Source organism: Anopheles marshallii, chromosome X (genome assembly GCF_943734725.1).
Source record: "Anopheles marshallii chromosome X, idAnoMarsDA_429_01, whole genome shotgun sequence".
Classification (NCBI taxonomy): Eukaryota; Metazoa; Arthropoda; class Insecta; order Diptera; family Culicidae; genus Anopheles; species Anopheles marshallii.
The window spans coordinates 1739454-1875394 of record NC_071325.1 but is presented as its reverse complement, the minus strand read 5'-3'; the positions used below and the strand labels follow the sequence as shown (position 1 = coordinate 1875394).

The following is a 135941-nucleotide window of genomic DNA, read 5'->3' as shown; positions in this document are numbered from 1 at the left end:
TATGCGGGTCCTGTTGAACTATTTTGGACATCATCTTCTTGCGGACGGTGCTTTTGACCCGCGACTCAACCGCTCGCCGTCAACAAACTTCAACCTCATCGCTGGCCAAGAATAAAGCCAACATCAACCAATCGAACGATAATTGGATAACTCGATTTAGCACACACACACTCTTCACTGTTTTGGGACGGCGTCCCAAGCGTCCTACGTCAAAGTCATCCTCGCCGACGCTGGGCTCAGCGTTCGATGGCCCTGTCGCCTTCGGGGGGGGCAAAAGTTCCAAACCCACCCACCATTGCTCATCACGCCAAGCGCGATCTACGTCATCCGGCGTCTGCCTGTTGCATCTCTCTCGAAGGCCCCCGGCAAGTGCAACGTTCAACTCGAATTGAGAAATAATCGATCAGTGCGCCTTATGGCTTATCGTTCCACTGCCCGATTGAATGGTCCGCAACCTGTCCCGGGGATGGGAGCGAACGCAGGGAAGAACGCGTTTAAAGTGGCAACCATCGGCAGTCAATAATGCATCAGACAAACCTCGCACGTTGCTGCTGTGCATGCATGCCCCCCCTCTGTTTGCAATCCAGGTCAGGCCATCCAAACGGGGGTTTATGGACGGGAAACTGTAGCTCAATTGCGGGCCCGCATTCGACGACAAATGGGCCATCGCTCCGTGCTGTTGCGTTCTGTCCTTGCGGTGCCTATTTCTTTTGCTGCTGTTTAATGTAGGACAACTATCCCGGGAGCACAACCCCGGGGCCGTGTCCGAGGGGAGGGGGGGGGGGAAGCATCGGGGGCAGTCACACCACCAACACCAAAGCTGCACATTAATTGAACTCGATTGCGAGCAAGTACCAATCAGCAAGAGCTCCCAATGCCGGTCCTGGTCCCAGCCACTCCGAGCGCTACGAGGCATACGGGGACGGGTCTCACACTTTCCTGTAAGTGCTCGCCCAGGCTGGATGTTGTTCCCCGCGTGCAGCGTGAAAATTCCTGGAAGGACACCGAGCGTCCATTTAAATCTGGCGTGGTGTGTGAGGCACCACCATACCATGCCATCACCCAGCACTAAGCTTGCCAGGCAATCCGCTGTAAGCTTTCATATTCCAAAACCCGAACCACCACGTTCCTCCGCTCGCCCTCACTTTCCTCCCCTGTGACTGCCGACTGTTCGACGAGCGGAGTGGGGTGGGGGATTGGGGGATGCAGCGTTAACAGTGCTCGTGACAGGGTGAAGAATGCCTTCGTGCCCGAACCCCCAGGGAGCTTCACACCGAACAGGTGTACACGACAATCCCCTCCCCCTCCCCATGTCTACCCCCTTCTCACCCCGTAACACGATGGATTGGAGTCCGTTGTTTACAAGATGTGCTCCAGAGTTCCAGAGCGAGAAAGCGCACGAGTATCTAGCATCTGCAATACAGTGAAAGAATGAGCACGGTACACACCATCCAAACCCTTAGCGCTCAACGCCGAACAATTGGGATTTGTGGCTAGCCAACGTGGGGAGGGGAATAAATCGTTTCTGTGCGGCTATTTTGAAAAATACATCGATTTTGTACGCGGGCAGTAGCTTGTCAAATCGAATGGCAACGGAAGTCAAGCAGTGGCCCCGCGGACATGGAACGCGATTGGAAATGTACCAGTACGAGCTTTGTTTTCAAATTGTTTTTGCCTTTTTTTTTGGCATTAACAATCGATAAAACATTTTAAATTTTGGTCACTTTGGGCTGCAAATGGGGCAGGAGTGGGTATTTTATACACGAATTATTTACATTTTCCTTCATCAAATGATATGATGCTCCGGAGCTTCCAATTCCCTTTGTGAGATGCAAAGATAGAAAGGGCAGCTTGTATGCTGGTTAGCAGCTGCACAATTCCTCAAAGCTGTTTTGGCGCAGTATTATAATACACTTTCGTAAGTACATAAAACTACGGGAATGGAAATTGCATCCACACTCCAGATGGCATGGAAATTGCATTCGCAACTCGGGAGTGGGTACGTTGACACATCTGCGCCATGCCATGCAGTACATACAGTCTCTACCATGACTATAAGACAGCTAGTTTTTCTTTGAACAAAACAACAATAGTTGAAGAGTTAGTTAAAAATGCTGTTACAGTAAATGATACAGAATAACAACTGTTTATAATATGTTGATAGAACATATTATTCTTCACAGCAATGCAACTATTCACACCTTGCGCCACACCAATGGAGGCGCCTGGTACTTGGTCCTTAGTATCGGTAAGTCCTTTTGAAAAAAAATCTCCTTTTCCATACACAAATGAAATTGATGTTTAATATAACAGCTCAGTTTTGTTTGCTTTTGTGTGATGTTTGCTGTAAATTGTTAGGAGCTTATCCTTGTCGAAATAATCGAAGTTAAAATACAATAAATTATGTAGCACCACAGGAAATAAGAAATTTGATAATGCACTATCTAAAGTCATTTTTTAAGCTTCATTAGAATATTGCATACACATTTTTTATGTGAAGAGTAAATCCTCAAAGTCACAAATGAGCTAGTTAGAATGGAGGCGCCTTGTACTTAGTCCTTGAGTTCAAGAAATCCTTTTGAAATATCCACCTCATTTTCCACATTAAAATGAAATCGAAATTTCAAACCCAATTTCAATGTCTCTTTGTAAGGTTGAATCCAAAATAAATATTTACAAAAAAATAATTCTTTTCACACCGCAAGCCACATGTGACCCGGTCAGAGTGGAGGCGCCTAGTACCTGGTCCTGCAACGTGGAAAATCTTTTTTAACAACATTCTTCACCTCATTTACCGTACCAAAATGAAGTAGAAGCTTATTATTATGGCTTCTGTTCGTAGTTGGAGTGCGAAACTTGCTGCGTCGCTTTGTTTTTCTAGACGCATATCCCGGTGGAAATGTCCAACGTGTTTCCAAGCTAGCAGAAAGGCAACGGTACACCCAGCATTGGTTAAGGTGTAGTCGACGAGGTTTTGTTCGTTTAAAACCACCAACCCCACACACGCTCTCCTTGAAGAAGGGAAGGTAATCCCCACGTTTGCCATCTTCCGGTCGGAGTGCGGGCGATGAATGTTTCATCAGCTCAGTTTGTTTTCAAATATTTATTCACCTACTTTTGCGGTGGTTTATTGCAAAGCGTTCCCGGTTTGTTTCCATCGCTGCCCTGGTGCAGTGTGCGTTCCGACTCGGCAAAACCCAATCAGCTGAAGCCAGCTGGGGTTTTGGGTCGGTAAAAATGGGGGGGGGGGGGGGGGGGGTTAACACACACACAACCCCGCACCAAGCAAAGCTTGAATTGGCTCATCGGTTTTGCATGTGTGCAGGTGGTGGTGGGCTTCCCACGGTTTCCGGTGATACCTACCTCACATCTGCAGTGGTTGGAGATTTTATTTTATTTCTATATGTTTCTTTCTGCGTTAGGTTTTGATTTCAACTTCATTTACATATTTTATGGTATTTGGTTTCAGGTTTTGCAACACACGCTTGCAGCATACCTTCCTAGTGGTGCGTGCGTTTGTTTAGAGCTTTCGCTCCGTGTGGCGATGCCCCGGCGGCATCCGTTCGCAGAATCGCCCCACTAAACCGTAGATGAACTTTCGCAAGATAAACTTATCTGCAACACCGCTCTGGAAAGGGTCTGATCGACAGCGGAGTGTTCTGTGTGGGTACCCATAGATACCACGCATTCCGGGGTTATGTTTGGTTTGATTTAGCACCGGGCAGAATAAAACGTGAGAGAGAGAGAGAGCGATCATGCAGGACTCTCGTTGCCGATGGGGCGTGTGGGTAGAAAGGCAGTAGGCCGTTCGGTGTGGATGCCAAGAACCCGTTCATTCATTAGCATAAAACTTGAAGCTCACCCCTCTCACCCCATCCCTTCTTTCTACCTGCTGGAAGGGTGGAAAATTTTCCCATTCATTCCACCCCCTCCGGGACGGGCGAACGCGCTGGTGGAGGACGTACCAACAGCAATAATTTATAATTTATAGCATTCGACCTTTTTGGCGAACAAGCGTACCGGGCGAGCGAACCATTTGTCAATTTCGTAATCGAGCAGGTAAGTGGGATATTTGGTACTCGGTACTTTCAGTGACACGCCCTTTGTTCATCCCTTGTGCTTCCCCTGCCGTTTCCCAGCTCACACCATCTAGGTCATCACACTGAAGGATAATAACGACAGTGTATGTGTGCGAGCAAAGTATGATGCGATTGATTACCCTCTGCCCTCTCCCCCCTCACCACAAAGCCAGAGACTTGCTGACAAGATGGACGTACTGTCGAAGAAGCGCCCATCTGCAAGAAGACACACAACCCGGCCAAGACGATGACGCGATGAGTGGTTCAAGCTTCACTGCACGGCACGCCACCCGGCGCAGGCCGGACAGAATTTTAATGACGTCTATATACCGGCTTCTATTTTTGTGCCCTATCTATCAAACATGTCGTCTGAATTGGTATTCGCTTTACGATGGAGCTTCCCCTAGCGAACGCATGGGAAAGTTGCTGCCAGCGAAGCAAGGAACAAAAAAGCGTGGAAAAGCGAAAAAGGAGTACTAATTAAATGTAGCAACCCTGCAGGGGGAAACCACCCCCGAGCCGTAGGTGGAGGGGTGGGCGACACAAGCAGGGCTAGGAAAATGTAAATTGAATGTTTAATAAGGCTGACCTTTAGGCATAGGCACCCGGGAGTACGAAACTTTGGGCAGTTGAAATGAGTGATTGCTGTTGCCGTTCTTAATTTCTTAAGCACCGCCATCTTGCCTGCTGGGACCTTTGGGGGTTGCAGATAGTGGGGTGGGAGAGAAAAGAAGTGGCCATATTTTTCTTTATCCTTTTGCGCTTTATTTTTTTGTACGCCCCTGCTACGCTGGACCCAATTAAATGAGCCTGAATGGGTGATGGGTAACAATACGAAGAGAGTCCCGCAAAGGGGGAAAGAATCAATGAAATTGAGCGGCTACAAATCACTGCATTTTTTTCCCCCCACTGGCAATGGGCAACTTCAAGCGACCAAAATGGTTCGGGCTGGTTCAATGGTTTCAATATGTTTTATTTCCCCCTTCTGTGCGTCATCGCCACATTTGCCTACATTCAGGCGTTATGGATTTCCAAAACCGCAGGGTGAAGAACCGAAGGGTGGGCGGAGTTAAAGCGGGTAATTTTTGTTTCACCCTTGCTGTTGATCGACTTTTGCCAAGGCAAGGTCACATCGGAAACGCTGGTTTCCTTCTTCCGTGGTGTCTATTAGCTTGTTTGTGCGCACGATATTTGAGGTGTGTCTTTAGCACGGACGTAATTAGCACTCAGCTGCGGTCGGGTTGGAGTTTGAGCGTGCGTGATGTGCACATTCGTCCTGGGTGATGCCAAACCCCCTCCCCCCTTTCCTACCGCTTCGGAACTTCGGGTAGGTCTAATGGATTGTTTGGCACCTCTAATTCTGTTACCAACTAGCACCTCTGTGACGTGACGGGATGATACGACATTGGGCAACATACGCACACAGCCATATCGAATCCGTTCTGGTCACACCGGTTCCAAACGTCAGCGTAACATCAAACCAGCGGCTGAATGTTTCGAGGCCTTTCGGGTGGGGGTTTTGTTTTTTAGTATTTGTTGCAGAAGCTCCCAGATTTTCCGGATTGAAGCTTCACACATTTTATCGCCTTTTTATCGATGTTCACGGAATCCACACCCCACCGCAATGCCGATCGGCGTTCCAGGCGTGGCAACTCGGTCCTAGAAATGTTTTATAGACCGCAGAGAAGACAAAAAACAACACTACAACAATCGCTCTGTACGGGTATTTGCGGTATATCTACTTTTCATATGAAACGATTTTTTTTTATTTCATCGGACAATTCCCCTTTTGTGTTATCTGCCACCAAGCATTCCACCGTAGGCAATGCCCCGCCAATCCCCAGTATGCCAACCGGTGGAATCGTTACGCGCCATATCCTCGCTTTTCCTGATTTTTTTTTTTTCTTGCTGCCGTCGCCATTCCCTGCACGGTTGCCCTGCGCGACACTTGCCCCTGTAAGCGAGGATGAAACGTTGCACACTGAACGTTTATAGTGAACGAGGCGAAATTTATCGCCCCCTTTTAGTGCTCCCGCTCACCCTCACCCCCCGTGCCCTCCCTTCCGCTGCTGGTGCGGGCGAAAAGCTGAAGCGGAATGGCAAACCGTTCGGATACGCTCGATCGAATCGATCAGAGGTAAAGCAGAGGCGACACCACAACAATTCGCCACCCGCCATTGCCTAATGATGCGAAAAGCGATTCCGCCCTGCACAAACGTACATCGGTGCGCGGCTCGCAAGGGATGTGTGATGGCCGGGAAAAATGTGGAAGCTGTGGTGGAACCGGCGAGGAATAAATCCCAAACGCAACGGGCAGCGGGACGGCTGCGGGACCGAAACGATTCAATGGCGTTTCCCAAACGGGAATCGCTATTTTGTGGGTGATTTTCCGTATTTTGTTCTCCTCTATTTTTTTTTTGTTGCTTCTGTTACACCGCAACCATTTCCATCCCGCAACAGCCGCAACCGCTCCGTTGCGCTTTACTGTACGTCATTTTATTTGATTCCAGACATTGTCAACTCGGCGTAGCGTGGGCAAGACTTTATTTCTGTTGCACCGGTGGGGCGACCCATTCGGCTAAAGCACTTCCGGTTAGCAGGCGTTTACTTGGGGATAGTTCGTACGACGAAAGCGTCGAAACACCCGATCGTTGCGAATCTTTATCGCACATTACAATGCCACCATGTTTAGAGGGGGGAGGTCAGATGAGCGTACGAATGCGGAGCATCGGGGTAAAGGTTAATGCTGAGGAAATGGTCGTACTGCTGTGGTGCTGGCAACGGTAGATAAGTTTCTATCATTGCAGATGTTGCAGCTTTTAATGGGTGATACCAATGGCGCAAGTGCTTGCCATAGCGTGTCACTAGATATTGATGTGGGTTCTTCAATGTATTAGAAATTAAGTGCTACTAGCAACAGATATTCTATATTGAAGTTATTGGGATGTCTCTTATATCTCACCATAGTTACTAGAACTCTAATAACAAGCTAGACATAACCTAAATGTCTCGTATTCTGACCCAAGAGTAGTCACTTTTCTGTCCAATAATAATGTCTTTGTAACACCAATAAACTCAACATGATTGGAATTTCCGTTTGAGGTTTGTTCAAAAACCACTCTGTTCCTATAATCTGAGGTGTCATTTCTTCTAGAACGTACTAGAAGTACGTACCAATACCTTCAATCAATGATGGACTACACTGGGGTTAAACCAAAAGATCACATACATCAGAAACGTTCGAACTGAACGAGACTGAAGAACAGGGTCTTTTAGCAATGTTTGCTTGTGAACGGCAAATCAGTATTAATTCTGGAGAGGGATCTGAGCAGGCACTCTGGAGACTGAAATACTATGAAGATTGAGATCATCATAGGTACTATAGCACTAATAACTAGCTAGAAGATTCAACCTAATAGACTGATCTTCGGAACCAACTGTGGACAGATCTACCTGACATGACGCTGAAGATGTCCAAGTATCTGGAGCATCCTTGAGATAGACTACTAAAGCTCATACCTCAATACCAAATAGCGCAACATTGATAAGACACTCTGGAGATCGGTGAGATACTTATGAGATCTAATTGACTTGCCAGGGAAGTCTTGCATAGGTGTCTAGAGCATCCTGAAGGCAAATTACTTGGATTCTTCAATAACTACCAAGGTGTAGCAGAGTACTAATAGAAGTGTTATAATTTCGAACAACCTTGTAGCTCTTGCCAAGATTCTACTAAGCCACTTTGATTTGAAGACACAATGTCCAAATCGTATTTCAGGTGATCAGGTCATCAGTTCTATATGGAGTCTGAACAATCGACCCGTAACATCCTACCCGTTCCACTACTTCTGCAGCTGTAGCGTACAACTTCTGGCGTCATTTAAATGCGAAAGAACAACTGAGCAAACACCAGGCTGTGATTTTCCAGTGCGGAGACGTAATCGTCTCGCAGTAGCGCAGAGAAATTACACAAATCACATGCACAACCTTATCAACTATTCATCATCACCACCACCACCACCGTCCCCGCCAATAGTTTCGTTTGAGAGCTGTCAGACTGGCGGTTCCGATCGATCGCTTTTGCGTGCCGCTCTTGATCGATAAGGAGACGTACGACACTGTCGCAGGCTTCTGGTCGTCTTGCTACAGCTGGCTGTCGCTCACAACGTCACAAAATTCCAGCAATCACACTGAACAATAGAACGAGTAAAGCGTAAAAACCTCCTATCGTATGCAACAGAAACAGTCTGCGGGAGGGGGAGGGGGGGGGGACAGTGCGACGACAACAACAAGCGCAAGTACACACCGAACCCCAGCACACCTACCTTCAATCCATTTGTGAAACAGTTTGCCGAATGTAGCCGTCTGGTAGAATCTAGCCATTTTGCGGTCGTGGCAGCAGCAGCAGCAGTTGGTTCACGCTCGCCGTACTCGCCCCGTAAGCCATTCAAACGACCTCAAACAACGGCAACGGCAGCAGCGGTAGCAGCAGCAGCTCCAGCCCACACTCACGCACGCACACGCACGCACACCCTCGCACACTAGGACGCCGCGATTGCGCGCGGGGGGGGGGAAGGGGATTGGAGGAGGCGGTGCGGGTGAAGGTGTGCGGTTTCGGAGAACGGAGACGGCGTGGACTGCTGGGCCTTTTTTTTTTTGGTTTTCTCTCCTTTTCTGTCCTCTACTGCTTCGCTTTGGTTGCCGCTGTGCACAATTCGAGGCCGACAAAACCGCTGACAAATCGGAAGGAATTCCGACACGGAAGCACTTTTTCGTTCTCACACCGCCGCCACCAGCTCGCCCGGCCAACCCGTCCGCGTCTTTTCGTTTGCACCCGCACTGTTGTTTTACTCAAATCCGCTTTGTTCCTTCACCGGCACGGCAAGATATCTGCCGTGTCGACGCTGCACACACACTCGGGCGGGCCCGCACACACCACGGGTGCTGTGGCCCGCTCGGGTGGCTTTCCTCCGTGGAGGATGGAACGAACCGAACCGCTTCGGGGATGTGTATTCGGCTGACGTTGACAGTTTTCTGCGCCCCCGGTTTGCGAGGTGTTTCGGTGCGGCGTGCTCTTATGAATTGTGAAATATTTCACCGACGGTGGCCGTGTCGCGCCCGGCCAACCAGATTATTCGCTTGGCGCTGCGTGGCGCCTCACTCCGTTTCGTGTCGTTTCACGTTGTGTTTCGCGCTTTTGCGATCGTCTTTCTTTGCTGCTTTTCACCTCTTCACTTGGCTACTTTTTTTCTCTGTTACGTTTTATGCTCTCTTCCAGTTTTGTGCAGCAGTTTCATTCGTTTCGCTCTAATATTCTTAAGAGCATCACAATTATGTTTGTGTTACGTTCACTTTTCGACGACTTTCTTTTGATAAATCTTGACTTGAAGATGGTTTGTCTTTGCTGCTCTTGTTTTTTCTTTTCTTTTTGTTAATTTAACAAGTTCACTATTTTCAACACGAGCGCTGTTACTGACACTGCCCTGCCACACGTAAACTCACACTCTTTTCGCTGTCACTTTGCTGTTTGTACATCGTTTCGGCACCTGTACGTCTTTCCCCTTTTTTTTTTTTATAAAGGAAGTTCATTAAGCACTATTTATTTAACACGAGAAGGTAAGAGAAAAAGGATAAAGATAGGGAGAACAAAAAAAAGGTATATTAAGTACGGCAACTCCTGACCGAAGGAACATCAGTCCGAAGAAGTGCTGCTTTTCTATCGCAAAAGTCCATCCACAAAAATCGCCCATTGAACGAACGTGCCCGGAGATGGCTTTCGATCACCGGTGCCTGACACCGTTCGCTCAGGATGCGTGAAAACTTCACACGCTCGCCTTTCACTGCCTGTCCCTTGTCCGCTCCTCTTCAGATGCCTCAGTTCTGGTGGTGGTCCTGCAACGAAAGAAATATAACATTGAGAAGAGAGAAAAAAAACCACACGATAAGAGATGTCGGCTTGAGTGGCAGTGTGCTTTATGGCACAAGCGGTTGGGAAGTAAGACGCGAAACAGTGCGCGGCACGGCAAACTTGCCAGGGGAAAGTCGATGAAGAGTTCCAAAAAATAAAGGAAACAAAACAGCCCTCCCGTAGAACCGGTGAGATGTCCGGGGAATTTTCCAAAAAACATTCCGGACACGTTTACGCCACGTTCCGGATCATCTATTTCTGGGACCGCGAGCACCAGCACCGGCTGTCACTGGATGGCATCCATCTTGTTTCCCTCCCTGCTCACTATTCTTACTCAGCAGAAATCACTCATCCGTTTGTCCGAGAATGGAGTTATAATATGCATCCTGGGAGACTCCTCCGCATACGTTGCGCCCCGACCGATTGGAAAGCCACCGATTTCAATCATTTTCGGCTCATCGGAGGCTGTGTGTGGAATAAAGTTTGACAAGCAGCGTGGCATCACTGCCATCCTTCGGCAATAAAGACAACTAAGGGAAGTAAATCGGCCATTTTTTTTCCTGGAAAACACTAAGTTTCTAGCGGAGACAAGCAAATCCTCTTAACCAATCAAGTATTCTCAACAACGAGTAAGAACTCGCGTGGTAGTTATAATGCTGCGTACATGCCACATAAACTCACATATACAGTGATGTTCACAAAAACAGTTCACTCACTGGAGTAGCTTTTTTAATCTGAATTACTTTTAGTAAACCAACCGTGGAGTTTATTATTTCTTATTTTATATATTACTCCATGTCGAAATAATTGATAAATAAACATATTCAGGGGTTTAAGCATAGCAAAAAGACATCGATTTCAGCTAAAATACGGTAAATGATATCTTTAAATCATTGACACAATAACCAATTACTTTTAGTCAATACTTAATTCCTCGCTCCAACTTCAGTACCTGTTGTAGGTACTTCAGTATCTTTTCCAGAAGCCTCTTTATCTACAAAAAATCAGGTATGTACTAGCATCTTAACTAGCCTCTTATTAAATCTCCTAACTTTTTTGTGCCCTTCTGAGAATCATTTTATTGATCTTGTCTGTTTTAGTAATCGACGATCGAATTAATCGATCGGGAACTGGTAACTAAGGGTTTCTCGAATCTCACGGCCGGTTATCACTCAATTTTCTATATTAAGTTAACGTAGCTTCATACAAATGTTACAAATCAGCCATAAAACACTGCTACACAACACATTCAACTTCAATTTGATGAGGTATTTGCTTCATTATGTCCCTCACTGTATCGCCTCCCAGAACCCCTGCAGCTACATTTATAACACAGTCGCACAACAGCTGACGTTCCCAAACAGCTCGAATGGTTTCGTACCCTGACTAAGAGCTACAAACATACTCCAGAAAACACAACACCCTCGAAAAAGATTTTTAACCTCGTATCTATGCTGTGCTTCAGTCTGTAGCGCAGTCCCTCGCAAATGTTGCCCCGTTTTTGCGTTGGTATGATTGAAGGATCTTCGCAGTGCTTGGTCCCAAAATCAAAAGTAAAACGATTCGAACTGAGGTGAAACAAATAAAAAAACACAGGAACACAAAATAAAACAGATTACCAATTCCTTCCAAAAGGGTATGAATATTTTGCAGCAAATTTGTGGAATGTGTTTTGCTCGTTGTTAATTTTTACTCATCTTATCGCATCTATTTTGCTGCCGCTCGCGGCCCTCAGTTGGAGAAAAAAACGTCGAAATAATGAAGAAAAAAAAGGTCACAAAACCATGAATATTGTAATTGGTGGAATTTTTCGGGTAGGTGAAAGAACCTAACCGTCAGGTGTTATTTTCTTTTGTATCACCTCCATTACACTTCGGATACGGTAGAGGAAAAAAGCAAGTCACAGACTGAAGGGAAGGGTTTTTTTTTTTTGCTCCCTGGTTGTTGTTATTCCACCCCACCGTATCACAAACGATCGAAAGGATTGTGCACCGGGTGACCTTTGAACCACTTCCAGATGGTCCGTGTCTTCTCATACCCAGCCAGAACAAGCCGAAGTTACAGGCCGACGCAGCAAACGAAGCAAACCAAAGCAAAAACCAGTCCATCCCCGGGCGCTTTGTCCGGTTGGCGGTCTATCGGGACAGTTTTTATTCGCCCGTTTTGTGCTCAATTTGGGGATATGAATCGGAAGACGTTCGTTTCCTTCCCTCGGTTTTCTTTTGCACGTATATTCTCCCGAGGTTTGCTGCCATCCCCACCGTGTCACCGAGTGGAAGTGAAGGGGAGGATATTGAATTATAGTACAAAAAAAGGGACACAAAAAATGATTGAAAAAAGAAGACTGCTAAATAGACCGCCGGTAACGGAATTACTCACAACACAACACGCTGTACTTATTTATTTATTTATTTATTTATTTATTTATTTTAGAAGATTTACTGCGAGTTCGGCAGGGATAAAAATGATGTGCCGCCATCTTTCTTTCCAGTCTTATAAGGGCAGGCAGATGAAACGTGCCGCTGCGCTGTCTGACTTTCGGTGACCGTGAAAAGCCTACGAAGCGTTTCCTTCACCACACACTGGGCGTCTTTCGGGGTTTCCACTAATTTCGCTGTCGTCTACCATCACTGTACGAAGCGATCTTATACATTTTTCCGCTCCAAACGGGGGGTGGGGTTACGGAAATTTGGGAAAAACCGAAGGACACCCGGCTGTGTGTACTGGTCTGATGACAATGATAAGGATAATGGTTGGCGCGCCGGGCCAAAAAATTATTTGTGCCCATGTTTTTCCACCCACTACCCTGCCCCCCCTCCCCTTGCTCCCTTCTCCTCCTCCACCAGGACACTCCCCTTCTTTAGGGGAGATACTGCATTTTCTACCGAATGGAAACTTTTCCTTTCACTCATCTACCACCGATGTGTAACGATGTGTCCTAGGAAAATGGATCGTGTAACACCGTTTCATTCCATCCCTACTCCCATACCACCCTTTCCCCCCCCCCCTCCCCCCTCCCTTACACCCGTAACAAAGGTGTACAAAAAGTTTACCCTTCAACCCTCCCGTTACGCTTCACCGGATCCCATTATCCGATCCCGTAGCCGATTGGAGCTTTCTTCCTATTTTTCCCAGCTCCCTGGCTCGAGATAAGGGTCGGATGATTTATTTTCCATTCACGCTACCACGCTGCGCTTATGCGTCATTCTTATCATGCCTGCCCGCCGCGCCCTGCCGTTCCGCGGGGCCCAACCGTATCAATTATCATTAGCTCCAGCTAGCAGCGTCCAGCAGAAGGGCTGTGACGTCCCTGGAAGGCGCCCAGTGTTGATGTAATGAGTGCAGAGCGAAAGCGGTATCAGCGGTGCGTCTGGTCGAAAGCGAAATTGTTAAAATCGCTCCAATCGCCCATGCCCCGTACCGGGCACAGGACACCTAATGACCTTCGTTAGGATAAGTAAGGGCAACACGAGCAGGAAAAGTAAGCAAAAGAATACAAAAAAAAAGGTGAAAAGTAGCAGATAAGGGTGACCGGTACTCTAGGTGGAACAGCAAGATACTAAGAACTAGAAAAAAAACAACAATAAAACAGCACATAACAAACCGTCGTGACATTCCTGGCCTGTCACGCACGATTGAACGCATGAACGAGTCAGGTTAGTCTGACAAAATAACGCTCCTTTCCACACGCGTCCGCGAAATAAAAACACTACCACGATGGTCAGGTTTTTGTTGACTCAAAAACTGTAATAGTAGAAAGTAGTGATGGGAAGCTTTTCGAAACGGAACTGAACGCATTCAAAAAAGGAGCGGGACGAGCCAAGCAGATTTGTTAAACCTTCTTTTGTGGGAATATTTAAATAATCCGGTATTTTTTTTATACAATATTCACGACCATTATAAGATATAATTAGTATAACTCATAAAATATTTTCCTAGGTTCGAACGTTCCACAAAAGGAGCGGAAAGAACGTAGTAAGTTCGGAACGAAATTATCGTCACTAATAGAAACGATTTTGTCATGCGGATTGCCTACTTCTGGGCGGCTGGATAAAACGCTTGTCCCAAGCGCTTAACAAGGCTCGGTTCGCCTTGGGATCGGGAAAAACTTTCCGCGAACAAAGCACAAGACGGCGGTGACTGGTGGAAAATGGGGAAGAAACAATAATTTTCCATACCATTGCGTTCCACCCTTAGATCACTTATATTTATTGTGCGATTGTTTTTTTCGTTGCTTTTTGCTTATTTTGTACCAATTTAAACAACGCTTTTCTGTTGCTATTGGCAACATTTTCCCAACTTCTGGGGTGTTTTTTTTTTGTTTTGTTTTTGTTCTTTTAATTTCGAGCGCACTGACTTTGGGCTTTACGTTCTGCGAAACGGGAAGCAGGGCCTCCCAGCAGGGCACCCAGAACTACAAAGTCGATTCTTTCGCGGTTTGGAAAGTTCGGGAAAATTCTACGCAGAATTTGGAATAGACGGTACAGCAATGTGGGTAGCGAGAGATATGAAAGCAGTGGGCGAGCTTTCGACACATCCCCCATGCCCGTCAGTTTACAATCACGTTTGGTTTTCTTTATCTATTTTTGAAGCTGATTATCGAAAAACGCCCACCGCGAGTCGCGAGCTTTCCATTGCTTCCCGCAGTGGGAAGCACGAGCTTCGCTTATGCCCGTGTCACTGGCAGCACATCACCAACCACCCCTACCTTTCGCTTTTTCACCTTCGCACGTTGCGGGCGGCAAGCAAAGAGGGAAAAGATTGAATTTCTGCACCCATCGCAAGCTCCGCCCGAAGATCGAATGTTATTTCGCGTCTGCCGAAGACAGCAAACCGCCGCTGCAAACAAAACCCAAGACACAATTAAGCGACGAAAGCCACCACGACCACCATTCGGCACGATATATGAGTTTGTGTGTGAGTTCCATCCAACCACCGCAAATCATCCCCTTTTTCCCAGCAACACAACAATCGCAACCCAGCAGATGGGGCCAAATTCTCGGATTCTCGCGCGAAAATGGCGAAATCAATGAAGAACAAACGGATCTTGCTCACTCCACACACTCTGCCAAGCTTGCCAACAGCAAGCAACTCTTTACAGTGCGCCATCCCCAAAACCATAGATAGCGACCGTGATACATAGCCGGCAGCAGTTAAAGCGTGGCGTTGACTTCCTTTCGCAGCGAAAGGAGCATTGGATGTGTGGTTGTATGTGTATATGTGTGTGTGGGGGGGGGGGGGACTTAAAATTGGAAATTGAGCAAGTGAAAGAAAAGCAAAACGCCCAACCATGCATTCGATGGCGTTTCTGCTATTTGTTTCTACTTTTCGGTGGTATAATCACTGTTAGCTAAAGGATTTTGCTACAGTCTGCTTAATTTGCGATTTTTTTTCAGAATATATTTGTTGATTCGCGCTTTTCTATGATATTTTGTTTCCTTTACATTTTGATTTTATTCTATTATTCATCAATTGATGTCATTTCCTCAATTTTATATCGTTATACACTTTGGTATTATGTTTCAATGTTATTTTCTTTATCGTGTGTTTTGTGGTATGATTCTAAATATTTTATGTTTTTATTTGTTTTGTATTCAAATGAGGTATTAGTTTTATGGTTTTGTATTACTTTGTTTTTACAATCATTATATTTATTTAATAAACAGCTTTCAGAATTACTGCTTTTTGCTATTGTTATTTTTTTATGCGAATTTCTTAAATATTTTACAAATGTAGCATAGAAAGGCGTGAAGAAAGCTTAGTGCCTTATGCATTAGAAAAGCGGTATTTTATTGCCAAAATCATTAAACAACAAATAAGTCACAAATAATATTATCCTGCCCGGGATAATCCGCCAAAAGGTGGGTACTGGAATGCATGGAATCATCGGTGCACCGGGCACAGCGGATTGAGCATGTTTGAGCTAAAATAAACAATGATCGAGCAGCGAAAGCCCCCTTTGGCGGTTTTCATCGTGCGTTCCGTTTACATTTATTTATTTCTTTTATTTTCTCGCTCTTTTGCTCTATATTCGCCACATCATTTTCTCCACCCTCTTTGGCCAGCTAGGGGTTTTTTTGTTGTTGTGTGTGTTAGACGCTAAACAGGCCACAATACAGTCTGTTTGCGAAAGGTTGTCGCTGTCGCAAGCAAATTTTACAAGCGGGCAGAATCCTGCGTAACGTTATCAACGGGGCAGATGATAACGATTGTACGGTTTGATGCGGAGGATGCGAATGGTGGCGTATTGTGAAGATGTTTGCCCAGCAGCAGAATTGGGAGTGAATTTGTCGTATCGTCTGCTTGTTCTCGCTATCCCTACACCTCCTCATCCATGGGATGGGGTGAGCGACGAATGGGACGGGGAAAGGAGCGTGGGAGATGATTGCGATGAGGCGAAGGCGATGAGGATTGTTGGGGAATTAAGTTGATGAATCGCGATATAAACATGACGCGATGGCGACGAGCGAGCGGAACAGGATTTTTCTAAATTGGTTCCCACACCCGAATGCCGGCCTGTTCGAGAGGAGTTTACCAAAACCGTTTGCTGTTACATGATTTTACGTCAGTCTCCAAACATTCTTTCCGATGTTGTCCTTCATTTTTGTATTTTAGCCTTGTACATCTTTGTTCTTCTCTTCCATCTCCCTCTGCTGTCCCCTTTCGGGGCGTTTTTCCGGTGCGATTTTGTTGTTGCTGCTGTTGTTCCTTTTCCAAGCGCCCCCCAAATGTAGGCAAACATATTCTTTGAATGTTTATAGCGCGTGTTTCTTGCTGCCAGCAAACCGGGCGTATGGTGATTGATTTTCACTTGAAATTCATGCCAACTTTCTTCGTTCTATTTTGTCTCTGTCTTTTCTTTCACTTTTTTTTGTTGTTTCGACCAATGCTATGTTTGTCGTTCCGGTTGTGGGCGGAAGCAACATCCGATACTTTCCTACCCGCCTGATATGTTGCTTAGATGGTACGGATTTTCTCAACATCGGCGAGAATGACGCATGCACCGGGAGCGGAAAGAAAATAAAACCCGGCACGCGTGTTGAGCGAAAGGAATTTTCCTACGTGGGAAAACCCTGGCACGAGCTGCGATTTATCCGGGCGATACATAAGCGCTGGGACTTATCTGTATTTATTTGATAGCTTTTCTTCCCCGCCCCCCTTTATTCCCATTCTCATCAATTCGATATAGCTTAAATTTTTTTTTTTGCAAACCGGCCTCACATCCATCGTACAGCTGCTACCATCAACGGCGAAAGAAAAGCATCGCGTAGATAATACGCGCTCAGCTTTGCCGTTTGTGGCGGTGGTTTGAGTGTGGAAGCAGTTTGAGTTCTTGCCGAAGCAAGAAGTGAGCGCTGAGTGGTCGAGTGGTCAAGTGTGCAGGGTTTGTAATCTATCCTATGCTCGGGTTCAAATCCCTCTCCCCCCTCACTGTTGGTTTTACAACTTGGCGGTGATGATGATACGTAATGTGAAGGCTCACACATTGTAATCTTCACGTCTGATTTTCTGTGTAGAATAAGATATTAGCTTACATCACACTCTATTTCGTCTTGCAAAAAAAAAATATATTACGCCTATAACTTTTTTTAATGGCTTCCTCTTGTATTTTATGACAGCGAGAGCATCAAAACCTCCGCTTATACTTACAAAATATCGTATGCCTATAGGTCAAAATCAATCCAAGAAAAAAAACTGTTTTCCTTTCATCCATCACGTAGGTATTAGTTGGGAAAAATGATATTTTTTTCGACCGTTTGTATCTGCTTCCATAGAAAAAACAAACCGAAAGCAAACCTTTTTTCTATCGTTCCACTACATGGCCGTGATGTATTCAATGTAACCTCCTTTAAAGACGCCGTATATCGAAACCATCGCCATCGGCACGGTGCTACCAATGAGCAACTGTATTTGCTCTTATTTTATTCAACACACTTCCAGATTTAACACACTTCCAGAGGTCTGTACAACCACGGCCACCACATTTTATGCGACTCCCCGTACTGGAAGGATTATTTGTGCGGTAGCAAAAAAACAATTATCAAACAAAATAATTGGGTTCGTTTTATCCCATGGAAAGATGGCTCTTTGGTTCGAACAGCGTTTAGCACACAAGAGAGAGAGATAGGGATACAGAAGCGAATCATTAGCTAAATGCGTTTTTGGGGGCCATTTAAGACATTGAATGGTTGATGCAATCGAAAAATCAGGATGAAATTTAAAATAATCCTTTGCAAAGTGATCAAGATGAATTTAAAAAATTGTTTTCCTCACAGTTATTAGATTAGATAATAACAAAATTTGCTAAAATTGATGAAATTAATGAAATTATCATGGGAGAATTTTGATGATTTTTTCTAAAGTAATTAATTTTTGGAGATTCAAAAATTATTAACTTTGCGTGTCAACCGACCACCAAATTGTTTAGAAGCTGAAAATAACTTTATTTCTTAACGCGTAGAACAAAATCCCCCATCCCCAGCCAATTGTTGTAAGCGCACAAATGTTGGCGAAAAAATGACAAATGAGTTCCACGAAAGATGCTGCAGAGTGAGCAAGCAAAACATAAAAGAAAACCACACAAGCACTCCTTATAATAACAGCGTAAGACGAGGTGTTGAGCAGTGCGCATAAGAAGTGCGGACGTTTAAATAAATTACTTCGCACTGAGGCGACGGTAATTTGGAGTAGCTCTACCCAACATAACCAAAAAAAAAACCAAAACAATATACAAGCAAATTTTAATGAGCTCTTTTGCTACTCATTCCAGTGTTTTTGTGAGTACCAGGCAAACCAAAAAAAAAAAATTGTCCGCTTTACTTTACGACGCAATCAGAGTAAATCCACACCATTCCACTATTGCTCTGCAGAAGTTGGAACGAAGTGAACAGTGCAGTGCTCTATACAGCACGGCTTATTACACGACAAAAATATCAACTCCTCCCTAGGAAACTTTACCACAAGCCTCACTAATCATTGGGTTCGATCGAAAAAAAGCCCATCCTGCAAACCATTCGCTACGCTGCGAAAAGCGCCACCGAAGGTATGTGCGCCTATTGCTAATTACAGCCTACCACACTCTCGTTCGCCTCTGCCTCGGCAGGGAACGTTCTTTCCCGATGTTTGTGCGCGCCAAAGGAATGGATAATTGAATACCATTCGAGACGGGACGCTGCCAGCAGTGCCGCTCGTGCCCTAGTTTGCTCTTTCGGAACGTATTTTGGGCAAAGGTAATAAATGAGTAATCAATTACGTTTGCGGGCAATATATTACCGAAGCAGCCACTAGCCGTTGACAGGCCAATGATCTACCGGACGACTAGCAGGCGGGAATTAGAAGATGGTAAAGTAGCATAAATCGTCTCAGTCAACCCCCACTGTGGCAGCAGTTCCCGACTGTCCTGTGGGCAAGCCAAGGCGCACCTTCAGTGATCCTGCCCGAACAACCCACACCACAGCTGGACGGGATGGGCAAATCGCATTCCATCCTATCTGCCGCAACGATACCGAAATGTCAGGAATTCTATTCGTTTATGATAATGTGTTCGGGGTTCGGCATTGCCCGGGACGGTTCAATACAACCCCGGATCGATGCGAATTGCATAAAACATCAGGCGAATAAATGGTTTCTCCGCCCTCGGCGTGTTGCGGTGGCAACCGGGGGTGTAGTTTTTGGAAAATCACACTTTTAGACAACCCGTTCACGAATTCCCCAAATTCTACCACATTAGCACACCACACACGGCCGCAGTGGACAGGACACCCGGATAGTGCGCACCCTTCTGCACCGTCTGATAGTTGTCCTTATCGGGAAGGTACGTGTATGGGTGTGCGGTGTGCTATTTCGATAAGAGGATTGATTTATGTTAATGCGATACGATTCGGCACGCAACACATCACCCGGCACCCCCTCCCGAAGGGGCGATGTCTCAGAACGCAGCGCCCGGGCGGTGGATATGTGTGCCGGGCCATAGAAAACAGGAAGAGAGACTTCCCGCAAAAAGCTATCCACAATGCTTGCCACGAATCGACACATGGCCAAGGTTTTGTCCGGTGGTGCGCATTCCCGCTATGAAATCCTACCTGCCAGCCGCAGCGCAACTTCAGTCGGGGAGAGAGAGATGTGGAAGTCGACCCGACACACTCGTTTGCGCTGTGTCATCGGGTCAAGCACGAAACTAGCAGAAGAACAACAAGTAACCGCACCACGAACGAAGAAAGAGGGGCGGAAAAAAGAAACAAATCAGCCCCAGCACCCAAGTAAAATAATCAATACAAGAAAATTATAAACCACACGACGCAACCGGCAGGTTCGGTGTCTGGCCTTCTCCCCACAGCGAACGGCACACAGTGATGCGGAAGAGCGAAAGAGAGAGAGAGAGAGAGAGAGAGAGAGCGAGAGCGCGCTCCTATATATACCCGTCATCGTCGCAATCATTATCACCGCTCCGATCCGATCTGATGCGATCGATGGCTAGCTGTCACGGGTCACTGCTCTGCCTATCTGTGCTCCCCCAACAAGATTTTCGAGGCGCTGGTCGCGAACACCAGCGGCCTTCTTCATCGCCGCAAACGTGCCGTCTTAATTAACACACGCATCCGCGAAACTTCTAATGTCTGGGTGCGCGGGCGCAAGCACGCGCAAGCTCACGCCATTGCGTCCGCACCCCGTGGTGGTGACTTGTGCATTCTTTTGTTTTGTCCTGTGTGTGTGTGTTGGGGTTGTTTAGTTTTTGTTTCTTGTTTTTTTTTGTTTTTTAGGGTGAATGGTTGCTCCTCACCCGGCCGCCGGCCGGTGTTCGACCGTTGTCAGTTATTACTATTATTATCGAAGGTATTTCTCGCACCGTGTGGAAGCGAGCGGCTGGATGCGAGGGAGTCCTTCTAGGCGGACGGTCGTGGCAGTTTGGCGCGCACTTTGGGAAGTGTTTCAGCAGGGGTTGCTATCTAGTGCCAAGGCTCACTAGACGATGTCTCGTATATACCTCGCATCACATATAGCCTCTAATCAGTGAAGTTGGTCATGTCCCAAGAATATCACCTGCTAATGCACCTGAGGGAGGCAGTCATCTCCACAACATATATTCTTCCTGTAAAATAGCATAGTGCCCTATTCTAGAAGACTCAGTTCGGGAAAACCCTTAAGGGTTACACAAAGAGAGTGATCCTACTTTCAATGTAGTGTTCTGTCAGATCTGTCAAAGTGACAGTAGCGAATAAAAGTCAGTCGGGGATTGAAACTGGTAGCGAACGCACTTGTTCCTAGATCCTACTTGGAACTCTTTCACATCAGTCAGTCTTTCACTATCTTAAGTATTACCCAATATTACTTAAGTCCTTGATTGTCTTGTCCCTCAAGAACTAGGACACCAGAACAAATCAATTTCGACAGAGTTACAGTCTCCATGTTATGAAAATGTCAAGTTCTTTGTTGATTGCTTCGGATTGGAATAGTCTGTGTAAGTCTAGACTGTCCTCATGATCGAGCAAGCCGTCATCAGCTAATCCATTATGCACTCCGTCTCAATTTTAGCCTGCCACGTAGCCTTCCACGTACTCCTCAGGCCATGTGGACGACCTAGAAGGACTTTGTCATGTTGTTGTCGGCGCTATCCTTTGACTCAAGATAGGTGTTTTATCTCAACTTCGAAGCTGCAATAACCTACCTCCATAAGACTACAACGGCGGAAATACAACCAGTAGTTCGTTATAAGTAGTTAGTTCATTTGATTGTTCTTCTAAGTCCTCAATGAAGAGCTAAACAACTCATAAGTTGCGAGGTTCTGAAGTATAGAGGGGAATCTAAACACAGGAGTGAGCTAATCTACTCCACAAACGTTCTGGGGTTCTATGCTATGATGAGGCATTTCGAGGTGTTGTACGGAAATGCACAACACCGACAGCTGGCAAAGGTTGCAGCACCAAAATTTCTTGCGAAGCAAAGAAACAAACACATCTGTGCGGGTAGTCAAACGCTCCACCACCGTCCCTGTTTTTCGTGAGAAACCCTGCAATGCACCCGTTTCATTGGCAGCACAGTTTCAACAGGTCCGCGTCCAAAAACTTGCCGTCACTTCACCTTCAGCGGTACGATTCTCTACTCATCTTCTGCTTGTAAAAAAATGGCGGCGAAGAGCGAAGAGCAGGTGATAGGAGCAAATACCAAAACCGTAACCACTCAATCACACATCCAAGCCAAACGCAAGCAAGGGAAACGAGAATCGAAACACACACACACACACATACAGGCCGTAAATTGAAATGAATCTAAGCGTGAACAGGAAAAAAAACAACGGCACAGTGTTCACGTCTCTGCTACATTACCCTCAATGTTTCTCCCGCCCGTTCCAGCAGGCAGAGTCGTCCACCTGCTCTCCCATTCCGTGGCGATCCAGGGCGTTCGGGCCGGCCGGCTGTAAATCGTGCTGCTACACACCGTAGTTTCTGCTCGGCGCGCCTTCGCACGAGTACGCCAGCAATGCGCGTCGGTGGCGAGGGCGCATTAGATGGAAAATGATTACCGGGCAGTGTATAAGCCGTCCGTGCCTTTAGTCACCCCACACCCCGATGGCCGATTTCGGCCGCTGGCCAGCGACGGCTTAGGCGATCGCGATCACGAAACTGGACCGGTGTTCTTGGTAGCGCTGAGCTCGGTGCTGTGGCCCGCCAACGCACCATCACGATTGAAGGTTGCGGCCGCGAGGTCGTCAGTCCGGCCGCTCCCGCCCCAAAGTGTGTTTGGAGGTGTGTACGGATGATTGACTGGTGCTGCTGGTGATTGGTGGTTGGCGCACGACCAGGAAGCAGGAACAGCGTCCGCAAGTACACTTTATCTCCCAACGACCTTGAGGGGGCTCAGTTCTCTTCCAATGCGAGAGCCTTGGTAAACAACAAAAAAATGGCCACTACTCTCAATACCACTGTCACTGTGTCAAAGTTAACGCTTCTACCCGCACTGTAAACCATTCCAGTTGTGAAACTAACACCACGGCAGTCGTACACGAGAATCGAAGCGTAAGCCGTCCCAAAAACCATTCCAACTATCGAGAATTTATACAACGCTGGTCGCAACGCGGACGGCTCCACTTGCTCGCCATCTGTCAAAAAAACATCCACCGATTAATCTAAACATTTCATCTGCCCGTGGAACTCGTCGCTCATCGATAAGGAACTTCACTTCGGCTTTGCATCGTCCCGCGGCATGTACCGGCGGCTAGTCTAGCAATGCGAAGGAAGCGTCTCAATCATCAACTGCTGCTGCTGTTGCTGTACGTCGATCGCACTGGAATCATCCAGACGACAAGAATTTTGCTTCGATTTCTTCACTCCGTCGCCGACCAGTGCCTTCCCATACGCCAGCTGTCATTCGCCCAAGCACTCACCGCAACAAAACCCGTCTGCTCATGATCAATTCACACGCTCAGCGTAAGCTCCCTGCGCGGGCGCTCAGCCCCGGAAGCTCACCGACGTTTCGGTCGGCCGCCCATACATGCATACCCGCGTGTGTGGCGGGCGAGATTTAGCGCCCGAATGACTTTATTCGGCATCGGTCGCCACTCGTGCCTCCGTTCGGCCACGGTTCGGGCGGCCTCGTCTAGCGTCCCGCAGGGGCAGCTTCATCTCCATTTTGCTTCCCAAAACCGTCCGACGCGCTAATGCACTGCGTGCGGCTCCGTTCGTGCAGTACTCCAAACTTGGAGACACATTTCATCGGCCCACCGTGCCCCATTCCCGCCGAATAAAACAAAAAGATCTCGAAACCCCTTTTACAGGTTGCGAGAGCTTCCGTGTTTGTAGCGGATTAGTTTGTCAGCACGGGCGAGGTTGTTGCTGCTGCCAGCATCTCTAACGTTTGCACGCATGGTTGTCAAAAGCCAGCAAACCGTGTCGCCTGCTGGAAAGGTTGGGCAGGTACGCTCCGCTGCAGGTGGGACGGTTTCCCATTTCGTTACAACCGAAAAAACGGCCACGAGAACAGGTTGAGGTTCCCGGCCACTCCGCGCCGTGCGTCGGGCTCGGATTGAGACATCAACAGCGGCGAGACGAGCGCGCGTGGATAACACGCATCATAACGCTATTAATCGGCTGGATAGCTCTCGCTGTCGTCTAATGTGTGTAATTTGATCACCACTCCACGTTGCGGCAGAACGGTACACGTCAACACACACCCCTTCGCAAGTCGCTTCGGGTGCTATAATATCTGCCGGGTCCGACTGCACCCCCGCCCTGCCTACCGGCACGAGCGGCGTCACTCGTCAGCGAAGGAACGAAAGGGACCGGGAACATAAAGCGATCGTCTGTGCCTTCCGACTACTCCTACACACGCGCTGAGGTGTCGTGTGGCACCGACTGTCACCAACAAAAGTCACCAGAGCAAGACATTTATAGCAAACCACGAGCTGTAGCACCAGCGCCGAAGGAACCGAATAAACAATCGCAACCGCAAAAGTCGGGCACACTTTGTTGCCCGCTCGTCATACCGATTATGCCCTCCCGCGACGACGCTACTCTACTCCTCAGTCCAACACCTGGTGCGGTGTGACACCTTCGTCGATGACTTCAGTGGGACTTTGTGAGATCTTCGTGCGATCGCAGTTAACGATCATGCACCACTCACACCGAACCAAGATTACCCCCGTTGCTGTACATTGTATATAAATTCCACCCTTTCTCAACCTCCCCCTCCCCTCCTCCCTCCATCTCTTCCCTACCTTTCCGCTCTTGAAATCATCCCAGCTTTCGCTTTTTTCTGCCATAATCGTCAACCTCTAATGTGACTGATTGAAAAGCTCGATGCGGAAATTTACTCCCCCTCCCCCGTCGCAATGCACTACATTGTGGAATAGGGGTTGGGAATCCGGGCAGGGGCAACAACCATGAAAGGGACGGCTCTAAGACGGTGAAGCGTTTCGATGGTAGATGATCACAACGGGACAGCTTAATTGATGGTGTCATGTTTCGGATCGTTATGAAAACCTATCCTAGCCACACGCTCTTTTCCCGCCGTGCCACCTACCCAATCCCCCCTCTCCCTCCCCTGCCACACAAACCTAATCACTGTTTGCATTTAAAACGCTCCCAACTTTGGGCACTTTGGGGCCCGCTAATTAAGTTTTCCCAACCTTCCGTCCACCAATAGCGCGCAAGGTTTTCCACGAAACTTCCGGTGAGTCACAAACTCTACATCCCATCCCAACCCCGCCCCACCACAACTATTCGATCTCGGCCACTTATCTAGTGTTCGATCTACCCGGGAGGGGGAAGGTAAAATCAGATTTCATTCAGCCTCGCCGTGTTGGGTTGCGCGAGTAAAATTAGCTACTCCCCGGGAAAACCCGTGACTCCAGCACGTGTCTCCTTCGTGGAAAATCAAATTGTTTGCAACTACACACTAACACAAGCGCGCGCGCACACATACAGCAAAGCGGACACATGTTCGTTGTATTACCCAAGCAGAGGAGTTCCGCCACACCACCCAACCCCCCGAGTGACTAATTTACCATCACTTCCACCCTGACACACCCCACTTACCCTCTTTCTACCCTGGCCGATTCGTGATCCCAAGAACACGTGATCTTTACTTTTTCGTTTTGCTGTTGTTCGTTCCACCTTCCTTTCGAGGTGCCAAATAGCCACCATTCATTGTTGTGCGAGCTTGTACCAGGGAAGATGGAAACAAAATTCGTGTTATCGTCCTTTTTCTGGCCATCACGACAGGGGTGGCGATTGCGGATGAAGGTGTGGTGTGTTTGTGTGTAGCAACAAAGATGGCCAACAATACTGTGGTCCTGAGGGTCATTAGGTGTATGGGTGGTGAGTTGTTTTATTTTTTATATTTCCTGCCACAACAACAAAAAATATACAACTCGAAGTAAAAAGGAAAATTCGGTAGAAAAACTTTACCACACCACCCCACGCTTTCCTTTAACTCGCTTTTTCCATTCCCCATTGTGACGGGGGTTCAGTTTTTAATTCACCAGAAAAGAAAGCCCCGCATCAAGTATTTAAAGTAGTTTTGTTTTGCAAATCGCATAACTTTAGGCGTTTTCCTGTATGTTGCGTTTGCCGCGTTATGTTTTGCGGAGTTTGCTCGCTGGTGAAAGTATGCAAAGCGCATAACGACGCAAATATTAGGCGCCTAAATTAATGCAACTCACATTACACAATTACCTTCTCTAGCGCATATTTGTCACTCGTAACACGAGGAACCACCAAGGGACCAGGCGAAACAATCACACCCGTACGCGATGCAAAAACAAAATGGAAGGACAAAACCCAAAATGGTAAAAAAAAAAAATGAACGGCATTTTCTAGCAGGAATTTCATTCTTTCCGCATTTGCTCCACGCTTTCAGCCGGTCGCGGCCACTTCGTGCTGCCTGGCCCGGAGGTATGGAAGAATAAATAAACAACAATAAAAATGGAACAAACTCGTCCAAAACTTTTCCTTTCCGCTCTAATCGCTTCGTATGAACTGTTTGGGTTGGCCATGCCCGGACTCTGGCGATGTGTTTTTTTTTTTTTTCAAGCCGGCTTTCCGTATGTCACCTTTTTAGATTATTAACCCACCCGCCGTGGACCGTCCACCATTCTACCCAGCTTTATTCTCCCCTAGCGGATTGCACCAGCAAAGACACCCGAACAGAAGCAGCAGGGGCAGCAGCGAAAGAAGAAAAAAAGTACCGAATGGGACGAAAGATAAAAAGGTGTTTAAGCTTTTATTTCCGTTTTATTTCACACGTCACACAGTAGCCAGTGAGCTGTCCCATTGCCTTTTCTCATTACTTTTTGAAAAATAAATTGCTTCGTTAGTCGGCGAACCGTCCCCGTTTTGGCTTTCGCTTCCACCACCGTATCCAATCGCGACTGCTTTCCTTTGCCAATTTTTCAAAAATCTTGACACGATGCGTCAAAAAATCGCGTCGCTGGAGGTGGCAGTGGAGGGGTGGTACTTTTCTTCTTTTCGCTAGAACTATTAGTAGTTTGTTGTGGCAATGCCGAATGATGATGTTTGAAACGGTTAGTGTGTGTTTAGCAGAAGAGAGAGAAAAAAAACATAAATCACACTCCATTTACGCTCATTTCGCCCCCCTACGAGCCACATGTGCCAGCACAATGTGTTTGCGTTTTATTGGCCGTCGCTTCACCTTCTGTCTCTGAGCACCATGTTTGCTGTGGAAATAAACATTTCTTTACAATTAAACCTCACCAGCACCACGTTCGGTACGGGAGGCATTCTGCAAAGGCACGAACCGATCGTAAAAGCTGACCATTCGTCGATTGCATTCGGTGCAGCACGTGCGAGTGCTAACCGGCCGTAGCCGGGCGAAAAGGGGGTAAAGTATAAGCGGGCGGTGCTGGTGCAGCATATGGGTTCGATTCTGCCTTCTGCGCAAGGGTTATGATTGAGTGTTTAATTGTTTTTGACCTTGCCCGGCCAGTGTTGAAGAATCTCTTTTATGGGACGGATTTATTGTTGCGATGTTCCAGCACAATCAATTTTCTCATTTATCCTCCATTATACCAATACGGTCGGATTATGATGTTGCTTTGACAAAAACGGTACCACAGAACGATTGTCATTTGCACCTTTGTCTTATTAAGTGACGTGTTTATGACATCAACTGCCAACCCGATCGAAATCGTCCAATAAAGCTGCAACTTTGTAGTAAAATTTGTTTGATCAGCCAACACTTTTTGTAACCATTTACTTCTTAACCAAATTTCATAATATGGGTGGAAAACTACAGTTTTGTTATTAAATTTGATGATTAGAGTGCAAACCCCTATAAAATATGACTAACAATGGCAGCTTTTTAAAAAACATTATTTCGAAAAAAGAGCGCATGAAAGAAACAACTCCTGCCAATATCACAAAAATCAAATTATTATTATAAAATTAAGTAATGTTAAATACACTGTAAGCTTATTGCAATTAAATACACTTACAGGGTTTTACAACTCAATTTTGACCGGCTGATGATCGAGAGCATTTAGTATCAACAGCAGAGATTCTGGCAGCTTGGAAGCCGTCAGTCAAAACTAAATTGTAAAGCGATGTTTCTTGCAACGAAGCACCATTTAAAGTTTTCTAAATTAAGTGACGCGTTTATTATATTAACTGGCAACTTAGTCCAAACGCCATACAATAAAACTATTTTTGTAATGAGTGTTTTTGTCATGTGTTTGTAAATAAATATCACTGCGCTATATCTTCTCTTTAATAAAAACAATTTTAATAACACAAAATGGCGACATCGAGCACACATTTCACAGCACAAACGCATACCACACCGACCATGAGGGGGTCACGATAAAATTTAAAACATCATTTTAACAGTTAAACACCTAAGCACTCCTGCGTGCGTGGCCCCGTTTTTTTCCGGGATGCTAACATTCGCACCCGGGGAAAACGAAATTCCCGTTTCGCACGCCTTAATGGAGGCGCCTTATCTTTTGCGCTTTTCCGAATACAGCATTTGGTAACCAAGCACAAAAAAAATTGGGAAGCACAGAAAGGAAATAAACTCCCCGTTGCGGAATGAAATGAAAAGAAGGTGTATATATATATATATATTTATTTATCACACCCTGCCACCGAGATGTGAAATAAAAATCCTTAACTCGGACGTGAACGTTTCCGGTGCCGGTGGCATTTTTCGCCTGAAGTTTGGGCCCACTGCTCTGCTACGCGGCGGGTATTAAAAGACCATTCTCTGGTGCGACAGGAGCTTTCCATCACGCGACATGCCTCATCGTGGAATGGGGGACTGGGTGGATAATAAAAAAGCAGCTACACCACTCTCACAGCATTATAATAGTGCCGCGCAGCATGGACTACAGGGCCGTCCGGTGGAATGCGTGCGAAAAAGAAAACCCCACCCAAGCATGCTAACGGCCCAGCGGGAGTATGCGATAGAAAGTGAAGATACGCAACCGATACGCATAGCTTGCGGGCCGGCTTCGTTCCCGCAGGCGATAAATTAGCCCGCGCTGATGGGCTGCTCAGCAAACTCCATCCCGTACCACCGCTAATCGTCCTTGCTGGTGGAGTGAAATTTCACCTGCAGAAAGGATAAAATAAGATTTCTCCGAAAGCGTTTGATAGTTGCTGCCCTGGTGAGCAAAGCGCTGCTCATTGGCATTATTTATTCTACACCAATTAAACTTTCATAAATCAAAACCACCCCGCACCGCCACCGCTCGATCGCAGCGTTTGCAAGGTACACTTTTTAATGATTTACAAAAATGCCAACACATAAAGCAAGCGCTCGTAAAACGCGCGGTGCTTTGCTCGCCCCAGTTCCCCTTGAGGGAGTCTTTTATCAGCGCTTGCACAGCGCACAAATTATTCGATGCGGTCCTCCCTTTATGCGTCGCGGCGGAATAGCTTTTGCCCACCGTAAACAAATCGTGCCCATTTCAATTGGTCAATTAAATCGTAAAACGGCACTGGGTAAAGGTTTGCCGCGCCTTCTCCGAAGTATAAGCTTCTTAAAAGTATTCGCCCTTTTTTTTTTGCTACGGGGCGCCCGCCCGAAAGCCTTTCGGTGGCCGAAAGATGATTGGAATCGACGAGAGAGAGCGAGAGGGAAAACACATCTGAAAAACGATTTCACCATTTTTTTTTACATTTGCAATTAATTGCAGCTTTTCCAGTTGTGGAGTGCGGGCTGGGAGTATTCTATTATTAATTTTACATTTGTAAAAGGATTTTTCTCGAGCTCGCTATAAAATTTTGTGCCAATTAAGATTAATATTGGCAGTAGCGAACCCTGCAATTTTTTGTAAAGTGTGTTCCACATAAGAACTTTCCCTCATTTCATGATGATATCATCGTTTTTGGAATTGTCCTAGGATGAGCTCGCTAATCGTGCGACCGACAGAGTTTTCCCCCAGCAGCGATGCAATGAGATGCACTTGCGGTGCAAGCAAGCATCGTACAACTCACTGTCACTAAGCGACCCCGCGCACGGCCATCAAACTTAATTAAGAAGTTAAACGCACCCGCTGAAACCTTTCACCGGCGGGACCATCCCGAAACCAGTCGCAGCACCACCGGCAGCGGTAATGTGTAAACATTTTCACAGCTCCAAAAATCCCGATCCCTCCCCCCCACTCCCCCCACCCATAACCCCATAACCGCGGTGCGAGCAACAAAAACGGAAAGTAAAGTATGAAGACCGTAAAAAACACACGCAAACAATTTTCTCCTTCTGTTTTTTTGCTTGCCTACTTGCTTTCCTCTCCCACGCAACGCGGACCCGGATTTTCCTCGCGGGGCCGGGGCCCGGAAGCCATCAACGGTGTTTTGACAGAGGGTTGTTCTGGTCTGTGTCGTGTGTACACGTTTTTCTTTTCGGGTCCGAATCCGAGTGAAAAGAATTTAAGCCCTTCCGCTATAATTCCCTTGTTGCCCTCCTCCACCCCACCCTCCTCCCTTCCGGCGGGGAGGTGGGTCTCGAGCGGGACAAGCAATCAGATGAAATGCAAACAAACAAACACTGGCCAGGCTGGGGGTTTGGTACTTACCCCGCATACAGCAGGGGGTTGTGCGATTTCCAAAGTAAATGAAATCGCTTTAAGACGAGTGGTGCGACTGAGTAGGGTTTGTTTTCCCAACTGTGCGGGATTTTTCTTGCTTTCTTTCTTTCTTTTTTTTTGTTTCAAATTACTTTCCAAAAAGCTGAAGTATCCTTTTCACTTGTCCCCGGGTACAAACAGAAAATAAAAGTATATGAACAAAAAAAAACAACGAAAGAAAGAGATAAAAAATAACAAAATCCTCCCACCGAAAGGGCTCGGGGAGGAATCAGCTTTGCGTTTTGAAGAGGTTATTTTTCCGCCGTGTTTTGTTTGCATGCTTTTGACAGTGTCCCGTGACCGAAATGCAGCCTTTTCTGCTTCAAGAACTCATCCGATAATCGCACGAAGCGGCGGAACACGGGGCGCTGGCCCCCAAACCCAAACCACCCAGCTCGGAGGACACATCACAACATGGCCCTGGTAAGCGTTAGCTACCCGTGACCGTGCTTTCACCGAACATGAGTCACGTCACGCCAGCGTCACGTCATCCGCACGTCTCTTTCGAGTACACACGCGCGTCCAGTGAAACAGAATCCCCATCCCACCCCCCTACCACCCGCCATCGGGACGTATTGGTGTGCGTGCGTGTTTGCATTTGCGGAATGTTCGCCCGAACATTTGCGCCGGTGCGGAACGTCAACGCCGGGCTCAACCTGCTGCACACACAGCGGTGCGTTAGGTGTTGAGTTGCTCGCGATTGGGTTACTCGCCCTGCCTGCGTTTGGGGCAGCAGCTTGTCCACACGCCGTAAGCCGACACGCCGGACGGGGCGTCCTGTTACCGGTGTTCGTGCTTAACACGGTGCGCTTTGACCAACGCCCTGGTTCTAGTGTAACATGCTCGGACATACCGCCATGCTGGAGTCGCGTGTTGGGGAATAACATTTGTACCGAGGGTGAGCTCGCTGATGAACAACACGGGATCAATCTATGCTGACCAAAGATCCAGACTGTTTCGTAATGAGACGTATCGCAAAACGCAGCAACTTCGCTAGAACACTGGTCGGATCTCTACTGTGATTCCATTCGAGTTCTCTGCTTCGATTCGTTAATCCTTCCGCGCTCGGATTGCCGAGACTCTCCCGGATTCCATTCGTTCAAAAGCATTTAACGTAAGCTCCATGAATCCCACATCAAATATTCACTCCAGACTACGAAGAGATTATGGAAGATGTTGTCCAACTCATACAGATGAATGTCTTAATGCAGCATCTCTTGGATATCTTGGCCATTATCGAAAGGGGAACCGTTGCGTTTGGCAACGGAAACCGGATGAGATTCCATCCTCCCAGCCAGGGAGCTTATCCTTCAGATGCGTTGGGGAATATTATTATTACTTCCAGCATTGCGGTCATGCTCAGAACTCCTGAAATGTTTAGCTTATCTTCTTGTATGCCTTGGCTTTTAGCTCAGAAACTTCCTTTTAGTAGAATCCAAGAGTCATATGGAGTATCAGAGATCCTTTCGACCTTTTCTAGCCTAGAGAAGCTATGGAACATCAACTCTTCTAGAATTTTTCTGGGACAAATCGATTCTACATTTTGAACCGAATCAGAAAAATCCACAAGAAGAACCACTTCTGGAACCTTTTTTTTATTGCTCGAATCTTAGGTCCATTTTTAAACACCACACACACACTCACACACACGGTACTTTTTTTTGTCCAACAAAAACTTCTTGCGAAACTAAAGCAAGACGTGTAAGGGATTTAGCAAACAGGTGGGTGAGAATAAATTAACCGCAAAAGGGTTATGCAGGGTTTCCGAGTGGAGTAATCCAACAGTTCCCAGCAGCTGTGCGGGAGTTGGTCGCACTGTGTCACGCAAAACCCCGAGGAAAGCTTCTACCAAAAGTCGAGTTTTAATTTAATCTCCCTTCGTTAGTATGCTCGAATGTTTTATCCTCAAATTTCGAGAAGATTATTTCTCTCTCTCTCTCTCTCTCTCTCTCTCTCTCTCTCTTTCTCCCTCTTTTGCTTGAATTGGAAATCTTCCAAAAAGGGTCCGGGAACTTTTCATCCAATCTCAACTTCCTCAGCCCTCGCATCTTCAACTATCTCTCTCTCTCTCTCTCTCTCTCTTTCTCTATCTCTCTCGCTCTGTCTCTCGATTAGGCAGGCCTTGTGACTATATTCGGCGCGTGGGTGCTACCTTCACCTCTATTTCGGACTCACAATTAAATTTCCCCCCGGTCCAGATTTGATTTAACACACCGACGCGTCCCAAAATTAAACGACCGAATCCAACCGGGACGAAAACCTGGCGCGGTAGCTATAGTTTGTACAGGTAATAAGGGTAAATTATTTAAATTGAGATGCCGACCGAGTCCGTTTCGCGAGGGACCAATTTGTCATGGCATGGGCCAACACTCGGCACCCTCCGCCGCAGGTCAGCCAATCGGATTGGCGTGGTTTTGGTTTGATTGTCGGAAGGAAATGATTCGCCGGCAGGAATAAAAACGAACCCTCCCTCCTCCTGTTCGCACACCCCCAACCCCCCGCCACCATCCCTTAAAAATCGGTAAGGCAAAGCTGCTGGCGGTATTGAAGGATTTATATTTTATCGAAGGAATGAAGTGTCACTTTCCCGAGTGACGGCTGCATGCAAACGTCGGTGCCATGGCGCCGCACGTATGTTTCCTTTTGCGACGGCAAACAAAAAAAAAAGGTGGATGCCGGCTTTTGTTGTGCAGAAATTGCGGCGCTGTTCAATGCGAGCGAGTGATTTGTATTGCACTGGCTGGTTGGAGGACGGGGTGGCGCTATACGGCGCACGGCCACGTACAGCACCGGAACACCGTAACGACGCCATTGTGCGTCGCTTCCGGGCGTCAAACGTCGTATCAAACATATCCTTAACTGGCGCTCATCACCTCCAGACATTTCGCCACCACACGATGTCCCACGAGTCCCGTTGCCAACCGGCATGTGTGTTACCGCATCCCAGCAGCATACCGACCCGAAAGGAAGCGTTAAATTTGTAACAGAAAATGACATTAAACTATTCAAGTCCGTTGCGCCATTTTTACCACCATCACGTTGACACGTCCCCCTCCCTTCGTCAGACACATTTCCAACACCTACTGCAGCGAACTCGTACGTTCTGCTTCTGCGGTTGTGGGGGTGTGTGGCACGCCATCAACCGGATGTACGTCCAAGATCGATCCAAGCCTTACCGTATGGCAAAACGCACATTCAATACGCACCCACCAATACTGCTCCACCCAGTCTGCTGTAGGGTGGTAAAATTTTACACCACCCCAACCCCCACCCCCCAAGGAAAAACGGAGTTAAGGACCGAAAGCGGGAAGAATTGGACGTCAAATTTACCGGGAGCTTCATAAAGCCGGTCGCGGAAATTGACATTCAGCATAGCAGCGTTGCCCAAGAAAGGGGGACGCATTAAAAATCCCCCCCCACTCTGGCGCATAACGCTGATGATCCCTCGTAACGCGGGATCCGTCCGTGAAAGCCGCCAGTGTTCTGGGTCCGTTTTCGTTCCACGCTGGTGTGGCGGTGTCGTTCGGGACGAGATACATGTTGTAGTTGTCACAAGTGTTTGCAATGTACCGACGCACTGATTACGTACCGCAAACACTGGGGGCCTGGGCAAACATGCTTCTTTAGTCGAAGAATTTTATAGTAGATGATTAAGTAAAATGTACAACAGTGGAATCTTACTTCTCTAGGTGTATTCTCTCGAAATTGTTGAGAGATCCTGAAATATTAACCAATACACTGGATGTTCTGGTACATCCACTAATTTCTGAAGGTTTCTCCTCAAAGTGTCAAACCGAGTTCCAAGTAGTAGAGCATACAACAGTGGAAACTTACTTCTTTGGATGTTTCCTGTCTAAATTGTTCAGAGATCCTAAAATATTAACGAATACACATGATGTTCTGGTACATCCACTAATTTCGGAAGGTTTTTTCCTGAAAGTGTCGAACCGAGTTCCAAGTACGTGAGGTTGCGGTTGATATTAGCATCAAGTGTGGATGATCTCCCGTTGAGTAGTTATTTGGACACTCTTCGAACCCAAAATACCCTTTCAATATCCGCACGCACACCCAACGTGTTAGACATCGCAGTGGAACTCGCTTATCAAGCTTCGCCCAGAAGCGAGAACACACACTAACGTTCATCCAAATCTGACTCCTCCCAATCCCGACCTCTGCAGTCCAAAAGTCTGTAGACCATACAAAAATAAAAGGCCACACAAAACAACCCTGTGTCTTCTGCTGTTCTTAACCTTTCCTGTCACGGCACACACTCTCACCTACCTCCTCCCCCACCCCCGCACCAAATATGGCAACCATTTAATTGAGTACAGCGAGCCGAAACCTCATCGCCAAACATGGGAAAGCCGAGAACGACGCATTCCACGGCTAATCTGCTGCTAATGACGTTCGAACGTTCGCAGTTGGAGCAACGGCCGTGGCATATGTTACCGCACCCATTTGCTCGCTGGGCGGTAACAGGGATGGATGGTGCGATTTTGCGGAAATCCCGCCGGAGTCCGGCGCGATTCCTGCGTAACTAATCCCGCGCGTGCTTTGCCGAGGCGACGATGGTTAGCAGGATTAGGATGACTTTGCCAGTGGCCCTTCGGAATTTCGGAGGATATTTGCTTGTGCGTTGGCTTACCCGTGCTGGATGTTTCTTCCCCTTTTCCTCACGCAACACACACACAAACCAGGCTTCTGAAAGGACCGAAGAAGAGGTCCGGATTCCAATTTTGTTTTTCCTTCTTGTTGCGTTGCACGCCACCCAACATACAATCCCATCGCAATATTCGTGGGATGAGCCTTACAAAGAAAACGGCTAACCTTTGCATTACGGGGGGGGAGGGAGGCTCTTGACATAGCTTGCAAGACTCCCTTTCCTTCTGTCCCTTAACGGGGAGGGGCAGTTTAACACGCGACGTACGATGTACAGATCTCAAGTGTTTGCCACACTTGGGGCAAGCTGGGTAGTTTTTGCCTTTTTCGCTTTTGTTTGCTTCTTTTCCACCTTAAACGGTTTCTCATGGGTATTGCAAATTTTCACACCCTTCTTTCATTTTTTTTTTTGGGTGGGGGGGGCTGCAGGAGCGAGGTGGGAGGCAGAGCTACAAAAGCGGGAACAAATTTACTCCGAATAAATGATCTTTTTTTTTGTTACGTTCCATTTCTAGAGGAAAAGAAAAGAGGGTGTAAGGTGGAAAGCTTCCTTCTTCCTTTTCAAGTACCCTCGCATCCCTCTTGACTGTCGGCTAAGGAAAAATATGTTAATACTTTCATACTCTTCATTTTTCTCACTTGCTCCAAAATACTATTACACCCACCTCACAAAGAACCGCTCCACCTGGTACACCGGCGAAGGGATGATCGAAAAATCATCCCCCAAACCACACGTTTCAAGGCAACACATTATGATCAAAGTAACAGCAAATAAATTATTAAAACAGCAGCAAAATGTCTTACCATGATTATTCATACCCTCCCGTTTTTGGCGTTCTTCCGTCGCTTTTCCACCTTGTCCCACTAGTTGGGTTTCTCGCTCTAAGCTTTCTTTTGCTGCTTTAAAGTGGTTTTTTTTTTGTCTTCTGCGAGCATTTCTTTCTCGTAGTTACAGAGTCTTTTTCCGAACCATTTTTCAGCAACGGGATTTCACTTGCCTAAAAACTATCCCGCATTTTCCTCCGAGATGTGCACCGTTCAGCTCCCTCTTCGCGTAATGCAAAGGGGGGGGGCTTAGTGTTGCAGGGTGGGGGTGTTGTGAAGCAAATCCTTCCAGGGGATGAAGAAGTTGAAAATTACACATAGAGGAAAACAAAAGGCGAACAGATAGAGAAATGCTGCCAACCGCGAGACAAAGACAGACTGGGTGGCTTAATAGTTGCAACAAAAACTTGGATTGAATTGTTTCATTCTTTGCTAGCTCGGAAAACGCACACACACACACAGAAAGATGAACATAAAACTAAACCTACGGCACAGGAACTAGTTTCCCCGTCCTGCAGGCAGCATTGAGTCGGCTGCCTGTTCCTGTCTGAGGATAACTCCCCGGAGCACTTTACAAGAAGCGCTCACGGACTTTCCTTGCGCTGGCGAAACAGGAACATTTCGTCGGGATTATTTCCACCCCAAAAGTTCTTCCTTACCGTTGCGAGGTTCCACCTGTCAGCATCACGCCTTACCCCTCCCTCCCCTTGTTGCTCGGTGAGGCATGGTTGGGCGCTGATAAGGGCACTGCTAGTGCGAACAACTTTCCGTCACCGTGAGCGACCGGTGGTGGGGTGATGCGGGCACTCGAAAAGTTCGTCATCGAACCACTCCCATCCCCGCCCTAGAACATCCCCTAAAAAAAACTCTCACCCTGGCCAACCACCACCTACCTACCGGCCTACCTTTCCCTGTTGCCCACACCAACAGCATGGCCCGGTCTGTGAATCGGAATACTTACTGCAAATTCAAGCTCGGCAAAACATTAACCGAGAAAAATCCCGTGGGGGTGGAAACAGGGGCTGTCCAGACCAGGACAGGCAGTGATACACCGGGCGGACACCATTTTGCAACGGGTGGTAGGAGCTTGCGATTGAAGTTTCGACGCACGATCGACAACGAACCACACCGGCTGTTTCACTGTCTCTCTTTCTCTCTCTCTTTCTTTCTGTCTCTTTTTTTCTCTCTCACTCGAACACATAAACTTCCTTATTTCATTTCTTACGTTGCCATCTCTTCTCCAGTCGTACCTTTGGAGGAAACTTTGGGTTTTCTTCATAACCCACATCAACTACTCCATTCAACGTTATAATTCAATCGATAAAGACTCACAATTATTTGAAAATAAGCTTCTATTACACAATAACCGCCGTTTAGTAATTTTGAATGTTTTTTTGTTTAAGTTTATAACGCATGTTTATGAGGTCTGTAACTGAAATATTGAAAAATTCATTCATTCAATCAAAATCCTTATGCTGATCAAACTCTCCTTGATAAATAATCGTGAATATCTGAGTCAATATTTAAAGATCCCAGAATCTCTGAGGTTTCATCTATCTTCATAAAATGTAGAGCTTCCAAACATTTGCGATTTAGTAATTTGCACAACTGTTCAAATAATCAGCGCGATAAAAAAATATTTCGTTTAATTTATGTACAACGAATCTGTTTAGAAGAAGCAGCTACAAGGTAAATTTGGGTTCATCTCGTACTCGACTGTCAGCTAGCCAAGACATAGAAAAAGGAGCTTATGAATATCACGAAAAACATATCATAAACACCATTTAAAGATACATGCTATTACGAATTTCGGTCGTTATAGTGTTAAATGTGCTTCTCCAGGGACATCCTCATAACCAGAGCTACTTCCGTCCTTTTTCAAAGAAATACCACATTGTTCTAGCTGCTAGATATCTATCCCTCTCTTTCTAACTGTATTTTGCTATTACTACACCCCTCCCGCCACCTCCCCCTCCCCCCATCCACATCAAAGCAATCAAGTTTGATCGTGATCGTGGGTTGGCGTAAAAAATAGCTATAAAAAAAAATTATGCTCCAACCCATGTTCACCCCCATCCGCTTACCAATTGCACGGGATGGAAACCACCCTCGGCTCGGCTTCGGCTTCCCGCTACCAACCAGTTCAGCTAAATCATCGTATAAAGCATATTTATTGGATGCTCATCGCTACGCAAGTCACCTTTTATCCTGGAGTTTTGTGGAACGAATCGCACGATGGTGGACCAGGGGGAGGGGGGTTGCTCCCTGTTTTTTTTTTGCTTCCACCCTACAAAATGGCGCATCCCATTCGGTTCCGGAGACTGTCGAGACGTGGTGCACGCTTTTGTGTCTGTTTTTAGTACACGGTGGTTTCGGAATGTGCGGGTGACTTGCACAAATTACTTTTGTGAAACAAAAACAAAACAAATCAGGCACCAATGACAACCAAACAAATAACACAAAAAAAAACCTTCAAAACTACAGCAAACAAAAAGATGGCGCCTGCACAATGGTCGGTAAGTTTAGTGTAACACGAAGGGGTGGGAGGGGGTGATGGAGTTGGGTAAGGGAGGGTGAGGCTGTACCACAGAAGAGCTCGAAATCGTACTCGGCGAGTTGGTGAAAAACTTGTGTGTAACAGAGTTTCCCAAACCTAGATTTGGTAGAATGAATTGGAGATTGGAGATGCTAGATAAATCTACTAGCGGGTTTAATAGGGTGCTATTTTGTTAAATAAAAAAAAACAGAATGCGTGAGCATGAACCACCATTCCATTCCATTCGCTTCACTTCTCCTGTTTCGATTTTCTTTTCAAATTTACACTGCTTCCGATAATTCTAAAACAACCTATCAATGCTGTCACACCATGAAATGGATTCTGCTTCGGTGACGCTGCAACTAGGTGCGCCTTATCCGGGTATTCACGCACACACAAACCCAGTAGGTCAATAAATTAGCTGCGCCCACCCTCCTGCCTGTTTCGGCCGACACCAAGAAGAATTTCAGCCAATCTTAACTTCACAAGAAAAGCGAGCGTGCTGCAACATTACTTTACTCCCGGAAAACCGTCCGGGACCGTCGCCGTATTTTTCTCCCCCGCTTCTCGTGGGTGTATTTGTTGCTTCTTTTGGTGCGTACGTGTGAGTTGAACGGTTTGGCTTTCGGTTTTGGTTTTGTTTTGTTTTTTTTTGGTCGTAGATTTTCCTCATCGCTTTAAATTTCCGCCAGCTAATCGCCAAGTTTTGTCACAACCACTGTACCCGTCCCAGGATACACACCACCACCACCCTGTAGGAAACGCGTCCGGGCAGTGCCCACGTGAGGTGGTTGTTAAAAAATATTAATTTAATTCAACTTTCAACAAATTATTTTTTTATTATTTCATCAGTTTTTTGGGCTTATTTATTTAAAAAAAAATATTTTTTTACTTTTTTCTATGTTTTTTTTATTCAAAAGACGAATATCGACACTGGGGTAGATCATACTTTAAACGTAGATAACTAGTGCTTTAAGGTGGCATCTGTCAAATAATCCCGCTACCAGGTTGTAACATTTTGGATCAATTCATTTCAAGGACATATAATTTTAACATGGAGAATAACATAACATAGCGTAACTAAAGCTCAATTAGTTGTAAAGGAAGATAAATATTCAGCTTGAGAATTCATTCCTTCGGCTAACGTCAAACCCACAACCCAATCCAATGCTAAAAACACAATCATACGGGAAAGAAGGCCTTGTTAAGCCTCCAAATGTCAAATACCCCAAGCCCAAACGTCAAAAACTAGTTGAAAGTATGATCTTCCCCACTGCTAGGAGAAAAAAAACAGGATTCAAAAAGGACAGGACCATAAATAAAAAGATGATAAGAAGAAATGGCCTGCAATTTCCAATCGTTAAAGGAGCATGTTATAGCGAATCCCATTTGAAACGTATCCTTTTTTTTGTCCTTTTCCCCTGTACATTATTTCCTAATATGTCCACATTAGGTTTCGATTTGGTTGTCGATACGTTTATCGCACAGAACGTTTGAGTACGAACGAACAAACAGGACATGCACGCAAGACCACGATGTTCATGTAAAAAAGCGATTGCCTACATTTAGGCGCTTCAGCATTAACTTGAACGACACTGTTATTCACACCAAGAAGGTCATTTTGTGCACGGCATTGCAGACATTTAGGCGTGTTGGTTTTTCAAAACAAAATTGTATGCTAATCCGCGTGACAAAAGTAGCGCGTTTGATGTAAAAAAAAAACCTTATTTACAGCTTATTAGTCCACCTTTTAACAGTGCTCCGGCCAGACCGTGCTAGAGCATGTGATGAGCGAAGGGAACGGGAGCGGGCGGGTAGGGAAACGTCGATGGCAGAATGCTGTACGTCACGCGGACACAACGCGACCGCACCGTACACTGGGCGAAGGGTATCTGGTGCAGAAAAAAAAAACCGCCCGCAAGTGCATAAATTTATCTTTATCGCTTTTTCACACGCGGTACAAATATTGGTCATTTCGCGAAACAACTTTACGACGCCTTCGCGCACGCCTCACCGACCCCTTTCCGGTGGCGGAAGTGTGCGGTGGGAGGGCGAGGGTTTGTGAGTGCCAAAACCACCCACCGCATACAAAAAAAAAAGTACGTTTCAAGGCGGTGGAGCAAAAACGGGAACGGGTGCGCTGTGTGCGAATATCTTTAACCACACTTTTAGTCACCGACCGAAACGTTGTCGCTGCCGGCGTTTGATGGTGAGGGTAGCGCATAACAAGGGTTCGGGATGGGTGGGGAAAGAGAGGGTCGGTTTCCAAGTGATGTAAATCACGAGTGGAGCAAGGGCAACAGGGCGTTATGGGGGAAGTTGAAACAGAAAACGGTAGTTACCGAAATGTTCCTCCCATCCCAACGTCGGGCGGGTTTCACTTCCCTTTACTATCTTTAATGCGGCTGGTTTCGTTACGTTCGCGTAATTGAAGTCTTCGAACCAAGCAGGCATGGCACCGCCACCGTTCCAGCAGCAAAGCGCCAGACAATGGGGATGAGCATCCAAGAGCTTTTTCATCTGCTTTGCCAAAAAGATGACACGGTGTACTCGGTGACGTAGTGAATCGGTACTTGCGGACGCCATTTAGGTACAGTTTTATACATTTTAATAAATTGCATGATGCTTTGATGGGAGGCAATTAATTAATTCCACCGGGCAACATTTGTAAGCACTAATTGCGACGAGAAAAAAAGGAGGGTTGTGGTGGGGTTGTTCTGTTAAATAACCGCCGAATGAAGGGAAATATTGGGGAACTTGACGCAATAGCTCTTATGCTACATTGCACAGCTTGCTAGGCATCCAGTGCAAATGAACTACTGTTCAAGGTTATATGGAGGTGAAAACCTTGACAAACACCTCATTCAGGTGTGAACCTACGCACATGATATGGGAGTTATGAGTCTGCTATTGAGCACTTTATTGAGCGGTCAACATGGAAGCAGAGATGAGAAGGAGTGTTGGCGTTGATGCGTCCACCAGCAAGACCGGCATAAAGGTTTAGCAGACGACAACAACACCTAATAGGAACAACCACTTATAGTTTTGTTTGAAGCATTTTTATCCATATCCATTCATTACTGTCTGCCAAAAAGCATTCTTTTATTACTTTCCTTGCCGATCGCTCAATTGCACTTTAAACATTTCTAAGGAAAATACGGTCCGAATCTAAACAGTCCCAACAGCGCCAAAAGGGATATGAATGTACCACGCGTTGCATACCTACAGGCGTTATTCATCGATAAAATATCGTTCAACAACCATTCACCTATGGAAATCATTACCCAGAATGTCCGCAATGTATAAACTTTTTTCTGCAACCTGTGATAGTGAGGAAGGAGGAGAGGGTTCCGGCGGGAAGGTGGCGGGAGTGATGAAAAATACAAGATTTCCCAATGGAAATACAATTCGAACTTTTCCACTCACTTACCACCAACCTGTACCTCGATGTTTACGACTTGTCCTGCGATTTCATAGAATACCCCCTCTCCCCAACCTCCCCTAGCGCCCATTTTTTCCCCTTTTCAACTACTTCCGATTTCATCGAACTGACCACCAACGGTGCGGGCAGGCGTCAATTATATTGCGTTGGCTGTTGGAATATTTTAGCATGCATAAATGCTAGCGCTGTTATGTTTTTATTTTGCTGGTGTTTTTCGTGCTATTGTTTGGAAAATGTGCTCGAACACAACAGCGACAACAACAACGACCAGTCAGAATGTCCTCCTTTATAACCATTCCACCCCACCCCACCCTCCCCGCCTCTCTTCATCCTGCGGGTCCACGTTCGGTTCGGAGTCCACGTTTTATTTGCAGCACCGCTGTTACGTGGGCTGACCAAGTCGACGTATTTTAAGACGGTAGGACGAGTGGGATGAGGAAGAGAGGGGGGGGGGGGGGGGGAATGCAGGGAAAGGTGCGGGAGAAGAACAATAAAATTCGACTAGTGCGGTATTTTCCACCCGGTTCGGTATGCACCTTTTGTAGAATATAGGGCATCGCTCCCGGGGGAGGGTTGTGAAAAATCAAGAGCGAACAAGAAAACAAAAGCGATAAAACTGCCCTCAGTGTACTTCGACAGTACTGCCAAACGTTCTGCCGTTTGTCTATGTGTGAGAAAACAAATAGATGGGAGAGAGAGAATCAATCTAAATAGAATATGAAGAACCAGGTGAACCAGCACCGGATGCACTTTTGCAATTGCATTTCCAAAATGCATGGCGAGCCGGTGGATTCGATTTCGATTTCGAAAGGAGGTTTCTTTACAATCCATTTCCATTCTTCTGCCCGCAAGCGCTACCGCAAGCTTTTCCACCCCACGCCGCAAGATAAAAGCAAACCGAAATCACTATCAAATGGTTATCAGCCGCTCCTTTCCCAGCGTCCGCATAAACTCGCCCCGCCAATAAATACAAACTCCGCCAACCACCGCTAAATGTTCTATTTGTACACCGGCGTTTTCGTGTGGGTTGGAAAAAGGACCACCCACCCATGGCCGGTGTGTTACAAGGACCAAACAACGTTAGGGCGGCAGGAGTATGGGAAAAAGGTAATTTTGTAATGCGAATTGCATTGCTGTAGGCGCATCCATTTATGAAGCTCCATGTGCCGCACCCGGTCTGCCCCTGGCAATGAAGTGGGCAATATCTTCACACACAATTAAATCGCCTTGAACGATTGCAAAACAGACAGAAATGCTCCATACTTTTCAGCATTTTACAGCGTAGAAACAAAATGGTAGAACAACAAAAACAACTGGCACTGTCAATAATAACTGGCGTCGTTTTGACGGAGCAAATAAAAAATAGACGCGAAAATAAATGCGCTCAAAAAAAGGATACCCCAAAAAGGACACTAACACGTCCAAGGGTTGGAATGGTTGAAGCGAAAAAAAATTAAATAAATAAATTGTCCACCCACGACGGTGCAGTGAAGCAAAAGGGAAAAAAAACAAAACAAAATGTCCCACCAAAAGATAACACTCTCCCCCTTCCACCTCCCCCCACATTCTCTCCACCCAGACACCCTTTTGTTTTCTACCAACCCTTATAGTACATCTACTCTTGGTGTTCTGTGACACCCCCTCCCTCCACCCACTCACAATCCCCCCATCATCTAGATGCGAGGCACACAACGGAAAACGAGCTCGGATGGTTTTACATTGCTTTGCGTTTCTATTAGTAAAATTGTGCCCCGGATTATATATTCATTATTACAAGCTATCGTTTTTTGTGCCACCCACTCCCACACCTGTCCCGTGCCGGAATTTGAACGACACCTACGCACAGACACATGCCAAATTGTGCGTGCGGAGGTGAAAGCTTCTAGTCCCTTTCATATATACGTGTGTGTGCTTGTGGCCTGCCAAGAAAATTCAACAAACCATGTCACGCCCGAAGAACTCCCTTGCGCTGGCCGAAATTGAGGGGGGGAGGGTGGGGGGGGGGGGGGGTTGGGGAGATTCGACGGATTTTTTCTACGCGGGATTGTCCGCCTTTTCCGTAGAATTGACGGAAGAAGACTGCCATCCGGAAAATTCCACCTCCTTCATTTTCCATTTGTTTTTTTGTTGTCCCCTCCCCACCGCCACCCCCTTCTCATTCCAGCCTCGGTATTGAGCGGAGGAGCGTAAAGTCTGCAAGTTAAGACGGCATCGCAGCAGTTACTTAAAATTGTACGAAGGCTTCAAGCAGCCACGAGCTGGCAGGTGGAATATGAAAGGTGTTTGTTGGATGTATTGAAGAAACTTGGTGCATTATTTATACCATCACAAACTGGGGCCCTAAAATAGACAACAATAATATCCACCCCGCGACGTGAGGGCAGCAAAGCCGTGCTACATGCCGACGCTACAGATCGGTAAGCGAATAGGGCAAAGGTCAGTTCGGTGGCTTGTATCGATGCTGCTCACCCACGCGCAATAAATACACACGCTCATTGAAACTCTTTAGGCAGCGCTCGGTGCCATTGTTTTTTTTTTTTCTTGTGCCACACCACGAGTCTTTGCTAATCATTTATTTCCCGGAAAATCATTTCCCCATCACAGTCAGTCGGGTTGCGATTTTAGGAATGTGCGAAGCAAATTGTGTCACACCAGCGTCGATTTAATTGATTGAACGATCGAATAATGCTGCGTTTAGGATGAATTTACAATTTTGTGTACCATACATTTTCGGAATTTAAGGAGCATTTTCAAAGGAATATTGCATATTTTCCTTTGTAGATATGATTATCGACCTCGGAAATACTAAGAAATACAGAACTAACAACAAAGCCAACCTACCTGGATATTTCATCACATAATTCAAAGGAAATTTTGAAATACATTGTTTTCATCACGTTTTGGTGGGATCGGCTTTAGGTTATTTATTGTGAGTTACCATAACAACCTCTGTTAAAAAAGGTATAAGGAAAAAATCAAATAAAAAAAGAATGATCCAGCAGGTCGTTGCACTACGAAGAAATAGAAGAAGTATGAAAAATTTCATAAAATATTTTACTGTAAATTTATACAACATAGCAGCTTTTTGCGATTCTCTGAAATGAGCGAACGAACTGCGTTCGTAAAAAAGAGTGGACAGTTCTTTTCAAAAATCTTAACTGTGTCAAAACAAAATTATATGGATTTGCTCTATAAAAACAAGAAAGAATTGAACCAATTAACTCAAAGAACGTAAAAAAACTGAACTAGTTTGTTCAGAGTCGTATGTCCCGCATTTTCCCACATAAAAATAAGAACGAACTGAACTAGTTCACTGATAAAAGGAATACTTACTGTGATCAAAAACGCAAATTGACCGACGGGTTTTGGCATTTTTGCCGCAAAAGCTGAAGCAAATAACAACCGACACACTGCACATATTCTTTGAACAAAAATATTTCTTTCCTAACCCATTTCATCCTTAGTATAAACATCTTATTGCTAACGCCTTAACACTTACCTATTATCGAACGCCTTTTCGGTTGATTGTAGCATTTTCGCATTTCGTCTAACGCCTGGCCCAACGATGCAATGGACTCTCCGTCGGCGTTTCCTGCCGTGCCGTTTAGTGCGTTGATTGGCGAAGGGCTTTGCTTTGTGTCAGTTTCGGGTGTTTCACCTTAAGTTTGATTGGTTTGATCGAAGAGACACGGCACGGAAAAGGGCAGCATCGCACACACACACGCACCAAGCACGATCACATGTGTTTTTTTTTCTTCCCTTCCCTCTATTACTCGCCCGTTTGCCCGTGCATCTATCGAGCGATCGATAAGTCGAATGAGTGAAAGAAAAAAGGATCGTTTGACATTCGCGCAGAAAAAAAAATATCCTTAGCACGCCAACACATAACCACATTTCTGTTAAACCACTGATTATACCACACTAATAAAAGCAGGTGTAAGTAGGAGGAAGGGGGAAAAAACCCCACAACAACCGAATTGGAAATAAGAGGAAAAAAACACCCCCTCGTTGAGCTTTTCCCTGGAGGCGCCTGGTGTTTGACGTCAGCAAAGGAAATTTTTCCCACCGTAGCAAAAAAAAAAAGAAAGCAACAATAGCGTTATCACACACGAAAAAGGAAGGAGAGGAACCAAAAACAGAACATTCTTTTAACCGATAAAGAAGGCAAAACTGATTATAGCTTTTTGCAGCAAAAGAGCAACAAAAAAACACACGCTAAAGATCTAGTGCAAGACCTTCAGCTCGGTAGAGTCCACGGTGAGCAAACGGCTTGGCTTTTGTTAATCATCCCGCACACTTGCACACCAACTGCCACTTCGATTGCCCTTCAAAATTTAACACACTCGCACACACACACACACACACACACTCGCTGAGTTCGAAGCAGTGAAACAGTTTTACAAACAGAGATTTGCCGAATTTTTGTTTGCCATTTCAGAGGCGGAGTGGCTGGGAGTAGGGGCTGACATGGGGAGGAGACACACGCACGATGGGGCAACATTCGATCGCTCGGTCGATGGGGGACCCGCAGACGCAGGCACGCAGGCCGGAGCGAACGAAACAAGGCGGGCTGCACACAGAACACCGAGAGTGGCGAGACAAATTCCGATACGTCGATCGTTCGATCATGCCGACAGCTGCTGGGAGGGAAGGGTGTGTATGGATGTGTGGAGGAGGGAGGGGAGAGGGGGGGGGGGATGTTAAAAAGTAGGCACGATCACGATAACGTGCATTTGTGTGTGTGTGTATATCTGTTAAGACAAGTCAACCACCGCGTGAAGATCGATGTTGCTCGAGATGGTGCAACCCGTAGGGGGTTACGTGTGTCACTGAACTGTAGCACTTTCACCTGCCTGTTCGGGTCACGAGCAAACAGACAAAACCCGAAACGTAACCGATCGATCAACCGGCGCGCCGAATGGCCGATCGTGCTAGCATTCGATCGGGAAGCGAAATGTAAGGTCACCGTCTCCTCGGCACCCGGGTGTCGAGAGTTCGAATCTCTCTCACCTCCCCCGGGATCTCCCGGGTGGGGTTTTGGCTGCCAGTGCAGGAACAGAACAAAAAAAAAACTGGGGCTCGACAAAACGTGAGTCCAAAAGTTGACACAACACTCGCCCGTACACTTATCTCGCTCCATCTATCAATAAATCCGTCACATGTGTGTGGGCGGGAATGGGTTGACTCGAAGAGAAAGAGAGAGAGAAAGAGAGAGACGAGACATTAGACACAGCACTTGGATTTGTGGATTGCAGTGGATTCGCGCGCGCGGATCTAGAAGCATTAGACTGCCATTTTAGGGATTCTCTCGCCACTATCCTCACCCCCTTTTCCGATGCCTCCAAAAACCCCACGTCCTCCACGCGTGGTGGTGGAAAAAAAATTAGACTTTGCGTGTGTTGAAGAAAAGGGGGGAAAGCGCAAAGGAAAGTGGAGGGAGTTTCCTTTTGCGGTGTGTTCTGGTTTTGTGACTGTGACCCGCCGCTTCGTTCCATTTTGCCTCACGCCGTACACTGCTGCAACCCCGCATTTTCACGTCCGGTTCGGAAAGATCTTGCAATGAGCGATTATTCTTGCTACTGCTTTCCTTCAAGCGATAACTGCACTGCTTTGCTATCTAGCGATCGAATCGCTCCCGTGCGTACGTGCCTCAGGATGTCCTATTCTTGCGGTCGTTGCTTCGCCGTTGTTTTTTTTTAAATCGAACCAACTCCATCCAACAACCACGCACGGCACCAACTGGATCGTTCGTACGGCTCAGCTGTTCGCTGTGTGCACCGATCGACTCCCGGACTGCTACTAACACGGGTAGCCCAAACGCCCCAGCGTCTGATAGCGCGCTGGGCTCGCACGCGTAACGATGCCCACCGAAGACACTCGAGCCCCGTACAGCAACACGACACGTCTGGGGCTCCGGGTGTACGCGCACGCTCCGGCTTCACCCGCACGATGGTTCGTACCTGTGCTCGCACGCGGAGCTCTCCAAACGTACTGAAGCGTGGGTCCGCACGGCGGGTGCCACAGTTGCGCGTGAGTGCTTCGGCTTTATCGGGTTCGGCACACTCCGTCCAAGGGCTGACTGGTGAGTGTGCATCGTGCGCACGGTGAGCTGTTCGCCCGCGGATCGAATGGACAAAATTTGTTCCACAAGCCTTCGCAATGTTTCCGTTCTACTTTAAGGCTCGTCGACGGGCTCTAAAAATCCTCTTCTATAAAAATGTTTAATAGGTCATGCTAGAACTAGATTTATTTTACCACGAAATCGGATAGTCTGGGAAATGAGGGAACGGTCCGGATGGGATTTTTCCTAAGTCCTGTCGTTGTGGGATAAGCATCGCTACCTACTACACTACCGAATCATCTTCGTTTTTATTAAATATATATTATTCAACATAGCTAAATCCTTTTAAACACCTGTTAAGTACAAATCATACTGATAAGACCATGCAACTCCACTCAAAAAGGTTATAAAAACACTTGCTTAAATCTGCAGCCTTTGTGATATTTCGGTTCACAGCTGCATCATTTGGAATATAAAATAGGCAGCATTGGAGAAAGGGATGTAAGCCCAACAGAACAGTTTGGGAGCAATTTTGGAAGCGGTGGCTAATTATTTTCTAAACTATTTATGAACATAACACCTGATAAGGATCAGAGATAAACCTCAAGTAGTAAAAAATTAAATGAGCGAGCAGGGAAGAGTAAAGCGGATTTATTTTGCTAAAAAATTTCCAATTCTACAACCGATTTGAAGAGATGGTTCGGAGATGGTAAGTAGCAGTTGCCGTGACATTAAACACTAACGAACACCCGAGACCAACAATTTAACAAACGTTTAGCGGTGTATGTCACCCACAACCATTAGCATGAGCAGATTGCTTTTAAAAGCTTTTCAAGGCACTTAAATGCCATATTCTAGTGCATGCTGCCATGGCATCGTGGCGGTCCTGAACATCAAGAACGTCAAGAAATGAATCGAATTTGGAATCGAAACGAACCGAAATCGAATCACTCACGATTCAAACTCATAATACAAATCTAATATTAGTTTTTATGGCTAAGTTTTGACATCTAACGACAATTTTAGCTCATTGTTGGCAAGGGTAACCGTGAGTGGCCAAACTATCATCGTCTATTTGGATCACCCACTGGTCCAACTGGTGGCACACTGCTAGGCAGCATCCAGCCAACGAAGAGCAACATTTAATAATTAATTCTAGTTTTACGCAAACAAAAAATGTTTATGGTTCAATGTATATTAAAAAAAAACATTTTGTAGAAAATAAAAATAAAATAGCTATTAAGAGCCATCTTCAAACGCAGCATCCCACTACAATGCGCGAGCCCGAATGAACGGCAGCGTATCGTGCTGAGTGCCGCAGTGCTGACCGCGCGCGATGCAAACGGTGAGTGCCCGGCGAGTGGTGTGCGCCCCACAGGCGGTTGGCCGGTTTTTCGTCCGGTGAAGCAAAACAAGAAAAAAAGAACAAAAACAGCACCCCACCGAGCAAAGTGCCACCCGAATTGGGGCGCGTTGGAAATCAAGGGAACTATTGTAACGATCCCCGGCTGGTACCGACTGGGTGCAACAACACATTTGCATTCGCTTCCTATAATTTGCTTCTAATGTTGCGCACACACACTCCCACAACGTCCCACGTCTTAGCGTCTTATGCCGCTTTGGCCGAATGTTTGCGTTTTCGTAACCGGCGGCACAAACCAATACCGCCCCCCCGAACGCATCCGTTCGCACTGGCGTACGCTGGCGGGTTAAACGGTGGTCACCGGCACCTGCCCAAATTCGGGTTGCATATGCATCAGGCGCAACCCAGCAAAAACCCTCAGGCTCCCCCGAGCAAATCGACAGGTTTGGGTTTTTGCAGCAATTGGTTGCCGGCACTGGGAACAGACATCGGGTTGTCCTTATGCGGGCACATAAATTATGCAGCTCGTTTCGGGCCAAACTGGGGTGGGGGGGGAGTTGGGGGGATTGCTAACCGTTTACTGCCCTTCATAGGAAACGAAGGGTTCTAGCTTTTCCCGGCATGAAACCGTGCGCTCATAGAGTACAGTAACGTTTCTTTTCTCTCTCTTTGTTGTTTTTCTGTGCTTTCCTCCTGGTTTGTGTCAGCAAATGTTGGTAGGTACGTAAACATAACCTCGGATTTTTTTTTCCTTTTAGCGACATAAACCGCACCAGAACCGGGAATATGCCTAACGGAGAGAAAGAGCTTTTTTACCCCGTTGCCTCTCCCCGTCGCTTATTTTACGTCCAGTTGGGGTAAAAAAAATGGAGTAGCATTGATGTAATTGAAAGCCCGAGCTGTAATAGATAAGAAATGTTTCCACTAGGAGGAACGGAACGGTTTTATGGTAATGATAGACATTCGGGTTATTAACTTCAATAACGTTCACCCTTATATGTACTCCAAAGACATTACTATGATAGACTATTTTACGCTCCACGCTTCATTTAACCTTACTTTACCTACAGGTTTGCTTAAGCATTGTACTCTTTGAGATACTTCCGCAGTATTTACCTGCCGTTTTTAATATATAATTATGTTATTTATTATAACATTGATATTTTTTAAAGCTAAACTAACCTAACTAACCTAATTAACCTAATTTTTCTACCAGTTTGTATCAAGCGTCCTATCTAGCCGACGAATCAATCGAGAAGAACGAGTGTGTCCTGCCGCTTCCGTTATTAGCCTTAGCTGTCACTATAACGCTCCTATACTGTAAATGTTATACCAGTGGTAACGCTATAGGGCAGCTTCACATAGCTTTTACCACATGATTATATTTAAAAATTATGCGTTACCTAGGTAGAACAACTTCAATATTCTTCTGGTGAAATAATGCCTTAAATATAACAGCAACTCTCCAACACATCCGTCAATAGAAGATTTTCGAGCTCCAAGAATGTTTAATTGCATTCCCAAACCCATCACTATAAACCGCCCTTAAGTACTAAATTTAGACGACGTTTGACGTTTGGTGCCATGACGGTAGCATAACTTCCAGGCGTTACTAACCCGGAGGCGTTACTATATCGTCACTACCCCCTTCAAAATGGCTTACTACAGCAAACTGTCACACGTGGCATGACATTCAAAAGACGCTCCGGCAAAGATTCAACCCATCCACGACGGCTAAGAATAAGCTACGTGATTTTGTGTTCTTTTATCCTTTTTCGCTTCCCGCAAACAAGGCCCCCCCCCCCGATGCACCGCACACAACTGCTCACTGCAGAGTGGCTTTAAATATTTAAGCACCGACAAAGGCGGTTAATCGGGTGCGCTACCCGTAAATAGACTGTCCCTTGTACTGCAAACCACTCTGCCGCAAATGCTGGAGCGCCAATAGCCAATCGCTACACCGAGCGTTTCGCAACGTGCGGTGGGCTGGTGACTGCAGCTAGTGCAGTCCAGCTAGGTAGCTGGTAGTGCGCTGATCCAGCAACGTGTTGCAGGTTTCGTGGCCTGATGTGCGGAAGCATCGGAAATAATTTTCTGTTCTCTTCCCTTATTCCTACTCGATGCCCTAATTCCTCCCCTCCCCCCTCACAACCTTCATTATGTTTCCCTTAAACGCTTTGAGGTTTTCGAAGGGTGAGTAAGCGAAGCTGCTGCCCCAGTATAAACAGGCCCACACCGGTGGAGGTCGATAGGCTCATCCTTGGTACTGCGAGCTACAGCAAAACCCCGGTGTGCTGCACGTGTACGTACGTGCACACGAAAACGATGATCTATCCTGCTGCCTCCCTTTCCCTTCGCTATTTTGCTCGCCCCCCCCCCGCCCCACCCCCTCTCCCTTCCACCCATTCACTGCGTTGTTTATTTGTTGCATCTAAGGTAGCATCCTGCAAAATGGACGCTGATGACGATAAATGAGAGGCTGTGGGTAGTAGTAACAGGTGCGAAGGAAGGCGGTAAGGGTGTGAAGAGGACGGGTTTTTTTGGGGAGGTGGTGGAATAGAGGAGAAGAGGGAGGGGGGGGGAGGTAATCACAGCAAAGGTAAGTGCCAAAGGAAGGGCTTTTGCACTATTTTTACGACAAATGCAGGAGTGGGTGGGCATGGAGGAGGAAATGCGAGGAGGGGGGTTATAAAAGGAAGGGGTTAGGGAAAGGGTGTATTGCATTTCTGGCAGCTATTCATCTGGTTAATGGATTCCCTGGCATGTCCTGTTTGTCGTTTGTCCTGTTGTCTCGTACCGGGCCCCGCGTCCAGCCACGCGAAAGGGACGAAGATTCGCGGCACACTTTTTTTTGTGCATCGCTGTTGCTGTTCCAATTGCGCTGTGTGTGTGTGTGTGTGCTTTGTTTTGTGCAAGGTTTGTTTACTTGTAATGCACCTCGTGCAGCTTTTTTCCAGCACAACATCACGCGCCTTCCTTATCCACCTTCAATAACTCCCTCCAGCCGCGGCCATCTTGCCCCGGGAATGTTAGACGTGAAAGTGGGGTTTTAGTACACTCCACGTCTTCCTCCCTCATTCTTTCTCTCTCGCTTTGTCGCTCTTCCTACCGCACGCACTACTTTCGTTCGAGAGGTTATGGTTATGGAAAATCGCTCTCCATTTGGCTCATTCATTGGCGAGCACAATAAATCCCCGTCCCACAGCCAGTTTCTTCTGCTTTCTGCCTCAGTTTTTCTTATTTTCTCTTCGTGGGGGGTGGGGGTTTGTGGGTGGTGGGCACTGTTTTTTGTTGCAAAAACGCATGTACATTACGGTATGTGCATTATGCATTCCACTACTTCATTTTTGTTTGTTCCCTATTTCCCAACCCAAATCCCCTTCCCTTCCTCGTTCTTCTCCACCCTACCTCCTCGCCAACCCCACCCCACCAACATCCTCTTGCTTGAGCCAATCCAATCCCACCACTATTTTTGCCCGGGACATCTATTAAAGTTCCGTGCTCGCTCGCTTCTTGCGGCAGGCCTCGGGAGAAATGTGCAAAATGGAGTCCGCCTTCCCCGCCTTGCCGCCTCGTTTGCCTGCCTAGATCAAGCAACTGACAACGATTCATCCCGGTGACACATCAAACGGGGTGACAGAACACACTCTACCGGCACGGGCTGGCAACGGTCCGTGTCTCGCAAACTCGCGCGCGCACTTCTTCCGTTGGCGTCCTTCGAGCGAAAATGGCGTCCTTCTTGCGTCACGTGGGATATCGGGGTGCGGGGTGACCGGTGGAGCAGGAAAGGAAATGGAAGGAAGCTTTCTTGCAGCAACCATTATGTAGCCGGGGTTTTTGCCAAGGTTTTCCCGGAAGTGGAGAAAACGTCCTTCGGGAAAGTGCAGCTTTTGGGGGTTGCATTCGATCCTTCGCATACAGACACACAGGGTGGGTGGGGGAAGAGGGGAGAGGTACGGAGGAGGAACTGCATCCCACCTTTTGTGTGTCGTTCGCTAGCGAGTTCGGCGTGTGTTTGTTTATTTGCTTTTGCCCGCACTTTAACGCTTTTCCAACGTCACTTTACTGCACGCCGCACGGATGGACATCACGGTGCTAGCAATAAAATCCCTTTTTTCTGCTTTTTTTGGTATCTTTATGGTTCACCAAAACCCATCAATGTCGGAGGAAGAACAGAGGCCGTAACAACAAATAATGTCTATTTAATATCACGAGGCATCTGTGCGATTCTTCTGATTAAGCATCGTTGACGCGTATTAGATTAGCGTGAAGTTCGCTCGAAAGCCATCATCTGGTGAAGCCCGTTGTTGAAATGTACAGGCACTAAAGTTGTGGAAGTTGGCCTAAAACAATCTCCTCTAAGGCCATATTCTGAAACTTTTATTAAATTAATTAAGCTGTCAAAACTTCAAACGTCAAAATAGCAAAACATTGGAAGTTTTGCCCAGAAGACTTAGTGAACTACTGTCTTGAGAACTCCAGTTCTGATACTATTTTAACTACTACTAAGACATTCAAAATTAGAATCAAAATTTAAATGTATTGAAAAGGCCTCAGTCATGAAACATGTTCGAAATAATGGGAAATCTTGAGGAATTGTTGGCAGAATTTGGTTTGAATGAGCCTCAAGTACAAAAGTATAGTGTGAGAGCCTTACGGACTTAGACTTACGGTTTTGACAGGAGTTCTCTAAAGTGCCTCTGTCCATGTGGACCACCTAAACGGATTTTACGGGGTGAGTCATCCAGGTGGTCATTCTCATGACATGACCAGTCCACCGGAGCCTGGCGAGTCTAATAAGCTGTATGAAGCCTCCTAAAGATCTCACATGCTCTCCCATCCAACTCCTGTTCTGTCCCGACCTTGTCCCGTAGGTTGGTAGTATGAGTCAATCACCCTGTCTCGAGTGTCACAGTGCCTAGTGCGGAAAGCATCAGGAATTCTCGAATCTTCAATAACGACACCTGGCCATAGCAGTGAACTCAAGTCTTTCGGTAATTAAAGGGCAAGTTGCACGACATTTCCCTCTTGAAACATCTTTTTGTGCGATTGAAGGAACTATGGCGAATATTCTCGCGGAACATCAAACATTTCCAAGATGCTGATCACACGCGAGGTTCCAAAAACGACATTTACGGATAGTGTTTTTATAATAAACTCAAGCATATCTACCGTACGGCACCATAAAGATCTCGTCTAAACATCAAAGTGTATCGAGAGTTGAATGAAAGGAACACTGACGAGGGAGTGAGCGACTCACACTCCACGATGAAGCTTACATCTAGTCAAAAAAAGAAAGAACTGCTGGACACTCGGTGAGATGGCCGACTCTCGCCGCTTGGTAATCAGTCATTGCCTTTCGACATTCCGCTGCGGCTGGTGAAAGTAAAGCGAACGTACCGAAGAAAACGAAATTGGATGAACATTTCTAGCTGTCTTGTTGGCGCTGTTAGCATTCTTTGGTGGCAACGCCAACACCAATCATCGGCTACGGTGGATAACTCATGAACCCATGTAACCCCCGGGGAATGAGCGGCTCAATCTGTCTTTCAGCGGACGCAACGAATGCATCCTGAAAGTTTCACCCAACCATGGATGCGTGTATGCGTTTAGAGGTATGGTCCCGGTCCTTGGATATGTGTGTAATAGATTGTAGTGGCTGGTAGAATAATGGCGGTCGTTTCCTTTCCTTTTATGTTTTTGACATATCGTTTAACAAAAATGAAGGATATTTATCTTATGCTCCCCTCGGTCTGGAATTGCTATCCCTGCCACTCCAAACCCCAAACTCCCAACCTTTAGCTCTCAAGGTTTCAGATCTCTCTCTCTGCACACATGTGCTAAGCACAGTCGAGTGAGTTTTCCACCCCAAAAAAACGGTTCCACTTTGGAACGGTTGGTAGAGAAATTAAATGAAATAGCTAATCAATTTAGGACTTCAAAAAACTGTACTCCAAAGCGTACTCACTCCCGCACTGACTACCCAGCAAAGAGTGGCGCAAAGAACCTCTCCCTTCCGCCCGCAAAAAAAGGACCATTGATGATGGTGAAGCCGCGGAATACCGGCCTGTATCGGTGTCGTCACAATCGGGCACGTCCTACCAAGCATCACCAACGAACACCATCGCCCACAGTGCAGTCCCTTTGTATGCAAAGTGCCCCGGTGTGTACCCGAAAACCCGAAAGCAGCAGAACGAAATTGAATCAACTTTCGGCAACATGTCATGCAAACTGCACACGACGAAGATGGGGAGAATAGGGGGAGGGATAAGGTAATGTGTGGCGTAATGCTTCTGCTGTCAAGTGAAGGTTGACAGCTGGTGTAGGGCGAAGGAACCGTCCAACGCCGTGTGACTAATTGACTAAAAGCATACCAGCGTACGGAACTAAACAACACTCACCCATACACACGCATCGCTTAGAGTGCGAGCCCCCCAGAATACGGAGGAAGGAACAGGGCAAAAAGAAAGCAGAAACCTCACACAAAGTCCCGAGGTGCCCGATACACACACTGCTTAATAGACTTAATGACATTTATTACGACCCATACTGCAGCGGACGCCGTACGCTGTTCACACGCAAATTCATTTACCGTGCGGTACGTACCGCACCGTGTTCAAGTGTGTGTGTGTGCGTGAGTGTGGTATGGTGAATACTAGAAGACCCATTCGATTAGAACCGTTTTTCTTCTTTTCCTTTGCTCCTTGGCGCTGTTTTTGAACTACACTTAGCTCGTTGAGTAAGTTTCGCTGTGTGTGTTTACATCTCCCAACCGCAAACAGCGTTAGCCGCTGTAAATGTGAGGTTACGGGGAAGCATAGGGAAGATGTTCGAAACACACTCGACCCGTCTAGTACTCGAATGTGAAGGTTGCATTGTTTGAATTTTGGAGCGATGCTGAGTCCAGCTTCTCAACCTTCCATGCTGCAGGAGTCCTCTAAACCGCTCATGGTCGAGTGTCGTCGTCTGCCAATATATCCCGGCCATTCTGGCAGGCGACTCCATCTTAATTTGGACCTACCACACCTCCTCTGTCCATGTGGAAGACCTAAAAAGACTTTACGGGCTGGGTCGTCCGGTGTCATTCTTATGACGTAACCAGCTGATCGTACAGCTCGTAGAGTGGTAGTGGCATCTCCATTGTCGTTCCCCAAATACAGCTACATCTCAAGCGCGACTCGTCACTTCTGGGCGAAGTAAATACTGGAACTATACCAATGCTGTCTATGCCATCAGTCTAGGATCTAGGATGTAGGAAAGATCTAGGTTAACTTATAGACCATGATCCCCGGAAGTACCTCCGAGTTGGTAGATATCTCTATATAGGTCGTGGACGAATTCTGGGTGAGGATAACCTTTACCTGATACTGACATTAGGCTGTAACTCAGTATCCTGAAAGCCTTGGTTTCTGAGTAGCATGTTGCCGAGGAGATTGGACACTTCTTTACAGACAACGCCTCTGCAAGGTAATGCTCCAGTACCACTGCGGAATTAAGCATCCTGGGCCGCAGGTTTGAGTCTGTGGTGCTCAACTACCTCTACTTACAATAAGACCAGGCAGCTGGAACACTAAAGAGTTCTTGGAACTTCGAATGTACTCTTTGAAAAGCGGCATTTAACCTCGAAACTTTCGGAGATTCCGAATATGCTTTTGCACTACTCGGGCTAGTGCACCTGTCTACAAGATAGCAGCATTAACATTCTGTCCTAATTCAACCCTCTCCGCCTGCAAGAAACGTTCTCACTGGATCACCCATTTCGGTAAGGCATCACAGCGCCAAACTTAAACACGCCACCAATTCCATCAAACCGTAGCCATAATTACGCACACCGGCATCGTAAACACGCAAATCACAAATCGCCTCCGATGACCCGAGCCCGTCGTCTAGCTGTCAGGCTGCCGTCTATCAACGAAAACAACCTCGAAAGTTTTTTTTCTTTCGTTCCGTAGGAGCAAGGGGAAAGCGAAGCGGTGGAAATGGGCGGAGGGAAAGAGAACCCGAACCGTACAGCAAACGACAACGACGCCAGCGACAACAATCGCGCACTTATTTGGAGTCGAATTAATTTAATTGCGATAATTGGTGGATATTATTTACATTCGATGGTTGGCGTTCTCCGCCATTTTTTTTTTTTTGTTAACGTCACTGCAAGGCCACGTGGTGCTGGCGAAATCGGTTGTTCGAAAGGGATTTGTCACAGTGCGCACAGGGAGCTGGTGTGGTTGGGAAGGACTCCAAATTCCATCCAGTTGGACGAGGACAAACACTCACACACAGCTATATAGAGACAGTATCGTGAATGGTGCACGTGCGTGTACCATCATCCGGACCCATGGAGAGGACCCCCCACCCCCTCCCCCCCCGCGAGCCAAAACCGCAAGCCTGGTACGGGGTAGATGACAACATACTCCAGCAGCAGGGCTTCGGCGGTGTGACGGGATTGACAATTGGCGACAAATCGATTGGCGTCGACGATTTACATGTACGGTGCACGGTTCAATTATGTGCGCACAGTTCCGTCGCCAGCCGATGCAGCAACAACAACAGCAACAAAAACGGGATGGATGTAACCACACGTCACTTCACGCCAATTGTTGTGTCGATCGTGTGTACGCCAGACAACAGTGCGCGGATTCCGTTCCCATGTTCCATGTGCAACGACCCAGAAGCCGGCGCGTTTTAATGGACCGACCACGCAAACTAATCGCCAGACGCTGGCGCTAGTTTGAAGTTGCAGCAGGGTACGGTGCGGGAGTTAAGTATAGGGTAGCGTTCTAGGACATTGCTGTTAAGTGAGAAGGCTTTACGAAAGAGATACACTAAAGAAGAACATCCATAACCTCAACTCTTCCTTTTCCGACGAACTTTTTAGTATTCTAATTTTGTGGATAAACCAATAAACGCAACAAAACGGAAGATGCTGCCGAAGAATAGTGCTGAAATACCAATGGAAAACTATTAGAAACCTCGAGGAAACCCCTAATACTACATTCACATGTAGCCTCCAATACTGTATTTGACTAATTTTAATGAAAATTACTCACAACACTTGGTGTTGTACTGTTCCTGATGGGATTTAGTACTAGGCCTGTCGTGTGAAACATAGGCGCAAATACGTATACAGCGACTAGTGCCCAACACATCAAAACCCTAATACCACTCATACAATCAGCCCCTTGTAACGCTTAAGCGAACGCGTAACGCGTCATAACGCAACGAAGTTTTTGATCTCACATATAGATGGCGCTTTTCTATTTTTACAGGGTCAACGTTATGTCGATTTTTTTCTCAAAACTGTTGTTAATTATTATAAATGATTTTATAAGTTTTATTTATTTCAATATGAGACGTACGGCGTAGATTATCAGGTGTTTTAAGGTGAAAATACTACAGACATGAACCATGCTGTGTTAAAACGGATTGGTAAACTGTTCCCACTCAACTTTGGGCATCTTTCATCAAAACACAAACCCAGTACCCAGTGGGGCTCCTACTTATGGGCAACTTTTTTATTGAAGTTTAAAGAAGAATCATTTCCCCTCATTCACACACACACGCATATCCGCAAAACGTACCCTTAAACTGCAAACGACGTTACAAGTAAATGCAGCTCGACGGCGAAACGGATTCAAGCTTCACCTTGTTCTGCCATCTTCGGTCGACCCGTTCCGTTTTACAGCTCATCGTGTGGCCCATTATCCTGCAGATGCTGCATTACGAACTCGTGCAGATCGTCGAGCGACCGGTGGCCAAAGTACTCGGTCACCTTTTCGCCCTCGTGGTACAGAAAGACGGTCGGGTAGCCGTTCACCTCCTGCTCGCCGCACAGCTCCTTATTCGCGTCCACCGTACAGTCCACCTTGGCAATCTTCACGTCGTCCCGGGCGGCCAGCTTCTCCGCCAGCTGCTCCCAGGTCGGGGCGAGCCGCATACAGTGTCCGCACCACGGTGCGTAAAACTTCACCACCGTCACGCCCTTGGCGATCGCGTGCGCAAAGTCACCCTCGCTCAGCTGCACCACCACCGACCGATTGTCGTCCCGCTCGGCACCACCCTCCAGCGTGCCCTCCTTCTTATCCGCCTGGTCGTCTTCCTTCAGCCCGCCGGCCATCCGGGCGACGTACTGCTTGAGATCGCCGTGCGTACGGGGACCGGTGTACTTTTCAATCTTTTTACCATCCTCGATCCAAAGCAACGTTGGGTAACCCTTCACCTCGAAGTCCGTACAGATAGGCCGGTACTGTGTGCAGTCGATCTTCGACACGCGAATGTCCCGCTCATGCTCGAGGCTGCGGGCTAGCTCTTCCCAGGTCGGGGCCAACTTCGTACAATGACCGCACCACGGTGCGTAGAATTTCACAAAATGTTTCCCGCTAGAGACGTGCTTTGCGAATGTGTCCTCCGTTAGCTCGGTGAGGGGCGAGACAGGTGCGGGCGGCGCGTCCGGCATGGCATCCTCCTGGGAGCCATCTTCCCCTTCCGTGCCCTTCGCACCGTCACCCGTCACCGACAGCTGCTCGTCCAGGAACGCATTGAACAGGGCGAGATCCCGCCCTCCACGGTACTTGGTGCCACCTTCCCCATCGGATGCGCCCTTCCGGAACAGCTTCATCATCGGGTAGCCGGTGATATCGTGCTGCGTGCAGAGATCCCCATCGGTCGTACAGTCGACCCGGCCGATCTTTACCTGGCCGTCCGGTTCACCATTCCGTGCCTCGGCCAGGGAGGCCCAAACCGGGGCCAGCTTTTTGCAATAGTCGCACCTTTACCCGTTCGGAAGCGGAACAAGTAAGAAAAGCACGAAAAGTAATAAAATAACACCATCAAAATGTGGGGAAGGGGGAAACAGACGGCCGCCGGTAGCTAAACCGGTTTTGTTTAAAAATAAATCACAGCACCGAAAGAGTGCGGGAGAAACATTGCACACTTACCACGGTGCGTAGAACATGACGAAGTAGCTGCTACCATCGAGCTCCGTCTGGAAGTTGTCCTTCGTCAGATGGACGCTGGTCGTATCCGAGTGTCCGCTGGCCAGCGTGACCAGCAGTGCCACCATTACGGTGACGGTTCGCTGCATTACGGCCATTTTATTTTCTTCCGGCACTCGGCACAAAACTAGTACCACCCGTGTCGTCGGCCCTGAATGCGTGTTAGTGTGTAAGCAGATTCGTCGTTCTTATCTGTTTCGTCGCGATGGGCACTCATGCGCCGCACTTTGTATCACCGAGGTTTTTATCAAACCACCCACTTTACACTCGTAGGTTGTTTGATGGCTTTGGTTTGATCGGGGAAGCAACAGCAACAACAAAAATGAACCGCCCAGGCTTATCACGCACACGCAGCACTACCGGAGGGAAAACACAAATGCAGCCTTCCGTTATGTCTAGGCAGGCGGATCTCAGTGGGCCTTCGCTGCAAAGGCCGTTTTGACAGATTCAGGGAAAGAATAATAAGAATGACAGGTGCGTTTGCGTACGAGTTGCCAGGGCGACAAAGATTTCCCAAAGGATGCGTGTCGCTGGCCAACTTCACTGTGCTGATTCTGTTTTTTTTTTCTTTAATTTTAGTGCATGTTAGATTCTATCCTTGCTTTTAACTACAAGGGCAACGGAAGCAAAAAATCTAAACATTTTTAATTTTAATTTATCACATTGCATGGTCAGTCGCAGCCCAGTGTGCAACAAATGTGTCCAGGGTATGTGAAAAGCCTGTAGGGTGGGTGACGGGGTCTGCAAAAACCAGTTTTCCCACAATTTAAATTCAATTCAAATCCCAATATAGAATAAATAAAAACTAAAATGCGACAATTTTTATTTCATTACCTAAATAGAGATCATCAATGTGAGCGCCTAGAAGTATGCAATATTTCTTTTGTTTAGCATTACAGAAACATAGCCTAACACCAATTGCATAATTTTAGGCCTTTGCAATAAAAACACCTTCGTTAGGAGTGTCTTTTTTATTGTAACACTAACCTGCAGTATTTCATGAGTCTCATTAGCTTGTTTTCGTTTTCTAATATTGTTAAACAACACTAATCAACAAACCTAGAAATTTATGTTAATAGAATAAGAAAACTATTTCTTATCCTTATTTCACTTTCAATTTCCTTGTTTATTTACAAGCTTTTTCATATCGTTCTACAATTCATTCTCGAAGTTATTCCCCGCACTAAGTTGTTGGAATGTCGAACATGTTTAGGAAGGAGATAGATTATTTCAAATTATTTAATATAATAGTACGTCTATCTGCAAAAGTTTCTTTTGCTGGTATATCATTCCAACTGACTCTTCTTCTTTAGTCGGTTTATAAAAACTTTGACGCTTACGACTACATTCGTCTCGTTTCCTTTACTGAGTTGGGAATGTTGGAAAGAACTAAAGTTGTTTGATGTAAGTACATCATTACGACTTCTCATTCCAGTTTCATTGATTTCTCTGGTTCCTCGCTGAAAAAACATAACGCCGCATTGAAGTTGTTGATGATACTTAACCATTTACCTGTATCATTGTATCCGTATCTTCATTGAGTTTGCATCGGGTATAGCATTACTTTATAAATGCGCTGATAATATCCAGCTGGCCAGACAACCCTGTTACGTACGTGATAAGCGTTCGGAAATCACTCTGTGTCAAACTTCGCTACAGCGTATATGGTAACGCCACAAGTGCCTTTAGCACCTGTTAGCCGCACATATATAGCCACACCGATGTTAACGGTTTAACTAAACAGCGACACTGATTTAAAAATGAAACGTATGCATCGCAAACCACCAAAGGAGACCCCGATTTACATCATGCATTACGAAACCCCATTTCGCGAAAAAGGAAACGCAACAGTTGTATAAAAATCTAAACATAATATAAACACTAACACGTCCAGTACAACAAACAAAAACAATCAAAAAACAAAAAAAAGAAAAGCATCAAGTCTTCGATATGTTGTTTTTTTGCATTTCTATTGCGACAGATTTTATCCTTTCGTTTCGCGCGCATTGGTATTTTTTAAATATTTATTTTTTTTATTTCAATTTTTTAATAATTATTATTACATATAGAAGATTTTTCATATCTTAAATAATTTATTATAATTATTTATCTGTATTCGCTTTTTCTGTTGCTTACTTGTTTCCTTGCGCTTGCATGTTTTTTTTTCTTTATTGTGTATGCGTGTCTGTGTGTCTGTACGGTGTAAGTGAGTCTGTTATGTGTAGTGTTGTGTGGGGTTTTTGTTTTATTTTCTTCATTAATCAATAGTTCTTTTTTTAATTATATTTATTACTTTAAATTTATTAAATGTTTTTTGCTTCTTCCTTCCTTACACCCCCTACGTTTCACACACTGCCTTGGTTTTGCTGCTGCTGCTGCTAGGGGGGGGCCATTTTATAATTATTATTATTTTCTAGCTCCATTATTTGCCAGCCTTATTCATTATTTTGCGTTCGTTCTGGGCTTTTTTTTTGTTTGCTTTCATTGCCAGCACATCGATCCCACCCGTACCGCGCATTGCTGATACCACCCCCAACCTCACTCCCTGACGCGGTATTACATTGTGATTTAACATTTAACTGCCTAGCGTGAGCACGCGCGCACTTAAGTGAAAGGGAATTACCTTCACCCTGTCCTCACTCTCTTTCTCTCTGTCTCACGACACGGGGGTAGTAGGGTTGCTACATTAATATTTTATTTATCATTATCATAATTTCTTTAGCCTTGTTGTTGTTGTTTTTTTCGCTCTCTTCGTTTTTCGTCTACTTTTTCTGGTTGGTTTGTCCGCTTTCTCCATCCCAGCTTTACCGGGAAGCTTGCTGATGCCCTTTTCCTCACCCTCAACTGAAGCCTCCCTTAAGCCTATAACACGTACAACTACCGTCCCCGCACTAGGATTGGTGTAATGTTCTGACCGTTTTGCAAGCGTATGTGTGCTCCACTATTGGTGTAACGTCCCCGCGGTCAGTTCGCTAACAAAGCCACAACGTATCTATTCGGAGCTTTTTCAAACACAACACCGCACCGTGTTTTAAATCGTGCTCTCGATAATGCTACCCATCCCAACACAACCTCCACTACCCTAGAGGGTGTTCGCTGCTCGACTCTCTATTTGTTCTTCAGTTTCCCATGATAAAACGCTTCGTGCTCTACAGGACAAACGGGACACACTAGTATATATGTTCAAAACACTGTTTGCTAATGGTGAGGAAGTCACTGCACCATGTACTGGTCCTACCTGTCGGGTGTGTGTACATGTGTGAGGGGCAGTTCCCGGTTTGCATCTGCCCTGTTGAGCCACTCCAATACTTCCAAGGTAAGTGTAAGGGTGCGGCCACCTTCACCTATCAACTGTATTCTTCCTTCACCCTAGTGCATTCTCCTCTCTGGTCTGCAGATATTTATCGAACACCCACACGCACACACGTACATGCATTATTCAATTAATTTTAGAATGTTTTCCGTTGTTCACCTAATTTTCCCACCTTTTATGCTGTGTGTGCGTGTGTGCATGCGTTTTCGTTCTTCGTTTCGTTTCGCACTTATTGGTAGCAAGCCGCTAATGTTTTGCAACGTTATTCACTAAGGTAAATGAGCATGTTGTGTTGTGTGGATTTTACTTTTCTGTTCTTTTGTGTTACTTTCCTCCCTTTTTTTCCTTGTAGAGTTATTTGATGTGTGTTCCATGTAAGATGGCGATTCGCACGACAAACACATATACACGCGCACGCATACACAAAAAGGACACATCCACACAAGGAGTGCATCCTCGTGTGGCTGTGTGTGTGGAAAGGGGGGGTTGTCTTTGAGTTTGATTTCCGTCTTTGATTATCGCCGGATGTGTATATTTCCGTGTGGTTTTACAACAGATAAAAAGGAAAACATCTTCTTAAACGGCTGAGATCTACTGGTCCCCTTCTTATACTCCTGCAGGCAATCTTCCAGCACGAAAGCACCACCTAGTAGATCTTAACGCCAAGAAGATGGAACACCTTTTCAAAGGGAGAAAAAAGGGATCCGCAACCGGTGTAAGTGTGTGTGTTCGTCTTTCCCTCACATTGCACTAATTACATGAATGTTACGGTGTTGCTTTTACATTGTCCTCTTGTTCTCTGTTTCTCCATTTAATCTTCGATTTTGCTATGTACAAGCAATGAACTAACATACGGTGTGTTTGGTTAATATGCCTTTTTGCTTGTCTAAAACGGGGCTAAACTATTGAAATTATTGAGCTGCCAGGGTTGTAGTAACGTTCGTCAAACTACCTGCGCATGGATGACCGCCAAGGCTGGTTTACATGGGAATTTCAATCCTATTGCTTCTACTACATCACCATTGGGAACCCGAGAATGGCATTGTTCTGGGTATGTTTTATCGATCAGCAATAAGAGCAGCCTATCGCACTGGCATTAAACATTTCAAACCAAAACAGCAAAAAAGTGTAGTGTTCCCTCTCTTTTGTTTCCTTCTATTACATTGTTTGCTTATATTGGAGAGCTTGATCGGATTAGGGCTCTTGCTAGCGTTGGGTACGCTGCTTTCCGAATTGCTTGAATTGGTCGCCTTCTTTTGTTGTGTCGTTAGGAAGATTGCAGCGGTTGATGAGCATACAGAGAATGGAACTCGCTCTAGAACTTGTCTATACAAGTCTTTGTCTCTGCCCTTTTCGGGGTCCTGGACAGGGATAGAGTATCGTTAGCATGTTGAACATAAGTTTTTCCCCCTGGATTACTGCAGGGCGGCCCGGTGGTGTATTGGTCTTCAAACGACGACTGGACCGGTCCAATACCCCGTACGCAGGACTGACTATCCTGGTACGTGTAAATAAACTCAAAGAAAGTCTTTAGAATCGCAGCCTCTACACCGCGCTACAACCAACATTAATGTTCGTTTTGAGCCATTCACAGAAAACGGAACGACTTCGGTAGTCGAAGTGCGACATTTAGAAACTCTGCAAACTGTTTTGTCTGCCCTATATCACCTTCTGCACATTCGGGCGCTAACAATGCGCCCATTGAATGTTTTAGTTTCAAACAATAACCCCCCGTTCCGCGTGTATACCCTTCACGTGCCATATCTCCGCTGGCAGCGAAAGCTGGCAGATTGGGCACTCAAGTGTGAAGGAAACGCTAGAGAACGCACGTAAGCAGCTTCACTAGTATTCGCAGCAAACATTAGATTAATATTTACAATAAGGATATAAAATAAACCATTAACGTATAACTCTTTCGCATCATTTGCTTCACCGCTAAAAGTATGTCTGGTGTAGGCGTTTCTTGTTGTTTTTTTTCTCTTCTCTCCCTCTCTCTCTCTCTCTTTCTCCCTCAGTAACTTCCTTATTCTACTGCAGGTGACAAACATGCACACCGGCTCCTTTTTCCGCTAATTAGCTCCATCCCTCGGCTTTGCTATTAATAATCTGTACAATTTAGGATTTACTTTTCGGGCGAGGGTGGCGTTGGGTGGCGAAGGAAGGGATCGGCTATTTCATTTTGGCTCCCTAGTCTGCTGTCAATCGCGCTTGTGTGTATGTGTGTGAGTGTGTTGTTGTGTGTGTGTTGTTTTTTACAAAACCCTAATTACTTCCGAGTAGTTATTTGTCGTTAGATTTAATGCTTACAAACTAACCGTTCTTACGCTTCCTGTACATATTGTATGAACTCAACCCATTTTTTCTTTCTCTCTCGCTCATACATCCCCTTTTCACCCGCATTCAGGATGCAGTATGAAGCTTCCCAGCTTCTCGCAAGAGTCCTGTATCCATTGCCGTATCGCCTGGGAGCACGCATATTTCGATAACTTTCTCAAGCGCACCGGAAATGTTTGCTATTCTCTCGGCCCAAACATGTTGCAGTGTTCGCTTTCGTCTAAAAAGCTGTACCTAATGTGGAGAATTTCCTTGAATCGGGTGATGGAAAACAATAAAACTTGAAAATCCCAATGTTCCTACAAAGCTACAACACGGTCACACGCGTCGTTTATGTTTCTATCGAAAAGAAACCTGATTAGTTTAGCGTGAACTAAACGCACGCCACGTTAAAAAAAAAGATGTGTACCGTGTTGTTGCTAAAATACGCTTAAGCTGCATTATTCTGCTCAAATAGAAACAAATTGACAATAAATTGTGAATTAAAGAAAACATACAGTCGGTTAACCAACTTTTAAACATTGCTAACAAACGTGGAATGCAATAAAAACCAATAACGAAATTTCACATAAAAAACGTAGAAAATTATTAGCCAAAAATATTATTCAAATTTGCATATTTATCAACTTTAAAACGGATACATTCTTGTTTGGCTCCACAAACCGTTGTCATGCCCAGGCCTGCCTTCCTGTACGATAATCAATTGACAATTTCGTACGTTACCGACTGTACAATGCTAGATTAATTTGTTGCAACGAATGTGACTGTTTATTTACGAAAAATAAACAGCAAATGCAACGAAATTAAATTCATCTCAAACTAATCCTCAGCACGTCCTCTAAATTTCGCTTCTTCTGTATTGTTTTTGTAGTGCCCCGAAATGATCGCAGGATCGGCAGTGGTGAAAAGGAAGGAAACGGTTCCCGGATCCGGTTGTTCTCTTTGTTGTTCTGGTTTATGTTTGGCACTAGAAGGCGATTGGCGATTTGGGGGATAGAAACTGTCGCCCACTGAATGCATCTTTTTACCTGCGCAGATACAATATATCTACCGAAGGGTTTTTATACCACAACCGGAATCCGGAAGAACCGAAACCAACCCGGTACCAATCCCCATAGATACATGTAGGGTCGTGCCGGCATGGCTTGGCAGGATAAATGGAGAAGGTGGGAAGGGTACGGGGAGGGGGCTACATAGTGATAATAGTGCGACTCATATAACGAACACCTATAGACCTAGAGAGTGTGTCATATGCCGCAGGCAAAACAAAAAAAAACTATTTACATTTTACCAACGAAGGTAATTCCGAATTAAACAAATAGGCTCTTCCTACTCTATGCTCTTTTAAAACTCGTGTCCACCATTGCGCCTATCTGCCATTTAATAGTAATAGTAGTTGGGGGAGGGACACCTCATGATGGGGTCCTCTTACGTTGCGCGTCCTACCAATATGTTTTTGATGTCCAGATCGTACGGTTCTTCCCTGAATGATTTCGGTATAAGATATAGTTATATATCTCTCGCGCATGTATATGCCTATCTGTCTGTGTGTATATTAGTGCGTGTGTGTGCGTGCGTGTGTGCGATTTACCATAAAGGGGGAATGTGTGTTTTCCTAACTTTGAAGTTTCTAAGCTCGCTAGCATTATGCTGTGCCGGAGAGTAGCGGATTGTATGAGTGCTCCATCTTTTGCTGGTGTGATACCGTGCTCACGCACACACACACACGGTCACGAACACATACAACACGTGCGTCACCGTGCGCCGGTGTTTATCCACAAGCGGTCGCTAATCGTTTCGCCAGTGCCGTCGCCCTGCAAGCAGTGCATGGGCGGCAGCGGCCGCAGCAGCTGCTGCCGTTGCTGCCATAATCGAAGAAGACGATGACGAGGACGAGGGTGGGGGCGACGAGGAGGATGGTGCCGTTTGGGACGGCGGTAGCAGCAAATTGTTGCCGGTGGTAGTGCTGATACTGGCCGGAACGGATCGACCGAACGTTCTACCACTAACACCCTCGCCACTGCTCGCCCCCCCACGCAGCAGCAGCAGATGTTGTTGCTGCCGTTTCACGCCCTTTGCCACCGATAGGCCCATTTGATTGATGTTGTTGTTGCTGTTGCACTGCAGCAGCACGCTAGTGCCGGCTGTGGTGCATCCATTTCGCGGGTTGCCACCGCCACCGACGTTGCTGTAATGGTTTGGCAATGGATCCGACAGCTGCTGGAACTGTAACAGCTGATGGTGCTGTTGTTTGTTCACGTCCGTTTGACGGCGTAGCAGTAGCGATTGATTGTTGGAGTTGAGCTGATGATTTATCTGCGACTGTTGTTGATGCTGCTGCTGCTGCTGCTGCTGCTGCTGCTGCTGCTGTTGCTGCTGTAGCTGTTGCTTTATGATGATACTTTTTCGGCCACACCTAGACGGTGCCGCAACAACTGCTTTGTGGTTGAACGATGGCAACACGCTAGCGGGAAGAAGTTCGTCCGTTGCGTGCAACAGCCGACGGCCGTTTGCACGGCCAGCTAAGGGCGACGGAATGATGATGCCTTTCTTCGCGTGTACGCTGAAAAAGCTGGAGCCCGTGGTGCTGCTGCTAGCAGTAGTAGTAACCGTGGTTGGCAGACTGGTGGTAGTGGGTTCGGTGGCTGTGATCAGCACGATACGATCGTTTCGGTTTGACTGCTGGTTAGCGTCACCGCCGTTTGCGATCGCAATCACTCGACTGCTGCTGATGGAGGGTGGTGGTGGTGGAGGTGGTGGTTGTGGTGCTGGTGGTGCTGGCGGTATCAGCACCGAGCGGTGCCCTTCACCAGCATGCTTCGATGCACTTTTGTTGGGCTGTGCCGTAGACACAGTCGACAGGTGCGTAGTGGAGCCGGAACATGCTACGGAGACAGCGGTTAAGACGGTGGTGGTGGACGCGTTAGTAGTACTGATAACTGGCGATGTGGATGCTGGTGAGATCGGAGACGCGACGGTACCGAAGGTCGTCGACACGACTGCTCCAGGTAGGACGGCACCCTTCCTACTGCTGACACCGGTGCTGTGGTGGAAAAATAGCTAAGACGAGCTGGACTGGTTCATGTTGCCGAACATGCCGGTGGAAAAGGATGTCTGTTGTCCGACCTGATTACCACCGGCCCCGCCAGACCCACCGGAACCTCCGCCACCGCCACCGCCGCCGCCACCGCCACCGCCGGCACCAGTGCCGCTGGTGCTGCTGTTCTGTCCGCCCGCATGCTGATTCTGCGCGTTAGAGGACCGGTTGTGTTTCGACACTGGTGGCTGCAGGTACTCGTGCTTTGCCAGTGCGAACACATCCATCCGGTCCTCCTTACGGTACGCCAGACAACCCCGTATGAAGCTCTGTTCAAGATGAAAAGCATAAAACAAAACAACGTTAAGGCTATGAGTAAAAACGGGTTTTTGAGGCAATATATGCGAACACCTACCTTCGCCTCATTGGATACGGTCGGTTTATTGGCGAACTGCACCTCTGTCGCCTTGAGAATTGTATTTTCCTCCAGAATTGTCGCCTGGGACTGGTTGTGACCGAACGGCTTCTTGCCATACAGACACTGGTAAAAGATGACGCCGACGCTCCAGACATCCACCTTGGACGAGATTTTCGGTGGATTCTTACCGACAACGAAGCATTCCGGTGGCAGATACCTGACCACCCCCACACAATGTACAGTGTGATGGAAGCAGAGCGTAAATGGAGAAAAAATGTAAAGAGCAAAAGAAAAACAATTAGTAAATTTGATTAATAATACCAATACACATACAAACATATACCGCTTGCCAGAATGGAAATGACTCCTCAAACTAATTTTCACTCTAGGGCCTATCTATGGTAACTCAATATCTATCCAAAAAGCAAAAATCTATATGTGTACCACTCGGCCGCTTCTAAAATATCACAATAAGCTAAATTTGATAACTAACATAACACATTCAATACCCGAATGTGCTGTCGCTCTGCCAGATACTGATCGTTATAAAGGCTACTTCATTGAGATCTACTTAATAGTTTTGTCGCTATTTGGGGACTACCACCCACACACAGACACACACGCCGCCGGGTAGGGCTCACTGCGCGCTTCGTTGCTCACCAATAAGTTCCAGCACCTTGTGACGTAAGGTCCATACCATGGTCGGGGTTATAATTCTCTTCGTCCATCACCTTCGACAGACCGAAGTCGGTAATTTTGATCTCACCGCACACATTGCCCTCGGTAAGCAGAATGTTGCCCGGCTTCAGATCGTAGTGTATGATCGGCGGTTTGATCTCATTCAGATACTTTAGTGCCGATACGACCTTAAAAGAAACAGCAAACAGCATTAATTAGCCATTTTAGAGGCGGGAAGAAACAAATTATGTACCCACCTGCATTATGATCGATCGTGCCTCCTTTTCTGGGATGGTTTTGTGCTGCTTCAGGTAAAAGTCCAGATCATGTCCGTCGCAGTACTCCAGCACGGTGCAGAATGAATTGGCATCGATTTCAAACACGTCGTACAGCTTTACCACTCTCGGATGGTCGAGCGCTTTGTGGATGTTATACTCCCGAAGCGCATGCCTGTTAAAGAGCATAGAGATGCGATATTACTAGTTCAGAGTATACACATCCTACCCTCACCCTACTCACTTGATATAGTTCGCCTTCTTATCCTCCTTCCAGTCTTTGTTTAGCTGATGCACTTTGCATGCAACGTACCGCTGCTCCTTCAGGTCGAACGCTTTGTGCACCTCGGAGAAACCACCTTTGCCGAGCAGCATCAGCAACAGATACCGATCGTTCAGGACCGGATGATTGTTGAAGCGTGACTGCATTATGTAAAAAAAGCAAAAAGGAGTAACGGATATGGATTTGATAAACTCCGTAAAAGCAGCTACACCAGTGTCGTTCTACCTACCTGATCCTCGTTGTGTATTCGCTTCAGCTCGCGGATGTGGAGATTACGTTCGCGTTCCAGCTTCTCCATCTCGAGCTGCAGGTCAGCGTCCTCCTTCTTGAGCGCACTCTGGCGCAACTTCAGTATCTCGTCACACTCGTAGTACTCCTGCAGCGTGAACGTGCTGTTGCTGCTGACGACCGGGTCCGGCTTCAGGAAGGTACTGTCATTGCCATTATGCATCGCCGATCCACTGCCACCACCGCCCACATTGCCCGCACTTCCACCGACCACACCACTGCTGCCCATCGCAACAACTGCACCGGTGCCGACGCCGGTACTGCCTGGACCACCGCCACCCCGATCGCCAGTACCGCCGGTTCCTCCAGAGCCACCGCTCGTCGCCGACGAATTGTTGCGTTTCCGGCCACCCTCACTGTTTGTGGGCCGTTTCTTCATTAACAGCTTCTTCTGACGATCGATTTCCTCGCGTTCGGCAGTGATCTCTTCCTGGCGCCTAAAACGAAATAAAGGAATGAAAGATTTTCAGTAATACAACATATCTTTACATCAACATCCTGTCATCCTGTTAGCATAGGAATTTATAGTAAGTACGAATCTATAGCATCACCACTGTTGCACCATACACAAAGGCGATTGTGTCGTTTCGGCCGGTTGTTATTGGTAGCCATATGTCATTTAGTGGTCGAATTAATCTCATGCTATGATCGATCTATATCTTGCGTACTCTCTATACAACTCTCTATCTCGCCACAATAGCGTTAATCTATTTTGCACGGTACACTTACTTTGCCAGTTCCTGAAAGGCGTAACCGTCGGTCCAGTTCTCCTGGAAGGTGGCGCCCACACGCTGCGTCACAAACTGGCCAAGCCGTAGCCTGTTCTGCATACACTTCTGGCGTGCCTCTTTCTTCTCGATGTTACTCTTCTGCTTGAGCAGCTTTTTCACCACCTCGACGCATTTGCTGATTTGGCTCTTGTGCTGCTCGATCGCCTTCTGGTGCACGTTCAGCTGACACTTCTGCTCGTCGGAGAGCCGGGACAGTTCGTCCACCCGCGTCCGGCTGCTTTCGAAGTCGTGGTCCCGCTCGGTAATGTCCGCCTGCGTCAGATCGGTTTGCACGAACTTGGTCAGCATGAGCGTGGTCGTCGTCGTTGGTGTCGTCGGTGTTGACGGTTGCTGCTGGCCGAACTTGCTGCTACCAAAATTGCTACCGTTGTTGTTGCTGGTGCTACTGCTGTCGCTTTGCTGCTGCTGTTGCTGCGGTCCACCGCCGGGCGCCGTGTTGGTGGAGGAGGTGGTTTGCTGATGTTGCAGCTTCTGCCCAATTGACTTGGTGGTGGTGACGACCGCACCACCCGGCAGCTGGAGTATGGAATTATTGTTCTGGCCACCACCGGCACTGTTGCTCGTTGTCGAGGTGGCAACGGATGTCGTTATCAGCGGGCTGTTTGTACTGCCGATCCCGCTCGGCTGTTCCCCACTAGGGGTGGTTGATCCCGTCGTCGTGCCTCCCACACCACCGGTAGCACCACTACCACCACCACCATTACTACTGCTATTGCTGCTCGTATTACACGACACCAGCGTGACCCGCTGATGGTGATGGTCTGTCGTTCCGATGCTACAGCTAATACTGCCGGCTACTGTTGAATTAGCGGTGTTACACTGCAGCTGATGGTTCGTCGACGCACTCCCGGTTAGTGTTGCGTTCTGGCCGGTCTGCTGCTGCGCTGCCGTTTGCTGGGATGCAACCGTTGCCTGCGCCTGAGAGTCACGCTGCTGCTGCGTCGCTACCACGGACGAAGATTGCTGCTGTTGAGTGCCTTGAGCTTGGTGCGCAGATTGCTTCTGCTGGCTGGCAGCCGCGCCGACCGATGACGGTTGTTTCTGGAGCATTATCGATGAGGCGCTGCTGTTGTTCGCCACCAGCACGATCGGCTGGTATTGTTGCAGCTGCTGCTGCTGTATAGATACTCCCGAGCCGGCCGCACCGGTCGTGGCTGTTGCACTAACCAGTGGCGTGATGATCGGCGACAGGACCGTTGTTGCTGAGGGGGTGGATGTTGCGGCGGCTGCCTTGGCCGCCTCTACCGCCGCTGCCGCTGCCATCGCAGCCGAGACGGATGGAGGAACTTGTACGGAAGAGTTATTGGTACCGCCGCCGCCGGCACCACCTGCGGTTACCGATGACGGTGTCGGTGAAGGTGTCGAACCGGCAGAAGTCTGCTGTTGCCGCTGTGTTCGACTACTGCTGAACATATCCGGCTGTTGCAGGGGGCCTGCATTATTGTGGTTGTTGTTACCATTGCTCCCGATGCTGGCGCCCACCGATAGCAGTGGCGTTTGCGGACTAGGGGGGTACATGGGATATTGACCGCCCGTGTGGGGCGATTGCTGCGGGTTCGGACTTTTCCGCGATGGACCGGTTGTGGACCCGACCGTCCCAACGCCACCACCCGGATCCACGTGCGGGGAATTAGATATTGCTCCTAGCGAACCGACCGGCACGGTAACGCCTGCACCGAGCGCGATACTGTTGGTGCCGGGACCGGTAGCACTACTGCCACCACTTCCGACCGCGGTCGCGATGGTGGTGATGCAGGTAACACCACCGACTAACGGGCTACTACTACTACTGGACACACGGAGCGACGCAACCGTCGGCAGCCCCGGGTGTTTAGAAAAAAAATCTTTTATCTTCTTATTATCACTGTGGGCCGGCAGTGACAACCGCAGACCCTTAATATTATCTCTACTATCACGAAAATGACCTCCACTCGTTGCGCTTCCCAGTGCACCCCCAACACCACCTCCACCGCCCGGTCCACCGTTATCGTCCGGGGCCTTCCGTTTTCGCTTGCGCTCGGACGCGGTCCTCGAAACCTTTTCGGACGTTGGGGTGGTAACGACGGGCAGGGTGGTTGTCGCCGGACTGCTCATGATCGCTTCCGGCTCCTTATCACTGTGCGACGAACCCGTGCTCATGTTCGAGTCCTGATCCTTGTTGTTGTTATGGTGGTGGTGCGCGTGATGAGCGTGATGCTGCTGCTGTTGCTGGAGGTTACCGACGGGGATGGGTGGATGCAGGGCGGCCGTAGTACCGGGCGTTGCCGTCGCTACCGCCACTCCCGCTGTCGTCGTTGTCGTGGTCGTCGTGGACTGTGGCGTATCCGCCAGGGAGCCTTTGCTACTGACACCGCCGCCCGTCCCTCCGTTATTATTAACTCCACTGCCTCCTCCTCCTCCACCTCCTCCTGTCGCTGCACCACCCACGCTGTTGACAGTATTTCCACCGCTGCCGCCACTGTTGCCGTTGCCACTGCCACTGCCACCACTACCTCCTCCGCCACCACCACCACTACCAGAACCGGAAAGGACAACAGCTATTGCTGCCGCGGCGGCAGCAGACGTTTGCTGTTGCTGCTGGTGCGTGCTCAGCACCGTTGTCACTTGCTGCTGATGGTGCTGCTGATTGTTGCCGCTGCTAAAGTGCGGCTGATGATGATGATGCGATTGCTGCTGCTGTTGCTGTTGCTGCTGGTGATGATGCGACGTGTGGTGATGGTGCGATGCGGCTTGGTCGACCTGGCCAACTTGTTGTACTATTGTTGTCTGTGGTGCCATCTGCAGCTGCGTACCGGCCGACATCTGCTTGGTCGACAGGGCAAACCGTACCGCGACCCGGTGTTCAAGGAGCAGAAGCAGAACATAAAAAGGGGAAAAGAAGAAAACAAGAAAATGTTAGAATGCACGATAATGGCAAGATCGAGAACTACTACACCACTCTCGCACCACCCCCTCCCCATCTTTCTCTCTCTCTCTCTTTGATCTCGCAAGCATTTGTCCGTTACAAAGGGTGTAATACCAATGTGTGTGCAACAATTGAGTGGTTTGATGCACATCCACTGGCTCTTATGTAAATTACGACATTCATCAGCAATTGTTCTAAATCAGAAGATTTTTTTTTTGACAGTTCTTAGAATGTTACAATAAACGTATCACTGAAGATATTTTTCCCATTTTATACTATTTTATACATGTATTTAAAATGTTTCTTTTCCACAAACTAAACTCATACATATGAAAGAGCAAAACCCAATAGAAAAGAGGTCACAAACCCACTGTCGCAGAGGTGTGCAAACAAAAAAGGAAAAAAAAGGACACCGGGAGTAGGTTCGAAACACACACATACACACAGTACTACCGCGGTATACCGTTAATGGTAACGTAGCGAAAAGAAGCGAAACAACGCACCTGGGCACTGTTCTCTGCCGGTAAGCATACGTAACATCACACACAGGGTGACGAAACGGTTACGATTACGAATTGAAAACGTCACGATAGAGACGGGACGGAGTGTCGGTCATTTGTTGAGCCATACAAAACAACACAGACAATCCATCATGGCGGCCATACGCTACGATTAGTGCAAAAATCCCGGAATAGTATGATGCGTGCAAATGGATGTTGTAAACACTTTCGAAATCACTGGCATTCAGAAGATGCGAAACATACCACAATACAAAGTAATTTCTTGTTGCCTCTCATTGCAAGCCAGCATCAGCAGCACTCGTTCTGATAACACGTCAAGAATCGTTCAGTTTGGGTGAGCTTTTATGGGAACAAAATAGAATGCCAGACATTACCCGGAAGGAAGCGCGTGGAAGCACTCTATCTCATCGATCCAATACACTAATGGTGGGCAGTCTCGCATAGGAGGAGCAGGTCCGTTATCTAAACTCGCGCGGTGGCTGACACACATTAAATGAAATCAAGACACTTCTAGAAAGACAGTGCACTACCTCGTGTGAGATTTTGGGACAAATATAGAGACGGACATTCACATTCAAAGGAATTCTCCAATAAACTCGAAACAATCTACTTGACTTGGGACCTGACAATAGCCGGAATATAATTAAAGCATTGTTTAGACGATTAGTGCAGTGGCGATATTCCTACAAATTGTGTTCATCGCACTGGTTAGCTTCGCACAATACAATTAAAATGAGAATAAAACAACGTGAATTCCGCACACATCCATATTCTTAGAGCGAAATGTGTGCCTTAAAAAGCACAGCACCCAAAACTGACATCTAGTTATCGGTGGGAAGGAAAAGGACGCTCGCTCTCTGTCATTTCCTCTGCCGTCTTGATCGAGACTCTGATTCGCAAAAACACCAATTCCCGTCCCCTAGCCCCGTTTCTTCTTCATCCACGACACAACACACACACACACAACCAACAGGCCGAGAAATTCAAACACCTCTATTACCGTATGGACAACATGGCTTCCCTTTCTCGTGCTTATGCGCCGCGTGCGGAAGAGTCGGCTAAACCGACGTTTCGGCGATTGGTCTCTCTTTCCGGGAACGTGGTTGAGGGAACCGTCGGTGGCACTAGTCGGATCGAAAAGATGAAAAACCGTTCAACCCAACCCCCAACACTCACTACACGACCCAAAAGCACATACTATATATACACACGTACACACACACACACTTGACGTTTGATTTGGTTTGGACCGACCACCCCAATAATGGCGAGTTTGGATGATTGGTGTGGCAGCAGCGCACCGTACAAACTTCTAGCACGGAACGGAGTTTTTTTTTCAAAAGATGCCCATAGCTGAATTTTCTTCAAGATGTCGCAGCAAAATCGGCGTCGTTTGAATTACGTTCCACCTTCTAGCGGGTTTTCAGTGTTTTGGGTGTTTGATTGTGACACACTACTGAGCTGGGATGTTGATTTGTGTAAAAAAAAAGCGGTTTCCTTTCGTCCGTCCGTCGTCGTCACTGGCAGGCGATACTGACACTCTGGACTAGCTTCTCTTCTCGCACACGAGACGAGACTAAAACTTTACACACAAACACACACACAGAACCGCACAACACAGAGCTAAACAGCGATCCTCTCGCTCTCACCCGGTACCGATTTTTAATTCTCTACCCTGTCTTTGTTTTGCTTACGGTGCCCATAAGCAGTAGAACACGAACGTGAGCGGGAGATTGGATGGAATATCCGAGAGAGAGAGAGAGAGAGAACCAGACGCAGGCGTATGACATACGTCGTCCGCACCAGCGCGCACATAGCCATAAGTTCGTCATTGACCGTCTGGTCTGGTCAGTGGCGCTTGTTCACGAAGCAAACCACAGGGTTGTCAAACCTTCTCTCCACTATTTTTCATATTAGCAAATGGAGTCAACTATTGAGCATTAACATTCAATTGGACACTTCAACTGTCAAACAAACGTACGTATCAGTGTGCCTAAGTATATTTTTCTATCGAATACTTAAATCAAAGAAACACATCAACACACACACACATCTTTGATACCCAACTGCACCGATGAATGTGGTTGAGTGTCGGTGTGTGCGTGCTTGATTCGCGTACTATAATTTTCCCCTTTCAAAGCGGTTGAGTAGCGCTCAAAATCGGAGAATATCGGAGCGGAAGCGCACACGCACCCGTAGCAGCTGAAACACGTCGGCATACATACGCTCCCCCGTGCTTCCCTCCGTCACGCTTTCCCATGTTTTTTAGTTTGGTCTTACACTCTCCCTCTTTTTCTCTCACACTCATTCTCTTTTTCACGGCCGGTTCCTGCTTCTTGCGCAATTGAAATCTCCATGCTCTTGACAGACCAGATCCCTTCTCCCTCTCGCCTTACCCGCGCTAACCAACAGCAGACCTAAACCCTGCCAGCGCCGGATCGTTACACATCGTCACCAATCCGCGTGAGAAAACCGTGAGAGATGAATTGGAAGCAAGCAAAAACATAAATAAATAAATATTATTACATTCGGCGGCTCGCTCCACACTCACTGGGCAGATTAAAACACAATAAAATTGCACACATGTGTGAAGGACACGCACACACACACACCGTACAGCTCACCATATTGGTTTGTTTTGCTTTGTAGGGGAAGGAATAATAGAACTGTCTAATGCAGATATGCGTTTGCAAGTGAAGCAATAGGAATAAACAATTCTATCCCTCCCCACCCTCCGTGCCCCTACTTTCTTGCCCAACCACCCACCCAACAAAAAACTATTTCAAATGGAGTATTTTGAGAAGAAAAGAAGGAAAAAATAACCTATCGAATCGGAACGTACACAACACAGGCCCGTCATCGTCGGGCAACAATCGGAAACAATATGGCTGACGGCGGCAAACAACACACACATTGGCAAGATGGCTGATGATGGTACGGCGAGCGGGTAATGGCGGCAGAGCGGCCATACGCTTTCTTTTCGGTCGATTTGTGGCCGCCACCGGCCCCACACCGCGTCCTGGGTGCTACCAAATAAAATAAAAAAACCACACCATTCCGTCCCGCGAAAGGGTCGGAGGGGGGGGTGAGAAGCGGTGCAATAACGGAGTGGTCAGGCACGATGCGATGTGCACGTTCATTACTCTTTCGTAGGATACCCGCTTCTGCCTTCACCGCGGCACAACCAATCTTGCCCATCCAAATGCGATCGGTTTTTTTTTTTTCGGGCGGCCAATCGCTTAGCCGATATAAACATGCTCGGGTGGGATGGGCAATGCAGATGTGCATGATGGTTGCCGCATCACTAGAGCGCACACACAGCGCCGAACCGTTATACGCCGCGCGCAATGGCGATTTTTTTTTTTGGGACGGGAAGGTGCGACGAGGGGTGGCACTTTTCACCGCCTTGCCACGGGGGCCTGGGGAGAAGCTAAAGCTATGTTCTAAACGCGACAACGTGGCATAGGGAGGGGGGGGGGGGGGGGGGGAGGAGATTGCCACGTTCGGTGTGTCACTCTTGTACAAGTGTGTTGGCAGGCAAGACGTAATACTGATACAGTGTCCTAAACGGGAAGAAGGTAGTATGCGAATGTGTTGGAGGGAGGGAGGAGGGGGGTGGGAGGGTGGTAAGAGAGAATTGTGGAGAGTGGAATGCAGTTTCTTGGCTCGTTGAAGCTATCTTTCCACGACTTCATGTCGTGTATAGTCAATGTTTGTACGGGAACTGACAGGCCCCAGAGTATCCTGCGGACATTACGTATGAATGTTCCAGCTGAGCAAAATGTTACTGTTGTACGGCTTTCTACCTTCCTTCCCCGCTCTTTCCGATCGATCGTGACGTTGTCCATCTTTGTTCCAGGAAGCTTTAACCTAGTCACGAAAATACAGGGTGAGCTGAAAATATCACCTACCGGACATAGGGTGCGCTCCTCCACAAATAGAGTAGAATTCCAAGGATTTTTGTTTAGGAAACTCCACACGCAGTGGAGCAAAGCATAATTCCCACACAAGAATAGCATTTGATGAGGATGTAAATTTAGTCCACCCACTATCTGGGCTTATAATTTAGATGTAGTTGAGGAAATCCCGCAATACGTCTGTATATCTCTGCGAATTCCAGAGCTCCCAAGTCCCGGAACTACAAACAACAAATGCTGGAATTTATTCGACGAAAATTTGGACAGCAGAACTCTTCAACCGGGCTCCATTCCGCACGAAAATGACAGGTGTGAAAAAAGACTAACTCCTGTCTATGCGGAACGAGTCGACTCCGGTGCCGTCTCCAACAGCGCAGTGACTGGGGATGGTCGTTGCCTGCCCGGCCAGAACGCATCGAACAGAGCAGCGTGAGCAACGGAAATCATGCTGGTCACTTGAGTTGCGGGAGTTCAAAATCACTACACACACACACACACACAGAGACCCACATGCACACGGGTACGGATCAATTGACGTCCCATTTCGCCTACATTTACCACCCGGCGTGAACGAACGCGTGCGAGCAGGAAAAGACACCACCACCACCCAATATATATATAGGCTGGAAAGTTGTCCAATCTTTTACCACCGCTTGATGCCCTGCCCTGCCACACAACCATCCCCCCCTCAAGCTCACCCACAAAACCTAGCTCCCACACCCTCGCTCTCACTCTCTCTCTCTGTCTCTCTCCCCGTCTCTATCCACCCTTTCCCACCGCCACGGCGAGTCGATGAATCCGGTTGTAGTTGTATGTATGAGTGGTTTTGCGTGTGCAGATAGAGGAAAACTCGCGACCCGCACCACACCGAGGGTGGGCACCGGATGGGTGAGAGAATGTTGCTAACACAGCACGCGTGTTTTTTTTTTGTGTTGCCTTCGTATTTTCGCGTATTTTTCCCATCGAAAGAGGCGTACGACAGTCGGTTTTTGGGGCCGCGTGAGTGCCCCGGCAAACCACCACTTTCCTCCCCCTCCGGGAGGTACGCACATACCGCTCACATACCGGGGGGCGCTGTTTGGTAACGGTTAAGGCATATCTTGCCTACTTGCATCGGGCGCACTCTCTGTCTCTTTCTCGCCCTATCACCCCACGCCTACCGTATCCACGCGATCCTTTCCTTCCACCTTACCCATTCGATCAAAAGCTCTCAGACAATCGATCCGATGTGTTTGTACGCGACTTGCGAAACAGATTTTGAGACTCTTCATCGTGCGAGATTTGATGTTATCAAACTGCGTGCGTCAGAATTACCAGAATCTCTGATCGGTAATCACAACATCGAAACCATTCGGTAAGGTACGTCGGACATGATGGTTGTAAAGGTCGAATACCTCGACTTAGGATGAAAAGACGATGAATCTGTTACAGACATACAGATATTATATGTTGATAGAAGATCAAATGTATGTCTAAACTTATAGCAAAGGAATATTCTATTGTTGAGTGAGTCTGATTCATGAATCTGAATGAATCTTTGAACAGGGCGAAGGAATCCCAATCTCTATGTCAAAGATGGGGAATCTTCCAGACTTCCACGGGGGGCATTATCAGCCACTGCTCTTGAAGGTTCCATGAATCTTTTGAGAGAAGATTCCTGATTTGAATGACTCCTCACTAAAGATTCATTCAAGCACAATACGAGACAGTCTTAAAAGCTGTGGTTCTCTTCCACATTCAACATCAGTGAATGTGTGTTCGGTCGTCAGCAAGAACAACAACATCAGTACTATCTGGTGTTGGGTGAATCTCAAATCTAAGAGAATCAGATTGATGAATCTGAATCAATCTTCGAACGGAATGAATGAATCTGAATGTCTATTTCAAAGATTCACTAATCCTCAAAGATTTCCCAAGACTGATGACCTTCAAAGATAGATCCCCTTCCGCCCACGTCAGTTGCCAACAGATCCACCACTGCTCTGAGGATTTACGAATCGTTCGAGAGTCAACTCTTGGTTTGGATGACTCTCCATAAAAGATTCACATAGGTGACTCTTTTCTGTGGTTCGTTGAGTCATACTTTCTGGAAAATAGTCGTCGTAGAATTGAAGTCTACGGAGTCTTCTCCAGTGGAGAGAGTGAAACAGAGTTCACAGTAATCTCGCTCTTGGCCAAAGGACTTTAAGAGATTTCCCAAGCCCCCAATATTACCCAATACCCTTCAATGCCCTAATCGAGCAGTCTCAATATTCAACCCACCATTTGCCTTTGGTTCTCCCTTACAATCTTTATCATTTCTTGAGCCACCGTAACCTAGAGTTCATGTGGGCATGACTTTCCAAATTCCACACGAACCAAAATCGAGCTAAGCAATTCGAATCAACGCCGTACCGCCAGCGGAAAGCAAACGCACACATTGTTGCCTACGGTGTCGTCGTATGAATTGTAAATGCGATGGAGTGTGGTGCTAGTAGCTGCACAACCATATTTGCTCCACTGATTGCAACTACAACCCCTATCGGTGTGTGGCTTCTTTTTGCTCTCTCCCTCTATTCGGTGCACCCCCGGCGGGCGTGTTGGACAAGCTCGGAAACAAATATTGGATGTAGCGCAGCTGTGGAAACCACCGATCCAGCAGCTAAACTGGGCAATTAATTTATGGAACCTTATCATTAGCTTGATCAGAAATGCTCAAACACACCACATCCTGACAAATCTCAACCCGACAGACAAGCAAACCAACGCACAGCGGATGGCTGATTTTAGGGAACACCCAAGAAAAATGGTTTCGAGGTGCCTTGTGGCTGAGCAACACACGGCCGCCCCTGCGTAGACGGTCAGGAGGAAGCATTAAACAGTCTCACCGTGCGCGGATGATACGGCTGTGTTGGTGCGAGACCGATGCGTATCCGATTGGGCGGACGGTGTGTCGGGGCTACACTGCCAGCTGCATAGTGTGTTGCCGGCCCGATGCAAATGAGCGTGGAGAGGCTTTGTCTTAATTTTGCCCGATACCGCATCTTCGTACCGAACGTATATAGCTCGCAGAGTTCGGGTCGTGATATAAGGCGTGAGAGCCCAGGCGACGTTTCGCATCAGCCCAAACGCGGACACTCACATACCGCAACACCCGCCAGACGACGCAGGGTTGAGTATGCGTTCGGAATACCGCGGGCACACATACAGCGGGCCTCGCTGCCACACAACCACCCGGCCCCTTACGGCGCAGCTCGCCGAAGATGACTGGTGCGACGATTTCTGGCTGTTCCTACCAGACGGCGCATAACGTATCATGTGTCATATGCAGCGATAACTGCGCTAAGCGAGTCACGGCGTGAGAGGGCGCCACTGTACCCTGCACCCGGCATGAAGGTGCCTACTGTATATATAGAACCAGTTCTACCGACCGAGCGGACGCGGAGTTCGCAGTCCAAAAAAAAAAAGCTGAAGCACTCACGCGGAAGTTTAATCGCAATAAAGAAAAAGACACTGCGAAAATAAAGCCCACGCACACACACACACACGCAGAGCACACTAACACACCGGACGGAAGAAAACTAACCGCGATCGGGTTGAATGTTGAAGGTACGGAGGAGGGTTTTCTATTGGGAATATGCAGTACAATGCAAATGGGACGAAACCGCCGCGTAGTGTGCCCGCACAAATACAGCTGTAGTACAAATATTAGCATAATTACGGCACGATAATGGCTGACAATTTGCGTCACTTGCAAACATCGGACGCTATCCGGTCGGTGTCTGAGGTATCTCACACACCTTTATCAAATTAAGGCATCGGTACTGCCTACGCTCGTCTGACTAGCGATTGCAATGTGGTGATGTTTGTCTATGGAGTTACAGATCGCAACTGTTTCACCGCTTTCAGTAGCCGTAAGTTCTTCCATTACAAGTCGTCCACAAGTGACGTACCTGGGCGAAGAGTCATCGGGTCGGGTGATTTATCCCTTGCAATCAAAATCAATCTCATTTCAGCGGCCCTTGTAAGTATTGTTTTTTTTTTTTTCTTCGCAAAACAAATATGCTGCAAACGATAGTTCAACTCGTAGTGTACCGACGCAAACCCGTACCGGTTTGTAATGAAATCGTCGGTGATATAAATACCCCGGTGGGGTCGTGTCGCCACCATCTTCGATCGAGAAAGAAGAGAGCAAAAAATAAAAAATAAAATAAAACGAGGCACACCAACCCCGTAAGCTAATGGTCATTATTATTCGTGGCCCTACACGGCGTCTATTAGTGTGCATTTTGTGTACAAGAAAAATACAACACACATACACACCGAGCGCACATTTCATTTAAGGTCATGTTCGCCGCAACAGCAACACAGCACAAGCAGCCTCCCCAATATCGTTCCAGTCCTTATCCACCACGCGCGATTGTATTTGTATGAGAGGCGTTTTATTCCGACTGCGTTTGGCTGTGTTGCGAGCGACAGAGCGAGTGAGCAATAGCTAGTTAGATCAAAACAAACCATAAAGGTAGCGTAAATACGCACCGGCACAGCACCTCGAAGAGCTGACCGATGAGTTCCCTAAGCAACAGAGACACCCACGGTTGCTCCGGTTTGCATTGTGTTGGCTTGCGCTCCACTCTAGTGCCCCCGTGGCAGTCAGTGACGTTTGGACCGTCGCACGGTACGGTGGGGGTGTAGACGTTCATTTTTCTGCTTGTTCCGCCCTGTGTGGCTAGCTTGCTAGATGATGCTGGCATTGGTTTCTAGAATAGCGCAAGAGACAACAACGCGTTCAGAATGTCTTTGGTTGTTTGAGGATTTGTTACAAAGATACATTCAGACTCATGAATCTGGCACAGATTTACCCAACAGTTGTGGTCTGGGCAGCTACTGAGGTTCATCCATTATTGCAGAGCAGTAAAAAAGGGGTTCTGGAAGAAGGCTGGGAGTTGATTATATTTGTTTAAACCCCTTGTGTCGATTTCCGTAAATGCGTGAACGACTGTCGCCCTCAACTCACCATGATTGCTATGTGTCACGTGAAGAGGCGTGATATTAGCTGAGACATTAGCAAAAGCGGTCATCCTCTGTCTGCTATAAAAACCCGGCAGTACTCGAAACTTCAATGTCTTAACCATATCCCTCACCCTCCATCTACCCCCCAGTGGGTAGATTAAAATAAACGCGTAGCAACTCGCCTTATCAGTTATTGGTGGATAATTTGTTTCAATCATAATGGCGCCTTGCATTCCTCCACTTGCCCACAAACACACGCCACCAGGAGGAACAAAACCGAATGATCTTTCATCAGCATCGATAATCGATGTGCGGAAATAATAATAAAACAAAAACCTTTGCGCCCTACCCGCCGTGCTTAAGCGGTTGGCTGAGTACCCTATAAGGGAGTAGGGAACAACACTGAGGCAGGAGTTGATTTGTTGAATGGCGTGTGCGAGTGAGTGAGTGAGCGAGCGAGCGCGCGCACGCGCGCTGACTCACCAACACATCGGCAAGCATCGGGGGTCGGCTCGACTTGCTTAGAGTGTCCGCGGTCACGTCAAATGATTAAATGCGTAACGAGTGTACACACACACATACACAACATATATACACAAACCAGCAAACAGCGCAAAGAGATAAACGAAGTGGAAAGGCAGATGCGGACGAAATAAGAAAACGAAAGCGAAGCAGAACATGTAAGAAATCACAAAAAAATCGACAAGAAATACGTGCTAACGGTAAGAAAACGGCAGAAACAGGCAAAACACAGACGTGACAGATGGGCACAGGAGAAAAAAAAGGAAGACACCGATGGCCATATTTGGTAAGGAAACAAAACTCTAGTCGAAACTAAAGGCCGGTTTTTTTTTTGCTGCATCAACGCAACGAGGCAACACATGACTAAAGAATGTGATAATATGACTTAAAACAAGAAACATGATAACTGCCATTTTGCCAGGCAGTGGAGATGATTCATTTCTGTGTGCACAAGGCCTGAAACGGCGTTCGAACGGCCGGGGGTTGTTCGTTTCAATTCCTACACCCCCGGTCTTTATTTCCATCCCGTGCATGGATTGATTTGACGTTTGGAATTTGCAGGCACTGCTTCTTTGATTTGCCAATTCCAACATGGCGGTTTGTTGGTTAATGAACCGCGAGAGCATTTGAGTGCAATTCAACACAGCAAGCTGAGGGGGGGGGGGGGGAAAAAGAACAAAGCGAATGAGACGGAAAGCGAAAGTTCGGACAATGCAAATCTTCAACAGTGTGCAAAATGTTGCTCGCTTTGTTTAAATTTCATTCTTCGCTCCTGTGCGCCTTTTCCTTCACCCAACGCAGCCGGATACTTGATGCGGCCGGTGGGTGCTCCTGTACAGAGACCCCCCCCCCCCTCCCCCTCTGGTGTGCAGGTGGGTGAAATGATTACCGAGCGAAAGCAGCAAACACACAACCGAACGCGCGCACCGAGGGAGAAATGAGAAGGACGAGACCTCGGTTTGGTTTTGTTTTCTTAACTGCGCAAGTGTGTGTTTGTGCAATGAGGGTTTTTTTTTGCGTTTTTTTTCCTCTCTTTCTCTTTCTTTCTTTTTTTTTTATTCATTTTCCTACACACAATATTTGCTTCGGCACACCACACTTGAACGAAAAAGCCCACGTACGACCCCATCGACACCATCCCGTCCATTTGGGTACCACACGAAAAATGTCTCCCCCCCCCCCCCGCCCCCCACCCCCATCCATCATCCTCCTCTTATGAAGAGGTCTTCAATAAAGAAAAAAAAACAAACACATACACACAGCGATTATGCCATGTTGTTATCGCTACCGCAAATGGTGAAAAACATAACAATCAGTAGCTAGCCCCCTCCCTATCACCCTCCCACCCTCCACCAACAAACCATGTCACCACTCGCACCACTGCTCTCTTTATCGGGTTGGGTTTATAAGGGAAGAGTCGCTATGCATGTCAAGCTGACGACAAACAACGAAACCTTCTCCGTCTCCCTCCTGCACCAACACACTCCGGCACCGGCCACCACTAGCCACGGTGACGTTTTATGTGTGTCAAACACACCCGCACCACAACCCCCCCTTCTCGCACCTTCATTTTCGCATTCACCCCCAACAAAACCGTGCTACATCTTCGCAATTATGAAACCAGCGCCATTAGGTTCACGACCTAAGTAGCTGCAATGTATGTACGGCACTCTGCGGCCCTGTGGTGTGGTGTGCGTTTACTCATATCGTTTGATTTCTAACGACATCTAAGAATTCAGACAGGCGAGAGGAGATATCGCTTCTTCATCGGGCGAAATGCGCCATGACAGCGATAAAGAAAACAAAAACACACAATTGACAATTTAATGACAGCTGTCATGTTTAAATAGTTAGTAAGGTGTTTTTTTCTATTTCCAGTTTTAAACAACAGGATTAATTTTAAATTGATCATCTTAGGGTTTGAAGTAGTATCAAGCCGCTACTTTAAACTGACAGCTGTTAGTTAGCTGTCAAATGAGTACGTTGACACGATGACAGCTAGGTTCAATATAGCGACCGCTTACAAAAAAAAAAAAACAAATGCCTGCCATTAGAAGGACACCTATCCTGCTGGAACTGTTACATAACGTAACGGTTGACCATCTGTCCCGTGCAAGAACATGGACATCCCTGTGCGTGAAAATCCTTGGAGGAAACTAACGCGCAGTACGCAGTACCGCACTGGGAACACATACGTGCGAAAGCAAGGGACACCTTTTACGCATTCAACATTCGCTTTATTCCCCTCGAGAGGGAAGTTAATGCACGGTTCCGTTGGTCTATTGTCCCTAGACCACATGGCCCCTTTTGCTCCTATCCTTACGCGGCGGAATGGCGCAGCGACACACTGCGTGAAACGGAGCACGAAGTTATCGGGAGGGCGTCTATTTCTGCTCCCCCCACCCCACCCCACCCCAAAACGCATCATCATTCCAGACATTCGCCCAAAAGAAAAAATAAACATTGCCCAAAAAGTGGTACCTATACCTTAGATGATGCGAACGAGAGCGTATTGGTGAGTGGTTTTGCGAACTTTTACCCAATAAAAACAACAAAAAAACCCCCCCCCCCGATAGTCTCTGCCTGTCGGCTGGAAACTGAGACACTGAGCGAACGATGAGATTTTCCCAGATAAAGTGTAGTTCACCCATCACACCCCTCTTGCATGTGGGGTGGGGGATGGTGAGGTGATGCGGGTGTGATTATGTATGAATTGCTCAGACTTTTGACAAGAAAGAAAAACCTACACCACCAGAATGAGGCTTAAAACGCAGTTAGTTACTTAGCAAATGGGCAGATCGGAAGGCAAAGGATCCCAAAAAAAAGGACTTTTCTAACAACAACAAAATCTTATACGCACAAAATTAAGGTTGTGAATTTGTGTGTGTGTGTGTGTGAATATACGACAAAAGGACATCAAGGACACACCGCAGGCAAAACGGGAAAATGAAATGCACGACATCTCGAGATAAAACAAAAAATTCCGACCAACGATACCAACACACCGACAAACCACATGTTTGTGCTTCCTTTTGCGCTTCCGGCGGGACGCAACACCCCCGGGGGGGACAGGAAGGAGGAGCACATGTATATCCTGTTTCCTGTAGTGCCACTTCTAAGAAGGATGGTGATGCCGGGGAGGGAGGGGGGAGGGGAAACCATGACCGGTTTCCCGATAATTTCCTCGACCTTTTCCTTCTCTCCAACTCGATCGTTCGCGTTTACCAACACACTAGTACTAGCACATGCCAGCATACGCACGCACACACATTGAACAAGCGGGCTGAATCCTTCCTGCACACAGGGCAAATGCAGACACGGTGGTAGTTGCTCTAATTTTTATTCAAAGAATCACCTTGTTTGTATTGTTTGTGCCTGAGAATAAGTCGGTTTCATAAAGGAAGCGTTGAGAGAGAGAGAGATAGAGAGAGAGAGAAATAGGAGAGAACACAGAGCGAGGTTTATAGGTTATGTTTCTCTCGTACTTGCATTATATACATCTGTTTTGCAATCAGAACCTTTGCGCGAGGAGAAAACGACAAGCGTTTAACAGTTCATTTCCTTTTATGCGTTTTTAAGGGATGTTTTCGATAAATTCTTCAGTGCGAGAGAGAATGAGAGAGTGAGAGAGAGAGAGCGAAAGAAGAAGAAAAGGAAGAGGGAAGAATGAACGGAAAGACTCTTAACAGACACATACAAACCCCTCCGTGTTGTACGAGGAAAATTCCTCCAGTTTTCCTTCTTGCCCCTTCAACCCTTAATTTTCACCCTTATTATCATCAACGATACATTTCGCTATCCGTGTCGCCTTGCTGCTCAACAGCCGCAGATCTCTCCGTGCCGCGTCTCCTTTTACGAAGTCCTTGCTCGGGTTGCATTCTCTCCTACGAGCAGATCGAAACCTTCTTTAAACTGTGAAAAGATGCTTCAGGTGCGTCACAGATGTGCACCATATTTAAAGATGGTGTTGGGGTGCAACATAACCCACCGCTTAAAGTGGCCGAACCCGGGCTACCGAATGGGAAAGAGGTAAAAGGGCGGGAGACAGAGAGAGAGAGAGAAAATGCGACGGTATGCGGAGATGGGCAAAAAGAAAATGTGTCCCGAGGCACGGTTTTATTGCTTTTTGAAAAAAAAGGAAGAAAAGGCTCATAATGCGGTAGCATAAACGAAGCATAAAGCCTACCAGACACACACACACACACACCCAAACATATCTCACTACACGACACGACAATTTCCCGACAACCCGAAAGGAAACACGTGTGTGTCGCTCGTTGGCCACTTTGCATTGCATCGATTTAATGTTTAGCAGGACTACACTCGCTCGCTCTCGTTCTCTCTTTTATTGTCTCTTTCATCGGGAGTCATACAAACATTGACCACTCTCTGTCTCCCACAAGACACAAGCGTAACATAGAATAATAAAAGAAAACAACATATTTTTCCTTTCCGTTTGCACTTACACAACGAACGAAGCGAGCATATAATCATTGAGCATATAATCATAATATAGCATGAACAGCTATGCTGTTACTTCCACAGCACATTCCTGAGTTTTCGTTTTTATTGTGTGCCCACGTTCGCCATCCTCCCGTTCCTTTAACGCTGGGCATTGCAAAGGCGGATCCTTTTCCTGTCCTCACGCTACGTGTGGGCAAAGTACGCCTAAATGCAGGCAATAATGAAACCGACACCGGCAACGAACAAATACCCCCCCCCCCACCCCCAAAGGGGGATGAGCAAACAGAAGCAGCGGTGTGGTTGGGGCAGGAAACAACAACAACAAAAAAACGCTTCGAAACAGAACAGAAGTGACAGAAAGAAGGAAAAGAGGCACACACAAAAAAACGTTGCTGAAGCGGATTGCTCTGAAAATATGCAATTCGCTACCTTCGCTTCCCAGACCTACGATAGCGGTAATAAGAGGAGAAGAGGCTAAAAAGAAGGTAATTCCATTTCAACTCGCCACTGCCATACAGCGCAACAGCAGCAACAACAAAAAACACTCCAAACTCGACTAAACCCACACCGCCCTCCCCTCATTTCCGCCTAGCACCCCGCCGCCTACCCCCACAAACCCCTATTGGCGAGGGGGAGAGTAAGACGCGGGTGAGAGAAGGTTTTCTCATTCTTTGGTTTTGGCGTGTCCGTTTTTCAGCGGGCACACCAGCGCCGCCGTTTGTGTCGATGTGGGTTTATGTTTCACAGTGCGCGACCATGCTGTTGCTGTTGTTGCTGTCCAGATTGCTTTTGGGCTTTTAAATCTCTGTTCTTTACTCTGTTTTTTTTCTTTGTTGGTTTTACCTGCCCATCTACCCATCTTCTACGCGGGCGAGTAAAAAAAAATATCCAAACCGGTGTGATTTCGGTGACCCTCATACACTGCTTCTTCCTTTTTCTGCCGTGGTTTTGTGTGTGTGTGCGTTTGTTTTCTGTTTTGCTTTGGTTTTGGCTTCGGCACTTCAATTCGTACCTTACGGGAATGGATAATTTGCGGTGTGGCGAGTATGAGCGCATACACAAATGAAAACTATTTATTGCAGCCAATCCACCCTAGCGCTTTTCCCACTGCTTTTCTTCGTTTCAGCATTGGTTTTTTGTTTACTGTTATCGATTTTTCAGTCGCAAAAATGAGGCGAAAACGGGTCCTTTCTATGGCAGGACGAGTGTGGAAAGTTGCTCCAAGGTAATGTTCAGCTGACACCCTCTCTTTGTTTAGAGCCCAATGTATGTTTCTCTACGGAAGAAAGTCTCCCAAAAATAAAATTCTCTAATCTTTTGAATATCGGATGGATATTTACTTGTGTTATGCTTAGTGAATCTTTTGAGAACAGCCATTCATATGGTTCTTTGATAAGAAACCATTCAAATCAGGAGGTAACACTCAAAATATTCAAAAACCTATGAGTATTAATGAATCTCTGGAGATCTTTGAAGATTCATAATTTTATATGGATTTATAAATCCATCAAGATTTATGAATCCATGAGGATCCATGAATCTTATAACGCTTGAATCTATAACGATGCATGAATAAGGGTTAATTCAGGGTTTATGAATCATAGAGGATTCATGAATCTTTGAGGATTCATGAATCTTTTATGAATTCATAACTCTTTCAGTATTCACGAGTCTATGAAGTTCCTGGAATCTTTGATTGAATCTTTGAGTTTGAGGATGAATCTTTGAATCTTTTTGAGGATTTATGAATCTTTTATGGATTCATAACTCTTTCAGTATTCATGGGTGTATGAAGTTCCTGGAATCTTTGAGGATACAGGAATGCATGCGGAAATCAAAATGTTTAGAGATGAATCATTGAATCTTTTTGAGGATTGATGAATCTTTTATGGATTCATAACTCTTTCATGAGTCACATGGGTTCGTCTTGAGTTTTTATGAGTCTATGAAGTTCCTGGAATCTTTGAGGATACAGGAATCCATGCGGACATCAAAATGTTTTGAGATGAATCTTTTTGAGGATTCATGATTTTTTTATGTTTGTTGAACCTTGAACCTTGAATGTTTCTTGGGTGTTCGAGGATACATAAAATTGACATTCGAAACTTTGACTTCAACACACTTCAACTGATTTGATAACCCACAATGCCTAATAGACTCTTAATCAACCCTTAGCAATATTGACGTTACAGGGGTTACTGTTTTCTTCCAACTTTGCAAAACCAAAAAGTGACCAGTGTATCTCGCTCCACACACCGACCACCTCCTTCTCGCCACCCTTCCATCCATTCTCCGTCCAAGATCTGTTGCATTAAATCAAATACCTACACACAAACCGTTGCGGATCGATTGGCCCTAGCGCAAGTATTCACACGCAACATGAGCCCGATTGAGCTGTGGTTGTCATCGGTTAGCATCGCACAAAGTACGCCCAGTGTGTGTGTGTGTCTTCCTCTTTAATCACCCCCTCCATTCCTTTCTTGCGTTTCATTCCTCTCTTTTCCCATGCCACCATGAAGATTTTTCCATGAAGCACTGGGTGGGATACCACCATGGTGGAGAATTTATTTATTTGCGTTCCGAAGCAGACCGATAGACCTCCTTTTCCACTTCTCCGCTCTTCACGCCACACTTCCCACTTCCCGCTCTTCATTTTCTGCTGCTCTTGAACGCAGTGCGACCCGACAAGGGTTTTTGGGAAGACGGTCCCCAGCAAACGGTGCTCCTCTTTCGCTTTTGGGGTGAAACACCGCAATCACACCCTTTCCCTTCCCCCCCTCCCCCTTCATCTTCCCGACCCGTTGGGGGGAAAAAGGGGTGATTTTGGAGGGGGTAGGTTAAGGCAGCGCTCGGGGTGGTGGTGGGTTATACATGGCTTGGTAACGGAGACCCTTTTCGGACGCGATAAACCGGGGCCCGAACTGGCCGTCGTCCCGGGTTTCGGGAGAGGGCGTAGGTTTCACTCGGATACAAAAGCAACGTTTGCCGTTTTTTTTTTTGTTTCTGGGCGGTATGGGGCGGGAAGCGAAGAAGCTAGATAGTATGCGCTCGGGCACGTACCTATAAATATTAACATTCGCTTGAAGTTTGTGTACACGCGCGCGTCATTTTCTGTTCCATTTCTACCCACCCTTCCCCACCACCACCACTGCTTACCCCCCCCCCCCCCCCCTCCCCTCCCCCGATCCCATCTAATCATCCAAAAAACCCTTTTCCTCTCGCGGTTTCCCTTATTTCTTCCACTCTTGCTCGACTGTTTTTTTTTTCTCTCCTAGTGCCCGATATCGACACAGCTTTAACACGCTTCCCCCCCCCGACACACACACACAAAACGAAGGGAGCGAGAGGGTGGAGGTGGGTCTCCGGTGAGTGGTTTGTAGTGACGCGCGGCGGTAGCAAAATGGCAAACTAATGGCACAACCGAGCGCGACCGACACACACAAAATGGCCGTCGCCACCATCGACCACTGTGTGTGCGCTTACCCTTCCCCTCTCCCTTCCGACCGGCCCCCGTCCGTGCTCCCTCGCTTGCCTTGGTACTATCCACGTGATCCATTCCGTCCACCGAACCGAACCGATAAGCTCGCTATAGCAACTATAGCAAAGATGCGACCGTTTGGTAAGCGAAAAAGCACACGGCACACGCGGAAGCAAGTGAGGTACGGGGAGGCGAACGTGGTGCGAGGGGAAGCGAGAAGAAATCGCACCGGAAAACAACACATCACACACAGCGTCAAAGCCAACAACCAAAAAAAAAAAAAAGCAACGGCAAACATAAAACAACAACAAAAACAACCTCAATCCCAACCTTCAAATTCGACGGTCCGAAATGTTTCGGCTTCTCGCACAACATGCCGCCGAAAACGGCCGTGGCGCGCGCGTGTGTGCGCGCTGTGTGGCGCCGCCCGGGAAGCGTGATTTCAATTTTGAACAGGCCCTTCGGTCTTATCTCGGGAAGTTTTCGTAAGGTCATGTGTGCGCGGTTCTTCGTGAATGCTCCCTCCTCACCTCCGGCCAGGGAAAAAAAAAACAGCACATGGTAGGAGGATTTCCTTCTTCTTTGCGGCAGGGGGGAGGGGTGGAGGGCGGCAAATTAATAACCCCAAGTATAAGCATCGGATAGGGGGGGAAGAGGGGGGGGGGGAAGCAAGAGGGATGTATGCACCATACGCACCCCATACAAAGCTCCCTCTTTCTGGTGCACCAACCCACACACACACAAACACGTGCGCGCACGCGAGAGTCCCCGCAACACACACACACACACGGAACCATTTACGTAAATCCAAAGAAACCAGTCACCGGCAGGCTTGCTTTCGTCGGACCCCACTGCTACGTTGGGGTTGATTTATGCGAGTTTTCACCTTCTTATTTGATGGACACTTTTTGTTTTGGCTGCCGCTGTACCGCTGGCGAAGAGGAGGGGGGGTTGCAAGGGGGCAAGGATGTATTATACGCACACACACATACGGATCGGAGAAGGTACGGAAAGAAGAGAAAAAAAAACCAAACTGGATATTTCAGACGCGGGGAAGCTTGCAAAGGGGAAAGTTGAAATTGAAGACGCACCGCTGATCATTCAAGGACAGGTCGGCAACGCTACGGTGTGCGCCTATACAGGTGTACGCAAAAACAGTGCGCTGTGATAAGACGACGGGAAGGCAAGGAACACCCGACGGAGCGAGCTTGAGAGAGGCGAAAGAACATTGCGAATTGCGAGAGAGAGAGAGAGATGTGTAAAATGCTGTTAAAGGTGAGAGTATGTTTGGAATCGATTTCCATTCCCTATTTCCTTTATTAAAACCCCGGCAAGACGTTGCGAATGCCGTGTATTGCTTTCAAACCAGCCTATTGCTGATGTCTGCAATGTGGGCACTGCACACGTCAAACTACAGCGCCATCTTGCGGGATGTGTTCTGGAATGAAATGACACATTGGATGTCTTATTGAAGAAACAGCAACAAGAAATCTCCAAGATGTACGGCACCTGATATACGAGGACTCGAGAACTCGCGGGCTTTGAAATTTGGACAATTATTGTGGACATTTTAACGAAACAACAACGAATAGCGTCATCTGACGGGAAATCTGGAGGATACTACTGGTAGTCTATAAGATTCAAGGCATCTGATATACGGTGAGGATTCGAAGATACGCTGACTTGGAATTTTGGACAATTATTGTGGACATTTTAACGAAACAACAACGAATAGCGTCATCTGATGGGAAATCTGAATGATACTATTGGAAGTCTACAAGATTCAAGGCATCTAGTATACGAGGAGGATTCGAAGATACGCGGGCTTTGAAATTTGGACAATTATTGTGGATATTTTAACGAAACAACAACAAATAGCGTCATCTGACGGGAAATCTGGAGGATACTCCTGGTTAGTCTACAAGATTCAAGGCATCTGATATACGAGGAGGATTCGAAGATACGCGGACTTGGAAATTTGGACGATTATTGTGGATATTTTAACGAAACAACAACGAATAGCGTCATCTGACGGGAAATCTGGAGGATACTACTGGTTAGTCTACAAGATTCAAGGCATCTGATATACGGTGAGGATTCGAAGATACGCGGGCTTTGAAATTTGGACAATTATTGTGGATATTTTAACGAAACAACAACGAATAGCGTCATCTGACGGGAAATCTGGAGGATACTACTGGTTAGTCTACAAGATTCAAGGCATCTGATATACAAGGAGGATTCGAAGATACGCGGGCTTTGAAATTTAAACAATTATTGTGGATATTTTAACGAAACAACAACGAATAGCGTCATCTGACGGGAACTCTGGAGGACCCCAAAGGTAGTCTACGTGTGCCTACACGGCACCACATATACGAGATTGTTTTAATTTGACAGTTCTGCTCAACTTTCAAGCGAATGAAATAACATAATGGAAATGCCGTTTACAACTCGTAACAGCCAGATACCAAGTGTGCTTCGCGGGGACTGCATATACTGTCAGTATCTACAATTGACAGATCTGGATCACACTGCCGGTCTGCCATGGACAACAAATCGGAACGCCATCTGGCGGAATAACTTTACATTTAAAGCACCGATTTGCACTGCGGAGGATAGGCGTTAATAAGGCAAACCGAAAAACAAAACCCTTAGCGCACGTCGATGAAGGTGTATTATCACCTTCGGTTGGTTTTTTTTTGTTGTTGCTGCTATTGTGTGTTCTGCTTTCTATTCGAATTTTTGTCGGTTTTTTCTTCTGCTCTGCTGTATTGCTTTCCGGTTTTCATATTGCATAGATCTCACACACACACACACCGGATCTTCAATTACATTGGAATGCGTGTTTCTTCGTCTGTCTCTATCCACGCCGCGTTACAACTTCAACCATCACACACTCATCGCAGCTGCTCGGATTCAGCTCGTTGCATCCGCCACCGTACCAACCACTAGCCGGCACACCGGTAAAAGCGATTGTCAAATTTCCAACGCTCCCATCGCAGCGCGCAAAAGGGTCTGCTAATAGGGTCTCGTTTCCATCCAGCTTCGGGTGGCAGCTGCGGTAAAAGGGCAGAGCCGGTCGGTGGCGCAATTGGAACCCACCGTCCGCTTGGAGTCTCATTACATTCATCGCTTTCCCCCAACACCTCCACATCTCCTGTCTCCTCCCTACCACTCCCTTCCCCCTCATCCTCATTGCAGTTGGATACCGTGTGTGCGCACTTCAACGGAGAAGTTGCTGCGAATCAGCTCGACAATAATTAATTCAAACCTTTTTACACACACACACACGCAGCCATTGTAGATGGGGGGTGGGGGCAGGGTTGTAGCAGAGTGGCTGGATGGTAGATTTTCATCTCCCTCATCTAAGCCCACCGCACCATTCTAAATCCCTCTCCTCTTCGCCACCCCCGTCTTTAAAGTCTTTCCCCCGGTTTTTTTTTTTGGCACTAAACGTATCACACCGCGGCTAGGGGTTGGAATGGTGCGATCACGGCTCACCGGGTGCGAAAGAGAGCAGCACAACGCACAAGACGGGCGAGGCCTAGAGTGGAGCAGTAGTCAGCAGCAGCAAACGCATTCAGAAATTTGTGAGAAGAATAAAAAGAAAACACACCCGGTGCCCGGTGGATTTAATTTGCCGGGGTGACCTCGCTCGCTCGTTCTCTCTCTCTCTCTCTCTCTCACCCGGGATGTACGGCCCAGGGTGGATGTAGGCCCAGGGCACATGGAGGAGGAACCTCGCCTTGATGGGTTCACCTTTTTTTTGCATTACGGTTTTCCATCGCCGTGTAACCATTCCATTACCATCGGTGAAGAAAAATAGCAACCGTGACACTGTTCATAGGTTCCCTCTCTTGATAGGTGTGTGTGTGTGTATGGGGCGCCCTCTGCAGGCTCTGACGACTACACCGTCACCAACGCACGGTATATTATAACGAGGACGAAAGGCATTTCTCTTTCCCAGCTTTATCGTATATTGGTTTTGTGCCGCTTCTCCCACCTCCTACCCCCCCCCCCCCCCCACACCCCCTCCCGTCTTCTAGCATCCTCCCACCTACCCAAACAAAACCTTTTCCTGTCCTTTCAACGGCTCGCAGGACGCTCTGTTGCTTACGACCATCAGCCTTAGCGGGGTTCTCCGATTTGTACGGAGAGTAAACCGTGTTTTGCAAAATGTAACGCGTCCGAAATAGCAACACAAAGCCCCCCAAAAAAAAAAAGAAACGACTTATGCAAAAGCTTTGGTAGCGCCAGCGCTGCGAAGCGAAGCTGCAGAGGAGGGTCGCCGGTACAGGGCAGGAACAGATAACCACACTTTATAATAACACGAGCGAAAGAGTTGATGTGCTTGTGTGCGTAAATATACGTGTGTGTGTGTGAAAGAGAGAAAGAGAGACAGTGAGAGATACAGTAGAAGATAGCAGCACATGCAGAAGGGCTTCTGCTCACCAATCTCATGCCAATGCCCGTCCACCCAATGTACCGAAAGAGGGAGGAAGGGAGGCGCTGATGTGAAACCCCCCTTACCCCCCCGGAAGAGAAGGGTCGTGAGAAACGGGGAGATACCCGGTTCGGATGATCCACAAAATCTCGCTTCCATTCCGTTCCTTCAAAAACGCTTCCACGGCACATCTTTCCAGCGGGCCCAGTGCGAACCACGCTGAACTCTGGCTGCTACTACGAACAGCCTCACATAGGGGGGCAGGAAGACACACGGCGGTGGGTGGAGAGATGCGAAGCAGGGAGTTTGGGACACGTCGTTGAAATATGTACGAAAAACCGATGGGGATGCGCAACGGCAAGGGGGATAGAGATGGAGAAGTGTGCGGTGGGGGGGGGGGGGGGGGGAGGCGGTGGGCTCGAAAGAATGTGAAAAAGCAAAGCATGGAAACGGACGTAGACCCACGATTTCCGAGTGCATATATGATTAGGGCTCGGTCCCCAAGCGCGATACAGCGGCGTGTGAAGGGAGAATATAGGAGTGGGGTTCGATCTAGTCGCGAACCTCCTCCCCCCCCCCACTGTGCCTATGTGCGTGCGATCGGTTCGTGTATGTGTGCGTGGTCTGTGTTTCAAGCTTCGGCACGGCACCGGAACCCATTCGAGCAGCCCATTTTGTCTGGAGCAAACTAGGCCTCTCCGGCTCGACTAGACGAAGATCTAACAGCGCGAGCGGTGCAGAGAAAGGCAATGTGCTGCGCACACACTCGCACACACGCTACACACCTTCGCAAACGCACACACACAGGCACAATCATGCGCACTGGTGTGCTTCGGTGTTGCAAGGTGCAGTTATTAAAAGCCCCGAAGTCTAACGCCACCCCCTGTGTGCCACGCAAAAACCTTACAATCGCCCGGATGACCACCACCGGGGCGGACAATGCCGGGCCGAACCATCGGCTGGTTCTTTGAGAGGCGTAGCAGAGGTTCAGCTTTGCGCGATTCGAAAGCCCTACAAATACAGACGTAAGTGCACGAAAAAAAAACCCGGAGTCTGCCGGGTTTCGCCTACGCGGAATTTAGAGCTACCACCAGGCAGATGCCTACCGACCTCCCGAAGTCACGCACCCGTCGTCCGAGTTACCTCGGATGTGAAGAATTGGGGCAACTACAGGAAAACCATAGAATGTTTCACATCCAACTCGAATTCGCGAAGATGTCCAATACCTTGGAGACGAAAAAAGACATACTGGAAAGTTGTTATATCTTGGGAGCTATTGCTCGGAGCTCGGAGTTCTTGTCTCCAACTAAAAAGAGGCAAGAGCAACCCCCTGGAAGACTAGAAAACTGGAGAGAACTCGCCATTTGATAACGGAATGTGTGGTTCGCCATTTTGAGGCAAGATGGCACTCATTAGTGGCGTGCGAGAATGTGCGCCCTCCTCCGCTACATTCTACCGGGTAATGTTACTTCCAAACTTCCCTACGACTTCACAATGGCCGGCTGTGTGCTGACGTCGCGCTCGGTTTGCTGCTTGACCGTCCCAGGCGCAGTTGATACCCTCGGTGCCCTGTTTGTTTTCACCATCGGCCAAACGGCATCTAATTGAATATCGTGCCCAGTGCCCACGCCACGGACTCGCCTACATGCAGGATGACGTCAGAGACCAATATGCCATTTCTGACCGGTGGAAGACGCTGCGAAGAGCAAGATGCATACGGGCGGGTCCGGGTGTTGCGATGGTGTTGTACGCAAAGCAACAACCGAACCAAGCGATATGATTCAACGCGGGCGCAGCAGGCGAATGGCGTATAGGTGTCACTGCCTACTCCACTCTCGTGGTGCTATTTTTGGACTGCACAGTGTAGGAAGACTTCATTGTTTTACACCTGGGTAAGCAGATAAGCAGCAGGTCATGGTTTTTTTTGTGGGGTACGGTGGATTTTTGGATCGACATCTTGGTCTCGGGAGGCATCGGGTTCAATAATACCTCCAGCAGAAAGATGGCAGCCGGAGCAGATATGCTTAGGCACGCTCCAGGAACGTTGAGTGGGTGCAACACTCTCAGCTTCCAATCTTCCCAAAGCGCCACAAAACCACACACACACACACACGTTCAGAACAACCCAGAACAGTGCAGAGAGACAGCGGAACTATCTCCAGAAGGCTCATGGGACCGGACCCGCGGGGGAGCAGGTAGACGATCCGCAGCCACACACAAAAAAGACGGCTTCCTACCTGACAACGGCCAGGCTCGATACACTGTGCGGGACCGACCGGCATCCATCCGCGCTCGCTGTCACCGGCTAGCAGCAGTTGGGGAGTGGAATATTCCAGCCACACCATCTCAACACCAACAAACCCCCTTCCCCCGAGACGAAATGCTCCGGTGAAGGAGAAGGGGCGGTGCACGGGTTGCGAGCCACATCAAATGCAGGCCGCAGCAACAGCAAAAAAAAAACGAGACGTAGCAGCGAAAGAGATAATCACGTTCGCCCGCGTTCGCCATCGTTCGGTCCGTTCACCCTCGCCTATTTGATTTATTTCCACTCCGCAACAACCCAGCCTCCATCTCTCTGGGGAAGGGGGGGAGGGGGAGGGGGTGGGGTGTTGGCACTCTCCACCCCCTCCACCCTTTCAACCCTTAGTTTCCGCAGCGTTCTGTGTTCAGCTGCCTGGGAGGGGTTGGGTGGGGTGGGGTGGTGGGGTAGGTGAAGCTGATTCGAAACGGAGTATATGAATGATTTTGCCGCCGCAGCAATCGTCGGCTCCTAGTCCTCTCCCTTTCCGCCAACTGACCTGTGCTCTTCTGCTTCCCCCTCCCCTCTCCCCCCCGTCCTTCCACTTAAACACCACAGGAACACACACACACACAACAGTAATACAAGGGCGGTACACAAGTGATTTCTACATTCCTCGCAAAAATACCGATCGACATCATCTTGTTGGTGTGTTGTGTGTCCACCGGTCTCTTCTGCCTTCTTCTCGTATGCAGCAGAGAGAGAGGGGTCGGGGAGGGGGGGGGGGGGGGGAGGAGGTGAGTGTATGGGTTGTTGTTAACACAGATCTGTTGTTTCAGCCGCACAAATCTATTCTTATCGTCACCCCCAACACCACACCGTGTGCGTCATCCCTCCTCCCTCCCTCTCCACCCCACACTTCATCCATCTATCAATCGTCCCATTCCCGATGGGGCTCGATTTTTAAGAAAAAAAAAATACCCCTCTATTCCTATCCACCATCCATCCAACCCATCGTTAGCGTCAAAGCAGAGGATCAAAGCAGAAACAAAAACACCACAAAACCCCTCGAAGAAGACGCGGTGTGTGTAGTCGACCAATATACTCTAAACCTCGAGATCCCCGACACACCGCACTACACCGCTGGACGGCGTTTTTGTTGGAGCATTTGCGGTGGAACAAGCGTAACAGACAACGGTGGGGGAAAGGGGGGAAGAGGCGGGTCCCCAGATGATGGAAGGCACTGAGAGCAGATTCGTCACCTTCGCTTCGCTTCAACACACGCGTACAGCGCTGTTTAGGCGTAATGGCGCTTGCTACTCACGTAGATGTAGTACGAGCTCAGCATGATATCGTCCAGGTTTCGCTTTTGCTGCGGTTCTTGATATTGTTGCTGATAGTAGCGTGTCGGTGATGTACGCTGTCGCTGTTGCTGCTGCTGCTGCTGCTGCTGCTGCTCCGGTTGTTCCTGCCGCTGCGCTTGCTGCTGCTGCTGCTTCTTCTGCTTCTTTGGTGCCGGTTGCTGTTGCTGCTTGTTCTTCATTGAAGCAGGCTGGGTAACAAATTGATCGGTGGCCCCCGCTTCGCGCCTGCCAGAACTGCAGCAACGTCTACCACATTCGGAACAGCACCACTACACTACCGTGCACACACTACTGCAGGCGTTAGGCCGCTGTGCTCTCGGCATTCGCTGTCGCTTCACGTGCGGGTCACACACCATCGATATTGTTCACTACATACACACTGTTGGTTTCGCTCACGCCGAGGTTACAGCTGCTGGTGTTTGATAGTTGATCAGGACGGGTAGGGGGGGAGGGGGGGTGGGGTGAAAACGGGAGCTCAAATAAACGGCAGGTTGACGACGCGCTAGTCGGTACCCAACGGTCGGTTTTGGGGGGTTTTTTTTTTTTGGTTGCAAAACACCACTCACTCACCGCAATTGCAAACAGACTAAACGGTGTTGCGAATGTCGCCGTGGCTTCCCGCTACGCATTCTCTGCCTTAATGCCTTTCTCGCGCTTCGCCTAAACTATACAACCCACCCTTTTCTCTCCCCTCGGCCGTATGAAGATGCGCCACCGCTCAACACCCTCCCAATTTCTTTTTTGCTTGCTGATTCGCTCCGTATCACCGCCGTTTTCCGCTTCGCTTTTGGATATTAACGCACACACACGCACACAGTCACACGCACACAAACACGATCTGGTCTATCTGTTACACGGATGTATCTGCCTAACGGGTGCAGAGGTGCCCGTGTCGGTTGGTAGGTGATTGGACTTTCAAATGCCACTTCCTTCCTGCTGCTACAACCGCCTCGGCGATTCCGTGGACACTGGATACACTGCAACGGTGGTGGTCGTTCCGCACGTCTCCAAAACGGCTGCCTTCCGTGCTGAACACGAGATCCTGGTCACAAAGTCCTTCAGGGTACCCGGCACTACTCACACCGTCGCCGTTCTCCAACACACTGTCGCGGGTGAATGTAACAACCGACGAAAGCACCGCTGGGCCCGTCCCATGTCGCGAACGCACGACACCAAAATGCTGCACCGGAATGGACCACAGCGATGGGCCCAAGACTGGCCCGGACCCAAAACCACCCACCACTAGCAAACAGCAACAACAACAAAAAGAAGCGATCTCAGATGTTTGGCGAGCGCGCACCACGGGAGAGAATGAGAGGGAGAGTGAAAGCGAACGTTTGAGAGTGCAGTGGCACTCAACGGGTAGAGACACGCATGCCGAACCGGCAATGTTCCAGGCTACAGCACTACAAAAAAAAAAAAACTTCCGATTCCACCACTCATTCGGAGGTGGTCCTTCCCCCCCCCCCCCCCCCCCCCACGCCTTGGAGGTTGCTTCGGCTTTTCATTCATAGCTTCACCGTTACTACTCTCACCATCTCGCACTAGAGAGATCTCTCACGTATAATGTCGTTAAGCGCGAGGATAGAAGGGGAAAAAGGGAAGGTTATACATGAGATTGTGTGTGTGTTTGTGTGTTTACCGGTTCCGCTGTCTCGATGGAGGGAAGAAAAAGGTTCTCGCAATGCCACTCGCCACGAGATCCGCGTTTCGCTTGATAACGTGTGCGCGAATGTACTCACAGGTGCTTTTTCCTTCAGTGTTTGGTGTTCTGTCCCGCCCCAACGCACCCTTTTTGTTGCTTCTGTGCAGTAAAGAAAAAAAAAACCCTCCACCACGCACACACCGTGAGCTTCTTGAGAAAATGCTTCATTCGCCAATACCGACTCACTAGCTCGGGGTTTTTTTTTGTATTGCCTTGGTTGGGGATAGAACAATCCTCTGCTTGTATCACTTTTAACGCACTTCGAGTGGTTAAGGTGATGATTTAATCCGCGAGTGTCCGCCGCTCACTAGGGGGGCGGTGAAGTTATGGAGTGAGTAGTAGCGGAAAGCGGTACGAATATTGGCAGTGATCGAGAGCAGTACGGTGGGTTATAAACGCAGCTTCTCCGCATTTCAACCATTACCCTAGTTGACATCGACAGTGTTAGTGGGCACTAGACAGACAAAAAAAAGAGATGCACGATTTTTCATTTCATAACTCGTAACAACCAAACTCTTCAAAACACGCCGCATCCGAAGGCACCGACGCACTGTCAAATGAAGCAAAAACAATGGAACCGATCGTACATGGCGAGCAAGAAGCAACAGTAAGAAAGAAAGAAAAAAACACAAAACGGCAAGCCAACAGGCGAAACCACAAAGCACTCTAATTAAAATGGCTATAAAATGGCGACCGGAGCGGTACGAGCGTCGCAAGGCAAACCGAAACGATGAGAGCGAGGCAAACGAAACTACCTGGGCAACAGGGAGCTGTCGATACCGCCTTCTGCTGCCGGACGGTGGAGCTGCAGAGCTCGTAGGCGATGCGGCGAACGGGTGTGCGCTGTAAAGTGAGGTCGATAAAATTGGTCCAACCTTCGCCTCTGCCTGGAAGTTGGGGTTTGCGAACCAGTGTCTTAAAGCGCGCCGGATAACGTCATTTTGAGCAGTGTTCTAGGTTGAGATCATCGGTCCGGAATATATTTTGCCGCTCGTCACATACAACCCCCCACCCCCCCAATGGGCAGAAAGAATATCAACTAAAAAAATATATAGGCTGAGCTGTATCTGGACATCTTTTTCAAGGCTCTCGCAGAAATTGGACACCATTTAAAATTTCTTGGACAACGGGACTAGTCGCTCTGTTGCCTGTTGGCATGTTGGGCCCCGTGAGCGGCGTGGAGTGGAATCAACCATTTTCAACAGCGAGAGTCAACCACGAAAGAGCAAAAGACGATGTGGCCTACACGCCTATAGCTGCGGATCTCTACATATAAACTGGCCCTGGTTCACCAGATGCGACGGCTAACGTTAGACCGGTTGAATGCACTCGTCTATCTTCCCTTGCTTTCCTTCTTATTCCACCCCCTACTCCCCACCCCCCACCCCCTCTGCGTCATTCGGTGGAAAAAGTTTTGCGCGATGCGCACGGCACGGCAAAGGTGGCGGGGTGGTGAAAGTCCACCAACTATGCACCCGAGACTTTGGTCGAACTAGTGCCCTCTGATTATCTCACGCCCAGTTGCGCGGCTTCGCTACTATCGATCGTCTTCAAATCGATGGGCGATTGCCGCGCGTTCAGGCGAACTTTCTCCCGATGTTGTTTTAGTTTTTTTTTTTAGCTCAGCTCCGCATCCAGCTGCTTCCGTTTTCCCGGACGGACGAACCCCACCCAACCCCAGGGGGTCGTGCTACATTGTTCGGTGTCGGTAATCGACGCGGTGCCGTCGACGGAAAGCAGCGGGTTAAGAGCGGCAAGAGCGGGTGACCTACAGGTATGGAGTACGTCTCAAGTACTCTGTGAGACAATTAGTAGCTCCCGGACGGAGTAGTGACTAGCTTCTCTGTTCTAAAAACCTTATCAAAGATAGCCAAAAATCCGTTTATTCTCACCCTTTACCACTATTTTATGCATTCCCCTCACACAGTTCATCTTCCAGTAAAGCATCTCGATAGTTACGCTGCTCCAAGCAAAGACCCCTGAAAGTTTGCTCTGAAGCATCACCATCAGCAGGCGCAGATGCCATCCTTACACCATGCTCCAACAGCTCATTGTAAGGCAAAACGTTCACTGACCGTTTGACAGTTTGACAAACGCAAACTACCTGTCAAAAAACCGTCTGCGTAGCGTTCATAGCTGTCTCTCGCGTAACTTAAAGTCGAAACCCAGCCGATCAACCTTTTGGTGAGTCCTTTACCGATGCAGTGCATCGGGCCGAGCACCACACCAACGCGGCTCCAACCAACAGGCGCGTCCGGCAAAAACAGCTGCTAGCGAACGAGACAGATGTATATCCCCTCTTCGTCACGGCCGTTCCCACTCGCGCGCCTCCTATCTCGCTCTGTCTCCTTATCTGTAGCTTCCTTTCTCCGCCAGCAGCGTACATTCCTGGGTGCGAGTGTGTGAGTGAAGTGTGCGCACACGCGCGTTCCAAATCAACACGGGCACGGATTTTCAATAGTTTGCTGCTGCTCCGTTAGGGGTTTGCGTGCGACCCGTTCGTTCTAACTCTTTCTCTTTCTTTCCCCGTTTTTGCTCTGGTTTCTTCTTTTTTTTGCTATCTGTAAAAAGCAGTTGACCTCGTGGCACGGTGAGAGTACACAGCGTGCCGTCTAGAACAGGGTGACGGGTTTGGGTAACTGAACCAACCGAGTCAGAATTGCGATTGGTTTGTTGTTTGACTTTTTTTTTTGTTGCGCTGAATGGTTTGTGAGCGACTCTTGACTGAAATAATGATCGCATGAGCGGCTTCAACTTGAAAATATGTGCACATTAGAGCAGATTGAGAAATTCCCGATGTAAGTGGCGTAAGATATCAATAGAACCTTCCAATAAATCTGAAAATTCAGTCGAAAAACATTAAAAAACGACTCAAGCGCATCGCTCGTTAAAAAAGGCTCTCTATTAACTTCGCTCTCTTCACTACCATTCCCTTTGCCTTACTGAGTGCCAATATTGGAAACCACTAAGGCACTCACTTCACTATACTTGCAACTCTATCCATTTAGCTTTAAACACAGCACGAGAGAGGGATAAAGATAAAATCGTTATTTGAACCCAAGACCCCTGTGGTACTGGACAATGCGTTTTCCGAGTGCACTATATTCCGAATCACCCAATCAGCAGCACAAAAACATGTTTTGTTCGTCGTTTCTCCCTTTCACGTCTGTTATCACTGATGTTTATTTTTACTAGTGCAAACAACCAGCTGATAAGGCGAGCGGAGGTAACATTTTCAGCGCTTCTTCCTCGCGACAAAATAAAAAAACGGCCCCCGAAACGGAATAAGACCGATGCGAAATAAACATGGCACAGCCGCAACATGCTAATCAAAAGGTTGGTTTCGCGAGTTTGCAGGCCGAGATGAGTGTGTGTCTCGTTACGTGTGCGGTTTATTGATGGTAAATTGGTGACAATATAATGACCTTGAGCGATACTCTATCGTAACGCAGGTTACATCAGACAGTAACATTTCCCCTTCTTATTTCTTTCCGCACACATTAGCACGATACCATTAGGATATGGTGTGTGTGTATAGTGGATTTAGAACTTCAACAAAACCAAGGGGGAAGCGACAAATCTGCCGAAAATGCTGTAGGTTTTGTTGCTGTATGGTGGGCACCTTTACTTATACCGGCATATTTACAGGGTATTCTCACATTTTTTGTACATCTAGCTACTACTGCTCATACAATCTTGTACAAAAGGGGCAGATCTCTGTAGAAATTAGAAGCTTCGAAGTCACACAGGAAAGAGTGAAGATGGCTGCCATTTTAATAGTGAAAATCGAGGTAACCACACACGGTCTTCGCTTTCAAATGACATAACATTGTTCAATCTTATACTGCTCACGGTATGCTCTGTTATGCCTCGCCTTCCATCAAGGCACTCAGTAACTACATATATTTTTTTAAATTCTACTTGAAATGCGAACGGTTGATAAAGGCACAGGCCTACAGTCGTTTTTTTCAGCGGTTCTTTTACCATTCCGAACCTCCGGTACACGGTTCGACTTAAGTACACATACATGCGTACAGAAGCATCTCAAAAAGTGCCGAGAGAGCGAAGGCTCAGCTGACGATTCGTTGCCGAAGAGAGCGTGCGAAAACGAGTGCTTTGCGGCAGAATCGCAAGCGTTGCAAGTGGTTTCGATCTCTAACAGGCGTCCGTACATTGAATCAATGGTCGCCCATTAACCACGGTCTAGACGTGAGGTAGGCCAGCCGTTATCGGATTTGACCATGGCACCACCCCGGGGGCGCTAACTAATTGAAGTGTTGTTATATCATGGAGATCTAATCAACCTACTATATAACGTTTGCCATATTGGTCTATAAACGTCAACGCTTCCTATCTCCGAAACTATTTTTGTAAACGAATTCCAGTTCCTTATTGGAACTCCATTAACTTTCAGCTATTGCTACTGGCCCTGGACAAGGATTCCCCATACATCTGCGCTGTGGTAGTAATGTTCGAAGGGTTAAAAACGAACTTTTAGACACTCCATTCGATGTCTAGGCCTTCTCAACAACAAATGTCTACAATTTCGCTGCACAGAATTAGGTCCAAGGGTTCGTTGCGTACTCTCCCTCGGCGTTGGAAGTTCCAGAGGTTAGGGACGAGATGGATCCAGATATGATCTCTGATACTCACAAGTGAGGGCAGCGGGTAAGGTAGTAGTTCCAATTAGTTCGTTGACATGTCTAATGTTATCCTTGCAGGGCCTGATCTGGGTTTGGTGGTTATCTGCAGTGGTAGCTACATAGAAACGGAGACTCATAGAACATCCCGCTAAACTAATACTCTTCCCACTTCATACCAACACACCTACCCAAAACCTGCATTTGTTCGCATTGGCAGGGAAAATCAACCAAACGAGCGGTGGTTTCCGCAGCCTCGCACACACACATGCACCAAACGGTGCACTAAATTCTGAAGGAGGATCCACCGGCCAGATCATTCCACCGAATAGGAACACCCCGTTCGCTACTTCCCAAACCCCGCACGAAAAAAAAGGGTGGCACTAGAATGGGAAGGATGATTTGCGCGGTGGAAAAACATTATGAGACAGTTTCCCAGGAAGCTGCGCCATGCAAACGGTTTGCAAAAAGCCGAAAGCAAATGCACGACGGGCCACGAATCGGAGGCGAGATACGGTGCAAACTGCATCGGTTCGGGTGCCAGGCACACCCGACCGTTGACCAGACCTGTTCGCGGTGTGAAAACTACCCCCTCGCCCCAAACCCTCCCACCCCCTAGAAGCAGCTAAAGCTGCTCCAAGGTATAGAAAGAGAGCAAGAACGTGAAGCAACAACTTTTGCTCGTTGTTGCTGTGTGTGTGTGTGTGAGTGAGGGGGGTTTTTTTATTATTTCTTCGCTGCTGCACATGCAACGCATCGAGTGCATCCGTCAGTGTGCCGTTCGCACCGGATAGGACGGTAAACGAGACGTTCCGTGTACATAAACGCATGTCGTGACGCACAGGCACGCACACGCAGTTACCACCCGCAGTTATTTATATCGGTTGCATCGTTGCAACGCAAAGGGCGAATCGAATTAGGCATCGAATGCCTGCAACGGCATGCACAACACACATTGCTCTTTCTCGCTTTTCTTCCCTTTTGCTCACACTCCCTTCCATTCTGTTCCCTTTCCTCTTTCGGTATAAATTGTGTATATATGTATATATATATATACATACTGCTAAGCAAGTCGGGGGCCCATCGGAAGCGAACCATTTTGCTGACAAGATTGACAATGCAGCGCACGCGACCGCAGCGACACGCGGATTATACACCCAGCAGCAGCAGCAGCAAAACTGCTTATTGCCATACGGCTGGTGTAAAGGGATGCGGTAGGTGTGTTGTCTACACCCAAAACCTACATATATAAACGCAGCATGATAGTGGCCGCACGGGTGCACAACGGCGTTGTCGAACCAGCGGTCGCAGCGAGTAAGGGTGCATATGGTGTTGGTTTGGTCATGGTGGTGATAAATGCACTATTCTATTTACTTTCGCTGCCAGTGCGCATAGAAGAAACGAGAAAGAAAAACGCACACACACACGCGCACACGAACACACATTTTCGACATAGCTGCTTTCTTCTGCCGAAAGAAACACATTTGGTGCCGTGACCAGGATATTTTCGTGGTTTTTTCCTCTTTTCCAGGCCAATTTTGTGCTCTTTGTCCTTCTTGCCGCATTTCTCGACAGAGCACAGTTTGCAGTAGCTTTTGCTTTGCTTCATAAATCAAAATCAAGGAATTGAATCGCAATGTTGGAAGGAAAACAGCAGGCCTTTGGCCATACACTGCCGCTGAAGCGTGCGATGCGGGCGCGCGTTTGGTTAATTTGTGAAAAAAATCAATCACACACAATCACACAACTGATAAAAAAAACCAGAACGATTGAGGTACAGACAGAGTGATTCGCTATAAGGACGTGTTCTAAACTTTCCCAACTAAAGGCCCACACATAGACAAGAAAAAAACCCTCATCGTCCTTCTTGTTTCCCAGTTTGCCAAATGCTTTTAAACCCACACATTGATGCATGGTTATGTACCCACTTCCTGAAGTATTTTTCTTCTCGTTCTGCTTTCTTCGCCTTTTGCATGGCAAATGTTTTATCCTTCCCTCTTTTCGATACAATTTTTGTTTTTCGTACGCACCATCCACTCTCTGTGATGATATCTTTTTAGTGTAAAAATAAATGTTTGCGTGAGTTTTTGTTTTTCCTCCTTTCGCTTGTTTGTTAATATATGGTTCCTTTACTTGAGTATTCACTCACTATTGTGGTTTTCACCACGTAACCAGCAAAATGATAAACACTAACGCGACAAGAAAAACGCGTAACATAGGGAAGAAATTAGGGGCAGGGAGGGAGAAGAGTTGCCACGGTAGTTGAATGTTTAAAAATAATCCATCGAAAGAAGGAATACATAATGATGCTGTCAGGGTGCACAAACAGAATGGCGCGAGATGAGGAAGAAGAAACGGCACTCGAGAACGGGCGTGAACAGCAAAGCGATGGAAAGGAGGAAGCAGCAATGGGGGGAAAAAACAAGGAAAATGCTGGACCAAAAATGGTTTTCCATCCACTAAGAAGCCGCGCATTGCGTGTTTGGCGGGGCGCACGGAGTTGCAAGTAGCAGCCGCCCTGGGAAAAAAAAACACACACAAGTGAGGGAATTTGTTTTTCCTTTTTGCGCTTGTTGCTGCTTCTGTGTGTGCCGAAAGGGACGCTCGGGAAGGGGTGAGGGGAAGGGTGGTGGTGAGGGGGAGAGGGCTCTTTTTCCCAACCTTGAGTTTCTGCCTTTGTTTGCTTCTCGTTCTTCTCCGTTGGGGTTTCCTCTCGCTCGCACACAACGGAGTTGTGCTGTGCGCGGCTGGGAAAAGTGTAGCTTTCCCGCACATAAGGGCTCAACAGCCATACGTACATAAAGCATATTTATTCCGTTATATTACTCCCTTGAATACACCCCCTCCTCCCCTTTTTCTCCCGGGTCCATCACCTTTCTGCAACACTATTTCTTTCCTCGCTGGGTGATGCCACTTTTACGACGAAAAATCTTCTCCTGCTATGGCCATTTTCCATCTCGCTTTTTTTTTGTACCCTAGTTCGTTTCAAAACTTTTCGCCTCTTCAATATTTCAAGCGCGATCGGAAGCACAAAACCAGCGAAAACCGAATCCTGTCGTCATTCAAACCCCACCCCAGGCCACCTCCCCTCGCTCCTTTCCACCCGACGTAGCACATTTTCCCAATCCTTGTGGGTGTGCGCTTTTTTATGGGGAGGTTTTTTACACATTTCCCTCAGGTGGGTAGCAAATTTTCACCACCATGCAGCAAACAATACAAAGGGAGTTCACGTGATCCGCTCTCTACGCCACTAACTAATTTAGGTGAAAATGGCTTGCAATCGGAAAATTGAAATAATAATCATGACCAAATCGTAATATAAAACGTAACGTAAACGTAACTATAAGTAGTAGGGGCAGTGAAATGAGCAATAAAACAGTGCAGAAATTCACGAATTGCAGTTACCTAGCCGGTCACAGGTGAATCGGGACAAATGCTTGCCAGTCCGGTGTTTGTGTCGATGTATAGCCCTTATTAATACATACCTGCAAAAGAAGCAAAGAAGAAATATTTCATTATTTATACAATTTAGTTTTTTGTGTGTTATACGCTTCTTAGTACAACTCCCACACAAACGCTGGCGGAGTCGTGGGTGAACTGGATGGGTGTTTATGTATCGGTTGTGATCATTTACAGCGCGTAGTGTAAACTCAACCGGCAGCAGCTACAAAATTCGCTACCAACTCGTACCGTCAGACTTTGCTTAATACAAGCGAAGGAGAAAATCGGAAGGAAGAACGGCAAAATTTCGCTTAACAATGCGTTACCGGTGAAGAACGCTTTCAGCGTTTTAATAATACAACAGTCGGGACAGAAAGGGAAACTACCATCTCGTTTCCGCTAGGGGAGTTTTTTTTTCCTGTCCCTTTACAATCGGGTGGTGGAAATTCATTTTCTTTCGAGCTCTATTTTCAACTTAATTCGTTGCATAAGCGTGAACCCTGGATAAGAGATACCCCGAGCTGGAGTAAGACCAAACAGTGCCCCACATGTCGCACTTTTATCAACTGTACCCCCTTGCTACCCTACGTTCCCTCTTCCCTTTTTTAACATCCTTCATCCTTCACACCAGCAGCGGTTGGCTGGGTCCGTCCTGTGCGACGGACGGTGTCAAACATTAGGTCGGACCACGTACATGATTTTTACATAATTTTTTCGCTCTCTTGAAACACAAAAAAAAACAAATCCTTTCGCATACATGCAACAACGTAAGCATAGCTCATCGACAAAGGAAAGCAGTTAGCCGTGTTTCGCACGGTACCTTACTCGTCTTATTATGAAAATCCTAAATCTGGAGTACATCTCTCACTCTCAATCTCTCTTTCTCTTCATTTATCTCGATTTGGAGATGGTTTTTAAAGGTTCATATTGACAAAAAGGAAGCCGAATACCGTTGCGGTTCCATTGGAGGATGAAAAACCAGCAACACGCTACACATCCATAACCCACTGCTTCGCACACCGAACAGATAGAGCGCCATCGCCAGCAAGCATCCTAAACGCAGCTGTGAACCGCGACGGGCGCCCGTTGGTTGCCCAAAAATTTCGATCGATTCCATGTTGCGATAAGAGGTTGGCATTGCCTGCTGGTTGGGAAGAACGGTTACGTGGTGTTCAGCCCGTGTGACGGGGACGGAAGGAGGGGGTTCTTTGTTCTGGTTGTGGAAAGTTCCCTCCCTCCCCTGAAATTTTCCCAATGCCATTGCAGCACAAATGAAAATCGTTCGTTCCCGTCCTATAGCTTTATGTTGAAGAGGAGGAACAGGTGCGGGAAGAAGAAGAAGAAGAAGGGGGAGGGGGGTAGGGGAGAGCGAGAAGCACTCATTAACGCTTAAAGCCGACTCAGTGGTCCGGGGAAAATCGATTGAAATTTTCCTCTTCCGGCAGCAAACGACGTAGCTTTAAGGTGTGATTTTCCTCGATAGCGGGAAAATCACATCTACGATCTACAAAATTTATTTATGCATTTACATATAATAAGACGCCATTTTTTCTACAGGCATGTTAAACAGGGAATAGTTAACAAGGATATTTTGCTGGAGATGGTTGGTACGGTCGGAGGTATAAAGAAGTGGAAAATGAGGAAGAAGCCAAAGGTAACGAACTAACGTCTCCCATCACTTTCTTCTCTGGTCGAAACCCAAAAAACACTCTAAATGCACAACGACTACCCCCGCTATCATGTTGATGCTAAAACACGGTTGGTGAAGTGGTTGGGCATCGGGTGTTGAGGTTTGCCGTCTAGCGAGTACATAACCGGCCGAGTAAAAGGTAAGACCCTCGGGTCGGTCGGCCTCGGCACCTCACCGTGCGTTATTTATTAGGAGATTGGGCTGTTCTTCTCTCCATGTTTCGCTTCTCGCGCATTACCACCCGCGCCTGGAGGATGCAAAACGTTCCAAAACTCCCACAGCCAGACTAAATACGGTGGGTGATGTCTCACGCTAAATACGGTGGGTGACTCTCCGAAGATGACAAGTGAGAGAGCGCCAAGGAGACACAGAGAGAGAGAAAGAGAAATTGAGCGTCGGAAAAGCGAAAAAAAAATGGAAGGACTACATATCCAACATTGTAACTTCAAAATCTCTCTACTAACTACTCCTGGATATAAGTCTGTTCCCCGTATCCCGCCCGGTAAAAGAAAGGATTGCATTAATCTCTTTCTTCCATTAGATGAAACGCACACACACACTAAATCCAATAAACAAACAACAACGAAATCCACACTGAGAACTGCTGCCATTCGCTTTGTGTGCCGACAAAATTGGTAGTTTCTTTTTTTTTCTAATTCAACTCTCCTTTAATCATCCCCCCACCATCCCGGTCTGACTCTTTCCCTTCATTGAGTATCTCATCTCTACGACGATCCTCAACATTTCCCAAGGCTTTCTTAGTAAAGAGGGGTTAAAATGATTCCGTTGTACACCCTGAAAACGTGTAATCATTCTATTGCTTGTCGCTGTTTCCGCTAGAGAAAGAGCAGAATGGCGGCTAAAGCAACGGGGACAGAAATTTGGAGTGGAGGCCAAGGCTGTAACCACCAAATCAAACAACATTGAGCGTATGAAAATGTACCTTTATACATGTAGACATATTAAATAATAATGAATAATCAATAAATAATAATGAATAAAGCTAAATACATGTAATTAATTGTAAATATATCTATCGCTTCCCCCGCAACTTGATCGGCTTTTCCCATAAACCCGCAACGAGTGACCTGGCGGTGAGTGTCGGACTTTATTTCCCGTTTTCCAGCGACCCGACTATTCGTTGCCGTCGCGTTCCATTTCACCCGAACGACAAACAACAAACAAACAAAACCAAAAACCACACAAAACACCAGGCGTCTCCATGCGCCAGCGGTCACCCACAGGGGGATGCTCGCGAGTGACCACCCTGACTTTTCCTTGCTCAATTGGCTCCCTTTCACTCTCTCTCTCGCTCTTTTTTTTTCTCCATGTTGTCTGCTTTCGCTCTATAACGGTGGCTCTCCTTCGTCTTTGCGATGTCCACATTCGCGTTAGGAATGGTGGGTGAGAGCTTGGGTGAGAAAATTGAAACCACCGATTTAATTTTCATCGTTTTTTTTGTTTATTTTCGACCCCTAAGTTTGTTTCTTCAACCCTCTTTCCCTACCCTGTCCACATGATGGCACGGAGTGGGGAGGGGGAGGGAGGGGGGGGTTGCCACCTTGCTGCGGCAACAGATGGCTCTATGTGGGTTGCTGCTTAGCCGGCAAACTTTCAAGCAACTCTATTAAATTAGTTTTTCTAACTTACTCAATGGCGAGAGGAAAAGGAAGAGCGGAGGGGGGGGGGGGTGGCTATACATGAAAAATAATACTACACACACCCACAAACACCCTTCCAATTGGCAATAGAAAAGGTAGCAAAACGGCCGGCATGTGCAACCCCCGCCCAATCGGCAAAGGCAAAAATATCGATTGTTCCCCACCGGGTTTTGAGTGGGTGGTTCGGAATGTTTGGGTGAGGGATTGTGTGCAAGAGTGACTTTCCCGCAAGAAGAAAGCGAGAGAGCGGTTGCAAAAAAAACTAGCGGGCAGGATTAACGGTCCCCGCACTGTACCAAACAATGAGCGGCAGTGCGCCTATCCGTTTCCATTTCCTCTTTTCATTTCTACCCAACAACATAAAAACCGGATGCACAGTTTCGTAGGCTGTAGTATAAAGAAGGGGTAGTGGTGATGGAAATAACCAAGACCAAGAGGAGATCCGAATAAAAAAACGGTTCACCGGTCATTAGCATCTTGGCTTCTGCTTCTATTTGTACATTCCCACACACTTGCCCAGTCTGTGGATCCTCTTCAAATTGTTTCTAGCGTAACGGAGAGGGAAAAAAGCCGGCGAAAAATAAATTTACACACACTCACACACGTTCGAAAGAAAACTCCCGGAAAATCGTTTCCCAACACTAGAACACTGACCATCACCTTTCTCACTCATTCTCCCGCACCCGATGAAGAGGAGTGAAGGTACAAGGCACAAGCAATGTAGAATCCAGTTCTAACGGGTATTGATTTTGTTTTCTTTCTTCCCTTCGTTGGTTTTCCTTCCCCGATGTGGGAACCACTTGAAAGAAATCAGAGCACAGCAGGCGTGCGCTTGCACTTGGACGACCGGCTTTTCCCTCCCCCGACGACCCCGATGAGAAAAAGGGATTGGGAATGCGGGAAGACAGGGTAAGGAAGAGGGGAAGTATGAATGAAGGAGGTAACTGCCGAGGGTGGGGAGGAAATATTATTTTTAAACCACCCGAATTTCCTGCCATCACCACAACGCAGCGTATTTTCAGCGCTGGAAAACAAAGTTTCAATGTAAAGTCTGTCCAATCCTGCCGGATTATGAGTAGGCTAACACAGCACGTTGTTGCCTACACTATCACAGGGGTCCTACTGTTTAATAAAAACAAAATAGAGCAAGAGATACTACTTCAAATAGACGCAAACAGTGCAAATATTCATTCCATCGCGTTAAATACATTTGAACAATTAAAACCTAAAATTAAAACTAACTAACTGACGGAGTGGCAGATGATATTGCTAATGTGGCATAATTTATCGAAAATTAATAAATTAATTAAAAATCGGTTTCAAAAAAAAATCTTGTGCAAGCTATGGCAATTGCATTGTTTCATCCAGCAAAAGGTATTTTTAATGAAAATATTTTTCTACTAATAGGCAACAGTGGCACAGTTTATCAACAATCCACCATACTTTAACGAACAAACGGTAGTTTGGTAATGTTTATGTAGTTTGTCAACGGAAATTGTTAAAACTAGGCAACTGTGATACAATCTATGGCAAAATGCTCAATTTCAGTTAAAAAATTTCATTTAGAAAATTGTCAACAGCGCCACAGTTTATGGTAAACACACTTTTTCTGTGTAAATAGATAATTTTTATGCAATTTTTTGCAATAAATTTGAAACTTTGACACAATTTATATCAAATTCCGTATGCTTTATTTTTATGCAACGATCACTTAAACGAAAAAAAAGGTTTGCTTAGGATTCGTTAACAGTGCCTCTTTTGTCATATCAACTGCAAAACCCTCCCAGAGTTTGCGCCTGTTGCTGTTTTTAGGGCTATATGGTAATTAAAAAAATGCACATCTTACTTCACAAGCGCACTTAACCCCATCGGAAAATGTTTTCCGCTAGGAAGTAAACGAAAGCAGCGAGATGTGGCAATGTTAAGTGCCAGAACAACCATTAGAATGGGAGAATGCGGAAATTTTCTTACTTATATTACTTAACCGGATTGATTTACGGGGTAATGAACCACCACTAACGAGACTAATGCACCAGTGCAATAACATTAAAACACACACTAGAGAGACAGTAGGGACCGCATTAAGGGTGGTTATCACCAGGAAGTCGTAAACCAACTCCGACCAAACCACAGCTCAACGCAGCCGGCGCAGATGTTCTCGTGAAACGGCGCCAAATTCCAACCGCGTTCGATCATGTTTTAGCCGTCCGGCATCGGTTCGGAGGCCAGCAGTGCAGTGACACCGGTCGGCTGCTGTTTGCGGCTGCTCAGAACAAAAGGATTGGCAGGCGCTGACTCACCGGCTGGATATGTGCGGATCGCGCACATTGATCTGGCCGCACCAGCGCGGGTTTTTGTGGCGCGACATTTTGATGGCGCCCTTTTTTATCACACTCGCTTCGGCTGCTAATTACCCAATTTGCTGCGGGAATTTGACGAGCGTTCTGTGGCGCGCTCGGGACGGTTGGCTTTTCCCTGTACCACGCCCCCTGCGGGCCGCGGAGATGAAGTCATTTATTTTGCGCGCAGCACAAACGCCTGCATGGGTGCATCATCGGCTTTTAGGAGGGGGGGGGATTACGGGGATTGCGCGTATGAGACGGTGCGAAATCACGTCATCTGTGCGCTCCGGGTGCGCAATATACTGGCCGATGTCAGAAATCGCATAAAACAGCAGTGCAATAATCCGTCCGGAAGGACCGGGAGGACGATCGACATCGTCGACCGCGACTGATCATGATGCGTCTCGTGGTCGTCCGCCACTTGGGGTGTTAAAAATACATCACATTCTTACACGCACTCACACATACGACGGTCGTATGTCTCGCCGGAGCGCCCTTGAAGTGAGTGTATGTATCTTTAGGGGGATTTGTTTGCGGGTTTGCCTCGATCGACTGCTTGCAGTCTTGTTTTTTTTGCCTCCACTTTCGCGGTGGCATTAATCTATACGCCACAATGTGCTGCGTTGTAAACCGGGCCTGAAAGGGCTAAAAATAACGCCACCCAATTTGAAAACGTCTGTAACCACCCCTGTGGGCACACGTTCCGGGTGCCCTTCACCCCATCCCTCTTCCAGCCCTAAAATAAAATGTACAGTGGTAGGCAAAATAATCTGCCCACACCTCACATGTTTTCCTAACTTCTTCGCAATTGTGTCGGTCCCATTTGAAGTGATTACTGTGTAATATTTTGTTTTATATGGTGCTTACAATACCGGGATACTGAAGTACGCTAACGATCGTTGCCCTGCTGAAATGTAATCTTACGATAAAGGTCGATCACGATGCACTCCTTTTCACCAAAAAAAAAACAACCCCTGCTCATAACATTTCCTTTTATTTCTTTCTATTGAAGCTTATCGGTAGATCTGTACCCCTTCATTTTCAATTAAACTGCAGATCATTTTTTTATGGTATGAAAATATCAGGTGGGCACTTTATTTTGCCCAGCACTGTACAAACAATCGTTTCCAAGTCGTTAAATTGAAATTACCCCCGAAAGCACTAAAATTGGCAAATGTAAATGCAAACCATACTCCGAAAATTGCGTACTGGGGTATCACACTCGCCCTCCCCCTCCACTTCCCCACACACCCCCTCCCCACACCCACACACTGCATACATATCTGACCTTGCGGAATTGGGCTGGCAGGGGGAAGGAGCAGTTGAGAAGAGCGCTGTTGGCGAAAGGAAATTTTGCACACACGACAACAAAAAAAGGAAAACATATCCACCAAAATACACCCGCGTAACCGAACCTAAATCCGATCGATCGCGTCTGCCATCTTGAATTTGTGTCGGTCAGCTTTTGTGCACAGCGCGCTCGGGTTTTTTTTTCAAGTGAATTTGTATGCCTTTTTTTTTGTTTTCGCTTTGGAAATTTCAATGCCCCACCCCGAACTGTAGCAGCGTTTACACACAGCACGCATAGAGGAGGCGCACCCCAAACCAATTCCAGTCGCTAATTGAATGGTGAGCACCGGTGCGGGCCAGAGGGGGCCGAGTGAGAGCTTCGGTGGGTGGAATCATGCCGGCCGATCAAGACGTACGGGTTAGAGGGGTGCATAGGAAGGGGGGGGATTGTTGGATGTATTCGAAGGGTGAAGGAGGAGGATGTGGAGATTGGGAGGGGTGGTGAGTAAATGGGAGGCAGATGGGTACAAATCGATCATTAACCAAGCAGCGAGTAACGCAAGGGAGCGACAGAAGAAGAAAAAAACACAATCTGCTCGATTGGTGTGTGTGTGTGTGTATATTTCATATCACAAACGCACACAGCGGAAGCGTTTACGGGTGGGGTGGGTGGGAAGCAGGACTGGCAAGCAGTGTGTGGTAGTGCACGGGTGAGCAGAAACTAGATGGATAAGGCTGGAAAACCGGACCTCGAAAAGCGTCGCAGCATATCGTATAACTAAAAACGCAACAAAACTAACCCTTAAGATGGCAAGGTCTTGCATCTGTTTGTGTGCAAACACACCTCGGAGACGTTGCCAGCTTTGCGATCGATGCCTAGTTTAGACCTAGTTCCCCATTTCGCTCGATCACAACATCATGGATACTGATGATGGAAGAACAAAAAGGAAGCGTTACGGAGCGTTATTCTTGGAGTTAGCAAACGCTTCAATCCGCCCCTTTTACACTGGAGCTATGCAGATCTTCCTTTGCTTTTAACCACATTACAGTTGTAGATTAAACAACTCTTAACAACAGTTAATGCGTGAGTTTTACCATCTTCTTACCTCCCACACAGTTCTTCGAAATTGTCTGAAAAAACGCAGAAAACCGCAATAAACGTCTAGTGTTCAGGATGTTCTACCTGAGTTAGTTGACTGACTGACTATACCGGCTACGGCTCTGTTTCCCTCTCTCCATCTCTCTCTCCCTTTATATCTCTCTCTTTCTCTTATTCTTCTCCTTAGCAAGTTACTAGGTTATGTCTAGCTGGACTAATTATTTGCCCACACGGGGGAGGACCTCGGACAAGATGAGATTATGACTATTCAAAATTGTATCCTTGACTTACTTAAACTTCACTCTCGCAATGCTGTCAGTGTTATCACACGTCGGCAAAGGCTACTGCACCCTCAAGAGTTCGCTGCGGGACGCTACTACAAAGCAAGAAAACACAGTAGAACCTCCCGCCTCTGTCACTCCCTTCATAAACATAGCCACGCGATGTGAATAAAAAAAAACATGCCCAAAGTATGAAGAACAAGGGAAGAATAAAAAAATCAGTAAACACCCATACAATCACGATCACGTTGGGGATTGTTTAAAGCAGGGTAAATGCGGTTCGATGCGGCAACTACTCGCCAACAAACGGCCCCGGAAGTGGGTGGAGGGTGGGGGGAGGGTGTTCCCCTATTCCATCAGTGTAAAAACGGCTGTAGTGGTGTGAGCATGCAGAGCAGCTGTAGAGCAGTGCAGGGTAAAGAGATGCGCGTGCTGAGAATGACACTACGGTAGCTGCACGGGCCAGGGTGAGCGGCCGTAAAAAGCCGTGCCGGGGCTTGAAACAGGACGTGTAAGCATTCCGGCGTCTTGTTGAGCGCTCCTCGGTGTGTCCCTCGACACACTGGGTGTCCGTTCCCGTCCGTTCTTCCTCTTTCCCTGCTACCCTGCTGTAAAAAAGCTTACGAACTAGACGCAAAGCGAGGCCGCCACCGTTTCATAATCGACTCTTAACTGAGTACCCGGCACAAATACCACACACACACACACACTACCAGACAAAGTGGGAAACATCAGCACCGAAGCGGAGCCGTGAATGAAAACACTCGGCAACGATCAGGCGCCACTCACACCGGGCTCGAAACCGAATGGAGCATGGTGAGTCTCGCAAAAACAAACGCGCAAACTTGGGAGTACCATCGGCTTCACCGTGACTGGCAAAACATTGCATTCGGTTGTGTTAGCCTTTGAGCGCAGTGAAAGCGGAACGGATCAAAAATAGCAATACCGTTCGAGATGTATTGTTTTCGATATAGTTAGAATGCGCATTTGCAACATCAGTGTAACGCGCGAGCGGGCGTCCACAATGGAGTTGTTATGGAGATGTTAAGTATGTAACGCTGAGCTTATTTTTATGATTGGGCTCTCCCGTTGGGAGTTACCGCGAGTAAGGGTTGTTGTTCTAAGGGTTGTTAATGGTTAGCGCACTCTCAGCTCAATATAAACACCTCACTTTACGCAGAGACATCTGCCTTCTGCCTATAAATCCGTTCCAGCTTCCTATGCAACCAGGAACATATCGAAATAATCAGAATTCTGACGTGATGTCTCTTCGCTCTGCCTTGAAACGCCTCTCTCTCATCTTCAGGAATATATGAAATATCGAAGTACAAGTCCCACACGCCAAGAATATGTCTGTTCTAGAACTCCTCTTTACATAGTTCCCGGAGCGATGAGGTGGGGGGCCTCCGATGGGGAACGAACATGAAAAGGCAGCTGAGCTGTTGTTGTTTATGTGGCTTATAGACATTATGATTCCTCAAGGAATTCTTCCGTCTCTCGCCGCAAACAGTGATACATTAAAAATGCCCATTACAAATAAAGGGGGCACGGGGGATCCAGTGCGGAATCAATCCAAGGACGGACATGTTGCTAAAACGCCACACTTATCGCCACCGCTGTTTGACCTGCCGATGCCCGAAGCGCTCGATTGCTAATAAGACAGCGAGCACCGAGCAGCCGCCTTATCGCTCCGGATGCGTCCGACATGGCGTTTCTGCTCTCACGCAACATTAGCCGAGCACGGTGAGAACACACAAACAGTTTGGCATGCAGACACGTTGCGCTGTGCCATTCCTTTCACTGACCTCCTGTATAGACCGTTGCTAAAAGAAAGCCCACGATAAAGAGAGAGAGAGAGAGAGAGTGAACAAGCATGTTTGGTACAGATATTCATCATCTGTTAAATTGAGAAAATCAGACAGTATCGCTAACGATATGAGTTATGTGACCATGAATGCAGAATGTTCTGAAGGATAAAGTTCCAGAATTCTTACTGAGCAGTGTAAAAACCACACTGCTGAATGTGATCGATTCCAATCTTCAGCTTCTCTGCATCAATCGTACACCAGATCGTGGTGCACATCGTGTTGATTGAGTGCCACAGTTTTGCGAAATCCGCGAGATGGCAAGATACAGGGCGACGTCATCGATTTTACAGTGTTGCCACACTTTTGCCAGGGGATTTCGGTTTCTCTGGTCTGGCTTTGGGTGTTATTATTATTATTTTTCCGAGATTCAAGCCGGCATGCTGGTGGACAAAAGAGCACACACACACACACCCTTATGTAGGATGGGAAGATGCGAATGGGTGCGAAAACGCATTGGGCGAAGTACACACTGGGTGCTTCTAAGCAGCAAAAGGGAAAAAAAGAATGATATATATATGTATATGTCTGTACACATATATATATACATATATTCCGATAAAATGATTCCCATATCAAGCCGTCGGCGAAGACCAAAACCCACACCAACACGGTTGGGAATGAGCATGCAACCTCTACCATTTAACGTACCGTCGTTGGTGCTTGCCGATTTATGCTTCGGCGTGCAGAATACGGAAAAGGTTGGTAGACACACAGTTTAAAAGCGTAAAATCGATGTGCATTTCGTCGTTAGAGGATGTTGTGCGTGTGTGTGTGCCTATATTAATACGTGACCGTATCACCACACACTGCGCAACGGAAGCCAACCATCATGCCGTCGTAGCGTTTCGGGCTCTGCCATCTAATCTTTCACACATTCCCCTTTGCCGAGCCGGTGCATTGAAACCGCGCCTAATGGATGTACACCAACGCTGACGCTGGCAGCCTGAACGGACGGAAGCAGCGGAGGACTCGACCACACACCACAACAATCGCTACCCGTCGGTGTGTGCGAACTGCGGCGGGCCAAACAGCCCGGGATCGATTCGCCATTATTTCTTACGGCGTTCTTTGCGCTCGGGACACCTCCACTTATTACGTCATGCGCTGAACGGCAGCATGCAAATATTTCGCTACATATCATACGTTGTGTGTGTGTGTGTGTGTGTAGGTGCAATATGGCAGTATGCGACAAGATGAGCATCGGTGTTCCGATATCCCTAGCACTTAATGATTCCCTGCTCCAACCCCATCTCCATCACACCCCCGGGAGGAAATTTGGGAAACCCTTCTGCACAAACACACGCACGCACTGGGAGGCCCCACCCAATAGTCCACCGGGACGTTTTGTATAAATAAATCTATATATTTGTACCCTTCTGTCCAACCTCGAATCCCAGCATCTCCCCTCCCCCCGTGTATGTTCTCCTCCTCTAAGCAGAAGGGTAGCCGGAGGAGGCATAGAACAGCGAGTGAGAAAGGACCTGCGGGTCAATGTGCGGCCAAAAACTAGATGGTACCAACTATTTTTGGAAGGTATGCAAAACTCCGTTTGTCACACCATCGTCTCTGTAGTGTATCCGTACGCGAGTATCTAACACATCAGGAACTCAGGTACCATTACGAGCTCTTGTACGCAATGACGACGGAGCCTCGGACTCGGTTTGGCGAGCACGGGCCGTTTAAAGTGCGGGCATTCCAACCTCCGTCTGCTATATGCATGCTGGCGAGAGTTGAATTTTGGTTTGCGTGCCAAGCGAGACAACGCTTGCAGCAGAAGGAGGAGTGTGATGAGAGCGGACATCCAACCCGGAAGCAACAACAGGGGAGATGCAAGAAAAGAAAGGCACTCACTTAGACGAGACATGCGCCGAAAGTCTGCTGGCTGACATTGCCTACCTATACACCTGCCGACCAGTGTCGATGGCTGGTTTCTGGGGCTACACTGCGAGAACCTCGCTCACCGTTTTAAGGAGCTCCAGCGACACCGAGGTATGCGGACACTCAGATGTTCAAAAAGTTTGAGCACAGTGTAGTGCAATTCTGCAGAAAGACACAATGACGCCCTCCTTTCCACACTTTTGCTTGGTGGCTTCTGATGAATTGGTGTCCACACGGGTGACAACCACCAACATAGGAAGCGGTGGTTGAGTCCAAGAAGCACATGTACAGCACTGCAGGATATTGGGAAAAAATAAGCGACCATCCCTTACCTGTCATTGCCGAGTAGTTAAACACCTACGCCTTCCCATGGTGGCCGTGGTGGATGCGTTCATTATTGGGATTTCTACTAGAGGAGTCTCCAGGATGTAGCGCGCACACCGAGAGAAAGGACACTGTGGATAAACTTCCGGGTCTCGTTGGTGTGCGATGCTACCAACACCACCGCTACTGACGTTACTGACGAACCGTCATCCGGTAGGAAGAAGCGAATGGCCGGTTCCTGTCGTGTGTGTGTCGTGTGTCCTTTCTTTACCTCTGCCTCTTAGCAGCCAACTCTCGTTATACACGTAGAGAACAGAAAAAAAAACAACCACAAAGAGAGCAAACATTTGCTAACCAGGCAGCAGACCACGCACAAGAGTTCAGGAACGCTGGAAAATTTGGCTCCCATTTCGCGATACACGATCGTATCGCTCCACCTACCCATTGGTTCTCGTGGGGATTTTTTGTCGTTGTTGCAGCGGCTACTCTTTAACGCTCGCAAAACGCTCGCCAGCGCTCTCTCCTTTGCAATGTTCGGTCACGTACAGGGCGGGTGGGGAAGGCAAACCGCGTGACGTGTGCTGGAGGATGGGAGGAAATTTTTCCCTCCGCTCCTGTACAAAATAACCTAATTCTCTTCCATTCCGCTACGGTTAATCGCTGACCCAAGATGTCGGACGACAACCTGCCGACAAACGCTGCCTGAGCGGCTCCCCATCGTTCGCTCGCATATTATTCATACAAATTAAGCGCTGCCAGAACGCGATTTTCAACACCATTGCAATGTGTCCGCAATGGCGATGCAAAAGGGTTTTCGTCTTTCGCTGCCCTTGGGCAAAACGATAGTATTGGTGAGCTTGGTTATTACCTCAGCGAACAGACGTACCCATGTGTGTGCCTGAGTTTTACCCAACGTTATGCCCATCCTTTACCACCGGATGGATCTACGGAGCCGCGGCCGGGTGTGGAAGGATGCAATAGAATGGCGACGTACAGCCTTTCCTGCAGCGAATCACCAACAGTCTCGCTCTTACGCACGTTCGATACGGCGGTCGCCAGAGCACGCTCGAACGAATGCGCTACGCGAACCGTAGCATTCTAACCTGTAGCTGTATAACAGCGCGTAACAAAAGCCCCTCATCGCTTTTCGCCATTTTCCCACCATCTTCAATCTGCTGTGCGGCTGCGAACGTGAATCGAAATCTCGTTTTTTTATGTTCTTCCAACTTTAGTCCCGGGAGGTGGCGGGGAGATATACGCGCAAGTTACGCGCTCCTTGCTCTGGTTTGTAACGCTGCCCCGTGTGTGCGCCATTTTGCTCACTGTAGGCTGTACTTTTCTTGCCACATGGTAGCACAGCAACAGCGAGAAGAGCTTGTATAAAACAGAAAAACCCTTCCAGCTCATCCAGCATCACCACCTTCTGCGCGGTTGAGCAGCAGTGGTCTTCTGCTCACAACGCGTTGCTAGTGAGCTATGGTGAGGCACCAGATGATAATGCAAAGGAATCCGTTTGCATTCGCCACGTCGCGCATTCACTTGCTCCCTTTTTACCAATGGTGCAATCATCAACCAATATATCGTATTTTGGTTGGGCATCTATTTTCCACCACAATTTCGAAAGATCTTCTGATGATGAAGATTATCTGCAGCAATGGATCTCACCACCGGTGCGGAATCAGCAACCCGCACTAAGCACTTCATCGACACGGCACAAGTTGGCAGTACGAAGAAGCTGGCAAATACAAAGAAAGGAACCGGTTAGATAAGCCTTGAATTCATATTGTAAGTGACCGTCCGTTATGTACACAACCTGATAAGATGACCTTTGTCTAATCTTGGCGATGAATGGCCTTTGCCGTAGAACTGCAAAAAGAAATATCAAGAATTTCGTCTGATGTATGAATGAACCTCATCTTGAGGTTGAAGAACAATTACAGCTCATTTGACCAGAAAATTGAGTGCGATGTCGATCGCAAAAAGATTTTTTTTGCAAATTCCAACCGGACCGCAAGTGACGATGAGTTTGGCAACACTGCCACACAAGAATACCCGAAACTGAATGAATGTATCTGAATCTCTGGTGCAATGATCCATGCATCATCGAAGATGTATTACCTCCATGGAGCTTATCTCTGCTTATTGAGCCTGAACCTCCGAGTCTGATATGAGGATTCTGAGGAAAGTAATTCGTATGAATCTTCCGTTCAGTGTCATTCGAAGCACGAGCTGGCTTTCAAATAGTCCATGATCCTCTGGCCATTTCGATTGAATGATATATTCAGGTAATTGACTCCAACTTCGCCTTTCGGCCAGTCTTTAAGGCCTTACAACCTTAGGCACTTCCAGCTCAAGATGTCTTGGTATGCAATTTTTGATTTTCTTTGACATTGTTTACTCGTTGCCGGATAGTCAGTCCTGTGTACGGAGCAGGGTCTTCATTCAATTCAGGACCTAGGATATCTGTATCACCCAATAGACCAACCAAATGCCCTACTATCTCCGCTGGTAGGACCTCCGCATGTTCGAATCTCAACTTCCCATGAAATATCCTACTCTTCACACGCAATCATCAACCCAATCATGGAAAACTCTTGTAGTTTCACAAAAAAAGTGTGTCACTTACCCGTGCACCGAGAAATCGTGCCTCCAGTAGCTCCTGCTTGCGCGGATCTAGCGCGGTATGGAAATGGTCCATTTTGACCGCTGCACCTGTGAAAACGTCAACGTCAATTACGGTGACATTGCATGCGAGGAGATGCCGGCGGGATGCAGGGCCAACAACATTGCTAACTGATACTTACCACCCAGAGAGAAGCGAATCGGATCGGTCATACCATTGATGACGGGGCTATTCTTAGAACGTCATCTGGGGAGGGAAAGAAAAAAATAATATCAAACACTATCGATGACACACACAGCCTATATACACAGCCGGGACAGGGTCATCACATAGTAACATCGCCCCAACCTAAAGCTTATGTTAGCACTGTATTAGAACCATATTTTTTAGAACCGCTCCAAACGATGTCGTGTGATGTTTTAAATTCTAAATTAGACAATTTATGAGAATTTCTCAACGAGATCTTTCAACAAAAACAGCATTATTTTTAGTAAGTGTAGTTAAATCCAAATTATGACATTACGTGTTGTTATCAATTACAACAGTCCAAATTAGTCTCTATCCAGAGCTCGCCAAAAAAGTGTTTGATAAACCTGCAACGCTACTCTTTCGCCTTCTCTGCGGCCTCTTTAGCTAGTAACCTCTCGCATACAAACACAAACTTACTCGTTTTGATAAGGCAGCACTGAAATCTGTTGCCTCTCTTTCGCTAACTCGTCGCTTATCACTTTCCTCTCCCGGCGGTCTGCTTCCACCTTGCTGTGTGCTGCGTTGCCCACGATGGGTTGTATATTCGGTTGCTTGAAGAATCGCTTTTATTGTAGCCGCTCGCGTCCTACACCACTTGCATTTGCACTTTCTCCCACCGATACATACACACCGGCGTATTAGCGCACGCTCCTCGGCGAACGTGTGCGCACTAACCGCACATACCGGAGACACCGCCGACAGGATCAAACATAAACACACTACCACATACACACACACACACCCGCGTACACTTACACAAACACGCGCCAACGCACAAACTGCACACAACGCGGGCGCGCTTTCACCAATACCTACACACACACGCACGCGCGCGCACTACGAGATCAATGAACAGCATGTGCTCGATACGGGCACACGCTTACACACACACAACTGGCCTGGCACTCGGGGGAGAGTATCCTTTTTTGTATCAAAACTTTATCGCCTGCAGATATACATTATAGAAAAAACCATATTGTACATTAGCTATATGTATTGACACCTTGTATACCTTTCTCTCTCTCTCTCTTTCGTTCCGGAGGAAACGCAATTATTTGTGTAAGCGTAGAGGACCTTTCTTAGTTCCTTTTTCCCATGCACACACACAACCGGATACCGAACTTTCTTTCCCGCACGACGCAACCGTTGCTTCCCTTTTGCGACAAATAAAAATATCGACCAACGAGTCTATCGAACGCCCATTTTGTACGCCCTGCCAACTTGATTTAAAACAATTATAACAGCGATTTATCACGCTCCACGCTGTCCAAAGAAAATTCGTCGAATTTGATCGAAGAATGCTTTGTAATTACAATCTTTTATCGTGCTGTAGTTTTTATCCAAGGCTATTGTACGAGACAAGGTGGTGGAATGCAGAGTAATTTGACAAGCACGAAGACGAAAATCTGGAAGGTGCGTTTTACAGCAGTGGGTGCGTTTTACGGTGGAGGGTGCGTTTTACAGCCTGCAAAATCCCTCAGAAGTGGTACACCGGATATTAGAATTGCAACGGTGTTTCTCTTTCCGATAAAATTTCATTTCCATGTTTTTCTTATTTAATTATTTAATTTAAATAATGGAAGAATTGATAATAACTGTAGTTATTAACGTATGACCCCACACCCACCAACGTCAAATTATTGGAAGAAGAATTTTGCGGAAAATCGCTGACATTCAACATTGTCTTGCTGTAGTGTGCAGCAAGCAGGGTGATAAGCAGTACAGGTAGTACCCAAAATACACTGTTACTGCGGACAGTGGAGATTCACTTATCTAGAATTTCCTCGTATGTTGAATCCGTTTGCGATAGAATTTATTTTGCAAAGTAATAAGCATAGCTATAATTTTGAAATTGTTTAGTGGAATTGCTCGTAATGCACGAACACTTCAGACGACATTAAATTAAAAAAAAAAAAACAAGTGACGTGTTTCCAGCCATATTTGAATGAATATTTATTCGATTTACATTCATATCGGCGGAGTAGATAAGACCCAAACCCAGAATAAAGTAAGTGCGGTGAATAATGTGAGTCTTGTAGAAGCAGACCCTATAAAATTTAACATTCGATTGTCCGCACCAGTCAAATTTTAAGATCAGCGTTACTCAAGTATCGCTTAACTCTGGAATTGACTCTACTTTACAATTCAAGAACTACCTTTACACTTATTTTATCCCGAGAAAGACAGTTTTGAAAAAGAAAGACAGTTTCAAAAGACAGTGGAAGTAGCTGAATATCTTTTCTTAATTGTTGTTAATTTATTGCATTCAATGAGCCTCATATGGCCCCTTTGAAGTATAAATATACATACACAGTTAACGTGTAGTTGGCCGCACATAATGAATACAATTTAAGAATTAGAAACGCGAAAAGTCAGGTTCAAAACAATTACAAATAGCGTTGAACTCTCGGCACATGGACAATAACGGATCAGAGGAGCCAAAACGACTACTTCTTGCTCCAATAATGTCTTTCCTCTCTAATCGAACCATTACTGTCCAAAAGTAAGTGGTTAAAATTTAGCTTGACACCTCAATTGAAGCTTATTGCAATACAGGATATGCCCGACACACTATCAGCGAGCCGAAATCTCAGATATGAAAAAACACTAACGCGTTGAAAAAAATAGATCCCTTAACAAAATAGGGAATTTTATAATCGGTATAACTGATACATAAATAATCCCTAGCGGCGGTTGGACGCTGGAATGTGTGTGGTTTAACATATAGAATGAAGAGTTTCAATTCGAATGTTCCGCTAATTACGGTTTTTAATTCCAACACCAACATTCACACGAATTTTCAACTCGCTTACTCAACATTTTAATTTATCGAAATATTCACACTTTCATTTGCGACGGATTTTAAGCCTGTCCGGTGTGTATGCGCGCGTACGTGATTGTAATGGTGAATTTTCTTTTCCTCTCTGGGTTCTTTGCTTGCTAATCGGGTTGATTGAAGTCTTCGGTTTCACTTTCGCACCCGTCGAGCGTCTATCGTCGGAAGGTAGTTTTTTTTTGTATTGATTGCAGAGTGAAACATATACACGAGACGCACACTCACTGACACTCACACACGGAAAGGAACACAGATGCCCAATTGGGCCTAATATCTTAGGTTTTCCCACGTTTTGTTCCGCTTACCAGAAAAATATAACAGCAGCGATAACTATGTTAGCTAGAAACAAGTTTGAACATTTCCTTAACTCTTTCACGTTGGTGTGCGACTTAACTATCATTAAATAATGCTTTCTTCACTGTGTTGCGAATCTTTGGCCTCTACCGTACCGTATCTAGCAGCAGGTGTCAGCCACTGCCCAGCTGACACTGTCACGAACATTTTCGAACCGAAGCGAACACGTTCGCGCTAGATCACCGTGACTTTTGCTCACACGCAAGCCTCATCATGAGATGCGAGAGCGAGAGGGCAATCAAAACTTTAAAGAGCTGGTGCGTCTGTGATTTAGCAGTTGCCCAAAAAAAAAAAGGTCCACCATAACAGAATGCCATACAAGTACAGTTGGCAATGTTCGACTAGGAGCAATTTCTAGAGCAATAGTATTCAGCATCGTCCAACAAAACACGCAGAAGATGGAACAAATTTGCCGGGTATAGGTTTATCAATATTCAGATACCTACACAAGCTGGGACAGTGTTAAGAACAGCACTGTTCGCTATGTAAGCTTCATAAAAAAAGGTTACGTGTGCATGTGTGCGTTATTTTCCACGTTCGCTTTCACTAACCCACTCGCAAAGCGCGCTCATTCCCACACCCCATTGCGACGTATAACGAATTTCGTGAATGATTTTCAGCTATCATTTGGCAGCAACCGTCACAACTACACATATACACGCCCTTGGAAACCGGTACAATTTGTATTGGCCGCCAACGACGTGAATTGGCGTCAGTGTGGACAGATTTTTCCCACTTCATCCACCATTTTCGTTCGAGGGGAAAAAAAATCGGCATTAGCGCCAAACGTACATGTGGTTTAACACGTTGGCTCCCGATGCTTTTTTTGAATGTATGTTCTGAACACATATGGTTCGTACTTAAAATACAAAACTTGTCGGCTATCAAAAAATGATAACCATGGCAGTCAACTAGTTAAGGTTTCCATGTTCTTACTCTTGACGTAATGGCCTGCTAAGTGATGCCTGCCATTTCTGGCTTTTCATGACTTTTATTTACCCGTAGCAGGATAGTCACCCATATCCTGCGTACGATGGATTGGTCCGACTGGGATTTTGAGCCGGTCCTGCCGTGTGAAGACCGACGCTACATCCAATACACCACCGTCTGTCCCCAGCGTGTTAATGTAAACCAAAAACTACAGACGCCACTCAGAAAGTCACTTTCACCGCTTACCGCTTCAAATAATTTCCTTACAGCCCTATATTTCGGACACAAACACTTTTCACTAGGGTTGAGTACAAGAGATTTTGATTGATGATTGGTGTGTTTGCGTTTCCTCCAGGGCACGTATGTGAAGTCTCCCGCATTACTAACGCCAGTAACTAAAACCGCTGATATTTACCCCCCTTGAGTTTACACGCCTTCGCTGACGTACTGTTTTAAAAAGCCGGGCAGTTGTTTCTCTGTTAAAATCAACGTATGTAACGGTTGGATCAAACGAAACGAACTACGCACGGTACAAGTAAACCGTCCCGCGTGCACGTCCTTTCGCTTACACGTTTACTTGGCAAATGTAGCCGGCGTCCCTGTGTATACTGCGCGGACTTGTTTACTGCGTGCGGCCGAAAGTGGCACGAATCGATCGTACCGAACCGAGTCGACACGATGGAAAAATGTTTCTCTATCTCCTTTTGGCGCCCTAGTGAGTAATTCCACCAATTGACAATTGTTTTTGATGGTGTACAATCACGAAAACGTCAACAAATTGTAGCCAAGTTTTACACAAACTAAGTCCTTTTTTTAAATGGAAACACACGTTTGGTGATGTTAGTGAAACGTTGCTAACCAAAACGACATGTTTTTTGTTGACTTGTTAAAATTTTCACTGATGATTCTAATTGCAAACGAAAATGCTTGTCTCAATGAGTAGATGATTGTAAAACAAACTATCGTGTAACAAACAAACTGTACCACATCCGTTATTGTTAATAATTGTACTGTTTTGGGAAAACATTTTAATTCGCTATTTTTGAAACAAACACTTTTCAAAAATGTGTTGAATTCAATTACAATATTTTTTTATGCCTTACAAACGATAAAGCACGTGGAAAAAGGCCACCTATTGTTTATTTGAATAATAACGTTGTTAATTTATTGTAGTTTAATTTTTTTATAAACCTTTTTGGAGGAACACATGAGGCCAACCCACTGTGCTGTAACATTTGCTTGAAAAGAAATGTCTATACACTAAAGTTTCTTTACACGAAGCGTATGGGTACTGCTGATCCAGATGTAGTGGTGGACAGATCGGAACGTAGCTGCATTATTTGTCAGGAAATAATGAAAATGTAGGGAGTAAAAGATTAAGAATAATTTTAAATTATTCTACAGGACAGCTCATGCATCATGCTAAATTTTAATTAAAAACCCATTTTATGACTGTACAAATTAAAAAAAAATTTTGGGAATTATTTAAAATTAGCAAAATAGAATTGGATTGTAAACATTAAACTTCGTGAAATGTGTAATTTATAAAATCGGCGTGAATCGAGAACCACAAAAGTCTGGTCAAGAGTCAATTGGTTGCTTTCCGGATCTTGTAAGCGAACTAAAGATCCAGCGGATGACAGAATCCAATCGACAGCAGGTTCGCTGTGTGCGCAAGCAGTCCGTCGACGATGTTTGTGTGTGGTAGTAGCGGACAGAAAATCCACCTGTATTTTCATCGCTCCTCAAACAAGCAGTTTTCCGTGCTACAATCGATGCGTAGGGCCGTAACCGTGAACCGAGCCCTGTAGCGAAAAGCGAAAGAAAATAAAACACAGCCAGACAGCACCTTCGACAGGGAAGCAACGTTTCAATCGACACAATTGCCCGAAGGTTGTACCGTGCAAAAATGGCTTTATCTTGGATGTCGAGGCGAAATTCGTAAGTATTTGCAACTTTCCTTAATTGAAGCAGCCAAGTCGAGTAGGAAAAAAAGCCAAGATGGCGAAGTATACGTTTGTTTGGTGTAGTTTGCGATGCTGTGCGTGTATGCGGTTGTGTGCGTGTGCAGTGCGTACGGGACAGGTTTTTGTATTGCCTTTCTTGAATACGACGGTACGGAGCGCAGCCATATTGGAAAACCAAGTTTGGGGTTGGGAATATATCGTGTCAGTGTGTGTGTGCTGGTGTGCTATGAAACATCGCACAAATAGGAGTAGATATCTGAATAGAATAAGTAATGTATAATGCATTTTTTATGCGCAAATCGCATTCAATTATCGTAATGCAAACATACAGATGTGTGCACCATTTCCGCTCCTGAATGAGGGTGGTTTCATTCGCCAGAAATTGCTTTGAGTAGCACTTTTTTTATCCTAGCTATAGCTCATACGAAAAGCAAGAGCTGCAAACGACAGCATAAGCATAATAGAATGAGCGAGATGGCAGGACAGTTTAGCCATCTCTTTTCTTCTCGTACCTTCGTTACGTGTGAGAAGAGTGAAACGAACTCGAGCGATTTTGGTGGGGGCGATCGTTTACGAGCGACAGAGAGCGAAAGATAAGATCGGTATCCATCATTACTGCTCCCACTGCTGGGCGGTACAGAGCGAGAGAGACTACTGTGCACTTGCCAGCTTCGTACTTATCTTGCGCTACGCCAGCGTGTATGCGTACGCCCGGCGAGAAGTTGTGCAGGGTCCCAAGAAGCGCAAGTATTGGCACGAGTAGGATGACAAGAGGTAGGAGAGAAATATCAGCCCCCAATAAGCAATCGTCACCATTGCAAACGGGCACCTGCCGTCGTAGCTATTGTTATTGATTGAAAGGTAGCAAAGTAAAACAGAAAATGTGCGTGTGTCAAGGAACCGTGCATTCTGTCGCAAAGCATACACAAAACTAAAGACAAACCTCTTTTGGACTCGCATCTCTCTTTCTCTCTATTCTCGCTCTCTCTCAATCTCCTTTTCAATTCATTTGCAGTTCTTTTGTTTGAGGTGTGTGAAGATTTTAAACAAATGTACACGCACACCTACGCCGTCCGTGCAATGCTATTCTTTCTGCTTCCCCTGTGTGGTTGGGTCATCGTGTGGGTATCTCGTTTGCGAACCCAATTGCGTTCCCGGAAGATGCAGCGAATTTATCTGCAATTGCGGATGTTATATATGCAGGCATGTTCATTCAATGATGTGAGATTTTGTTACTCGCTTTCGGCACTTCTTTGAACAATATTTAGCTAGAATGTATTTGCTGAACAGATATTTTGTTCTTCTTCTTTATCGGCACAACAGCCTCAAGAGGTCTAGACCTACCATTTTTGGCTTTCTGTGACTTTATTTACCCGTTGCTGGATAGTCCCCGACCTGCATCCGGGAGATTGGTCCGTATGGGATTTAGGTCCGATCCGTTCGTATGAAGACCGGCGCCGCTATCATGCCACTGGACCGCCACATTTTACTCAGATGTTGAAAAAGTATAAATAGTATTCAGCTTCATTACTTAGCTTCATTTTCAATATTTTTTTTAATTAAAACTATGCCATCGAATATCAGCTTGAGTTGTTTAAGATTATTTTACCAGCACTTTGAATAGTTTTTGAATGCTAAGATCCATTAAATGTATGGGTATTAGCAAAAAGTAGTGTTTAGTGCCACCATCTTGGATATCGTTTTGACAGTTGGCAATTGTGTTTATGTGGTGGTGATTTGTTTATGTAAAATTAATTGCCGATCCTTGGGTTGTACTGCTCGTCGTTAGAGAACGCAGGTTCTGCCTCACTCACAAACGAAGCAGAAGAATGGACGAATAAATATCGATAGTTGTATATTTTGTTTTATTTTTCCTAAAATTTGTAAATTTTGTCGTAAAATAAATCGTACAGGTATGTGTGAGTTGTTAAGTGAACGAGAAAAAAACATCACACCCCGTGGTTGTTCACACTGAATCTCAAAATCGATTTCTCAACTGTACGCACACACAGCCACAGCAAACCGGTGCCAAAAATAAGCTTTGACTCTTTCGTTGATGTACCTCGCCCTATCTTCTACCTCACTCACGCATTTGAATGGCAAAGAGAAAGCCCTATGATAGAGTTTTCTTTTACTCTATCTCACTAAACCAATTCCGAAAGGTGTAAGACCAAAGCAAAACTATTCGCCTCTCTCCCATCGGGAGAAAGCGAGAGACCAACAACAAACGTGAACCCAACTGTCTCATATCAAAATGTCAGCTGGGTAGTGTGCCGCCGCCATAGTGATACTTCTTGCTTTGGGGGTTTTATGCAAGGGAACGTAGAAAAGTTCCAATTGATTGGGTTATTGTATTTTGTTTGCAACTGTTGTGACACGATGAGAGAGTTTGCACGCACAATTTCCAGCGGAAGGTTCTACATAGTTGTTGGAATGTGAAGGTTCGTATACTGTGCGTCATTTTTTGGAGCAACGAGAGTAAGGCTTTGCATATACATAGATAGTTATACGAGTGTGAGTGTAGGCCGTGCAATTGAACTTTTTTTGCGTTTGCGTGCGTGTGTGTGTCTTACTTAATCACCGAATAACGCACCCATCCGTTAATAAGAATGAAAAAAGAGAAGAATTTACCAGCAAACAAATTTTTCATTGGTGGAGTGCGTTTTTTTTAGTGTGTTGGTATTAGTATTAGTGAAGAATTAAGAAGTTCCACGGTGTTGTTAGTTTCACGCTGTGCCCCCAGCCGTATGTCGTTTGCACACACATACATACCAACGCTTTTGCTCACGCTCTCTCATTCTCCCTCACTCTCAGCATGTTCTCACTCAGCGAATGTTTTTTCCGAACCGCCCTGTTCTCGTTGCGTAGGGTGAGCCATTCAATTTTGACAGCTCGTTCGGCAGATCAGTCTGGCCTGTCCGACCGCTTATCGATCGCACTAAGTGATGTTCTAAATTTTGCCAATGTAAGAATTTGTATTCATATACCAATATATATATATATATATATATATGTGTGTGTGTGTGGTAGTGTGTGGTTTGTGTAAGTGACTCGGATTTCTCCTACATAGCGCAGTTGTTAAATTTTTTCTTTATTAAAGAGCAGGCCACGACGGCTGGAGTAGGAACAGTGCGATGAAGAACTCAGCCATACGCGGTGCGGTGAGCAGTGGAAATGTGAATTGCGTTTGAAAGTCAGAACCAGTGCGATATGGTAGTGGTGGTAGTGGCGGACAGACGAAAACTGAACCGTGGTGAAACGACACATACGAAGTGCGATCGAGTGCATTTTTGTGGCAGACAGTGTAATATTCGCTGTTTCTGTTTTATTTATTTATTTATTTGCATATTACCCTGTCTTGACCGGAACAGTTCTATGCGCGTGATTGTGTGATGTATCCATATGTGTGTATGTGTGCGTGTACAGTCAATCAACCAATTAAAACGCTACCAATCAGTAAATCAATCAACCGTCCAGCAAGAAAAAAGCAGAAAGATAAACTATCCAACTTGAAGAAGAAATACGCTTACATTCAAGCGTGAATCGTCATCTCCTTCTCGCACGGCATAGTTCCATCTCGTTTCCGTACGGTCAAAACTATGCACTGTACATTCGTACAATCGCTCTCGCACGCACGCAGTTTCGTGAGATTGAACTGGTCGTCTGGGTGGTAGAAGGAATGCAGTGTGAAAACGTAACTAGATTTTGGTTGTGAATTTTCCACCCAATGCACACCGGGGTGGGGGAATAACTTTTCCACCTCGGCGAGTCTCGCTCTTTCTTTTGCTCTCTTGCTTTCTCTCACGCTCAGTGCTACTCACGCGAACGGTGTGTGGCAACAGAATGGTTGGCCTTCCAACATTTCCCAACTAGCAAAAAAGCAAGAAAAAGGCAGTGGTGTTTAAAAGCCCGAATTGTCTAAAAATCATTCGAAAAACGAAGGCGGTGAAGGAAATAACCAACATGAATGCTGCCATCAACCCTTTTCATTCATGGTTTTTTGTGTTGTCTTCTTACAGGTTTCGTCCCTCAATCGCAATGCTGTAATATTA

General features: G+C 46.9%; 2 protein-coding genes across 2 annotated transcripts; both read right to left on the bottom strand.

The window, feature by feature from the left end:
• Positions 1-59130: 59130 nt before the first annotated feature.
• LOC128706944 (thioredoxin domain-containing protein 5 homolog) lies at positions 59131-60543 on the bottom strand. Its single transcript, XM_053801891.1, has 2 exons — positions 60389-60543; positions 59131-60220 (listed from the first exon to the last, which is right to left on the bottom strand). Exons 1-2 carry the CDS (start codon positions 60541-60543, stop codon positions 59131-59133), a joined length of 1245 nt encoding a protein of 414 aa, XP_053657866.1.
• An 8609-nt stretch (positions 60544-69152) lies between these two features.
• LOC128714188 (serine/threonine-protein kinase tousled-like 1) lies at positions 69153-100890 on the bottom strand. The gene is made up of 8 exons (XM_053809067.1): positions 100672-100890; positions 71801-74664; positions 71013-71508; positions 70745-70923; positions 70483-70675; positions 70208-70413; positions 69545-69764; positions 69153-69458 (listed from the first exon to the last, which is right to left on the bottom strand). Exons 1-8 carry the CDS (start codon positions 100888-100890, stop codon positions 69153-69155), a joined length of 4683 nt encoding a protein of 1560 aa, XP_053665042.1.
• Between the last annotated feature and the right edge of the window lie 35051 nt (positions 100891-135941).

Excerpts from the sequence above, each read along its gene's own strand:
- LOC128714188 (XM_053809067.1), bottom strand. The coding sequence starts at position 100,890 with ATGAAGAACAAGCAGCAACAGCAACCGGCACCAAAGAAGCAGAAGAAG. Across the intron at positions 71,509-71,800 it reads GCCTTTCAGGAACTGGCAAA|GCGCCAGGAAGAGATCACTG; the intron begins GTAAGTGTACCG and ends ATTTCGTTTTAG. Across the intron at positions 69,765-70,207 it reads CAAGGTGCTGGAACTTATTG|GTATCTGCCACCGGAATGCT; the intron begins GTGAGCAACGAA and ends GGGGGTGGTCAG.
- LOC128706944 (XM_053801891.1), bottom strand. The coding sequence starts at position 60,543 with ATGGCCGTAATGCAGCGAACCGTCACCGTAATGGTGGCACTGCTGGTC. Across the intron at positions 60,221-60,388 it reads GTCATGTTCTACGCACCGTG|GTGCGACTATTGCAAAAAGC; the intron begins GTAAGTGTGCAA and ends GAACGGGTAAAG.